This window comes from Hakea prostrata, chromosome 6 (genome assembly GCF_041222555.1).
Source record: "Hakea prostrata isolate BN-2017 chromosome 6, UWA_Hpros_2, whole genome shotgun sequence".
Lineage (NCBI taxonomy): Eukaryota > Viridiplantae > Streptophyta > Magnoliopsida > Proteales > Proteaceae > Hakea > Hakea prostrata.
In genome coordinates this window covers 24,464,694-24,581,796 of record NC_142605.1, presented here as the reverse complement: position 1 = coordinate 24,581,796, position 117,103 = coordinate 24,464,694, and the positions used below count along the sequence as shown (strand labels likewise).

The 117,103-nt window shown below is 36.5% G+C and overlaps 9 protein-coding genes and 1 pseudogene across 18 annotated transcripts; 6 read left to right on the top strand and 4 right to left on the bottom strand.

Annotated features, from left to right (window-relative positions):
- Positions 1 to 4,107: 4,107 nt before the first annotated feature.
- On the top strand, positions 4,108 to 19,840 carry TAF15 (TBP-associated factor 15). 2 transcript variants are annotated; one of them, XM_089158209.1, is made up of 8 exons: positions 4,108 to 4,355; positions 5,154 to 5,331; positions 5,463 to 5,827; positions 5,947 to 6,150; positions 8,448 to 8,531; positions 11,861 to 11,942; positions 12,019 to 12,145; positions 18,705 to 19,840. In XM_089158209.1, the coding sequence occupies exons 2-8, from the start codon at positions 5,212 to 5,214 to the stop codon at positions 18,974 to 18,976; spliced, it is 1,254 nt and encodes a 417-aa protein (XP_089014335.1). In that variant the 5' UTR covers positions 4,108 to 4,355; positions 5,154 to 5,211; the 3' UTR covers positions 18,977 to 19,840. The 2 variants fall into 2 exon arrangements, with proteins under 2 accessions (XP_089014335.1, XP_089014334.1); XM_089158208.1 differs by having other exon boundaries at positions 4,108 to 5,331.
- Positions 19,841 to 22,891: 3,051 nt separating this feature from the next.
- LOC149012799 (tetratricopeptide repeat (TPR)-containing protein) lies at positions 22,892 to 30,709 on the top strand. 6 transcript variants are annotated; one of them, XM_089158559.1, is made up of 7 exons: positions 22,892 to 23,032; positions 23,128 to 23,614; positions 24,288 to 24,337; positions 24,813 to 24,900; positions 26,196 to 26,312; positions 26,810 to 26,883; positions 30,096 to 30,709. In XM_089158559.1, exons 1-6 carry the CDS (start codon positions 22,902 to 22,904, stop codon positions 26,861 to 26,863), a joined length of 927 nt encoding a protein of 308 aa, XP_089014685.1. In that variant the 5' UTR covers positions 22,892 to 22,901; the 3' UTR covers positions 26,864 to 26,883; positions 30,096 to 30,709. The 6 variants fall into 6 exon arrangements, with proteins under 6 accessions (XP_089014685.1, XP_089014687.1, XP_089014686.1 ...); XM_089158561.1 differs by lacking the exon at positions 30,096 to 30,709 and adding an exon at positions 27,486 to 28,363; XM_089158560.1 differs by lacking the exon at positions 30,096 to 30,709 and adding an exon at positions 27,437 to 28,363.
- On the bottom strand, positions 30,038 to 31,587 carry LOC149012798 (stellacyanin pseudogene; annotated as a pseudogene).
- Positions 31,588 to 34,749: 3,162 nt separating this feature from the next.
- On the top strand, positions 34,750 to 57,849 carry LOC149012797 (type II inositol polyphosphate 5-phosphatase 15-like). 3 transcript variants are annotated; one of them, XM_089159944.1, is made up of 11 exons: positions 34,751 to 36,120; positions 38,347 to 38,599; positions 39,738 to 40,545; positions 46,750 to 46,874; positions 47,086 to 47,170; positions 47,730 to 47,883; positions 47,986 to 48,026; positions 48,132 to 48,399; positions 48,965 to 49,088; positions 49,165 to 49,525; positions 57,110 to 57,847. In XM_089159944.1, the coding sequence occupies exons 1-11, from the start codon at positions 35,292 to 35,294 to the stop codon at positions 57,464 to 57,466; spliced, it is 3,405 nt and encodes a 1,134-aa protein (XP_089016070.1). In that variant the 5' UTR covers positions 34,751 to 35,291; the 3' UTR covers positions 57,467 to 57,847. The 3 variants fall into 3 exon arrangements, with proteins under 3 accessions (XP_089016069.1, XP_089016070.1, XP_089016071.1); XM_089159943.1 differs by having other exon boundaries at positions 34,750 to 36,120; positions 47,730 to 48,026; positions 57,110 to 57,849; XM_089159945.1 differs by having other exon boundaries at positions 35,909 to 36,073; positions 47,730 to 48,026.
- A 592-nt stretch (positions 57,850 to 58,441) lies between these two features.
- On the bottom strand, positions 58,442 to 59,518 carry LOC149012796 (protein BPS1, chloroplastic-like). Its single transcript, XM_089157661.1, has one exon. It carries the CDS (start codon positions 59,516 to 59,518, stop codon positions 58,442 to 58,444), a length of 1,077 nt encoding a protein of 358 aa, XP_089013787.1.
- A 1,085-nt stretch (positions 59,519 to 60,603) lies between these two features.
- LOC149012795 (V-type proton ATPase subunit C-like) lies at positions 60,604 to 67,636 on the bottom strand. 2 transcript variants are annotated; one of them, XM_089159273.1, is made up of 12 exons: positions 67,492 to 67,636; positions 65,386 to 65,502; positions 65,197 to 65,265; positions 64,973 to 65,100; positions 64,783 to 64,882; positions 63,317 to 63,384; positions 63,007 to 63,148; positions 62,662 to 62,778; positions 62,303 to 62,428; positions 61,743 to 61,826; positions 61,525 to 61,604; positions 60,604 to 61,054 (listed from the first exon to the last, which is right to left on the bottom strand). In XM_089159273.1, the coding sequence occupies exons 2-12, from the start codon at positions 65,497 to 65,499 to the stop codon at positions 60,955 to 60,957; spliced, it is 1,128 nt and encodes a 375-aa protein (XP_089015399.1). In that variant the 5' UTR covers positions 65,500 to 65,502; positions 67,492 to 67,636; the 3' UTR covers positions 60,604 to 60,954. The 2 variants fall into 2 exon arrangements, with proteins under 2 accessions (XP_089015399.1, XP_089015398.1); XM_089159272.1 differs by having other exon boundaries at positions 60,605 to 61,054; positions 65,386 to 65,512.
- Positions 67,637 to 69,463: 1,827 nt separating this feature from the next.
- On the bottom strand, positions 69,464 to 71,320 carry LOC149012794 (Pentatricopeptide repeat (PPR) superfamily protein). The gene has a single exon (XM_089159399.1). The coding sequence runs from the start codon at positions 71,307 to 71,309 to the stop codon at positions 69,492 to 69,494; it is 1,818 nt and encodes a 605-aa protein (XP_089015525.1). The 5' UTR covers positions 71,310 to 71,320; the 3' UTR covers positions 69,464 to 69,491.
- Positions 71,321 to 75,908: 4,588 nt separating this feature from the next.
- Positions 75,909 to 81,391, top strand: LOC149012793 (transcription factor ILR3-like). Its single transcript, XM_089159141.1, has 5 exons — positions 75,909 to 76,287; positions 76,483 to 76,548; positions 79,981 to 80,058; positions 80,232 to 80,394; positions 80,843 to 81,391. Exons 1-5 carry the CDS (start codon positions 76,181 to 76,183, stop codon positions 81,116 to 81,118), a joined length of 690 nt encoding a protein of 229 aa, XP_089015267.1. The 5' UTR covers positions 75,909 to 76,180; the 3' UTR covers positions 81,119 to 81,391.
- A 5,577-nt stretch (positions 81,392 to 86,968) lies between these two features.
- Positions 86,969 to 88,708, top strand: LOC149012792 (uncharacterized). The gene is made up of 5 exons (XM_089157660.1): positions 86,969 to 87,140; positions 87,224 to 87,273; positions 87,553 to 87,676; positions 87,784 to 87,891; positions 88,068 to 88,708. The coding sequence occupies exons 1-5, from the start codon at positions 86,969 to 86,971 to the stop codon at positions 88,706 to 88,708; spliced, it is 1,095 nt and encodes a 364-aa protein (XP_089013786.1).
- Positions 88,709 to 95,605: 6,897 nt separating this feature from the next.
- On the top strand, positions 95,606 to 98,761 carry LOC149012791 (cytochrome P450 87A3-like). The gene is made up of 9 exons (XM_089159234.1): positions 95,606 to 95,862; positions 95,968 to 96,292; positions 96,379 to 96,528; positions 96,624 to 96,875; positions 97,538 to 97,627; positions 97,723 to 97,801; positions 97,900 to 98,006; positions 98,110 to 98,237; positions 98,334 to 98,761. The coding sequence occupies exons 1-9, from the start codon at positions 95,663 to 95,665 to the stop codon at positions 98,440 to 98,442; spliced, it is 1,440 nt and encodes a 479-aa protein (XP_089015360.1). The 5' UTR covers positions 95,606 to 95,662; the 3' UTR covers positions 98,443 to 98,761.
- Positions 98,762 to 117,103: the final 18,342 nt, after the last annotated feature.

Here is a 117,103-nt window from a genome sequence, read left to right as displayed (position 1 = left end):
TTCTAAAATACAAAATGAAGATAAATTTGACTTGTGAAGATTTCCATTAACATATTGGGGGGTGGGGGGGGGGAGACTGAACATAATCTCAGTATCCAACCAGAGGAACATGGTCAAGCGTTCGGGCCCTGAACCGAGTAGGCCTTCCGTGCTAGGTGATCCGCAACACAGTTGGATCTCCTAGGAACATAAGTGGGCTTAAAGCACATGAACCTACTACCTATGAATTTGATATCTTCAATTACAAATAGTATAAAGGTGGGGGATAAGACTAATTCAGATAAATAACTCATTAGAAGTTGGGAATCAGTTTCTACCTCCACGTACTTGAAGCCATTTGCTATGGCTTCTAATTTCCCTGCTCGCATAGCCTCGGCTTCCCCCTTCAATCACTGATGAGAATGATTTGGGAATGGATGTTGCCACCAATGGCATTCCGTGCCAATCTTTGAGATGATGATCCCCATGCCACTCTTTCTTGTTTTATGTTTTCAAGTTGCATCGGTGTTCACCTTAACAAAATGGTGATTTGGTTGCTTCCATTCCAGTCTTTCATCCACATCATTATAGGTTTTAGGCATGGTACTTTGATTCACCTTTTTGACAATTGACCAAAACTCAGAGTGAGCTTGTATCACCATTTGCATTACTTCAGTTGGTGACTTTAAGGTTTCACCAATTACCCTTGAGTTTTGAGCTTTCCACTAAGGCCATAAGATGAAGGATATCATGCTTTTCACTTTTTCTCCTTCCTTCTTCTCTAGAATTTGTAATTTAACCCAAGTCTTCATCCACTTGGCCATGGTAGTGGATTCCCTATAAGAACTTCTCCATGTTAATGGGCTCCCAAACCACACTGCTTTAGCAAATTCACAATGAAAAAGAGTGTGAGGGATAGTTTCTTCTTCCATTCCACAATCCCCACCTTACTACATGGACATGTGTATGGTTACGGTAGGGTAAGAGGGGACTTATACCACCTTAATAATAAAATTGGTGTAACAGATTTTTGTGAACAATTTTGATATTTCGTAGACCTGGCTAAACGTAAGTATCTTATTTATTAAAATAAAATAGTAAATGGTATTCAGGATAGCCAGAGTAAATGAAATGCTTTTGCTACAGGTATATGGAATCAATTAGTTCACATGATTCATCGAAATTCATTTTATACTTGTGATTGAACCTCTTGGAATGAACTTAACATTTGTAGAGAAGCTTCTAAATGCTATTCAAGATGGCCTGAGAAATTCGTCTATGTGATTTATTTTCTATGGAACTAAAGGAATAAAATGTGAATGATATCGATTATGTCCGACCTGAAAATGGGAAGTTAATAATTAAGGATTATTTTACAATAGTAAATGAAGCATGAGAATCAAGCAATGTGAAAGTATATGAACCACCTAATATTACAAAGAAGCGTAATTGGTCTAAACCACCAAAGAGTCGGTTTAAATGCAATACTGACACCTCCATTACCAAACAAGGTCAAAATTGCTAGTGAGAGGAATTATTAGAGACCATAGTGGAGCTTTTTAAGACGAATTCATAGAAAATGTGCAACGTAATGAAGTTCTAGAAGCTGAACTTTTAGCATTGAAGGAAGGATTGGACATTGCTCTCAATATGGGGGCATGATCTATTGAAATGGAATTCGACTCCTGCTAGACTATTCTACTTCTTCATCCTTATTCAAAGATCTGAGAAAAGTTTGAGAACATTTTTAATGACATCCGTCAAAGATTCATATCAAATGGACATGTTTGTTTCACCCACATTAAATGGGAAGGAAACCAAGTAGCCGATTGGTGTTCAATGATGTTCTGTGATGAAATGAAAATTCTGAAAATTTTACAAAAGCCCCCTCTGAAATTAGATGAACTTCTTTAGACTGATATATTGGTTAAGACCAAATTAGTTTTTTCTTTGTTTTGTTTTCTGTTGGGTTATGGGTGATCTGTTCTTTTTACCAAAAAAAAAAAAAAAAGAAAAGAAAAGTATATTTTATATATATATATATATATATCTCAAATTTTTATAAATTATTATATTTATACCCTCTAGATAGGGGTGGTCCTAGGATTTAACATCGAGAGATGTTTTTCGCACACATAATATAATGGATTTTCTACTCATTATCTTTACCTTTTTAATTTTTTTTCTTCTTTCACTCAAGTCCCAATCCCAGGTGTTAATATTTCACACATAAAAAGATGGTAGAGAGGAAATTTCAGAATTTCGAAAAAGAGAATAGAGGAATTTCAAAAATAGGGTTGGGAGAGGGTAGAGGGCAGGGGAGAGGGGGAAACGGGGAAGACAAGTATTGATATTTTATACATAAAAATAAGAAGAAAATTACCAAATTATCCCTGGTGAAAATTTTCAAAAACCGCCATTGCCTCTAGAATTTATTCTATTATAAATGTCCTCCCATGTTCTATTAGTTTTTAATTTAAACAAAAATACTTATGTTTGTTGAATTTTATTATAAGGGAGGGAAAATGAAAAATGCCTCAAAACCAGTTGTTATTACTCTTCATCTTTCCCCCCTTTTTTTTTTTTTTTTTTTTTTTTTCCTTTTCAAAATTTCAAAACTTTTAAGGTAAAAGAGGGCAATAAAGAAATTCTAAAAATACAATCTTGTCGACTTATACAACAACAACAACAACAATAAGCCTTGTCCCAACTAAATGGGGTCGGCTACATGGATTCTTGCCCTCCAATCAGTTCTGTTCGAGGCCATGCTAGATACAAGGCCTAAGCTATACATATCCTTTCTCACCACTTCTCCTAAGGTTATCTGGTCTCCGTTGAACGTGGCCGTGCCACCTCAAACGACTTTCTCTAAGCTTATCACTTATGGGAGCAACTCCCAGCCCAACTCTAATATGATCATTTCTTATCTTATCCATCCTAGTTTTGCCACTCATCCATCTTAGCATCCTCATTTCTGCTACACTGAGTTTATCTATATGATTCTTTTTAACAGCCCAACACTCTGCACCGTACATCATAGCTGGTCGAACAACGGTCCTATAAAATTTTCCTTTAAGCTTTAATGGAATACGCCGATCACATAAGACCCCGGACGCACCTCTCCACTTCATCCACCCTATTTTAATTCTTTGGGAAACCTCATCTTCCAAATCACCTCTTTTACTTATGATTGAACCTAGGTACCTAAAACAATAACTTTGAGAAATCTCTTTATCGTCAAGTATCACCACCTCATCATCTGGCCGATCATGACTAAAGTTACAAACTAAATATTCTGTCTTCGATCTACTAAGTGTAAAGCCTTTTGATTCCAAAGCTAACCTCCATGATTCTAATTTGGTATTAATCCCCACTTGGGTCTCATCAATCAACACAATCTTGTCGACTTATCACATAACCTAATCATTATAACAATGGATTACCAGAAAAAGAAAAATCATTATAACTCACAGCCTAAGTAATTGGAGAGCATAACTGGAGCCAATGAATGGAAATAGGTCAAACCATCGTACACGATTGATGCATAGAAGGTGCAATTGCAAATACAATAGAATAAACTTCGTAGGGTGTAACTATGGTTGTTTATAATTTTTTATTTTTTTGGTAAAGGTTGTTTATAAAATTTAATGAGATGTAAATGTAATTTGTCAAATTAAATCAATGTCATAATTTTATTTTCGGGTTTGGATCACCTCTTCTTCCTACATGGAGGAGTTTTTTGATGTTTTTTCATCACACAATAATGTAAAGTTCATATTTATATATTGATAAAATTATTTAATGGTTGGACCTTCAGTGGGTCCCACATGAACCCATCCCTATTATGAGTGTCGAAAACTGACCTGGGAGCAACATGTGCTCCACCAATGCATTGTTATTTCATCGGTAAGATTAATACCTTTTAATGAAGGAGTCGTGAGTTCAACCCTTATTGACAACTGATCCGAACACTCTTTTAGGCTGCCTTTGCAAACAAAGGTGATATGGAAAAAAAAAATTATATGAAAATGGGTTGAAAAAGAAGAAAATGAAAGAAAATAATCTTGAGAAAATTGTGAAAAAGTGTAATTTTTATCCATATACTTGTTGGGCCGGATTCACCAACACTCTAAACCCTAATCCAGCTCCGCCAAAATTCGTGTTCCGCTTTACCGGCCATAGCCGAACGGAGGGGCCATTATTGTTGAGGCCAGATACGCAATACACAAACACGATCCTGAATTCCGGATATCATAGCATAACTGGATTTCCATTAGTCCATGTTTTTTAATTTATTTTTTATTTTCGCAGTGTTTCTACTTCTACCTTTCGGTCTCTTGACTTCTCGTCTCGTTTTCCTTTCCAAAGATTTCCAGGTTCTTTTCTATCTCATACCATATTCCTGATTCAGTAGTTTGTTTTCCGTCAGATTCATATGCTGATGAGTTGAATCTGTATTGCGGTGTGTTTTCATTTGCATATACTTTTTTAGTTTTTCGCGGTAGTATTCTCTTCTATCTTCAGATGATTTTATGCTATATTTAGATGCCAAAACCAGAAGAGTTTCTGCTGAATATACATGTAACGTGGTAGAATATTCTCTAAACTGAAGACTCCCAGTTGATTCTAAAATCTAGGGTTCTTGTGATTTAGAATTAGGAACCCTTATTTTTTTTTCTTCCTGTTTGGTTGGGCTATTAGAAACTTATAATCTGTTTGATAACATTTGGAAGCTTTGGTCCATTCCCTTAAGTAGTCCGAAGATAATGCGATTTCGTGAAACTATGGTGGTTGGTTGATTGCAACAGAGTTTTGTAAACTGAAACTGAGATTTGTCGGGATAATGCGCTTTTTGCTTAACGTGTTTCATCTGTTGAGAAACTTCATAAATAGTGTTAATTTGAGTATTGTTCTGACAGGAAGAGAGTTATATACTCTACATTGCTCGGTTATTATTTCTTATTAATTGTACTGATCTTGCTTGTTTACATGTTTTTAAGGCATTTTTTTTTATAAAGCTAGAGATTAGATAATGGGAGATGTTCACATGTGATTGCTTTGTTAGTACCATGGTTCTTCGTCATGGTCTAAGTCATTAAAAGATTAAGGGCAGTGCCGCAGTGAAACACATACATCTGGACATGATAACTGAAATAGTGTTTCTTTTTGTTCAGAAATTGGTGCCTGGTTATATTTGCTGAGGTTTCATGTGGTTGGACCAAAGCAGTTGACATGGCTAGCTATTCAGGAAGGGGTGTTCCAGCAAATGGTTCTGTCTATGTTTGTAACTTGCCTGATGGAACTGATGAAAATATGTTGGCTGAGTATTTTGGCACCATAGGGTTGCTAAAGGTAGGGAGTCATCACAGGTATTAATTGAATCCACTTTCTTGGTTATTTTGCTTTTGTTATGGAGAATATCTTGGTTGGAACCTAAATAGGATTTTGTGTTTTTCTTCACTTTGAACTTCATGCTTTATTAGAAAGACAAAAGAACTGGTCGACCTAAGATATGGTTTTATCGGGACAAAGTTACAAATGAGCCAAAAGGAGATGCAACAGTTACATATGAGGATCCACATGCTGCATTAGCTGCTGTTGAATGGTTCAACAACAAGGATTTCCATGGTAATGCAATTGGGGTTTTTATAGCAGAGTCAAAGACCAAAGACGATCCCACGTTAAACTCAGTGGATCATGGGGGAGATCCGGGTTATGTCGGACAGGGGGAAGATGCTGGGGATCTGAATGGAGGTGGAGGTGGAGGTGGAGAGAGAGGTAGAGGTCGGGGTGATGATTCTGGAAAAGGATGGCAACAAGACGGAGACTGGTTGTGTCCAAATACAAGGTCTGTGATGTGACATTGGTGAGCAGCTCTTCTTTTGCTTTGTATGCTCCCAGTATTTTTATTTACTTTATGTTACTAAGTGTGGAAATGAGTTATCTCTCTCTACTTCATGCTAGCAGTTGTTCCAATGTAAATTTTGCATTCCGTGGTGTTTGTAACCGTTGTGGAAGTGCTCGACCTGCTGGTTCCTCTGGTGGCGGTGCTGGTGCTGGTGGTCGAGGTAGAGGCCGTGGTGCAAATGACTCTGGGGGCCGTGGTCGCTCTGCAGCCAGTGTTGGTGCTACTACTGGACTATTTGGTCCAAATGATTGGTCATGTCCAATGTAAGACCTCAGTTCATGTTCAGTATTTTGTTTCTCTTGCTGACATGCCTGGAAACCTTTCAGCATTGATGTTCTAGAAACTAATCCTCTCATGTTTGATTGGTTATATATATATATATATATATAAATTTCATATATTTCATTTCCATCTGTTTTTCAGTTGGTTTTCTTGTTCAACACTGTTATAATGTTACTCCTAATTAGGTCTATTGGCATTAAGCCTGATGTTATGAATAGCTGCAAATAAATGCTCTGCTGATTTGTTGGGTTAACAATGTTATCCAACTTTCTTTCAAAGAACAATAGGTAAGGGTTAACTTAAAAAACAGGAGCAAATCATAGAATGAAAGATTTTGGATCTTTAGGGCCATTAAATAGGATGCAAGAGAAAGGAGAATGATAGCAGAATAGATATTGGGCAAAAAATCCCAAAATCTTGTAAATAAGGTTTCTCTGGTCATAATTTAGTCATGCAAGCAAGGTGATCCAGGTTGGGGAGAAGGTCCTGCAAGTGAAGGTATAAGAGAAAGAATAAAAGAATAAAGAGAGAAGGTAAGGGGATGTTCCAGGACTGTGAACAGTTGCATAAACAGTACATTAGAAGAAAGAAGAGAGAGAAGAGGAATGATGAAAAGGCAACGACCCCCACTGTAGTATGTAACTAAAGCTTCAGTCCTGAACTCAAATTGTGGGCTGTAGTGTAGCCATAGAATGTGTATCTTCTGAACTAATTGGGAGCCTAAAAAGGAAATAAAACCAAAAATAATTTTTTGCTTGCATGAGCTAAACTGGATTCTTTTTAACTATATATGAAATTGATACCATGATGGAAAATAAAACTGACCATAGGTAGGAATTGGACATACCCCAGTCTCACATAACAGCTTAAGTGTAACAAAAGATAGGAAAGGCTTCTGTATTACACACAACTTGGGCTATAGATTAGGTTTCTAAGTTTTAGGAAACCTATAACTAAAAGCTATTGAAGTTCATCCAGTAGGGCTGCACATGTTGGACCAGTTACTTACTATTAGTGTTTCCCTAGATTCATCTTGAATCATGGTCGAGACTTTGTTTCAAAGAAGGGTCAGCTGGAATGTCTTTCTGGTTTGATGCTTTGTTTTGCTGGTCAACACCTTCTGGTTAGTCAGTCTCTCAGTTCGGATAGCCTTGAGTGGTTGGGCGGGCCAAGTGAGCAGCTGACCAAGTTGAGGTTTTGACCAATAAAGGGGTCGGACAATCAAGTGGTCTGCCAATAAAAGCAGCTCTCCAATACAAGTGGTTGACCAAATTGACATAGTACACTTAAACTTCCATATCTGCTTCATCTGAACTTGAAGTGACTTGATTCATGCAGCATTGAAAGATGGCTTGAAGAGCTACGTTTCATATGAAAGTTTTAACTGAAGTGGATTGCACGGTTCCCAAAATTTAGCTCCTACCTGATTGATGTTCAACTATTGCTGTCTATAACTGTTGTGCCACGCCTGAAGATCATGCCATGACTTTTCACTTCAAGATCTCGGTAATACTTCAACTGTTCCCGTCCAACTTTGAGATGAAATCACGTGTAAGTTAACAGTCATTGGTTTATCCATAATCCAGCACAAATCCAGAGAAAGATTAATCCTGTATTATTTTCCTAAGACCAATGAATTTAAATAAGATCATATTAATTGAAAACTATAAGTGAGACAACAAAAACAAGAGTTTGTGAGGTCCACCTTAAGGTTGATGTATTTTACATTTTTTGTTTTACACTTCTAATGCTTATCTAAATTGATTTACATTCATTATATGATCTGCTTGCTTTCTCCTACTGAATTATGTGTATAGTAGGTATTTTAGTACATTGTAGCTGACCAACCTTTGACCTGAATTCAAGCTTCTTTTTGGACTTCGTTTATACAAACTTTGATAGTGGCATTGTGTTTATATGGGTCACAAGGCTATAGACCAAGTTTTAGGCTCAAACTATGTCAGAAACCTGCAGGAACCATCACTCAAGTTCCTTGCTGAAAGAAGGTGCGCCAACTTGGCTGTATCTTGGTCTGACGCTGTATTTTGGCCAACCTAATTGGGCTCCGAAGCGGAGTCCTCAAACCATTTTTGATTCTTTTTACATAGTTCTTGTGAATTTAGTTTTCAACGAATCAATTCTTCCACCTGAATATTTTCATAGATAGCTATGAGAAACAGTTAAGCTATTTAGATGTTTTTATGTCAGTATAGCTGACAAGAAACAGTTTTGGATTACTTGCTTTGATCATTGTATTGTGTTTGAACTTTTGTTTCAGGTGTGCCAATATTAACTGGGCAAAGCGCACAAAATGCAACATATGTAACACTAATAAGCCTGGTCACAATGAGGGCGGGGTGAGGTACTATATATTGTTGCTTTTAGTTAGTTTGAACTTTGAAGGCTTTATATATTGTATAGTAGTTACTGGTTAAGGCTCAAATAATTTACTAGCTGATTTCACTCTTCTTTGTTCTAGAAGTCCCATGCAAATGAAATTCTTGAACTTATTATGAGAATCTATAGCAAGTAAGCGGAAAGCAAACCAACTATACATTACCCAAAAAATGCTGCTTTAATCCCAGAAACATGTTAATCTGTTAGCATGTTTGTTATTTAATTTTCTTTTAGTTCTTTTTGTTTATATTTTTGTCATTTTTTCCGGTTGTAGTTTCCCTCTCTCCAGTCCCCCTCTTCGGAAGTCACTGTATTTCAGCATCTTTTACATATTCGAAGTTCCTTTAAGTTGTCTCTGTTTAGTGGCTTTTAAATTTTTCTTCTCTTATTTTTTGTTTCATGCAGTACTTGTTTCCCCCAGTATTAATTATAATCTAATCATTCCTGGGAATGTTTGTCTTGGACAATGCTTCCAGCCAACGGAAATAGTAGAAAACCCATAACCATTATTTATTGAGTTTTTTACAAGTTGCACACTATAATGGGGGTGAATCTTTGGGTGCCTCACTTTAGTGGCCTAAATTACATGGCACTCTCTTGCTAAATTGCAAGTTGCACACTGTTAGACTTTCATCCAAGATTTTGTCAAGTCACATGGAAAATGACCATATTGCCCTCAGTGAATAAAATGAATAACTACCACCCATTCGATATCCTCTCAACGCAACCCTTAGGTGGATAGAGGGATTCTCCTTCACCCATCTTCTACCTACGGCTCGCTAAAAACCATCCACCACCGCTGCCAGAAACCACCTCACCCCATCCCCCTGCCGGTGACCACAGCCCCCACCTTTCCCTGCTGGCAAGGTGTGGTCAAAAAACAAAAAATGATCTGATTTGTGAGATTTAAATGAAGAAGAAGATTTTAAAGAAGAAGAAGGTTTCCTTGTTCTTGGTAACATAATCATTGACATTGATGGCTAAATTAGGGAAAAAGCAATTGGTGAAGCAAACAGCCCTAGATGATAAGGAAGCCATAGAAACTGACGGTAAAGTACAAAAGTGTGAGACAGCATGTGGTTACTGCAAACCCTAAGGAAAAATGAGAATGTGCTGAATGCTGCAGAGAGAGATCACGCAAGACATTCGAAGTTCATCCACAATCTGGCCATGGAAGCATCTGAGGAATTGGGGGGAAATAAAAACCGGAGTTGGGGAATTGGAGTAAATACAGGTCTCATTACACTGCAGCGGTACTAATTGGCTTTTCTTGTGAGGTGAATTGTCTGCTGTAGGAGCAAACCCCTCAAGATTGAAAAAAGCCGGATTAGAATTCCATTTGTTTTGCATCCCTGTTGGGTATTCTGTGTTCGCATGTTCTTCTTCTCTATTGCCATTCTTCATCCCCGGCTGCTCTTCTTCTTGCGGTCCGATATGTAAACAGAGAAATTTATTTTCCGTGAAAATATTGATGCCATTTGTAAAATCATCTGGATATCAGTTCTTTCTTCTACTTCTATTTCTTTCGACAATTGCAAGTGCACAAATAACGGTGGAAGGGGGTTGGGGCTAATTAGTTGCAGGTGGGGAAGCAGGGGTTATGGATTGGCCCAGATAATAAGGGATTTTTGGCATTGTTGAAAGCGATCAAGCAGGGATTCATTTTGCCACTGCTGCAATGCAGGAGTTTGGCTGTGATTTGGTGAAAGATATTATGGGGACGAAGTGGTGGTGGTTCACAGTTCTGGATTTTGGCAGAAATTGGAATGGGGAAATTTGAAGATTTAATTTAAATGCTCAATAATGGCTGAATTATTAACAGCCATCGTTGCAACCCCTGTTTCAGCCTGAGGAAGAAAGTAAAAAATTAAAAAGAGAACCCTAAACCACATTCACTAGATATTTCCGGCAGGGAAAGGTGGGGTCAGTGGTCGCTGGCAGGGGGAGGGGGTGGGGGGATTTCTGGCAGCAGTGGGTGGTTTCTGGCTAGGTGTAGGTAGAAGATGGGAGACTTCACCCATCCAAGCAGTGGCGGAGCCACGTTGGGACCGGAGGGGGCCATGGCCCCCCCCGGATTTTTTGAAATTGTAAGTATCTTTGTTTTTTTCCTTATTTCTCTATCTTTAAATGTGAAATACCACTATTTGGCCCCCCTCCAAAAATTAAAAATAACAATTTAAAATAAAGATGATGGGTACAAATGTCATTCATAATCTCTATCTAATGGTTATCATTAAATCCCTAGTTTTAAGGAATAAAAGGTTAAATTCTAATCAAAAATTAACTCACTATCCTTGAATTTCTCCTTATATATTCTCTCTTATTTTCATTTCTATTTATTCTCTCATGAATCTCCTCTTTTATTCCTATTTTTTCTCTTTTTTTTTCTCACACGTCTCACAAAATATTGAAGTAGTTAGTAAACTTTGGAATTTTCCTAAATCTTCTCTACATCATGTATTCACTCTCTTTCTCAAATTATTCCTTTCTCTCTCTCACACTAACGAAATTTCTATTAATTTACCTAATTTTTAATGTAGACTATACATTAAAATATAATAATATATTCTGAGATGGGACCTACAGTGGGTCCCACATTGGCCCACATACATTCGGCCCCCCTCCATTTTCAATCCTGGCTCCGCCCCTGCATCCAAGGGGGGTAGTTATGTCATTTTATCCATTTATGGCAATATGGTCATTTGCCATGTGACTTAATAGAATCTTCAATGAAAGTCTAACCGTGTGCAACTTGTAATTTAGGAAGTGAGTGCCATGTAAGTTAGGCCTCTAAAGTAAGATACCCAGAGTTTCACCCCCATTATAGTGTGCAACCTATAAAAAACTCTTATTTATTTAATATTTTTGTTCTGTTTCTGGCTTATCTAGTGCCTCTAAACCATTTTCTAACCTGAAGCTAAGCACACTTCTCATAATGTTTGGTGAGTTTTGACTTTAATGTACGTTGTTTAGGAGAGATATATGATTGCTGAATTGTTGAACAGACCTTCCTTGCCCTTCTTTTTCAAGAGAGAGTAGGAGGGAAGGAAATATATATAGGGACTAGAATTGGTCTCAGTGGAATCACTATTCCTTCTCCCCTTCTTCTTAACTCATTATACATATGATCTGGGGATGAAGAGCATGCCCAAGTTTTGCTCGATGCTGCTGAATTAACTCAGGAATTGATTGGAATCTGCACTGGCTGATTACTTCCCTGCCCAAGCCCTAAATCCTTGTGCACCAGTTGAAGTATGAGTGCTTGAATCTTTGGCTTATCTTATCTTTCTGCAGGGGGGGCCGTGCTGGTGGCTACAAAGAACTTGATGAAGAAGAAATAGAGGAAACTAGACGACGGAGACGGGAAGCTGAAGAAGTATGATATTTTGCTCATCAATATTTTTAAGGATTAAGTTTTTGCTGGTCTCAAAATCTTGCTTGTGAAATTTCAGGATGATGGGGAGATGTATGATGAATTTGGCAATCTCAAGAAGAAATTCCGTGCCAAAGCACAGCAAGCTGAGGCCCGACAGGTGCTTCCAGGTGCTGGACGTGCAGGATGGGAAGTTGAGGAACTAGGTACTGCCCTTATCTTAATATGTTTGCCTCTTTGTAGGTTTTTGGGGGTATCTTAGAAATTGTTGTAGTTTAATAATCAAGAAACTCCTCTCTTTTTTTTATTTTTCAAATATTTTTTTGTCATTCTGTGAATGGTTCTTCATCTACATTAGGATGCACTGCTTGATATATTGACTGTGATTTGGTTGGAGATGTTTTCGGACATAGAGCTTTTCTTTGCACCAGTGACATCTATTTAGTAGTTCACTGATAGAAAGCCCAACCAATTTATTGATCCAATCAGGTCATAATAACATCCAACTGTAGGTGTATAATTTTTTTTCTTTTCTTTTCATGGCTGCAATCTTGTCTCTCCAATGACCTGCGGTTTGGGCATCACCACTGAAGAGAGATTTAAACAACAGTCAAATATGTGGGCAGCATGCCCTTTGCTCATTGTTTATAATAACCAATGAGCTTATTACAAAAATAGAATCTTTTTAACTTCAAACAACACCCCCCCCCAGCAAATGGAATAGAAATCTTTTTTTTTGGTAAACAACTTCATTCAGAAAGATATGCACGAGCTACAGCCGAGGCATCCAGATTGACAAAGTCCTGGAGCCAAGGAGTGGAAGTGGGCCAAGCTATCTCGCTCGAGAGAGATAGAGCCCTCCTAGCTAGGGAATCAGCACATGAGTTACTTTCCCTATAAATATGATGAATTACACAATCACTGAACTTGGTTCTGAGGTATATGATATCATCCAGAATTGGTCTAACCTCCGGGGGGCCAAGATGGAGACAGTCTTCCAAGTGGCGGGTAAGCTCTTGATTGTCAGTTTCAAAATGCCCCTTGTCATGACATTCACCCAATGTGAACAACATGCTATCCCTCAAGGCCATAGCTTCTGCAACCAACACTGATTGGGCGGAAGAAGGTTTTGAAACCGCCAATAAGCAATCAACCCTTTCATTTCGAATAATAAAACCCAAACCGCATCTATCACTGTCCTTCTTCATGGCTGCATCGGAATTTACTTTGACCCAACCGGTGCTTGGAGGAGACCAATTTGGTTGTCTCACCAATCTACTTACCACCATTTTTGATTTGATGGGATTCACTTGTAGATACTCCCCTTGATGTCTCATTGCACGTTCAATAACTTGATGAGGAGATGATACCTCTCTGTTAAAGATTAGTGCATTTCTGGCCAACCATAGCTCCCAAAAAATAAAAGCCGCCAAGGATGTCATTTCCTTTGTCAAGCCACCCTCTCCAAATCCAATAGATTTCCATGAATTAAGCCATTCGTGGAGATTGGCTTCCTCTCCTTGTGGGGAAGTAAATGAGAGTTGAGACCCAAACCATGTTGCTCTGGCAAATGGACATGAGAGGAAAATGTGATCAATGCTCTCCTTTTCTTTACCGCATCTTTGGCATAATGGATCGACTTGTATGTTTCTATTGATCAGCCCCTCAGTTGTTGCTAAGCCTCTCCCACAAATCCTCCATAAAAGCTGTTTAATCTTTGGTGGAGCATCTACTTTTCAGATGTAATCCCATACACCTTTATCGACTTGCTTCCATAGTCCACTAGAAGATGAGGATGGCTTCTCTCTCAACTTGTTTTCTTTCTTCAATATAAGCACTTCATAAGCCGACTTAACTGTGAATTGCCCATTTCTAGTTGCTGCCCAAAATAGAGAGTTGGGTTGAGGGAACAAGCTGAGTTGTATTTTTAGAATCTCATCAGCTTCATCCTTAGGGATCATGATCAAGGACTTGATGATATCAGCCTTCCAACTTCTATTGATAGGATCAATCAACTCCTCAACCCATTCAACATTACAATCAAGGGGTTTCTGTGACTTGAGTCTAAACATGGGAAGAGAAGGGATCCAATTCGAGTTCCAAATGTTAATATCTGAACCACATCCAATTTTGCCAGCATAGACCCGCTTTAAGACCCTCTCTTCCTTCAATTACACCCCTCCAAGCCCATGATGGATTTTGGCCCAGACTTGCATTCATGAAAGAAGAATTAGGGAAATAAGTATTTTTCATCACTGAGGCCCATAATGAATTTGGTTCCATCCATAGTTTCCACGCAAGCTTGGTTAGTAGTGCTTGGTTTTGAGTATCCGGATCTTTGAATCCAAGTCCCCCTTTTGATTTTGGTAAGCTCATTCTATCCCATGAAATCCAATGTATGCCTTTCCCCTTCTCATTCTTACCCCAGTAAAACCGAGCTGCTGATTTCCTCAGTTCCTTGTGAGTAGACTTAGGTATCCGAAAGTGCGAAGCTGCAAAGTTGGGCATTGCAAAGGCCACTGATTTAAGAAGAACTTCTTTACCTGCTTGTGACAATAGTTTGTTCTTCCAACTTTGGAGTTTCCCTTCAACTTTGTCTTGGAGCTCTCTAAACACCTTGATCTTTGAGCAACCGAAATCTGTTGGCAAGCCTAGATATTTTGAGTCACCCTCTCCATATGGGATCTTTAGAATTCTAGAGAACCATCTTCTAAATTTGACATGTGTGTTTGGGCTAAATGTGAGTCTAGACTTCTTCATGTTGATTTTTTGTCCACTCGCCCTACAATATATATCCAGACAAGCTTTGAGATTGGTCACTGCCTCCAATTTGACTTCTGAGAAGAGTAAACAATCATCTGCAAACATCAAATGAGTTAGCATTGGACCTCTTCCCCTAATTCTCACTCCCTCAATTTCTCCCATCACTTGTGCTTTGTTGATAATTCCTGAAAGAGCTTGAGAGCACAAAGAGAAAATGGCCGGAGACAAGGGGTCCCCTTGTCGGATACCTCTACTGGGTTTCACATCTCCCTTCACTGTTCCATTGATCAAAAGTTTAAAATTTGTAGTTGTGATGAACCCCATCACAAGAGACACCCATTTCTGACTAAATCCCATTTTCTGAAGTACTCTACTGATAAACACCCATTCAAGCCTATCATAGGCTTTTTGCATATCCAACTTCATAGTTAGAAATTTCTTCTTCCCTTTAGTTTTCTTCTTCAAGTAGTGGTATACTTCATGGGCAACTAGGATATTGTCAGAAATTTGCCTTCCTGGCACAAATGCTGATTGGGTGGGCTCAATGATCAGATCCATATATTTCCCTAACCGTGTTGCAAGAATCTTTGTAATGATTTTGAACACCACTTCGCATAAACTAATGGGGCGGTATTGCTCAATACTCTCAGGAGAAATGTTCTTCGGAATTAGGCAGATCAATGTAGCATTTAAGTTTTCATCCATCACTCCTGTTTCAAAGAACTCAGTAATACAGTTTAACACATCATTCTGAACAACATCCCAGTGGTGTTGGAAAAACATTGGGGGAAAGCCACTTGGCCCAGGTGATTTTGTAGGGCCCATGTCAAAAATTGCTTTTTTCACTTCCTCAAGGGATGGAGTTTTTGATAACTCATCATCCCACTCAGGTAACACAACTGCATTAAGATTTTCTGACACCCAGTCTAGGGCCTCAAGGTCAACACCTTCTGATGTAAATAACTTTTCAAAGTAATTTTGAATAATATCAAAAATTTCATCATCATTATCAACCCACTCACCTGCAGAATTTTTCAATTGAAGAATTCGGTTAGATAGCCTCCTCTGCATTGTTGAAGCGTGGTAATATCCTGTGTTCTTATCACCATGTTTGAGCCATTCGACCTTTGCTTTCTGAGCCCACAGCAGTTCTTCCTTCTCCAATTCAGCATCTAGCAAATCAGTGACCATCTTCATTTTTGTTTCTGAGTACACATCTGGACCAGCCTCTTGGAGTTTCAGCAGTTCTTTCTTGAGGTTCTTAATTGTTGTTTGAACATGGCCAAAAACCTCACGGTTCCACTTCTGAAGGGATTCCTTGCACTCATCACCTTTCTGAATTATTTGCTCTGCATTCTTCCCAGTTGATGGGGATTGCCAAGCTCGAGACACCACACCTTTACACATCGGGTGCTTGATCCACATTGCTTCAAAACGGAAAGGCTTTGGCCCTTTCACCCTTCCACCTTGGGTGTCTACCACAATTGGATTGTGATCTGACCCAATCGCAGGTCTAACAAAATTAACAGAGTTGCAGAATTTGCTAATCCATTGTGCATTACATAATGCTCTATCCAAACGAATACGAATATTAGCATTACCTCTTCTTTTGTTATTCCATGTGAATATTGGCCCTTTTCCTCCCAAATCCATCAAACCACAAGACTCAATAAATCTTCTAAATCCATTTGAATCTGCATGGTTTCTAGAATCACCTCCAGATTTCTCCACTCAAGTCAAGTGAGAGTTGAAATCCCCTATACTCAACCATGGTTTGTCTCTGCCCTTTGATAGATCCTCAATTTTCTCCAAGACTTGTTTCCTTTTGCTTCTTATAGGGTTGCCATATACACATGTGATGAAGAATTCAGTTTTCTGCAGATTCTTAACATGGCAATCAATAATATTTTTATCAGCAAATAAAATATCAACCTTCACTTCTTTGCCAATATAGGGTTGCCAATAGAAATCTTATGTAATCATTCTAGATAATCCATTGCTATTACATACAAAATAAAAAACTTGTAGAAACTTCTACTTAATATGTATCTTAACCAAAGTCACTTATTTAAATGGAAGTACAAAACAAATATTTAGTTACTACTTAGTTAAAATCTAGATATTTTGTCTTCGATCTACTAAGCTTAAAGCCTTTTGATTCCAAAGCTACTCTCCATGATTCTAATTTGGTATTAATTCCCAATTGGGTCTCATCAATCAACACAATATCATCCGCAAAAAGCATACACTAGGGGACATCATCTTGAATGTCTTTGGTTAATTCATCCATTCCCAGTGCAAATAGATATGGGCTTAAAGTTGACCCTTGATGAAGTCCAACTGTTATCGGGAATTCATTACTTTGTCCCTCCACTATTCTAACACTAGTCACCGAACCATCATACATATCCGTAACTATATCTACATAATTACTTGCAACATTTCTTTTCTCTAGTACTTGCCAAATTAACGCTTTAGGGACTCTATCATAAGCTTTTTATAGGTCAATAAATACCATATGAAGGTCTTTCCTACATTCTCTATACCTTTCCATTAGTCTCCCAATTAGGTAAATAGCCTCCGTTGTATAAACCCAAATTGGTTCTCCGTAACAATAGTTAAGTGTCTCAAATGGGTTTCAATTATTCTCTCCCATAATTTCATCGTATGGTTCATCAATTTGATGCCCTTAGGCTGCGTTTGTTTGCTGGAATAAAGGTGGGGTGGGAATAAAGGGGTGGGAAAATTCTTGAAAAGTGTGTAGATTTCTTACTTTTCCCTTAAATCCCAAAATGGTAGATTGTTTGGTTGCTTGGGGTGGGAAAGTGGGAGACAAGTTTCCTTGAATCAAGGAAACTTGTCTGCTGATGTGGCAGCCCAACTTTCCCACCCCATGCCATTTTAAAACCCCACATATTTGGTGGGACTTTGTGGGAAAGTTGGGAAAAGTAAAAAGTGGGACCCACTCCCTATCACTTTTCCACAAAATCCTTTCCTTTCCTTTCATTCACCCTCACCCCACTACACATGGGACCCACATGTTTTTTTTTCCCCCCCTTTTTTCCCACCCCACATTTGCAAACAAACGCAGCCTTATAGTTATTACAACTTTGAATATCTCCTTTATTTTTTTAAATTTTTTTATTAATTTACCTTTTCTTTTGATGTTAATAAATTTTTTTTCTATCCATCAAGAACAACAAGAAGCCTTGTTCCAACCAAATGGGGTCAGCTACATGGATTCTTGAGTCTCAATCTGCTCTTGTTGGCGGCCATACAAGGCCTAAGCTATGGACATCCTTTGTCACAATTTCTCCTAAGGTTATCTTAAGTCTGCCTCTAGTTCTCCTAATTCCTTTAATCTGGATTAAATAGTTTCTTCGTATAGGGGCATTTATATATTGTCTTCTGCGTTTCCTTTTAGATTTGAAGTGTCATGGAGTTGGTTTATGGATGGATTAATGATACATTCTTGTTTGGAAAATTATTTTGCATTTTCTTTTTATGTATATATGCAAGATTTTTTCCTATATTATATAAAATAATAAAAACTGAAATGACATGTGCTTTTCCTGTATGATTAGATGTGTGTATTCTCTTCTGCATTTTCTTTTTGTATTTTCTTTTTGTTGCATGGCTATTTATGTTAATTTTCTGTAGTAGTAATTCCTGCAAGAGTGAAGCAATTTATGTTTGCAGGGCCAATTTGATTGAAATGCCTTTACGATGATATACTCTTGTAATGAAATCAGGAAAAATAATGGTCGCTATGACGAGTTTATGATTGAATATTTAAAAAGACGTGCACTGATCCTCTGGCCCAGTATATCAATGATGGAATCTGCCTTTGTGTTCAATATATTTTTTTGGTGTGGCTCCTGTGGTTGATATATATATATATATATATTCTTTTGGGGCAGGGGGGGTGCTTTAGTATGTTGGTTTATGTATTTTATTTTATTAACCTTTCCGTGTTTAAAATTTGCAATTTAATCATGACAGATGCGACTGACAAAGATGGTAGAGCCAAAAGTAAAGACAGGAGGAGTAGAGACCGTGATGATAGAGAGAGCAGCCGGAGTCGGGATCGGGATCGGGATGGTTATGCCCGTGAAAGGGATAGGCGCCGGAGTCATAGCAGAGAGAGGGAGAAGGACCGTGAGAAAGAAAGGGGTAAAGACAGAAATAGAGATAGAGATAGAGATAGAGATTATGATCATAGCCGAGGAAGAGAATATGCACGAGATCGGGACTGGGATCACTATCGAGATTAGTACTTTTGGAGAATTTTGTCTTCATTTTGGATTTTTTTGTGCTATATCTTAAGCCTCTTCAAGTGAAAAAAACCTATGCTGGTCAGGAGGATTGCATGAAATTCAGTTCTGTTGGTATTTGAGATGCGTGACTTCTGAGAGGTTCTCTCTGTCATTGTCCATTTTGAGGAATGTTACTGTGTTAATTTACCTTGTTCATCGTTTTGAAGAGGCAATGGATTAGTCGAACTGCTTGATGTTATTACCAATCACTTGCATGCAATTTGAGTAGTTATTTGGTAACTCCTTTGTGCAATGGCACGAAAATGCTTAATGTTCCTCCAATTTCTATTCAGATGCAATGCTAGATTGATCATGCTGCAAATTCTTAGCAGGAGGTAGGTGGCCACCTTCTGGGGAAAGGAAAGGAAAGGATCTACTGCAGGTTTTGCTGAGTTTTCTACTGGCATGACCAGAGTTTCTGATGGGTATGATTAGCCTGGGTCTTATCTTGGATTCGAGCTCCTCTATTTCTCCTTTCTGCTTCCATTGTGATGCAGGTGCATCTCAGCAAGTCTTGATATGGAGGTGGAAAGTCTACCGCTTATTTGGAATCTATATTTTAGTGCTGATAATTGACGTTCAGCTATTAACCATCTGAATTGGTATATTTGATTTACTGGTTGTAAGATTCATGATGCAACACACGAATAGGGAAGTGGATGAGTTCAATCCGTATTTGAAGTTCTGGCCATATTAAATTTGCGAACTGGAACGTTTTATAGTTTTTACTTCGAATAAGAAGATAAATTTGACATATGGATACAGACACGTGGAGTAAACAACTAAAGGGCACCTGTACTGACAGGTAATTCCTGAACTACTGTGGGGGGGTTTGAACTTTTGATGATGCTTGTGATGGGTTTTTATATAACCGAGGAGGTCAGATGTTGCTTGGTCTTTGGTGATCTTGACTGATCACTTTTTTATTTTATTTAATATTACTAATTAATTGTTAATATTTTGATTAATAGGGTTTTTTTTTTAAAATTTTTTTATTATAATTTTCTAATAATTTTTCATTTTTATATACTAAATTTATTTTTATTCGTTAATTTATTCTCGACAAAAGTCACCAAACCATTCTTATACTCATTTATTTTAAATAGGTATAATAGAGGATGAGAATTGATAAAAAAAAAAACCTAAAATTAAGAAATTCCTGAGATAATATGACTAGATAAACCATCCAACCTTCTAAAACCAATTAGGGATTGTAAAAGGTTTTGGGATTGACATAAAAAAGCATCGGAAAACAGTAAATTGAAGAATGTATTAAAATAAAATTTCTGTATAAATTGACCTAATGCAAGTGTTTTTCAATGCGCCTTATACTGGGTAGATAATAGCCTATCTTCCATCTTCTTTTTTTTTTTTTTCAAAAACATATGATTTTTAAAATAAAAAAAAGTGGTTTTTTGGGTTTTTTAAGTTGAATATAAACTAATATTGGGTTCACTTAGTGCAACAAATTATTGGATCTGGTAGCAACTGACATTATTTGAGATGTATTAAATTTGTTTGTAAAATAATTAAAATACCCTTTTAACCCACATCAAGCCTCCACACCTTATAACCACACTTAGTCACCCTACCGAAAATCACTCACCTCACAAAGAAAATAAAACCATTGCCCCACTTTCAACTTGTGGGAAACATTCAACTTGTCGGAAACGTAGAAACTCAACTAGCTTTACCAGGATGTCAGCATGAGGGATGAGATTATTCTTTTGATATTTTCGGGCCTCTTTCTGTTTTTTTTTATTTGGTAATCATTTTCAGGCTTTTTCTACAACCACCGTTATGCACTCATGCTGCAAACTTTGAAGTTCTTGAATGCTACAGATTTTAAATAGAGAATCAACTCATAAAATTCCGGTTGCAGTATTTTGGAATCAATAGTATCACCGGGAATAGGCTTTAAAATCTTCTATTGGTCAATCATGTATTGATAGTCCTTCCCTATGGCCATAGATTCTAGAGCTTGGCAGGCCACTAGATGAATGATTCAAAAACCAAACAATGTATGGATCTCGTGTTCATGAGACCTATTTCGTTTCCCTCCAATACCCCTCTGTATTCAATCAATTAGACATTTGCTTTCCTCAACCCTTGTACGCATGCACAAGGAAGTATTGTTCACCTCATTGAGGAAATAAAAACCTTTTCAGGCGTGAATGGAAGGGTAAGGTTTGTTCATCTTGGTAGAGAAGCAAGCAAAGCTGCTAATTGGATGTCTAAGGTGCTACTTTGTCCCTTAGACCCATGGGCTTTCTTCCCATATCCTCCAGCTGGGTTAGAAGGAATTCTCATGGTAGATCTCATGGTGGATAGAGAGTCTTGTTTAAGTTAAGTTTTCTGTTTGTTCATTTGGGTTTTAGCCCGTCTTTGTACCGGAAAAAATGATGTCTATAATAGTCAAGTAAAATTCTTGAAATTATTTGAATCAATTTCATTCTTAATTTTTCCCCTTCTCATTTTTCAAAGAAATAACTAACAGCTAAAGGAACATATGAAGAGTTTCTTCCAAAAACTAACAAATGTTTAATGAAGAAAAAAAAATTGCATTGAAAATATTTAATCAAAATTACACATCTAAAAGAACTTATTTGAAATTATAACCTTAGTTATTGTTATTAACAAATTTACTTATGCATAATCCATTCAACTTCCATGGCCAATACATGGTGATTGATAAATACCTTGTGCATTTGCACGAGAAACTTTTACTAGTTTAAGACAAACACACAAGAAATGAACATCTTCTTCTCTTACTACTTTTCATAACAAACATAACAAGAGGAATAGCATTAAAAATAAAAAAAATCCTATAGTTGAAATCTAGATAAACAATGATGACTAATTTATCATAGTACTAAAGAGAACCACATACTGAAGTCTAAAAAACAATCCTTTTGGCAGGTTGAAGGTGGAGCCGAATTTTTTATTTTATTTTTGTTGAAAATTTGTGTGGTGGGGATTTCTAGCAGTGTGGCTGTACGAGGTGTGGGTGGATAGAGTATTTTAGTAATTTTACAAATTTAATACCTCTCAAATAATATCAGCTGTTTTGGGATCTAGAAATAATTTATTGCATTATAAAAACTCAATATTGATTTCTGTTTTACTAAAAGGACTCATGCTTAAATTGTTTTTTAAAAAAATAATCTGATATTTTTATTCAAAAAAGAATAAAAGAACGAGCTGATTTTTGTATCAAAAGAAGAAAAAGTTCAACATATTTATAAAATGCGCTTGGATTTTTTTTTTAATTTTTTAATATTGGTCAAGAAGAAAATTCATTGAGAAGGTCAAGAGTAACATGAGCCTACCATACAGAGACCATGGAGCCACAGAGAGGAGAGCAGCCAAACAGTTTAACTGAGTTAGATGGAGCCTTCCGGGCTGGATTATGAACTACATTGTTCACTATTCTAGCCTCCCCAAATGAATTTTTCTCTGTGAGAAAGATACTCATTTTGATATTCATAATTGCTCCCACCTCTACTTGGTTGAACACTGATTGTAAAGCCTATATCTTCCAAAAGTGAGTGTTTTCATCTTTACAATCAAGTTTGAGACCCATTGAATTCATGTATCTAGTTAGGAGGAGATGGAATCCAAAAGTCAAGAAGTGATGAAACCAACGCATTTGGAAATCTTTTTGTCGGTGTTGTTTCTCTTGTGGATGTGCTTTTAGCACATTAGGAAGATAGTTTCTTGTTAAAGGCCTAAAATCCCAAGAGATCTGTTATTGAATCTTCTGTTCCCTCCACTCTTTGTCAACTTTGGTCAAAAATAAATGAAGAATTATGCTCTACTAAAAGACAGAGCAACAACATTTAAGAAAAAATGTTAACAATATTTTGTACTGCTTACTTTATTTATGGAACTCCCTTTCTTCAAGAATCGGATTCGGATAAGCGATTCAACCGATCTAGATTCGGAGATTTTAAGGAGTATAAGCACCAACAATGATGACCGTTTCTGCTTCCGCGGCACTTGTCATCACTTCAGGTAAGATGGAGAATATTCTTCTTATTCATTGAATCCCCTCCTTAGTATTGTTCTTCCATTTATCCTGATTTCTTTCTCTCTGTTTAATCCACCAGAGGGAGAGAGAGAGAGAGAGAGAGAAAGATGAGGCTTGCCTTTTGCTCAGTTTCATCAATGGCACAGTTGAAGCCTCTTCACAATGTCTATAGTGTTTCTTTCAAGCCTAACCCAGCTCCCAAGAGTCAAGAAATCAAGGCAGAAATCGAATTTAGGGTCTGTGTGAATAGAACATGTCGACGACAAGGCTCCAGAGAAACCCTCGAAATCCTATCGGGTTTAGCCCCTGCTGATGTCTCCGTCAACTCTTGTGGTTGTTTGGGCCGTTGTGGTTCAGGTCCCAACCTTGTTGTCTTGCCCGAAGCTATCAAGATCAACCATTGTGGGACTCCTTCACGAGCTGCTGAAGTAATGCTGAGCTTCTGTGGTGGCAATTGTGATTCTTTGGATACACAGAAGAATCTTAAGGCGCTTGCATTGAGAAAGAGGGGAGAGGAGGCGTTGGAGAAGGGTAATTTTGCTGAGGCTGAGCTTTCACTCTCTCAGGTGATCAAAATCTTAAGTAGCAACATCCAAATTTGTTTCTTTCTTCCTAATTTATTTTACTTGTAAGCCATTTTATGTTTAAACAACCGAGCCTAAAATGAAAATTACTGTAGAAAGTGGGCTTACATAATGACATCCCTGCATTAGAAATTTCAAACTGAACCTACTGTCGAGAATCTAGTTTTTGTTCTTCAAAAGAAAAATAAAAAACGAAGAGAGGGGGGGGGGTGACAATGATGTACCATTAGCGTTTTCTTCCGTGAGGGATGATTTGGTAGTTATAACCATTGAATAGAAGAGGATTTCCTTAGGGTAGGCTACAACAAATTAGTGGCTTGTCGCAATTGTTTGGCACCATATGCTTTGGATTTCCGTGTTGTCTATCAGTGATTCCTGTTTGTCTCTATAACAATCAAAATTGAATTTCCCAAACAATTCTGGAACCATGATTCAGGCAGACAACAATGCCAAGCTGATGTGAAAATGTTACATGGTTAAATTTGTGGCCCAACATTGTCAGATGGGTGTTACACTACCTGTATGACCAGAGGATGGAGATTCTGAACTTTGTGATTTGGTTTGTAAGCTTCATTCAAATCTACGAGATGTTCTGGATCGGGAAGAGGGAGATTCACAAAGGGCACTGATGATGCATACTTTCTTATGATTGCAGGCTCTTGATTTCAAACCTTTTGGAGGTCTACATATCATTCACACAAGCAGGTTAGCAAAACTCATAAGATACGACCACCATGCTATTCAAGGAATTGACTGAACGACACAAAGTTCTATTATGTGTCTTAAGTACTACATTGATGATTATTTAATTCATCTGTTCTTATTTTTAATAAGACAAGTATCCCCCTTTTTCTGGATTTGAAATTTGAAGAAGCTCCATGGAATTGGAAGGTAAACCAGGATTTGTCTGGCAACCAAAAGCAGCTGGAATACGGCTGAGTTGAGATGGGGTTTTGAAAATAAACAGGACACCATTAATCAATCAATGGTCAATCCTCAAAGGATTGATGGTCTATTGTGGCTTTTATGTTTTCCACTATGTACTATTAATTGGTTGTCTTCTATGCATGTTAATTGGTTTTGTCTACTATTTATACAAATAGTGTTGTTTTGAAGATCAGTTATTGATATCAAGTGTTGCAAATTGAGTAATTAATTTTGAAAACTTTCTCTTATTCAGGTCTGCCACGAGATTGGCAATTGGCAACACTTCTGGAGCCCTAGAGGATGCCAAAGCAGCTTTAGCACTAGCTTCTCGATATCCCAAGGTATTAGTCACTATTTATTTGTTTCTGAGGTTGGATTTTCACTACTGGCACCAAATTAAATGACAATAGAGGTCTGAGCCTAGGGGTGCACCAATTCTGTGGCTTTACATTTTGTGAGTGGAGTATTTACATCTTCTCATTTCCTAAATCATCCAATCATTTCATAATTATGGATTCATGACGAACCAGAAAAAATTCACTGTGAAGTGTTTTCAAGATTCTCAACTGTGATTCATACAGTAATTATCACCTTCTTTTGCATAAAATAATTGAAGTCACTAGTATTATTATCTTTGTCATCCCCATAAATTGTTTTTCTCTGTCAGCTGTTCTCTAAGTTTATTGTCTAAACAAAAAGCAATTTATGTCATTCAACAGTCCATCAGCACCTGATTCCTAAATATCTTGCTTTCCATTGGTATCCATTTTGGACTTTTACGTAGCTGAATTCTCGTTATGGGTAAATTTCTTTGCGGTGAGGATAGATGAATCCATTCATTTTTATCATACTTGTCCACGTCTACCCCAAAAGTTCCATTTGCTTGGCCACTGGTTTAACCACCAGCTTGAAGGCCTGTTTATGTAACTAATGTTTTGATTCTGGTTCAACTACCTACTCACCGTATTTTGACAACAAATAATTGTTTAATTTCAGTCTCTGATTGGATTTTAATGTAGCTTTGATCCATACATCAAGTGTTTTCCCAATCAGAAAAAGGGAATAAATCTCAACTGAGCCTCATGACTCATGAATAGTTCTTTGGCTGGTGCAGTTTGTGTAGCTATGATTTGCATACTATGAAATGCAAATGAATTGTTAGTGGTACAAGTACAAACAGTAATTGTTAGAAACTTATCTCTAAAGAGTAAATCTTGTGCCCTCAATGGGAACTCGGAAATTATTATTTTCCACACTAGGCCATTCAGGTGAGCAACAAATTTCTCCATGGTTTCCAAGAGCCTTTGGCAAAAATACATGCAGCCATACAGTAGAATTGGGAGTTGTGAACAAGACTGAGATCTAAGTTTACTAGCCCAATCAACTAACCATTTGATTCACTGGCGACAAATGTGGAGCATTTTCCACCACCAAGTAGCTTAGTAAATCAGATGGCTATTCTGATATTGTAATTCGATTTTGCTCGTGGATGTGCACTGGCCTGTTGTGCACTTTGTGTGTGCCTGTCTTGTCTGTTTCGCTTGATAATTTTTTTAACCAAACAATTTAGTTTTCTCTAAGTAATGAGATGGAAAAGTATTGCATGTCAAGATATGTACTGACACAAATGTTGCAGGCGTATATTTGCCAAGCTGATGCTTTCTTGGCTATGGGAGAATTTGAAGCTGCTGAGGATTCATACTCATTTGCTTTACAGATTGATCCGTCAATTCGTCGTTCCAAATCTTTCAAGGTTTCATCTGTTCTGTTGACCCTTTGATGCAGTTAAAAAATGGTGGAAAATAATAATAATAATTAGGATAGACAGGTTCCTTATCTATCTGCATTGCTTCTATGATAACATATAGAAGCTAAATATAGTATCTGATGCAGGTTCAACAGGTCCTAGTTGGTTTATCATGTAGGCCACAAACCATATATTTCTTCTTTCTATGGATTGAATAGTATGCATCATGTTTACTAACTTGGCTTCTTTGGTGGTAGTTACTGGTTGCTACCTTTTGTACCTGCACCCTTTGTATGTTACTGCACCAAATTAATTCTCATATCCTGTGAACAGAGGATTCAAATGCTTTTCATGCATGGTGCTTTTTCTCTTTCATATTTGTCTTTCTACATCTAAACTATTAAGCACATGGATTATTGTGATGTGGAACAATTACCACTATTCAAAATAAATAACTACACTTCAATTTCCTTTTCTCTAACCATTTCTCAGTTCTTGTACAGGCACGGATTTTAAAACTCCAGGAGAAACTTGCAGCTGCAAATCTGCCTCCTTAGCTTCAGTTTAAATTCCCGAGGTAATAGAATACGCGTATAGTGCTAATCCAATAGGATGACAAAGAAGATTAGATGCAAGCTTTCTGCAATTTTCAGTTTTATCAGCCCCTCCTATCAGGTTTACTTGAGCATTTTTTGCCCTTATTTATTTGCAAATAAATGAATATATCATTTAATAGAGATTTTATTTTTTATTTTTTATGGTTTAACCATTTCAATGAAATCTGAAATGTTTGTAATGGGTCGGTACCCATGAAGTGTGCACGACCCATATAACATGGGCTCTAGACCCCTACTCCCCTTACCTAAATCTCTAGAGCTGCCAAAGACTGCTCACGTACAAAATAGGCCAAAGCCTATGTCAGTGGGCTTATGACATTAATGCACTGAGACATTAAATGATGCAGGTTAAAAAATAGCCCAAGCAAGTGAGCAACTAAGCATCAGCCCACAGGCTGGAAGGAAGCTCTCTGACTCCTTTTCAGATTGAAATAGATTATCAACTAAAAATTGCAAGAATACCTTTATACCTCATGTTTTCTATTATTCTTTAAATATTTAGTTCATTGTCAGGATGGAACTCAGGATTGGACTTAGCCATATTGAATTTATCGAACCACAGTTGTGTAGGCGTTGCTTGGGCAACAAGAGGCACTCTTTGCTGGAAAGGTACCTTGGTGGCGATACTTTGATGCCTTGCTGGTGTCACTTTGATTTTTCCCTCCTCTTTTATCTAGGACTTGTCTAGATGCCATGAGGCCCATGACGACTATAGATCAAATAGATTTTTGATGGGACACAGTTATGTAAATTGCACATGGATAGCTGTAGTTACAATACTGACCCATACCCTATATATCAGCATTGCATGTTACGGCTGGGTTTATGTATAGCTATGGTGCCATAGCTTTGAGGCTTTTTAATCTTGGATTTATTTACATCTTAATAATTCAACCTTTCTAAGACTCAATTTTAGGTCATGATTCCTTTTTAGTGAAGTCATTTGAAACACGGGCTAGTTCTATTTTATTTATACTTACTGTGGAGAGAAACAGTTGTAGTTTCTTTTGGGTCTAGAATTGTGTAATATATGCTAACTCATGTAAACAGCAAAGAGTTGTTTTGACAGTGTACCTGTTGGAAAATATCAACAGGATATTTCCTGATCATAGGATCACAGGATGGTGAAGTGACTACTGATGAGATGGCTTTGTAAATATTATACACAATCAGGGAACATTTTTATGTACTTTATATATTTTCTTTTTTTTTTTCTTTTGGGGGACTTCTTTTCCCTTGTCCTCAGCACATGAACTGGGATTATGCAAGCAAGAGAAGAGGACCGGATGGGTTGTTAGTGTCATTACCATGGCATTTTAATGAGGGACAAGAATAGAAGAAAGAAGGATAAAGAAGATAGGGGGAAGAAGGGGAAATCTCAGAAGAATCAGTCTTGAAGAAGGGGAAGAAGGAGAGGGATGCTCATAAGAAGAAGAAGAGGAAAGAGGGGGGGGGGGGGCTACTAAAGCTTCAATTCATCTTTTTCTTTCTCCAAAAGTCTCTTGTTTATTGCAACCTAAGGGCCTATTTATAGCTTGGCTAAAGCTTTATAAAAAATATAAACTAATATCCTACTACAAGTGACATTAGGATCTTATGAAAATAGAAACTAATTTGTAATTAAAAACTACTAGGGTTTATATTTCAGCCACATGCATAAATAACTAAAATAGAAACTACCAAATTAGAGTTTAAACTAAGGTCCTAAATCTCCCAAAAATAAAATATTCAAAAAATTCTGACCTTGGGCTCTACATCGTCTATGAAATATTCCTAATATGCCAAATAATGGGCTGTGACACTGTTCACGTGAACAGTATTTTGGCCTCCCTTTTTTCATGTTTTGAGGTGACCTTCAATACTGGTTCGAATTGGTTCTTGGATGGTTGTCCTGCATCACATTTCTCTTGGTTATTCCCAGTTCATCTTCAAAACATCTCATTTCTCAGCGTCAGGAACTCATTTATAATTGAAGTAGCATTCTTGACTGTCTGTATCTGATAGTTCCAAACTGAAAATTGTTTGTAAGCTCAAAGTGATCAACCATTGGAGGAGAACTCTATTAACACTTATTTCTTTGATAAAAGTAATGAGAATTTGCTCAGAAGTGCATGTCATAAGTTCATTGAAGTTATCATTTGAGAGTATAGTTTGGTCTTGTTCTGTAACATTTTTTTATAATATTCCCCCCCCCCCCTCAGTTTTAGCCTTTTAGATTGCACATCTGTATCATATTAACATCCTTCCTATTGAATGTTTGTAGTATAGCTTTAAAAGTACCCAAAAATTCATTGACCTGTAGATGTTTGCTAGTCACGGTTATGTTATGCTGTTGATTGAATTTCTTGTAATCCTTCTCAGTCTAACATCTTTTTATGTTATATCTAGAAAATACAAGCTGTTTGATGACATAACAATCTGATTTGTATATATGCTCATTAATGGCCCTACAGGCCCAGCCATGGGTATTGAAAACATGCTTTGGTGTTTGTGTGAAGAAAAAAATTGAGAGAACTGTATTATCAGTAGTAATTTTTGAGTACTGTTCAAACTGGATGTTGGACTCTTTAACGGTAGTCTGACTGTCTTTTTGTTTTTTTTTGGGTCAAGTCTGACTGTCTAATAACCTTTGGTAGTATGCATATCAATGATAACCTTCAATTTCAGATTTGTATAATCATCTGAACCCCAATTTTCTACTTTATTAGCCATTTTCTCAAAGCCCATCTTATCCTTAATAAAAATGAAATATTGGCTTCAGTAAAATTCAGGACCACTTGGATTTTGAGACTTATTTTGACCTGAAGAAATCTACCAACTTTTAGGTTGTAACTCATGCATTAATCAGGTGCTATCTGGTCTTCAACCCAGAACCAAATCAGATGGTATAATCTTAATCACAAAAGTTGGTGCAGCAACTAAACATTTCATTTCTGAAATTACAGACTCTTAGCCATGTGTTTCATTGCTGACTGTCAATTCCAAGCTGATTGGGCTTTTGTAAAACTGGAGGTTTTATTATTTTTCTGAATTGCTTAATACTCTAGACACCTTCTTCCATGCTGCTGGCAAAGATTTTATTACAAAAAAGATCAGACACTGCATACTTGCTCTTCATTTCTTTTCATTTATAGGAACCACTATGATTCTCAGCTTCTGACCAGTTTCACAGTGATCTCCAACTCCGCAGATGTACCAAAAGGTCCCAAGAGCTGTTAAATGTATTCTGTCATTGCCAGTTACATGCATCCCAAAATTTGGCTTTCTTATACAGCTCTCATATCCAGCCCTGTTTACTTGCATTACATTGTGCCTGCCTCTTGCATAGTTGAACACTGCAAAACAGCAGCCCCAGTTAATACATTTTAGCTATGAGTTTTCTTGATTCTCAAACATTTGGAAGTCTAAGCCCAAAGAGTTGAAGTGATATGTTCCTCAAGCTTTGTGCAGTTGAGGGCAACTGGTCTCCAGCAGCTTTTTATGAGGCAAACAGTAATGTCCAGAGAGAGCATACATTAATTCCTGTTGTTGCTCAACTCCCTTGGTGTTTGCTTCACAGCGAGACAGTGGGGAGTTGGTCACACAGTCTGTTCCTATACTGTTGCACAATAGTTTGTTGATTACCCCAAAATTCTTATATTCAGGTGCGATGAGAAAGCTGAAAGTTTAGAATTTGAATGAGGATCATTATCCAGCACAACTTCCCTCATGACCATATTGACTTGTTTGGATATTAATTTACCTTTTCTTTTGCTTTTTTATTTTTTTGGTTGGGGGGGGGGGGGGGAGGTTGTTGGGTGGGTAATTTATAGTTTTAGTGGGTCATTTGTTCTGTATGTATAGCACCTATTCATGAAGCAGAGAAGCATCTCCAGCATCTTAAATTATGTAAGTGCATTCTTATTTCCCAGTTTATTAACAAGAGTCAAAGATGAGAATACATCCGAGGCTTTATAGCTAGGTATGGGGAGTAGATTGAACCCAGGTATGTGGCATTGAACATCAGAGGTTAAGATGTATCTCCAAAATATTGCTAGCAAGCTTTAAACTTTATGATTATACTCAATATGGAAGTAGTGCTTGGCATTCACTTGCTGAATGTTTGGTCTTTGGTTCAGTCTCTGAAACAGCCTTGTTGGAAACAGGATAAGCCTGCATATATTTGACCATCCCAAGATCCTGCTGAATGCAGGAGCCTTATGCATCGGGTACAGCCTCTCTTTTGAACATACTGAATATATTGTTTTCAAGCAAGTTTCTATATACCTATAAAGTTTCAGCACAGTTGGAGTTCTTTACACCAATGAAAAGCAGGTCAAAATGGTTAAAAAATCAAAGACCTAAGCCAACAACATTTGGGTATTTCTACCGTACCCCCCATAAAATGTTCACCAAGGATCAAAAAATTAATCCTATAGAAGTGTATTCTTCTATATTTAAATAGCAGAGGTTGTGCAAACATTAATAGAGATTTCAGTAGAGATCTAGAGGCTCTTACCTAGGGTATCTCCAATATGAAAGAGCTTTCCTTGGTTCCATTCAGTGTCATTGAAAGCATTTGTCCATCCATCAGAATCTCCAACTGTATAAATTTCTCCTCTAGCATGCAACACCAAAGATAAAGATGAAGCAAGGAGGACAATGAATAGGTGTGAGATGGTCATGTTGAAGAACAATCAGGTCGATGGAGCCTTAGCAAGTGATCATATGACCGAAGGTAAGGGAGAAATATGTTTATGTAATTTATGTTCATGCATGTTGGAGCAAAGCTGTGGTGGGTAGGTCACACTTTTGTGATTGGAAACCAACACACAGTGAAGCTGTTGTAGAAAAAGCCAAGGTATGAATAATGTGTGTTTCTGGCCGGGCTTTAATTGCTGCATGTCTTGGATTGAGTTGTTCCTCCAGTGCTTTTGAACCTGTGCATTTGCCTAAACCATGTCTTCTCATACTTTTAAAATTTGTCAATCTTGTATAGGTTACAGAAATATATTTCTCTCATTCATGAAGATATAAGATTACTAGCCAAATTGCGACCTGTTCTGCCCTTCCTGACAACATAAACAGGAAGAGATGAAGTACAATAGGGAGTAAGAAAACCAGCTAGCTTAGTAGAGTAGCATAAGAACCCCATGAACAAGCAGCTACACATTTGATTGCATTGCTGCCTGTTGAAATCTGAGCAGTGTTTTCATCTTTTAAATAGAAATTGGTAACAGCCAAAGGACCTTACAATTGAGGACTAGATCTCAAAACAAAGTGACAGACTGGGTTAGCACACATGTTAGTGGCCTAGATGTTATCATAATAAATTTTAATGGGTATGTGATAGGTATTTGAAGATCTTTCAGTCCATAGGAGTTCTGAAACAGTCATAGCTAGGGCTTTGTATTCAGATCCTATTACCTGTATACATACTTGTTAATTATTACGCCAAAAATGACCGAATGCTAGCTGATACACCCACTACACCAAGGGGATTAGACCTCATATTTAGGGGAATGGTTTAATCCCACAAAGGTGTAGTTCACCATCGTAGGGAGAACTTTTGGTGATTAGAAAGGCTATTCAGATAGCAAAGGATGAAGGCGCAGCATGATTGATTGTGTAATTAAATTGCAGTGAGACAATTGATCTTATACTTGTGTAGAAAGTAAGATATCCTTAATGGTGGCTGATTTAGTTGAGGACATTAACCTTCCTGCTCTGGTTTTCGAACACATTGAGTTTGTTTGATCTCCAATACATAGCAGATATATGGGTACAAGACGTCTTCGTCTGAGAAGGCTTTGTAACTAATATATGTGTTAAATTAGCCAATATCTATTCCATGGATATGTGATCTTGTAAAATCAGATGCTATTGATGTAATATAATTCTCACAAAAAGAACTATTATTGAAAAATCAGATTTAATCTATACAAATCCAGTTAGATCTTTTAAATTTGCTAATGAAAAAAATTAACTAGGCTATGGAATTAAGGTTGTATGGTTACTTGTTTGACCCCATTTCCAATTGCCATATTGTCTAAGTGGGAACTTGTTAATTACGTAGCACCTGCAGCGAACGGTCGAGATCGAGATTTCGACCGTTTACAGTATAGTGCTGTGCATGTAATGTGCAGCATTGAAGTCGAGCCCGTCTAAGTGGGAAGGAGTAAATATAGCAAAGTAATGCTTTCATACCTTAAGTGGTCAACACGTATCATTTTTATTTTTTTTTTTAATTTTATTTAAATCAACGTATCATCTTCTTTTTGTTTATGCACGATAGTAACTGTTTGCAATATTCTTGGTATCTTAAACAACAAAATTGCCACCAATGATATATAGGGGACAACCAAGACACAAAATCAGATGTAGATACGATAACATTTTTTTAATTATTAATTTTTTAAAAATTTTCAATTTCAATGTTCAAATGTAATGAAATAGAAGCACGTAGCCACATAAACCTAACTCTTACCTATAAATCCACCAGGGGTCCACATATATCATATAGGATAGCTTTGACAAAAATGTCATTTGAGAACCCCAATAATTAAACCTAATTTCTACCTTTCAAAAAAAATTTCATGAGAAAAATACTTTTGCTGGCACTTTTGCCTTCTTTTTCACAACTTTTTGAGTAAGTTTCTAGAAAAAAAGTATACACGACTTAGAAGAAAAAAGAGATGGACTTAGAAGAAAAAAGAGATAGCTACACGCGATGCAAGAACAACTTTTTAAATTCACTAAAACAATTATATAGAGGCAATAAAATCAAGAAGGTTAAATTCACTGAAACAATTATATAGAGGCAATAAAATCAAGAAGGTCTCGAGTTCGAATATTCTGTCTTTCTTATGTCTTCTCTCCTCCCCTTTCTCCACCCTAGACCTACAACCCAGTTCTTGTGATTAATTTGAAAATGACCTTAATGTTCAAAAAATTTAATAATGACAAGAAAAAGATTTAATTAAATAGATGGATATTTTTCAAGTTCATGATATAAAATAAAATAAATAAATAAAACCATAGATATCTATTAAAAGTAAGATTCTGTTTTTAGGTAAAGAGAGATCTTATAGACATTATTTTCTAAGTTGCAGCGTATACAAAAATCATGAGTTGGGAAGACGTTAACCCCCCAAGAATGTTATCAATTCTTTTGGATATAGTTTATTTGTCATTTTTTTTTAATCCTATTCTTTATCTTACATTCTTAAGGAGTCAAAATGTGTAGCTGGCTTCTTAGTCTAGAAAGCCTGAAGAAAAATAAAAATAAAATAAAGGTTACTTAATCTGGAGTCTCACCAAAAGGGAGCAAACTTGAATGTTGCGCATTAAAATGCGAGAAAAGATGTCAAAATCAAAATTTAGGTCAAAATTTTGATCTCAGACCTTTAGCAGCACAATGTTGGTCATTTAATGCATAATAGGAAAGTAGAACCCATCAAAAAGGGTCACCCAGGATTGAGAGTTTGCCACTAAGTTAACAAATCTAAGAACATAACCATGATATTAATCGACTGCGGAAGTGATCAGGTGCGTGACCAAGCTGGAGTTGATTCCTGTGGACATTCAAAACTTAGTGTGGGATATGGTAACTCTTGCATCTCAGCTCCAAAATGTTTCTTTTGGTTTTGTTAAAGGGAGGTAATGCGTGGCGACTTCCTCGCGGGCGGGGCTGTGGTCCGCGCGGTGGACTCTTTGGCCTCTTTTGGATCCTGGGTTTCTGGATTTATGTAATTATGATGCCTTGCGTGGGTCGCGCGTGAATATATAGACTTACTTCTACCAAAAAAAACTAACCATTATATTAATCGAGTCTATATTGTAAGGAGAAAGGACCAACCTAACCTAACCTAACCTATGTGGAGGTGTACTAACATTTTATAGCCATTAATACCTTATCAGTTATCACCACCAAACTTGATCATTCAAATTCACTTGGATGAGCAGTTAATCTCTACTTAACTTTTTAATAAAATCTTATGTACCCCGAAAAGAGGAGCAGACTAAGATCCGAATCCAACCAACTTGAAAAGTTACACGTATGCAGAGGAAAGAATGGTGGGGTCTACCTCGAGGAAGGTGTAGCTTAACTACATTGTTATAAAAACTGTCTGCGACACCAATAAAATGCAAAAATTTTCATAATTGAGTTTAAGGGGCTGTAATTGAGGCGGCAAGAACCAAGAAGACATTTCCGTCCGCTAGCTTTCAATAAGCTCGGCTGAGTCTCCGGAACGAACCACAACGCAACTCCAACACATCTCCTCCTTTCTCTTCCCAATTTCCCAAATCACGCATTTTTTTCTTCTTCTCTTTCTTCTCGTCTCCCTCTCTGTTGCAGAATTGGAGCTTCAGCTTCAGAGAGGTTTTCATGGATGACGGAATGGAAGATGACCAAATTGGAGACCTCTTGACGACGGTAAACATAAACAATCACACACCACCACATCGTAAGACCCAATCATACAGTCAACAATTGGGAAATCCACAATTAGAGAGCTTCTACAACACCGGGAGAAAACACAGTCTTGATGAAGGTAGGATTCCCAAGAGCTTCGATCGATTCTATGATGATTCCTCTGACGAAGACGTCTTGTACCCATATGGTGGCGGTGGCCTTCCCAGTGGCCGCATTAACTCAGTTAGGATCTCCGGGATGGACCCTGTGGGTGATTTCTTGGAAGGACGTTCCTCGGATTCTTCGGGGGAGCTCCGGCGGACTTCGTTGCCGGAGTTTGTCGGCAATGGCGGTGGAAAGGGGATCTTTAGAGTTCCATTGCGTGCTGCCATTCATCCTGGACGGCCTCCGGGCTTGGAATTGAGGCCGCATCCGTTTAGGGAGACGCAGGTGGGTGGGTTCCTGAGGAGTATTGCGTGTACTGAGACGCAATTGTGGGCCGGCCAGGAATCTGGGTTGAGGTTTTGGAACTTCTGCGATGTTTATACCCCGGGGTGTGGTGTTGGGGGTAAGGCAAGAAGAGGGGATGAGGATACAGCTCCATTCTATGAATCGGCTCCGACGGTGCCTACCACCTGTTTGGTTGTGGATGCTGGGAATAGGTTGATTTGGACAGGACATAAGGATGGGAAGGTTAGATCGTGGAAAATGGATCAGCCTATGGATGGGAATCCTTTCAGGGAAGTTCTCACTTGGTATGCTCATCGTGGACCTATTTTATCTATGATTATGTCTTCTTACGGTGAGTGAATTCTATAGATTCTGTTATTGTGTTTATTGATTATTTTTGGGTTTATCGAATTCACTTGGTTGGAAGCCGATCCTTGGAAATATGCTATTCGGAGAAGTTCAAATCCTAAGAAAGAGAAAAAAGTTTGTATATAAGGTTGTTCAAAGTCTCACTTGACTGTGGCAATTGATGTAGTTAGCAAGAAATGGCAGGACTTTTACCATACTGTTTTACAGGGTGCTAGAGGGGTTTACTTTGGCAGCCTGCAATTGATGTCTACCAAATTTCCAACTGCAGATTCTTGTACTAGGAAATTATTTTGATGGAAATGTTTCCATGAAATTATTTATAAGGACTTAACTTCTATTGAGGCCTTCATGCATGCAAGCAAATTCATATCTATCTCCTCTGTACAGGAAATTTTTTTTGATGAATATAATTTGTGTAAAATGTTCGATTGACTGATTTGCCAAATGGAATGTCTGAAAAGTTGAATATAGCTTCTAGCTGGGGAAGGCCCTTCAAAGCTAAGATATAAGTAGTTTAATATCTATTCTTCTCTGAGAATTACACACTTTAGTTGTCTCCTACCATATATGCATCCAGAAACTCTGCAGAAGTTGTTTCTGCTTCATCCATTACTAATTGAACTAGCTAATAACCTAGAATTCAAATTCAACCAAGAAATTTTGGGATCTTGGAAACTTGTAAGAAGCTTACACTTGGACTTTCATTTGAAGGACATATTGTTATTTACATCATTTGTTTAAGGATCTACTGTCAGACAACAGGGGCAGTAATATTTTGAAAATTATTCTTGGTAAATAGAATCAACCAGCTTCTAGATTTGTCACATGCTGAAATATGTTGCAGCAATAATTGACTTCTCCTACCCTCTTGTACTTTCAGTTGTCAAATTAAAAAAAAAAAAAAAAAGTTTCACAAGATGAGTGGTTTTGGATGAAATTTACTATGATTGGAGGATTACATATGGTTTATGATTTTTATCTGTCTTGGGGAAGAATCCTATTTCTGTTTTATTATTCCCTTGGTATTAGAGTCTCCTCTTTTATGAATTATGTGGTGGTATTTTGGTTCAGTTAAAGAGTTGAATCCTACGGATTATTTGGTGATCCTCCAATTAGTTGAAGCCTTGGACTTGGAATCATAGTTGTTAAGGAATCGCTTACGCGACCGGTGTCAACTTGGTCACCTAGGCAACACCTTGTCGAGTTATTGGTATCGGTCCCTCAAACACCTTGAACCGCCTAGATGCCATGACAACTATGCTTGGAATTTATATATTATTTGATTTTTCTAAGAGTCTTTAATTGTATCAAATAGCCATATGAGAAGACATTAGGCGTGGACATGTACAATGAATGCCTTTGATGTAATAGAAAGAGCCCGGGAAAGGAGGAGTCCTAAAATACTCTAGGATAAATGGTAAGAAAAGGCATGCATAATGTAGGACTGGTAGCTAGTATTAATTTTACTATTGATGAGCTGCAGAAGAGGACTTACGTATCAAATTCTATTTACTTGAGTAGTTATTGCATACAAAGCCAGTCAACTCAGCCTTATTTCAAGTCAATTGGTAGCATGAGTAAGGTTGAGTCACCAGAGAAATCCTATTCATCTTTTCAGTCCTTGTTTCAACTTTCAAGGACCTGAAACAGAGGCTAGGTGTAGGACAGTAGAGTGTGTTTTTCTGCATTTCATTATGCAAATTGGAAAATTAATCTATAATACGTGAAGCCGTTAGAGAAAATTTTAGTATTTGATGGGACAATGCATATGAACACCTTAAAATTGTATTCATCCTTGTGTCATTGGATATCTGGTTTTGAAGTAAATAAGAATGTTTAACTCTAATTACCTGTGTCTAGATTTTCTTTCCATAAGATTAATCCCCACTTGTCGCAGCTGTGGTATTTGGATCATACTAGTTTGTACTTCATGATTGTCTATGTTAAGATTTTTTTCAAAATATGGTGTTGCTTTGGTGTCTAGAAAATAATAAGGGAAAAGAGAAGATTTGCACATGTCTGAAAGGTCCTATTCATTAGCATGAATTTCAACCATTTGTCTCATCTCTTAGCTTTTGTATAATATCATCCATGGCATGAAAGCTTTTCTTGTTGTTATGACTGGTACATGATTCAGAACTCTTGTGGAAGTTGTTGGTTCTTAAGTAGTTCATACTCACTTTGTTGACTTTTTTGACTTTGGAATCAGGTGATCTATGGACAGGTGGAGAGGGTGGTGTTATTAAGGTTTGGCCTTGGGAATCCATAGAAAAATCTCTTTCTTTAACAGTGGAGGAAAGACACATGGCTGCTTTGTTAGTTGAGAGGTCATATATTGATTTAAAGAGTCAAGTCACTGTTAATGGTGTTTGCTCCGTATCTGGATCAGATGTGAAGTATTTGTTAGTGGATAATGCTAGAGCAAAAGTTTGGAGTGCTGGGCAATTGTCCTTTGCATTGTGGTATGTCTCACCCGAAAATTCTTGTCCCAAGGTTTGCATAATTTGTTTTTGTCTCTTGATTTTTCCTTGAAGAATCTTGACAAAATTGAAGTCAAATTCTTGAAATAAATTCATATTTTCAGGAGTTATTGCTGGAACATTTGAACATTCGCACTTGACCCAAATGGATCTTGCATTTTCTGGGGTAGGATATGGAGAATATTTAGTTTTGTATTTTTTATTTTCTACTGGAAGAAACCTGGAAAATAAGGTAGGAGTTATTAGATTTCATATTTTTGGGGTGTTTTTGCTGGAACATTTGAGCCTTCATCTCTATTTCATTTCTCATTTTTTTGGAGAAAGGAAATGAAGTTTCATATTGTTTCTAAATATTCTAAAATTGTCTTTTGATTCTGAGCCTTCCTAGATTATCTGTAATAATTTATAATTTAAAAACAAAACGTTAATGCTGGACATACTATTTTATAAGTGTGTTATCTATACTACAGGCATGACTAAAATGGAACCTTAATAGCCTTTGTAGGAAATCCTTGGCACTAGTTATGCATTTTTTAAAGTAATAGGTTTGTGCTGCCATGGAAAATTCCTTGGTTTGAGTCTTTAGAGCGGCAAATTTGCACAAAAGAATATTGCAGCTTAGGACTTCAGAAGTGCTGAAAACTCACCTTACCATGACCCTGCATAGGCAGACTGGCTTTGGATAGTGTGCTACTGTATCACTGGGGTCCTAATGTCTGTTTCGTTGAGAAGTTCTTGAGTAGTAGTGGCAATACTAGTTTATATGTTGGCCATGTGGTTCTTTGGTCATGTTGTCTTCCAACGAAGGAAACTGTCTAGAACTTGATTTTGCAAAATATTTAGCATATGGGATTGGGAGGAACGATTTCATCTGGCATTTGTGTATGTACTGCATTAAGTAGTTACCACGATCACCACCTGGGAAGGGTGAGTAATTTCACCTATGTGGTGGAGGTTAGAAGATTGTCCATTACTATTACCACTGCTCCCAGCCCCACAAATCAAAGACTTAAAACACTGGTTCTTTGTCCACCACAGACATGCTTTAGATTCTAAGTTGTACAGGAAAAATTGATGAATCATCCTGAGAAATCTAGAATGTGGTTTTTTTCCTCACCAGGGATGCTCGTACACGAGAACTGCTGAAAGTATTTAATGTAGATGGTCAAATTGAGAATCGCGTTGACTTGTCATCAGGGCAGGATTCATCTGTTGAAGATGAGATGAAGCAAAAATTAGTTTCTGTGTCAAAGAAGGAGAAATCACAAAGTTCCATTAGCTTCTTGCAACGGTCACGTAATGCTTTGATGGGGGCAGCTGATGCTGTTCGTCGAGTTGCTGCAAAAGGGGCTTTTGGAGAAGAAAAGAGAACTGAAGCCCTAGTGCTAGCAGCAGATGGAATGATTTGGACAGGATGTTCAAATGGTGTAATTGTGCAGTGGGATGGGAACGGAAATAGGTTGCAAGATTTCCAATACCATTCTTCTTCTGTTCAGTGCTTCTGTGCTCTTGGAGCAAGGATATGGGTAGGCTATATCAGTGGCACTATTCAAGTGTTTGATCTTGAGGGGAAGCTGCTGGGAGGATGGGTTGCTCACAGTAGTCCTGTTATAAAAATGGCTGTTGGGGCTGGCTATGTCTTTTCATTGGCTAACCATGGTGGTATTCGTGGTTGGAGCATCAAATCTCCTAGTCCAGTGGATAAGTTGTTGCGATTGGAATTGGAAAGGAAAGAACTGCAATATAAAAGGCTAGACAATGTGAGAATACTGACCGGTACTTGGAATGTTGGACAAGGAAGAGCATCTCATGACTCACTTATATCGTGGCTAGGTTCTGCAGCAACAGATGTTGGCATTGTTGTTGTTGGGTTGCAGGAGGTTGAAATGGGTGCTGGTTTCCTTGCAATGTCCGCTGCCAAAGAAACTGTGAGATTTCCTCTTCTTTTTTTTTTTTCTGGGTGTGCTTACTGAAAAATACTGTTTTTAGTCAACCAATTTGATGCTATCAACATGCTACAGTGGCTTTGTGTCTCTCTTATATGAAATTCTTAGCTGCGTTTTTTCATAAACTGAGCTCCTTGATGCCAAAAGTTTGCGAAGTCTCGTAATTTGTAAAAAAATGTTAAATGTTCTCTTAGCGTTAGACTTTGGTTTTATCATTTGTTGTGTTAAGAGCGATTTGCTTGATGCATGTACACTTATCTTGGCTTATGGTGCCGCTCAAATTATTCTTTTGTGCTTGTATATTTTCTAGCTTCTTTGTAAAAACTTTTGTTTGGTCTATATGTTAATATTATCTCTGCAGTAGAGAAGTAAAAGAAAAGCCATTTAAATTTCTCACCTTTTGTCACTGCCATTATTGCTGGAAGATATCCATTTTCTGTGCTCTTTCACACATTGATATATAACAACAACTTCTGCTCTCATGAGTCCTGAATGGGAAAAAAAGCACATCCACAGTGAGTATCTAATATTATAATCGGTCACCTCTACATTTCCCATAGAAAGCATGCTAAAAATACAATAATAACCTATAGAGAAATGCCATGACTGGGTTACTGTGTTAGAATTCCCCTCAACTCTGATATACAACTGACTCTGAGACACCTATACCAAGGGAGAATTATAAAATCATTCAAGTAAAAGTAATGAAGCCGGAGTTGGACAAATTTGATGGGTGAAAGAGTTTTTTATATTATTGTAGTAGCATTTGGGAGTTACTATTATTGTCTTGCGCTTGCCTATGCAAGGAGAACTTCAGTTTTCTAATCTGATTTCTTACTTTGTTATAATTGATAAATTTATAAATAGAAGAAAGGGGAGACATCTCCATTGGTTTTGGATGTTGAAAGACCGGCTTTGCTTGATGTAGAGAGTGAGTCAGTTTCTGTGGAACTGTGGAAGACACTTCATTATCAGAGATCATGGGTAAGAGGCCTTTAGATGCAGATTTGAAGGAAGAAGAAAAAGAAGAGGGGAGCTGCCTGAACCACAGTTTTTCTTGCCTGGATTTTCATAGTTTCTTACTTTAGGTCTATTCACTTTCCTTTTTCATAATATGTAGGTGATTAGAATTAGCAACTCTCATTACTTTTATAAACTGATAGTGTCCTATAATCCAATTAAGGGGGTCAAGTCTGGAAGTTTCTATTTTAATATTGTTATTCTGATCATTGTGAATATGAATTCAGTAAGTGTATTAGGTGTTTTTCCTTTGTAGTCTAGCATGCCTCCATCAGCTATACTTGAGTCGCAAGGAGGAACAAAGCACCCACCCAGGTCTAAAATTAGGTTCAATGACTACTTATAACCCACTGACAATGGGCCGTGATATTAATTGTAGTCAGGCTCATATGTTGGCTCATAATTTGGGTACACCTTATAATGTAGATACCGAATTTGATTGATCAAAACAGTTCCCAATTAGGACCTTTTCACAGGGAGTCAATTGCAAATTTGATGGACTTAAGGTGAAACAGAGTTTAGATGGGAAAGAGGGCTAAAACCAAAATGGTATTATAAGGATAATAGCATATAACGAAACGGACTGAATATATATTCAAATGGGGCAGAACTATAATGAAGAAAGTGATAATAACAATGTAACATGTAACACCGGGGCTTCACACCGCAAAGTGGATTGATTGGATCAACACCAACCTTCCTTGATCAACACCATGAGTCTTAACACCTGGGCTTCACACCGCAAGGTGGATCGATTGGATCGAACACCAACCTACCTTGATCAAACACAAGGGTTCTCCAAAGAGGAGGAATGCTAGCAAGCAATTTGATTTCAATTCATAAGTTGTCTCTTCACCACTTACATAAGTCTCTTTATGTAGCATTCTAAAGAGATATAAACATTAATGGTAACATCCAACTACTAGCTAACACAACCTACTACAAACATTGATAGAAACATCCAACTACTACCCAAGACCACTAGTCAAAATAATAATGGAAACATCCAACTACTACCCAACACCACTAGTCAAAATAATAATGGAAACATCCAACTACTACCCAACACCACTAGTCAAAACAATAATAGAAATATCCACCTACTATACCCCACCACTAACCAACACCACCTACTAGCTCATTTTGTTGACTTTTCAAAGCTAGACTTGGGCTTAGTTCAAAATAGTGGGCTGATATTCTCCCACTAAAGTAATCCAAGCCCATGAAACCATGGGCTCATTTTATCCCACTACAATAGTCCTAGCCCATGTAAGCCATGGGCTGTTTTGGATCATATCCTTAGGCTTTGATGGGCTTGACCATTGGGCTTTTCTCTTCCTTGTATATGCTGCCAATTCTGCATCACCTTAAGCCTGTAAAGAGCGCATGTGTGGCCATCAGCCAGTAGGCTTTAGAGGATGTTTTTGCTGATTGCATGGGCCTGTGTTGATTTTACATGTGTACTTGTTAAAAGTTATCCAAGAGTTTTTACTTTTTTAGCACTAGGTTTTTAGTTACGGTAATAACTATGTCTCTCTCTCTCTCTCTCTCTCTTTTTTTTTTATTATTATTATTTTTTTTATTTCAGCCAGTTTCTATTTCCTTGTGATAGCATTGGACCTTCTTCTAGAAGATAGCTTGGTAACTATTGTAACCCCCAACCGTCGGTGGATTGATATTCTTTATTCCTCTAGATTATATAGCATGATGTAGATCCCATGTCTCTCGACAACCAGTGCAGTTTGCTTTTATATATTCCTTTACCTTCATGTGGTTGAGTGAATAAGGGCCTTTCCCATTGAGTACTAGAATTTTATCAACTGCGTCCAAATGAGAAATCTTTGGAGTGTGCATGAACCAATCTGCTACAGTGATTTGCATATGTAGTGTTTGTTGGAGTGAGAGTGATGTAAACCAAATTCTAGGGTTTGCTTGTAATGATGTTGCTCTAGATTTAGGCTCACTCTAGGATCCTCTCTCAGGGAACCAGCGGTCTTATAGGAGATTCTTGGAGGAATTAGAGCTTAAAGTAACAAAATAATACCCTAGAAAGGTTCAGCTAGGCTTAGAAACAAGGGAAATTAAGTTTTGAAGCTTGTAACATTTAGTTTCAGGAGAATGGGTTAGGTTTGAGTTCAAGAGGTTCTAGGGTTGAGGATGAAAAGGTTTAAGGTTCGGCTGCTGCTGAACTGTAATTCCGGGGTTATAATTCTAGTTAGGGCTTTGGGAATGATGTTGGGTTTCGGTTGGGATTGGAAAGGGGCTGTTGTTGGAGACTTGTGATTTCCGGTTATTTCTAATAGGTTTAGGTCAGCCCTAGTGGGTTTAGGATGGCTTTGAAGAGTCCTTCAGGGGTTGGGATTCTTGGAATGGGCTGGGGTTGGGGAAGTGAATCCTAAAAGGGTGAGGTGATTGGAGTTGGGTTGGACAGATATAGGTGTTCTAGTTAGGTAATCTGGCTTTAGGTTTTCTGGTTTTCCTGCCGCAGTCTAGAAAAGAAGAAATGGAGAACAATTGGGAAGGGGAATGGGCTGTACCTAAAGTTTAGGGTTATGGGAGGGTATGAACTAGGATTGAAAGGGGAGGGATTCTAAGGGAGCTGCAGGGTTGGGGAAGGTTTGGGATGGAGGGGGAATGGTGGGAAGACTTGCGGATAGGTTAGGAGAGGGGGTAAAGGTTGGAAGAGGGCTGAGGTTGAGGTGCACCGTGCACTTACCTGGAGATAAATGAAGGCTGCTGTTATGGTTGAATTGCTGCTGGAATTGAAGAAAGCAGCTGAACTTTGAAGAAGAAGCACCCCCACATCCTCCATGGCCCTCCCAAGGAACCCGCGACTTTGTTTCCTCCAAATTCAGAAATTTTGTTCAATTCGACTTTTTAATTACAAAGTAAGGAGGCCTTATTTATAGCCTTAAAATAAGAAACAAAATAAGTCTCTTATTAGGAAACCTAATTGGCTTTAAACTGACTTACTAGTTCTAATTAGCACTTTGATTTGACGAACAACCTCCAGCATAAACAAGGACACTATCATAACTTACCCTGGAGAGATCCAGTTAGGATTCTAGAAGTAGTAATGGAGTCCTAATAAAAAGAAAAGACTCAAATTAGGGGATCCCAACACACCCAGGAATCACACCTAGATAAGGACTCTGCAACAATTCACAATTACTAATTCAAATGAGAAAACAAAAATGGATCTAGGGTCCAAACAACAAACTGGATTCAATGGGACCCAGACCTAAGACACCATGAAAATTGATACAATTACCAAAATGCCCCTGGTTCGAATTAGGGGTCCTAGGGTTTGGGGAGACATTGAGTGGAAGCCTTTTGGTAATTGCATGGTCAAGTTGGTACCGCAATTATCTGTCGTCTACATTTGGGAAAACATTGAGTGGAGGCCTTCTGTATGGTTTTCCAAACTCCATTTTCACCAATGTGGGTATAACCTACTGACACAAGCTGTACAAGTAAAAACAATCAGGAAACTATCCCTTGGTTCTTCAATTAATTTAAAAGTTGAAAAATTCTAAGTATATAATGTGCTGTTTTAATAAGCTATATATAAATCAGTTAGCCTCCAATATCGAAGAAGAAGCAAGGGAAGCAGGAGGAGACAGAATCAGATGTAAGCCTTTAGTGAACTGGAACTCAGAGAGAGAGAGAGATGAATTATCATAGAATGCACTCATTATATGAAAACTGCACCTTGCCATAAAATTGCAAGCAGATTTCTTGTAGATCAAGTGAGCAACACATACAAAAGAACAATATTACCTAAATTTCGTATAAGCACTCTTGGTTGAAATCCTTTTGCATGGTCAGTCTGTTGTCACCTTCCATGGGCAAAAATAGAAGGGGGAAGGATCAATTTGTTCTCATCTCTTAGACCCCACCTCTAGCCCCCCTCCTTCCCCCTCTCTTCAATGAAGGCAATCATTTTACTCATTTTAATATTTGCATTGTGCTGCTAGTTGACATTTTCTCTCATTCCTTGGATAGGAATTCTTCTTTTTCTTCCCTTTTCTTTTTCCAATTGACCTAATTACATTTAAATAGTTGAAAGTATCTCCAACTGTTTTTAAATTGTAAGGGCTGAATTATTATTGTTGCTATTATTATTTTTCAATTCAGATCATGTGAATACATGTCAGTTTGAGGTTTCTTTGGGAAACAAAGAAGGGAAAATTTCTTACTCCCTATTTAAACTTACTTCCTTGTCAAATTTTTTACCTCTGGTTCCACCACCCCCTCCAAAAAAAAAAAAAAAATAAAAAATTAAAAAAAAAATAAAAATTGCCTTTCCTTCTCCTCTGATATTTCAAAATACAAATTACTCTTGATTTTTACTCTTTTAATTGATTTAAGTGATTTTTTTTCCTTTCCTTTTCTCCCTCTTTTATAGGAACCCATTTTATGTGATTAGGTGCAAATTTTTTTTCTTTTAAATTTTCTCCTTTTTTTAATAGTAAATTTTAGTTTTTATTGTCCCTTTCTCTTTTATTTTTTATGGCAATTTTCTCTTTTAATTGACTCCTATAATAGAGGTAGAAAGAGAAAAATAAAAAAAATTCAATTATGTTTAATAGATTCCTATAACGGAGGGTGATTAAAAAAGAAAAAATCCAGTCAATTTAATGGGTTCCTATAAAAGAGGGGGAAAAAAGGAAAATAAGAAAATAAAATAATATCAGGAAAGACTTGAAATCATCGTAATCGATTAAAGGGATACAAACAAGGGTAATTTCACCATTTTGAAATATCAGGGGAGAAGGAGAGGCAATAATTCACATTTTTTGTGGAATCATTGGTGAAACTTTTGAGGGGGGAGAGATGCACATTTTCTCAACAAAGAACAAAGCATTGTTTGTTAGTTTTCAACGTGGAAATGGGTTTCTCAAACTAAGCTTTTTATGAAGATTATATGTATGTCTTATTGGACAGAAGTGTTAGTGTGTTGCTGTTAAAATTTTCAGTAAAAAATAATGAAAGGTTATATACTCATACTGAATGGACACCTTGGGCCTTCTTTGACCGGCCTTGATTGACTTTCTATGTTCTATATATTAAATATATACTGCCACATTCTTTTCCTTCATGGATATCTTTGGCCGTCTTTGACTTCCTATGTTCTATCATTTTCCAATTTTATGGTGATTGTAGGTAGGACTTGAGGGAAGTTCGATGGGTCAGTGGTGGCTTGATACAATAGGGAAGACTTTAGATGAGGGATCAACTTTCGAACGTGTTGGTTCAAGGCAGTTGGCTGGCTTGCTCATAGCTATTTGGTAAAAAAATTTCATAGGAAGAACACAACATGTACCTTTTTGTTTCTTGTTTATAGGATTCATTTATGGTGGATCTATTTTAGGAATTCTTTTGTCTGTTAATAGGTATAATTGAATTTAGTTTCCTCCTTTGAATCTCCTTGTGATCTAATTTGCTCTACAATTATATTGTATTTTGCCTTTCAATTTACAAAAACAAAGGTTTTTGCAGGGTCAGAAGTAGCCTTTCACCATGTGTTGGGGATGTTGATGCCGCAGCAGTTCCCTGTGGTTTTGGACGTGCTATTGGCAATAAGGTATATCCCTCCGTAGAATTCTAATGGATCTATTTTTCTAGCCAAACTCAAACAGATGGAACAATACTCGGTACACAAGATTCAAGATTTCAGATTTCGCCTCTGTTTGACCTCTACTGAAACCAAAATGTTTTGGTGTAATACTGGGTTAAATTCTGATTATCATTTTGTTTTGATTTCATGCAAAGCCGTAATATTTAGTATTGTCGATGAAATATCAAAAACATGTTGGTGTGCTGATTTTATGTTGCCATTAATCGAAATACGAATTTTGAATAATGAAATAATGTTGGGATGTCTCTGTCTCCTTAAGCCATAGTTGTCACAATGTTTAGGCAAAACATGATGTGGGGAGAGGCCTAAATGCAAGGCAACAGCAACATGTGCCTACCTAGTTAACTAGGTCACTGGATGCCAAAGAGGCACCTTCAGACCTATGCTGTAAACACTATTGCATACCTAGTGTATCTGGTAAATTCATAGCATAAGTTTTCTGTTACATTTATGCCACAGATTTTGTTGCCATACATTTACTTCATAAAAGGTTGTTTGAGCACAGGGGGCTGTAGGTTTGAGGATGAGGGTTCATGACCGGGTACTTTGCTTTGTGAACTGTCACTTGGCAGCACATTTGGAGGCAGTTAATCGCCGGAATGCTGACTTTGATCATATATATCGGACAATGACATTTACTCGACCAAACACAGCAGCTGGTATGGTGATGTTCCTGTTTTTGTGTTCCTCTCTTGCCTGCTGCACATATTTATTTTGGCTGCTTTATTCTTCTGGCCTGCCGTTGGTCCTCTCTCTTGCAGCTGGTGTCTCATCTGCCACTCAGTTGCTTCGTGCTATAAATGTATGTAGAACTTTTAATTGGATTCTTGGATATTTGAATCTCAATTCCCTTTTTTAGTTTGCTTCAATCTTCAAGCTGAATTGTTAAGAATTTCTGATGTTGCAGCCTATGGGTGTCCAATTTGAAGATGGGAGGCCTGAGCTATCTGAAGCAGATATGGTTGTGTTTCTTGGCGATTTCAACTATCGGCTTCATGGAATTTCTTATGATGAGGCAAGAGACTTTGTTTCACAAAGATGCTTTGATTGGCTCAGAGAAAGGGACCAACTTCGAGGAGAAATGAAAGCTGGGAAGGTCTTTCAAGGAATGCGTGAAGGGATCATTAGATTTCCGCCAACATACAAGTTTGAACGCCACCAAACTGGTCTAGGAGGTATTTGATAATTTATTTACAAGTATTGTGTTATCTTTTCTATCAGTCAGATATCTCTTTTGGATTATGCATTATATGAACCCGATGAACTGAGGATCCTTCACATAAACTTCTTGAAAGATGTTAGAAGTCGTGCTATGTAAAGGGGTACATTATCAAGTGTACCATGGGGTACACTTAGCCATGCACATGCTGGTTGTATTTACTAGATTTGCCCTTTCCCTTTGCTTGGTTGACAAGTACGATCATATCTAGGATAGTTTCTTTTTTTGCAGACTATATTTACTTTCTATTTTACTGTAAACCAGTTAAAGAAAGATATTCTAAACTGTTCTTTGATCTAATATTATAAATAAGTGGGAGAGGGGGAGTCTCTTGCACACAAGATCTCTCTTTCCTCCTCTTTACATTCTCCTCTCCATCATCTCTCATTCTCTCTTCTCTTAACTCTGTTTTGGGTTTCTAAACTGCTACTCATGCTGTTTGCATCACACTGGGATTATGTTTATTGTGTCATGTCTGAAAGTTTTGAATTGTAATTTTGTGCCATCAATTCTTTTTGTAGGGTATGATTCCAGTGAAAAGAAGCGTATTCCAGCCTGGTGTGACAGAATTTTGTATCGTGATAGTCGTTCAGCTTCGGTATCTGAGTGCAGTTTGGAATGCCCTGTAGTCGCATCAATTTTACAGTATGTTTCTTCTTATTGTTGTTTTGTTTTAAGTTCTATACGCCCTGTATGACTTTGGACCTCTTCTGTTTACCAGGTATGAGGCTTGCATGGATGTGAATGATAGTGACCACAAGCCTGTAAGGTGCATATACTCTGTTGACATTGCTCATGTAGATGAGTCAATAAAGCGACAGGAGTATGGGGAAATAATGAGATATAATGAGACAATCAGATCCATGCTTGAAGAATTAAATGATGTTCCAGAAACAATTGTCAGCACCAACAACATAATACTACAAAACCAGGACACATCCATTCTGCGAATCACCAACAAAAGCATGAAAGATAGAGCTATGTTTGAAATCAATTGTGCAGGACAGTCAACTGTCAAGGAGGGTGGGCAAGCATCTGAACATGTTCCCAGAGGTTCCTTAAGTTTTCCCCACTGGTTAGAGGTAAACTTTCATATCTTTCAACAAAAATACCAATGAACCTTATGCCCCTCAACCGCCACCCCAACACTCTCTACACATCTCTCAGTTTATTGTTGTGGTGTTGTTCTTTGCGTGAATATTTCGTTTCTGGGTATATTTTTAGTTAGACAGGATGGAAATTTATCAATTTTAGGAGAGGGTTGAAAAATATTGAAATTCCTGAGTGGTTTAAATCAGCTTCATAAATACAAATAGTGTAGTTTGAATGATGTAAGGACTTGCATAAGTCATCTATCACAGAGTTGTCTGTCGTTGAACCTTGAGTCAACTGACTTTTGCTCTTCTGGTTGTGTTTTTCTTGGAAAAATGACCAGTAGCTGCAGCAGAAGAATGATCCATAGGGAAACTCTCCTAGAAGGCTTTTAGGAGAAAGAACAGAATAGGGAGGCATTAATTCATCTCAGTGGATGAGAATCTACAGACTGTCTACCGCCTGAGAGTACCAGAGAAAACACGGAGAAAATTTTTTCATTGGGAATCTGGAAAGAATAGAGCAATACTATCTTTGCTTTCTGTTGATACCTAGGGTTTTTTATTATTCCAATTCTTGGGAGAATATTATGTTTTTTAGATTCATTCAGTATACAAGCTGAATCTGTGTCCCATAAGTGTAAGCACAAAATCCACCTCCACCATCATGCCTACTACATAAACAAATTTGTCTCCATACACAAGTCACAGTTTTGCAGGGGCTTCAACCACTTTTTACAAACCCAAGGTAATTTCTGTTTCAGAGAGGTTTCCTACATGGACAGTGTGCAGTTTCATGCCTTTGGAGAGGTTTAGTATTGCAAAACACTAACAACAGGTTGGTATGTGAGACATCTTAGAGGGGGTGCTGCGCTTCCATAGTCTGAGTCTTCTGAAGGCTGGAATTAATTTTGCATTGTGCAAATATTTTACCCTTTGAGTTGCAAATCTTTTACCCTTTCTATTTAGTAGGACGGTTTTCAGTTATATTTTTAGGGAAGAAAATAGTTTTGCACATTTTCTAGTTAAGGTTGCACAAAGGTTTTCTTTCACTAGATTTTGGTGGGGCTATCCCACCCTTGTGCAAATAACTTACCTTCACCTGGATTTTTTTTTGAGAATTTTATTGGAGGAGAGGGATTGGACACAAGAGAGATGTGAAGGGGAGACAATTCCAGTTCTATGCTGTGACAAGTAAGAAATACACCAGCAGGACAAATGGGTACTTCCCTTCATGAATTAATGGAACTCATAGGCCTGTACTTATTCTATATTACTCAAAGAATCAAAGTTCCTTCACTGATAACAACCCCGAGAGCCTAGTGGATCTTCCATTCTCTTTTGGCTTGACCCCTGGCATCCGATGGGCGTTCTATTCTCCCTCCTTGGCCCCCGTGCTGTCTATGAGACTTCGTATCCCTAAGACTTGCACCCTTGATGTCTTCATCTCCAATGGTTCATGGTCCCCGCTCCCCCTCCCCAGCCTCTCTCTAGTTTGGAGTGCCCTCCCCCCTATCCTCAGCCAGCCGTATGACCTCACTATTTGGTCTCCTTCTCCCACCAAATCCTTCACCACAGCCTCCGCCTGGAACCTTCTCTGATCCCATCACCCCCCTGTTCCCTGGTCCCGGTTGGTTTGGTTTAAAGGTCACATCCCCCGCCATACCCTCACTCTTTGGAGGGCCCTCAATCTTGCCCTTCCTACCCAATCATTCCTCATTAGCTGCCATATCCCCGCCACCCTAATTGTTCCCTTTGTTGGAATTCCTCTGAGGACATTGAGCACCTTTTTTTCTCCTGCCCCCTTTCCCATTCCCTTTGGGACAGAGCCCTTGCCTCCATTGGGCCTCGCTCGCGACGATCTCATGGTTTTGCTAGGGATTGGTCTTGGATCTTGAGAAACTTTGCCGGTCACTCTATTTGCGACCGCCTTGGTAAGCTAGTCTTCGGTGCCACCATCCACCATCTTTGGTGGGAGCGTAACATTAGAAGATGGACCTCCAAATATCGTTCTCTTGAGTTGATTTGGAGTGCCATCTACTTTGATGTATCTTCCAGATTGCTATCTATTCCCCATCCCCCGGTGGCGGACTCCCCCAAAAATAGGTTAATTGAGCCTAAATATCCTACCCGAATTAAAAATCTGATTACTTTTCCCAAAAAAATAACAAAATCTTACATTGTCTCTAAAACTCCTACGAAAACAGTTACTATTTTATTTCCTTGCAAGGTGGACTTGGGGCCCACCAAATATGAATTGATCTCCTTGAAAGGTGGACTTGGGGCCCACCAAATATGAATAATTATCTCCTAGGTTACTGTTGACGCTACTGTAGTGAGAACAATAATTTCTGGTTGTGCTGCATCATCCCCTATCTATAGGTCCAGGGTCCCCACAGTACTAGGCACCTCTCTTGAATCTCTCCCTGCTGACACCTTGTCTTCCACTCTATTGTGAGCAGCCAATAGACATTGTCTGTGAGTTGAGACATATATGGTAGAATGGAAGAAAAAGAAGGGGGGAGGAAAAAAAGGTTAGGCACTTTGAATCATAGAACAAAATTCCATCGAAACTTGCGGAATTTCCCATTTTGGGAACCTCAAAACGAAAAACTAGGCGACCGAAAAAAAATCCCAAGTTTCGGTCGAAATTTCGTCGAAACTTGTCGAAACCTGGTTCAACCCAACTAAACCGGTTGGTTCATGAAGAAAAAAATTCCCAAATTTCATGGGAAACATGGGAAATTTCGTGGAAACTTAAGAAATTTCGAGGAAAGGAAATTTCGTGGAAACCTAGTTTTTTTCTTACAAGTTTTGTAGCCTTACCAAATTTTCAATTTTTTGTTTCGTTCATGTTTTCTCAAATAACCCCTCCATTTGGACTTCCCTATCCAAATTGTGTATTTCCTTAGACTTATTATCTTAGGCATGTTGATAACTAGACTTATAAAGTTATAGTTGTCGATTACCTTGACAACTATAGGCATAAAATGTCATGGGATGTCTATGTTCGTTGGTTAGAGGAGAGGATGTTATAGGCATAATATTACTTAGCTCACAGGATGGATCCACCGAGGGACTCCTCTTGGCACTGAGTTGTACTTTTCTTTTATCGTTAGTTACTTTGTATTTGATGTTTTGAAGTTAGAAATTATACATTGAATATTATGTACTTAAGTAGTTAAGTTTATAATGTACTTCTTGGACAACTTTACATTGATGTTATGTACATTAAATGACATATCTACATTGATTTTTTTAGGAAAATACAGCCAATGTGTTCTTTATACTAGTAGCTTAAATGCAGAGTCCCACCCTAAAATACTCCCTAAAACGTGTCGAAACTTGCACAAAAAAGTCCCAAGTTTCCTCAAAAATTTTCAAATTTCTACCTAGGGTTCCCATTTTCACTTAGTCGAAACTTGAGTTTCTCTCGAATCATGGTTATCAAAGCATCCGCCTAGGCGCGCCTAAGCGGCAAAGCGGTTTTTGAACCGCTTAAATTGTTGCCGCTTAACTAACGGGCTAATTTCTTGCCGCTTTTTTGCTTAGGCACTACCGCTTTGCCGCGCCACCTAGATGCTAAAGTAATCGTTTTTTTTACATTTTGTAATTTGTGCATATTATTATTATTTTTTTAAATTATAATTTATTTTACAATGTCTTATATAAATTTAAATATGTGAGCCATTTCGGAATTGAGGCCCAATTTGCAAATGAATTCCGAGGCCCGAAGTGCCTGTCGGCAACAGAATGTGAAGCATGAGCCATATTCAACATTGATAATTAATGAATCATTAAATAAACAATGACTTGGAAATTGGAATAATGAGATTTATTAATTTATCATGTCGGCACTATTTGGTTAAAAAAAGGGGAAAATGGATACATCAATTCTGATTACTGATTTATGCGCAAGAGTACAAGACACTTATTTGGCGTTACACTATCATAGAGGTAAGTAAGAATGTAAAGTTACTACTTTCATTTTCATTTTTCAGGTTGATTACTAATATAGTACATACTACATAATTATTGTTATAAATTTTAGGGTAAATGTCACTTACCTCCCCTCTTAGCTGGACAAATGGCACTTACACCCCCTCTTAGTTGGATAATATCACTTACCTCCCCTTTTACCTAGCAAATATATCAAACACCTCCCATCTGTTAACTTTTTCGGTTAAATTTAACTTTTACCGTTAAATATTTTTCTAAAACCCCAAACTACCCTTGGCTAAAAATATATATATTTTTATTTTAAACCCTAAATTACCGTAATCACCATAACAGTTAAAATACTAAATTACCCTCATTTAAAATAATTATTAAAAACCAAAACATCATAGTTAAAACCCAATTATCTTTAATTATTAAAAGCCCAACATACCCTTTTTTTTTCAAAAAAAATATATTTCTAGTGCCCCTACTATCAAGTAAAATTAAAAATGCAATTAAAAAAAAAGGTATGTTGATAAAATTAAACACGTACTACTATTTTGGGTTTTTTAATTGTTTGATAAATTTTCTTTAAAAAAAAAAAAGTATGTTGGGCTTTTAATAATTAAAGATAATTTGGGTTTTAACTATGGTATTTTGGTTTTTAACAATTATTTTAATTGGGGGTAATTTAGTATTTTAACTACTAGGTGATTACGGTAATTTAGGGTTTAAAATAAAAAAATATTTTTAGCCAAGGGTAGTTCGGGGTTTTAGAAAATATTTAACGGTAAAAGTTAAATTTATCCGAAAAAGTTAACATAGGGGAGGTGTTTGATATATTTGCTAGGTAAGAGGGGAGGTAAGTGATATTTACCCTAAATCTTATGATGCTTGATTAGATGAAGTTATGTTTTTAATCTTTTTTTGGATAATTTTTCATAATTGTGATTCTTGAATGTTTTTTTACTTTTATTTTTATGAATGTGATTGTTGAATGTTTGTTTAGTACTTTAGTTTATTATAAAAAGTATTTGTATCAAAAAGTAGTTTAAAAGTAGTTATATTAAAAATATTGACTAAACCGCTGTGGTCGCTTTATTGCCGCCTAAGCGCTGCTTAGTCGCCTAAACACCAAGACGGAACCCCCGTCGCTTTGCCGCTTTAATAACCTTGCCTCGAATTTTTTTCTATGCTTTGAATCATTATGGCACAATAGACAAGGAAGATTCTCCCCAAACAGAAAGCAGCAGTATGGATGAACTGTATTTCTGCTACTGTGTGCTATGGTTTTCCGAATTCCTGAATCAGAACTACTTGCAGAGGTTGCCTCACCAGTCTCATTAATACTTCACTCTTTGTTGTTCTTTTTCTGATAACCCCGATTACAGTATAACAAATTTCCCATCCAACAAATCATCTTGACCACAAAAGTTTGCGAACAAAATTAAGCAGATATGCACCAGAGAAATAAAAATTGAAATTTTCAAAAAGAAATGCTCAGGAAAGAACAGAAACAAAGCATCAGCAATTCTTTTTGTGTTCTATTCTTAGTTATTTCTACTCATTTCCCTAACCTCTTACAATTTTAAACCTAAAGAATAGTAATAAACTACAGAGATTGCAACCCTTCTAATCTTGTCTGGACTGTACAGTAATGACACTAGAATCGCATGCCTTCGCTGCCAGATTAATAAAAACCAATTTGTTATAAGGCAAAAGCAGAGCATACTAAGGAGGTGAAACAGGTGTTTCTTACGAATTATTTAACTCTGTTTTTCAAAATTCGACGAGAAAGAATTGGATGGCTCTGGACTGAGGTAGGGATGGATGATGGTTCTTCTCTTCCTTTCTAGGAGGATTACACAAAGTCAAATCTCAAAAGACTGTTGAAAAATCCATTCTTTTCCGGAACAACTGCCCAAGGGTGGATATCATATGCTCAGGGTTCATTGAAGGACTTCAAGATCTGAATGTCAGGGCCATCATCGATGCAAGACTTCTTGAAAGATGCCGATAAGCCTACCAATTCTGAAAAAGCTCATCCTTGGAAGTGTTCACACAAATCCTGCAGATGCATCGTCCTTTGGTACCTATTGAGAGCCCAGGCTGTGTAAGTGGGCGCATATTCCTCTGTTAACCTGCAGCATTTGCATTGGCAAGCTCAATAGATGAGAAGATGGGGCAGGAGGTGGTTGCAGGGTGGAGTGTGGGGGAGATGCTGAGGAAAGGCTGTGGGAGTGAGTGCCAATGGAGGGTGGTGAGATGGGAGGGGAAGACGGGTAATTTAGGAATTAGGAATCAGAAAGAGAGAGGTGAAAGCTTGCGTTTGGGGATTATCGAAAAAATGTACCTAGTAAGTGTAGGTAAGTATAGGGGAAGAGATTGAAAATTTCCCCAGATTCATCTCTTTTATGTTATATAGTTTTCGTATGTTATGATCTAGTGATCATGGGTTCACGTCTGGAGTGGAAACAACATCTGGGGTAGGGCTGTGTACATTATGATCCATGCAAGACCCCAGGTGAGAACCTTGTGCACTTTGTACGGTTATGTTCTGAAGATAACCTGGAGTCTGGACTACCTGTATTTACAGATTATTAGGTACATTTCAGTTTCAATTCTGAAATTTTATGGTTACATATATGATTGAAAGGTAATTCTAAATGATTTAAGATAAATTCAGTAGACACTCCTGGAGTTCCTGAAACCTAAGGTGCAACTCATTTTGATTCAGGAATCAGCCTGTCCACAAAGTGTTTATTTTTTTGGATGGGGGTGGGGTTCATAATGATCTTCCCAGACTCCACTGTGGCTGAAGCCTGGTGCACTGTGTGTGCTTTTCTTTCCGGAGACCCGAAATCTATTGTTGTGGTTCTGTGGAGCCTTGTGTTTGGTTCCAAAACCCATAACATTTGAGGACCAACTTTTCAAAGCACCATCTCCATAAATGGAGCAATGATGGTACATTATGTTCTTTTATTTTTTGATGGTTCCATTCCTTCATTTCCTTGCAAGAAGGCCAAGACTGCACCATGAAGTGTGGTATGGAAGGAAAAATTTACGGAGGGTTCAGATTCATGTGGTGAAGAAAGTTGTGAGAGGCTTGAAAGCAAATAATTACACAATGAACTGGGTTTCTGTAACTGATTTTTGTAATCACTTCAGAGTATGTTTTTTTCCTATTTAAAATCTAAAGCAATATGGCTGAATTATCGGTGTACCAGCTCTAAGAGTTTCTTCCATAGTGTTCTCCAATAAAAGTTCTAAATGTCTGAACCTAACTTACATGGTGTACCCTCCCAACCCCCTTCTTTTTCTTTTTGGATTGAAACATGGTGTACTCATTTCAGTCTCCAGAGGTTAAAAACTGTGTGTACACAGAATTAGTCATTGGTCATCCTAATAGTTGCTACATTGTTTAACAGTACGAACATCTGCTGTTAATTTGCAAATAATAATGCATGTACTGTCAGTTTTTCTTTCATTATGAATATCTCTTAAGTATGCTATTGTTCTTTTTGGCTTTCTTCTTGAGCTGTACAGCATAACATCACTATTTTAGTCCCCCTCCCCCTCCCCCTCTCTTTTTTCCTTTTACCTCATCGTGTTTTATTTATGCCTTTCATGGTTCAGGTAACTCCAGCAACTGGCATAATAGAACCTGGCCAAATTGTCGAAGTTGCAGTGCATCACGAGGAGTTCCATGCCCTTGAAGAGTTTGTTGATGGTGTTCCACAAAACTCTTGGTGTGAAGACTCCAGAGACAAGGAAGTGATACTAGTTGTGAATGTACGAGGTAGTTGCACCATTGACAAAAAATGCCATCGGATTCGTGTGCGCCATTGCTTCCCATCGAAGGCTTTACGTACTGCTTCAAATTCCAGTGACTCTAAAAGATTCGAAGGGAAGGTTCTTCATAGAGCGGACTTCCGACAGCTCAGCAGTTCATGTGATGTGGTTAATGACCTACGATCTTTGCAGAATCCTTAATCAGCAGCCCACAGAAATTGGGAAAGAAGTCCTCACATCAGTCAGGGAATGTGAAGGCATAAGGCAACTTTCAACCTGATGCAAAGGCATCCTTTCTCTAGACCGGTCCCATACATGTATCTTGATGTAAATACCCAAGGCCTGATCATGATTTTTATGTATCATGGAGTAGGATCATTTTGTTTGATAGAGCTTTTATCCATTATTTTAGTTCAATTCTGTGAAGCAGAAGCAATTCTTTAATTCCAAGGGCCCTCCTAGGTTTTTCAGTCTAACAGTCTAATACGTTGTATTATTATTTGATAAAATGATTCATGTGTGTAAAAAGAAATACAGCAAGCATAGTGGTTGGTTGTAATTTATTCTTACCAGACATTTTGAATAAATTGTTGTCTATCAAAAGGTTAGTTGATAGAGGACATGGAGAGCTGTTTGAAGTTATCTGTTATGTTTTCAAGCAAAATTCTCTTCTATGTTATTTTACATGCGATCCCAAATTCTCTTTACATGGATTCCCATGAAAGGAGTCTCTCTTGTTCTTTTGGGTTGAAAACGCAAACATTTGTCTATCATTCTGAAAAAAGTTTTCTGTCTAGCATTACAATAACTTAGAATGGCCTCATGGGATATAGCTTAGAGGGTGGGGCCATAGCCTTGTAGAAACTGCATTCCAATGCAAGTTCCAGTCGCATTCTCTAGCATGTGATGGTGGGTGTGTTGGTGGAAGGAACCCTAGGTTGAGAACTACACACCACTGTAGCAGGAGCAAGCAGTGATGATGAGAGTAGAATGTTATCCTGGAAAAGTCAGGTTTTGATCAAGGTTCCCCAGGTGTAAAATATTTAAAAAAAAATTCCGAATAATTTTACACAAGAATGGGTCTTTGAGAATAGAAACGTTGCCAAATGCATAATTTATAGAATTCAAATGCCATATACAATTTTCTTGCTAGCCATGCATTTCCCCTTCAGCTCCTCATTGTATTTCCCTCTTTAATTCCTCTACCTTCTTCACTTTCTGTTCCAATTTCATTTCCGAACCTCCCCGGATTTTTTCCAAAAGACTATTTCTCGTACTCAATACAGAGCGAAAAAATCCATTAACCCCATCAGTCAGACAATCCAAACGCTCGCTTAACGTTATAGTAATCGCCTCCAACTCCTTGAAATTACTTTCCAACCTGTCATTTTCCTTTCCCTCCAAACGAACACCCTTTCCTACCACGTCATCTATGACGTCACACACGCTTCGCACGTGTTTCTCCACGTCAGCCACGTCTTCCGCAACCCGCCCGGTAGCTGAGCCATCCTTGAACCGCTTCTCGATCTCTACGGCAACCGCCGAAGCCACGCCAGTAAACTCGTCGGACCAAGAAAACTCGGCAGGGACTCGGACTTGAATCGTTTCCGTTGACTCAGTCAAGATAGAAACGACGGCTCCGGCAACGAAGACCGTCATCGCTCCGACGGTATAGACCAATCGATCGACGACGTTTTCAAAGGTTCTGATCTTGCCACTTGGAGGATTTCCAAGTCTCCGCGCGAGATCTCGGATCAGCTCACCCGGACTCAGTAACCTCCGATGATGTGTGAGAACGATCGAGCGATTCCTCCACTCAGACAGCGAATCTCTCAAGCGGCAGAGCTTCTCCGGCGCCAGAGCCTGTCCTCGTCGAAACAGTTGGATCTCTGAGACCAGCAGAAGCCGAGCTTGTCGTAATCGTTCAATTTCCAGAACGATCGAGTTACAAAGATCCAAGAGCTTCAGACTATCATCCAAATACGAAGCCAGAAATCTCTCGGAGCCTGAGAATTTCAGATCCGAAACCAACTTTTCTGCTTCGGCGTGTATATAACAGAGAAAATTAATGGCAAGAGAGAGCCAGCAGAAATTAATGGAAGGTGGATTTAGGGTCTTGAGACGACGGAGGAGGTTCTCATCAAAGGATTGAGAGAGCAGGTCGAGATCCTTTATCGAAGCAGAAGATCGTCTTCCGGCAAAGAACCGATGGCTGAGAGATGGAAAGCGGCGAGCGGGCTCCGTCAGAAACATTTTCCGTCGAGAAAGGGGAAAAATTGTTTTCGATCGGGAAGGATACAGGAAATCAGCCAGAGAAACGGATTTGATCTTATGAATTAGATAAACATAAATTACGAGAATTGCCACCGCCCCCCTCCGGGGTGTTAAAAGTTAAAACTTAAAAAGTATCCGTTATCTTGACCTCGGACCTCCACAGTCAGTCGACTCAGTCCACGGTAAGTCCTAAATTACTGAAATACCCTTCACACTGGCGATATATCCGTAGGGGTGTCAAATGGTTTGGTTTGGCGTGGTGCCGGTTTAGGCTTAACAGTTTTTTTGATTTCAATTTGGTGTAGTTTAGGTTTGGGTTGACTAACAGTTTGGTTTCGGATTGGGGCAGTTTTGTGACCATTACTAACCGGTTATAATTATAGACCATTTCGAATTAAAGTTCATATGGACCTTGAATCTTACCTCTTGGGCTTAAGGTCCAAACATAGACTTTTTCTTTATGAGAATAAAAATTAGTATTTATAAAAGTGGGTAATACACTATAGTCGGAGAAATTTATCTGGTCCATCTTGTTGTCAAAATGGACCATCCATTTCCTTATAGATGTGTAACATGTGTCATAACATCACATCAAATAGTTGGATAGAGTGGGTAAAGACATGGGAGCCTCTCCAATGGAGACCTTGAATTATGTACGTTTGACGCAACTTGAAGACCCCTAATTAGTTTAAATCAATTATTGGATGCTTGAATTTGAAATAGAAATAAGAACTTCTCTCTTGCTTAAAGACACTCTTTTCCTCCCACACCCACACATTTGAGTCCGGATCAGCGACCCGTACGGGGAGCACAAAGTGCTCCCCTCACGCTTTCTGACCACAAATATCAATGGTCCCACAGTGAAAAACACTTTTTGGAAAAAAAATAAAAAAAAGCTTTTTTTTTACTAGTGGGACCCACTGATGTTTGTGGTCAGGAAGCCATGGGGGAGAGTGCTCCCCCGGGGAGAAGATCCGGATTCCACACATTTACCCTCTCACTAAACAATATTTTTTAATTGAAGAGACAATGATCGATTCTACCGTCTGGGGTATACGTATTTTTCTTGTGTGCCCGTGTTCGCATGGAGTGTAAAAACTTTCACATTCAAATTTTGTCAAAAATAAATTAAATTAAATTAAAATAAAATTCAATTATGTTTGAAGTTGTAGTGCCAACATTGAATGGAGTTACTTATTAAACAAATCACTGATGATTGACTTGAATCTCTAAACTTCCAAAGTAGAATATGAAGTGCAGAGTTCTAAAGAAACATGAATTCCCCCTTAATTATCTCTTTAAATTTCCAAAGAATTAGTTGGATCTATGCTATTTTACATTATAAAAATCTCCATCCAATATTATTGCAAAATTAACTTCTGAAGGATTCAATAGCTGATTGTCCACCACTCGGATCAAATGAGATTGATTGTAAATGAGACATATGGATGAGTGTCAGCATCCCCACCCAAACCAGCCATCCCTCCAGAATCTTCTTCAGATTTCCAATAGGTACTGCATCAATGCAATTTATCATCATGAGGTGCATAAACCCACAAATACATGCATAGAATATATACAGTTATTCTAAGAAGTGAAATTATCTACTATGCTCTAAAAACTCAATAGATGTCAATTAAAAAAAAAAAAAAAAGATAAAAAAAAAACATCAACAAGCCTGTCTTGCAACCCAGTCCCTTAAGAATTGTATTTCATAATTGCTTCGATTAAAAAGTCTGCAACTTGTAACATATGTAAGTTGTGTACCATATTTCAGGCTTTCAAATGACAATCTTTACTATTGTAGGAGGTTTCAGCAGTTTTTTTCAAGGGTCGGTGAAGCATATCCAAAATCGTGATATGAAGGACAAGTCTGGTTTATGTTCTATATTGAATTATGACACTTGGATTTCTTATCCTACAAAATACGTTTTGAATAGCTAAATGAATCAACAGAAAACAAACTCAGCAAATCAAATAGTCACCTGTTAGTGTTGTCACACAACCCTTCAATTATAGAACGTACTTTCTTCTCATTTTTCACTGACGGAGCTAAAACTGCTGCCTGTAATAAATTCAACATACCAAAGCATTGTCGAAGGGCCAATTCATGATTCAAGATATACGCCAAGAGAAAAAGAAGATAGAAAAAAAAAAAATGAAGAGAAAAAGGAAAACTGATGACAGTTCAAACACAGGGTACCAAGAAAGATGGTGGCAATCCATATCTCAGAATGCTTTCTGCAAAAACACGAACAGCACAGAAGTGCATCCAGGAACTGAAAACCTGCAGGATAAATCAATCCACACAAGATATGAAATATATGTAGTTAATTATCAAAACACCATAGAAAAGTATGTTTGTGAACAATGATGCCAATATGTAAACAAGTAGGAAAAGTTCACAGTAAAAGTAAAACAGGCTGGAACATAGATTTTATATGAGTTCTAAATTCAGAATTGTGCTCTTATGGCAATGTGTTTTACCATTAGTATATTATTATCAAAGCCTGGTCAATCCTTGGGCAGAACAAAGACACTTGAGTTTGCTGATCATACATGAAACTCATTGCATTAAATCCCATTGTCAATAATATATTCTTATAAATCCTTAAAAATTTACACATTGTAAGAACATCCTCCACTTGCTTCATATCAAGTTAGTCCAATTAGTACCTCTTTGAAAGAAGCTACCATGATTTTTAGAAACTATAAAAGACGACTTAGTCTCAAACAACAGAAACAATAACAACAGGAATATACCTCTCCGTAACTGGTATAACACCACTGCAGAAGAGAGCTTCTCAAAGTTTCCTGATCTTGCATCAATTTTTCCAACTCTTGCTTTCGACCTTCTTGCGCTTCTGGACTATATTCAAAATCTCGGATCTGAATCACATGAAAAACCATACAAACCTCCATAAATAAGAGACAATACATGCAGCAGAATCAGTATTATATGTGATGTGTTACTTAATAGTTCCCAGTCAACCACAGACAAGTAAATTTTCCATCCAGAGTATGAGTGGGAGTTTTTAAGGGTGCCACCCATGATGTAAGACTTTGATAAAAAAAAAAAACAAACTGTTGACATTACTGTACCCCAAGAGCTACTAACGTACCTGAAATCCTTTTTCCCGAGCACTTGTTCTGAAATTATCAGCAACCCGTCTAAACAGAGTTACAGTGTAAAGGGCATATTCATTGTCCTCATGCAACTTCTTGGAAGACCTGGGAACCTAAAAGAATCTGACTTAAAAACTATGCAATAGTTTTATAGAATATTGAACAAAAAGTCAAAATATACAAAACCTTATAGCCAGCAAACTATTTACATATGAACAAGAATAACATTATTGAAATGAAGTACATCAAACTTTTTGATCCAGCAGCAAAAAACCCCAAACCTACCATTTGGGGGATCTGCCAACATATCACTCATGAAAGAAAGTATAGCCAAATCTTACCACATAGTTAGCAAGTGTTTCATAGCTTGATAACCAGTCCTTCTGTGAAAATTTGGAGACAATTGCTAGAAGTGTCACCAAATTCTCTGATGTAATTATGTCTTCAGGTTTCACCAAATTGGAAAGGTCACGGACAGCTAAACTGCAGAATGAAGAAATGAATAATACAGCACTCATGAAATCTTGACAAGGATGAAACATGCAAAGTTCCAAATTACAAACCCAACAAGGCAGCTGCATTTAAACTTCTACTTCTTGTTATATAAAAAGAAATATTAATTGTTGTGTTAAGCTGACTCTGTGCTCATACCTCCCACTCTGCTTCCTATTTATTGTGTTCAGTTGACTCCGCACATTACCATACTCAGCAACACGAACCTGTCACAAATCATGTGGATAAAAGCATTTTTGTCATTCAATCCAAAGATACAGAGCCACTGGGAAATACAAAGCTAGATATAATGCTTATATTCTAAATCTAAGACTCAAATGAAAAATAAAATCTGACTCTTCACAACCCAATAATAGTTGCTGGAGAATTCAGCGGCTTATGAATTTTAACACAAGAGTTAAATTCATGACTTTTTCATAAGAATCAGCACAGTGTTATGCATCATAACATACAGCAAACTGGTGCAATAAAAACATCAGCTGCAAGATAAAAGTGAACTGCAACAATGATGTGATAAATTATTAAAAAAAATAAAATTGAATCAGATCAAAAGATTATTAACCAAACAATTGAGATCATGAAGTGGGGTCACGTCCCAGAAACCATCATAGGTAGACTTTTAGTTCTAAAAATCACCATGTTCACAAGGCAAGATCCAATATAATCAGATAATAAATGTTCCAAAAAATCTATGTAATATGGAGCCAAATAGATGCTAGCAATCCATGATCAATGTAGAGTTGATAAAGCATAGGACCAGAGTAAAAGAATGACAGATAATTATATAACTCTCAATAACAGAAAAGAATTAGATTCACTAGTTGAAAATTAGAGAATAAGAGGGACAGAGAAGAGGGGAAGAATCACAGCAGATCTTGGAGAGGAAAAATCAATCAAAATAATAAAGTCACTGATTCTTCAGTAGATTCTTTTCCATCATGATATCACATGGATTTCAATAGATATCCATGAAATACTATGACTTCCTAAAGGGAAAATGTTCATGTAGAAACCAAATTCAGGTCCCATTGGCACACCATTTGATGCTTTTGGTCAATTAAGTTAACCACTTTTTTATCTTCCATAATTTGCACATAGCACTGTGTCAACAACCTTTATTTCCTCCTAGCCCTTAGGATATGGAGTTTTAGCTTCATAAATGTATCCTACAGAGCATAAGTATGTCAACTGTATATATTCAGACGAAGTTATACTCAATTTCACTTTAGGAATTGAATAACCTTACAATACCAATTATAAATAACTAACTATGCTCTCCCAATATTTCCACCAACATGATGTCACAGAACTTTATCAAAAACTAAAATCAAGACTTCAGTTTTATGGTTATGGTAGCAGTTTTATTCCAAAGGTCTCATCAGGCTTTAGTATTTTGGCAGTTCCTTTGAAATATACTTCCATTCATGAACAACAAAAGGATAGAAATGGCAGTCAGAAATTGGTTCTTAAAGCCTAGATTGGTGTTCTCTTTTTTTTTTTTTTTTTTTGGGTTGGGGTGGGGGGGGGGAAAGCTACTACTGATCAAAAAAATCAGTAATGGATGTAAATATCAATCAAATCACACAAGCACAAAAAACAGGTACCTTGAGGTCATCCTCAATTTTGGCCACTTGATGATGGATGCCATCCACAATCTCCCTGAGAGGAGACATTGTGGGGTACTTTGCTTCATCCCAGACAAATCTTCCATTACAAAGCCATATTCAATTTCAGTAATGGAAACCCACGAAAGATCAGCAACTAATCCAATGTCAAAACATTTCATATCACTACCTTGTAAGGTAAGAATCAACAGGAACTCCATCCACTGTCAAAGCACCACTCTCTGTCCCATTAACCCTCTCCAACTCCTCAATCTGACGCCTTATTTTATGAGATACTCCTTCAACAAAGCTATTGGACTGCAAGTTCCACCAATCAAGAAAGAGAAAAATCTCAATACATGAGAGAGATGAAATTTAGTCACATGACAGGCATGGAAATATAGAAAATGATACCTTCAAAAGATCATCACTGAGTGACAGAAGAGAATCTAGAGTTCCAACACGCAGATTAGGTATATTGAACTGCAGTATGGATGAGATAATTATCAACCAAACATCAAGTTTGCTAAATGTGAATTAAAATAAAATAAATAAAAACAAAACAAAACAAAACAAACAAAACAGACTTTCTGTTTTGTTTACCCTGTATAGTGGAGTATCAAAGGAGTGCTTAGAGACTGCTTCTTGCAAACGGTTCCATACAGGTGAAGGAGATGTCTGAACAGGAAGAGAAACCGCCCAATACTTTGATGCCATTGCCTGTTGGGAACTGCTTTCGTGGTTTTAAAGGATGAGAAAGGAGATATCAACAGAAAAAAAAATCAGGAGATATCAACAGAATAAAGAATGAGGGCCATTTCCTTTTCTTCTCCCCTTTTTGAGGCTTTGGTTAGTGATTGTTTTTATTCCTCCATACATATAACCCATCAGTTTCAAGATGGTTGCAAAAAGTAATTCATCTTTTCTTTAAGCTGATTCATCTTATTTTGTTCTAGTGTCCAACCCAAAAGAAGCTATAGATGGAGGGGCCTAACTGGTAAATGAAGGCATCTTAGGTCCCCTAGTTTCCAATGTGGAACAATTCCAAACATTCCCCTTCAAATGTTGCCAGACTTTGGGTGGTACTACACTGGAATATATGGCTCCTATTTGAGTGAATGTACACAAATGTAATATTAAGAAAGCAGGTCTAACGGCTCTGATATCATGTTGAAGGTATTCAACCCAAACACATAAGCTATTACATGGAGAGACCATAGTAACATACGAAGGCATCCAAGTCCTTAAAGTTTTCCAATATGGGATTATTTAAGTAGCTAAAAATGTAGGGCTATGAACAAAAGTTAGGAAATCTCAATAACTTTGATTCTTCAAATCACCAAAACAAAGGGGAAAAAACCAAATAGATATCATAATTCCTCTTGAAGTCTTCCCAATATTTGTTATACACTTCAATAATAGCACCACAAGTAGTGCCAGAGAAATACAAGAACTCAGCATCCACCTGAGGACTTTGGGGGAGGGGGGGGTTGGGGAAGAAAACCCTAACTTACCCTGGGATAGAATTTACTATTAGGATTCAAGGCTGAAGAAAATTGACCTTTATTACCGGACTCAACTTAATTATGCCTCTTGATACCTATGAGAATAAATCTTGAACTAGAAAGAAAAGAATAGTTATTCTATCATCTATACCATGCAAAAGCTCAGGATATTCACTGTTATATGGAAAAATCTCCATGAAGTGACACATCAGAGTCAACCATCATGGCCAAACCAAGTCAGACTTTTTTTCTCTTTTTATTTTATTTATTTTATTTTATTTTATTTTATTTTATTTTATTTTATTTTTAATTCCTGTCAATCAGGTTCAACCAGAATGCAGCCATAAGTGTTCCAGCTCAGATTTTCACCCCACAGACCAGGCCTTCATTGAAGATAAATCTCCTCTGAATGATAGACTAATAAAAAGAAAGCCAGTTAAATAAAGAACAGAGTCGAATAATGTCCAGGAGTTGGCATGCTTTTCCCTAAATAGCCCATAGATAATCTAATAAGATTATACTGCCCAATTAATGAAAGCTCCATTTCAACTTGCTTCATTGATAATATTTAATTTAGAATTCACTGGGTGAAGAGGTTTATCTATAAATCTATATAATTTGAGGATTTGATCTTGTGAAATTAGTTAGATAATAAAACTTGAGAAAAGATTGATAATCAAAAGCTCAGATTTGTGCACTAGAGAAGAATCTCACTGGCACTAACTTTTGACCGAAGCTCACATTTGAAATTTAATGGATAACATGTTTTATGACATGAAAATCCTCTTGGCATCTCAAGTCCTACGGGTATAGATCACTTACAGAATTACACAAAAGGAACTTTCAGCTATTCTATAACAGAGATTTCACTTAAGAACATCAAATCGTATTTGATAAAAACATGCATAGAAACAACCAGAAGTCAGCAATACCAGCAGCTTAACAGATCCGATCCAAATTTGAGTTAAAAAAATAAAGGCCAATCAAAAACTCAACCACAAAAACCGTAACTTTCTTGTAAGACGAAAGCTACAATGGGCATTGGACGTTGCAGAAAATGAATACTCAGAGAGAAATGCTATGTCTGGATATGCAGAGTGCAGAGAGGATCTACTGAGATCGGTTCTAGATAATTTGCTTGAAAGGAAAATTGGATTTGAGTTTTGAGTTTACGGAAAAAGGACACCGAGGAAATGAGGCATACCTGCCGGATGAACGAAGATACGCTGTTTGGTCGATTTCCGGGCTAATCTGAAGTGTGAGTGGCCACCGGATCACCCTCGTAACTCGTTGCTGGTGGAATCCAATTCGACTCAATAGTCAATACGCGCGAGCAGAGAAGCCCAGCAGCTGTAACACGCACAAATAAGAGTGTAGGACCCATTTAATAATATCATTTTTATGCTACTAGGTGGAAGTGGGACCCACCTTGAAGCAGCAAATGTCTGTAGTGTTTGACTTGATTGAATCTCCATGTTTTTCTCTCTTCCTGTTCTTTTTTCAAGTTGGGATTGGTGAATCTGCTTCAGCCTTAGAGAGTAAAGTCTCCATTGTCTCTTTTATTTGGATAATTTTCATCAATACTTTTATGTTTGGTTTATGTTATTTTTAGTCAAAAAAATTAATACTTTGCATTTGTCTTCCTACGCTATGTTATACTATAAAAAAGTCAATTTAAAGATAAATTATCACTTTTATGACCAATTTACTTTTTTTTTTTTAAATTTAATTTTTTTACATACACACTCCCTGCTATGAAACTCATGATTCCCCTTTTAGTCTAAAATTATAGAAAAGTCATAGAATTTAAATAAATTTTAAAATATGACCAAAATATGCTTATATTATCCCTTAACTTAAACCCTATTTGCAAAGATTAATCTTAAATGGAGATGGTTGTTTGCTCCTTGAGTCTTTGGTAGAGTTGAGTAAATGGGAAATGAAGAAGATGGGTGAAGGGAGAATCTCTTCATCTATCTTGGCTAGATTCTACTTTGCAAATAGGGTTTAAGCTAAGGGGTACTTGAGTCATTTTAACATATAAAGGTATTTTAGTCATATTTTAAAATTTATTTGAATTTTAGGACTTTTCTATAATTTTTGGATTAAAAGAGGAGTCACAAGTTTCATGGCAGGTAGGGTGTGTATGTAAAAATTTTAATTAAAAAAAAAAAAAGAAGGACAAATTGGTCATAAAAGTGATAATTTGTCCTTAAATTGACTTTTTCTACAACACAAGGAAGTCAAATGCAAAGTCTCAATTTATTTAGACTAAAAATGACATAAACCAAACCTTAAAGGGAGCAAATGAAAATTATCACAAAAAAAAGGACAAATTGGTCATAGAAACAATAATTTGTCCTTAAATTGACTTTTTCTATAGCACAGGAGAGGTAAATGCAAAATCTCAGTTTTTTTGAACTAAAAATGACATAAACCAAACCACAGGAGATCGAGATGAAAATTACTCCTTTTATTTTTGGATGGGGAGCGGGTGTAAAGGTAAAATTAGATTGAAATCAAAATAAATTTGTATCTTAATTTGGTTAAGATTAAATTACGGTTGAGTTTTAAACGGTTACATTTTTACCAAAAAAAAGTATTAAATAAAATCTTGGAATTAATTTAACCCATTTGGACATCTTTGACAGGCTAGGATCTCACATTAAGACTACATGTCTAATAAATGGAACTAAAAAAAAAAAAAGGATCGAACTGACTTTGAGGTACTCGTATCACTAAATTAGTATCGCTAGACATCAATCTTTGTATTGTGTTGATTCGATTTGGTTGCGATTATCTCAGTTGATTCTCAAAGATTTTGTCTCCAATTGGTTGCTATTATCTCGGTTGATTCTCAAAGATTTTGTCTCCAATTGGTTGCTATTATCTCGGTTGATTCTCAAAGATTTGTTTTTTAAATTCTTAAATACAAAAGAGCTTCGATCTATTTGTGGAGAATGTAAGGCCTTGCACCAATGTGGGTGGGGGGAGGGGAGAAGAGAATGAGATTTTTTTTTTTTTTTTTTTTTTTTTTTGGGGTGTGGGTGGTGTTGTGTTTTGTTTTGTGTTGGGGGGGGGGTGGGGTGTGGGGGGGGGGGGGGGGTTTTGCTTTGCTGTGCGGTGAATACTTCACCACTTTTTTTACTCCTTTTTTTAAGGGGAATTAGAAGTATAGGGGAGAAAGAGAGTTTCTTCTTTATTTTAATCTATAATTGCCTCAAGTGCCAACAATGAAGTATTCGGAACATATCCCACAAGCTTCATTTGCATGGTGATCTCATTTAACATCCTGTATAGATCCTTAGATTGAGAATGCAACTTGTCAAATGCTTTGAACTCATGTATTTCACCATTCACTTCAATCCAACTATATCCAGGTTTCTTCTCCACTCCTTTCCCTTTCATTAGCATCCTAACATAAGCTGCTTCATCCCACTTCTGACATATGGAGTATAAGTTAGCTAGAAGTGCATACCTACCAGACCGATCAGGCTGCAGCTCAATTAGATGTTTTCCTATGCATTCACCAAGATCGTAATCCTTATGTATCATACAGGCACTAAAGAGAGCTCCCCAAACACCAGGACTTGGTTGCATTGGCATGTTTTTGATGAATTTCAATGCTTCCTCCAAATGGCCTGCGCGGCCCAAGATATCAACCATACAACCATAGTGATCAAGAGTAGGCTCAACACCATAAACTCGACTCATCGAATGGAAGTGCCTATGGCCTTCATCAACAAGACCACCATGAGAACAAGCACAGAGAATGCCTATGAATGTGACAGAATTGGGTTGAACACCATTCATTAACATCTGAGAGAAGAGATTCAAAGCCTTCAAGGCATGCCCATGCATTGCTAACCCATTAATCATAGCAGTCCAATGGTACACATTCTTACGAGGTAGCTTCTCAAAAATTGCAAATGCAACATCTATACATCCACACTTTGCATACATGTCTACCAGTGACGTCCCAAGGTTAACATTCACTTCCATCTTATTCTTATCAAGATATGAATGAACCCATCTGCCTTGATCCAATGCTCCCAATTGTGCACACGCGGTGAGAACACTCGCAAGTGTTGCTTGGTTAGGCTCAAAATGCCGTAGAAGCATATCTTGAAAGACAAATAGAGCATCCTTAAATCTATTACATTGCACGTAACCGGCAATCAGAGAACTCCAAGAAACCACATTTTTCTTAGGCATCTCATCGAACACCTTGCGGGCATCATCGCAACAACCACATTTAACATACATATCTAGGAGAGCACTACCAACATAGACGTCCCAATTTACTCTTCCCGCTTCTACATAAAACCCATGAATCCATCTCCCAAGCCAAACATCTCCCACCATTCTAGCAGCAGAGAGAATACTAACAATAGTAACTTCATCAGCCCTTACATCTTCAGATCTCATCTTCATGAAAAGTTCAATCCCTTCCTTAGGTCGACTGTTCTTAACAAACCCATCAATCATTGCCGTCCAAGCAATGGAATCTTTCTCATGAATTTCCCCAAATATCTGGCATGCCAAATCCAAGAACCCACCATTTGCATAACAAGAAATGAGTGAATTCTTCACAAAACGATCACATTCCAATCCAAATTTCACAACTTGACCATGAATCTGATTTGGGTTTCCATTTTTGGACTTGGAAAAGGCTTTGAGAAGCAGAGGGTATGTGTGTCTGTCCGGAAGCACAGCATCTCCTCTCATTTTGGCAAAGAAAACGAAAGACATTTCCGGGTTGGAACTTGCAGAGAAGCCTCTGATCAAAGTATTCCATAGGAAGGTATTGCGAGTTTCTATTTGATTTACCAGGGAAAGAGCATAGTAGGCAAGATGGTCGCCTGACAGAGAAGTTGCAATAAAATGAAGAAGCTTGTTTCTCAAGAAACTGTCTTGTGAAAGGCCTTTGGTGATGAGGAGAGAATGAATCTGCTTGAAATGCTCTACAGTTTGACAATGCGAAAGTAAGACGGTGAGCCTGCTTGTTGAAGTCGTAAGCATTTAGTCGGGAATGCATGGACAACGAAGCCATTAGCGAATAGCTATAAGTAGAAGACTTTAATCAAAAAAATAGAAAAACCTAATAAAAAAAAAGTTTAGAGCCATCTAAAACCTAAAAATTTGAGTCTAATTTTACCCAAAAGTTAGGGTGGAAAGAATCTCAACAGAGGTTACTTGTGGTCCAGTCTCGGTTTTTCTCATGTTTTTCTATCAAACATTAGGATCGAGGTCCACCGAGGCCCACAGCTTGTCAAAATTCAGAAGTGGGTCTCTCCTAATATATAATGAAGAGATGTGAGACGAGCACAAACCTCCACCTGTAAGTGTCAGATAAAGGATTCGAATTTCTTGTGGAAAGGAGGACACTTTCTCCCTGTCTGTAGCCCTCCCCCACAACTCTGCCATGAATTTATACATGACAGCCTAAAATTTATTGTTCAATACATTATTACAAGGGTTCATAAAGCTATCAAGATGGGCAAACCAAGATTTTTGATATTGTTAGGAGAAGGCCTTGGGTTTGCCGGCTTGATCAAGGTAGTATGTCTATAGTTGAAGTGAATGTACAACTAATCTTTATCCGAAAAGGAAAAAAAACGAAAAATACATCTTATTCAAGCAAAACCTAGGATAGGGTATATAAATCATCCAACCATGGAGTGGAATTGAGTCAAAAAGAAAGATGCATCTTATTCAAGCAAAACACCGAGGAAAGAGTATACAAATCATCCAACCATAGAGTGGAACTGAGCCAAATAATTGTGCTTGACAAAAACTGGGTAGTCCTACCTAGGTGGCCGACATATGTGTTGGTTGACATAGGAATTGTTTAAGGGCCTGTTTGGTTACATGAATCTAGATATTTCAAATATCTAGATTCATGAATACGAGATTTAAACACATTTGGTTATGAAAATCTTTAGATTCATGAAATCTAGATATTCATCTTTTTACACTAAAAACGTATATTTGTAGATTTATGGGTATGGGGTGAGATTTCACCCCTACTATAAAAGCGCTAAATATTTGCGCATTCATAAAAATCACGTCAACCAAATAGTTTTGGATGAATCCATAGATTCAGCTTAACCAAACAGTTAATTTTATGAATTATGACTCCATATATTTGAAATCTAAAGATATTTGAAATCTCTAGACTCACATGTAAACAGACAGACCCTAAAGCAACTAGACTCAAAACAAGAGCCCAACTAACAATATCAGCTACAATGGGCCTTACATCTTACAGGGCCAAAAATGATGAAGGTTAGTTTTGTGAAATAAATAGGCTAGATCTTATGATTCATGAATTTATTTATTTTTAAAAGCCACTCTATGATTTATGATTTGATTCCCCTTGATAAAATTTCTTGATAAAATTTCATGGACCTACCATGTGATCACATGGTAGTGGAGAGATAGAGAGAATCCCCAAGTTTCATATCCTTCACTCAGTTTATATTCTAAGGGAAACAATACAAACATACACCACTCATTTCTTGATCTCCTGTCTTTTTCTTGTATTGATGTCTCATGTTTCCATCTTTAGAAAGAAAGAGACGTTTTACACCCAGAGGTTGTTGTTTCTATTTCCCCTTTTGAAGTCAAATTCTTTGATTACAAAAAATAGTAAAATTCTTTAGAACGGAAGAAGTAAATCAACCCCAAACAAATAAAAAAAAATAATAATAAAGAATGACTAGTGGTGGTGGATGTAGCTATGAAATAAATGTCATTTCAAAAATATTTAAAATTACTTTTTAGAAAAAAGAGGGAATATAGTAGTGGTGACTTTGTGCCTCCGCTACGCAATGTTTGGACTTTCGAGTTCAACTTATGCAAGCATTAGTCCAATGAACTACAAATGCAAGAACTACCTCTTTATCTTTGTGGGTAGATAATTGTCCTCTACCTGCAAATTTTTGGGACGTTGAAGAATAGCAACCCAAAGAACAAATGAAAATTTGTTTTGCTTACCAAGAAACTAGGTCAATCTCCACCAAGGCACCACCTCCGCAAAGGTTTGACTAACTCCATAGCAGATCGGACCGAGTAATGCCCATTCGCTGTCAATTTCCAAAATTGTTGTATCCTTCTGCCAACATCTATGAATAATTATTTTCTCAATTTTTGACCATTTGTGTTGAAGCTCTAGATCTGGTGGAGAATATACCAACTATTGGCAGCGTCAAGTAAGGAACTAACCTTCACGTCACGATGAAGACCCAATAGGGGGCAGTCGACCGGCCCTGATAAGCTTGACCAACTGGACCCCTATCCGGGAGCTCAAGTTGGGTTTGTTGATAACTAGTTAATTCTCAATTAAAACCTAATTTAATCCTTATGTTTTCTAGAGTTATTTTGGTTTATCACAATCTTGATTTGTGGATTTCTTGGGCATTTGGAAGTCATTATTATCATCAACAGGTGAGAAAATATATTATCATGTATTATATAATTGATTTAATTGTAATTCTTATGATTGCAAATATTATATTTATATTCCTATGAACTATTGTGGTACTTTGCATGGATACAAGGTAAATTAACATATGATACTTGTGCTATTATTCAATCATTCAATTTATGTTTGAGAATGTGATGTGTTAAAGAGTTGGGTGGCCCCCCAAGGTTGTGGGTTCACCCACTACCCTTGGTGCCTATGCCTTTTCTTAGATTCTCTAAGTGTAAGGTCAATAAGTGTCTAGGTACATTGGCTAGTACACTTGGAAGAGTGCTACTACCCATTAAGAATGAATATTGAAGCTGAGTGACCCATGACTGGTAGTGGCTGGGTCCTGTAGTCATCCAACACAATGTGTGGTTTCCGTAGGGAGGCTCAAGCCCACTTGTCGTCATGGGAAGGTTGCATATGTATAGTGTTGAGATCGTGGTACCTTTAACACGATGTGCGATTTTTGTGAAAAAATCACAAGGGTGTTTGCCTAAGCATATCTGGAAAGTTATAGAGTTACGAAATCTTAGTCTAGTACGATGTGCAATTTTTGTGGGGAATAACATTCCTAGGTGAGAAGGATATGCAAACCAAAAGGGCACTAGGCACTAGGGAAGGTATTCGGATCACATGTAGTATGAGACATAATTGACTTTGCATTGGGTTATACTTATCCCAGATGCACACTAGTACTTAGGCCAAATGATGTGGTGAGAAAGTAGTGACCTAATCCCTAGCCATGATATGATATGACATGAACCCATTGCCACAATGAACCCAATAGAGATAACTATCCTTGAGGGAGATTGACGAGACTAGCCAAAGGAGGCTGATGTTATTACTTAATGCATGTTTGCGACTGCATATTCATTTTCTCATTATTTATTTATAAATGTTTAACTATGTGTGTGATAGATACACGATGTATGATCATGTTAACTTCACTAAGTTCTGTGGAACTCATTCATTTTTATGTATTTCTCTTAGATTTCTACTCCAGGTTTTGTTTAGAGAGTTCGCCACCGACAGAGTCCTACGAGGGACTGGCGGGAGAGGACACAAAGATTCATAGAGAGTTGTGCCATTCTTTTATATGTTTATTTATTCATTAGGCATGGACACTATTTATACTCTTAATCTTCTTCCGAAACATTTAGATTTCCACTATTAAACAATTTTCTTTTTTTAAATTTTGATTATGATTTGAGTTATTTTGAGTGATGATTTGAAGATAATTGTAATAACATTTGGGGTTTATTACTTTATTTTTCTTTTTGCTATTGGATTATGCTATGTTGTATTATATTATTGTGAACTGACCATGAACCTGATCGTGTAGTATTATTACCCCTATGAATGTTTGGATGAGTCCGAATCCAGCTTAGTGGAGTGTGACACACAAAGCCTTGGAAGAGGACAAGGGGGGGGGGGACGCCCAAATATTTATCCGGGAACTTCTTGTGGGAAAACCCAAGACATCAATCAAACTCCCCCACTTTCCAAGATTTAAAGACAAAACTTCTTTCACTTCGTCCGGAGTAACAAGACGAATCAAAAGAAAACCCTACTCGGCTAATGGCATCCTATGTTCCTGTAACTCTAAGTTCTGAGCAAGGTTTAAAATATCGGTATCGAGTATTGTACCGGTTAGGTGATTTTAAGAGATGTATCGTCCTGTATCGAGTATTGTATTGCTTTGACTAATATATTTTAGCGTAATTTAATGGAGAGACGTATCGAGATGTATCATATTGGTTGGGTCAAATAAAGATACGTATCGGCTAGTATCGTATGGTATCGTGGGATACTTTAAACCTTGGTTTCTGAGACATAATTTGACATGAACAGCAGCCTCTCATCGTATCTCTTCATTAGAGGTGGCCCAATCACCATTAGATTGTGAAGTCCATGATTCACACGACAAATTTGTTCATAACACGAGTCAATTCAACAAATAAGCCGCCTTATGTGAGTTTACCGAGTCGACGCGCACAACAACAGTCAGCAGACAGTACTCGGCAGCGTTGGGTTAAGCAAGCAATTTACAGTTCTACCCTTGTTGGGTCGTTGGGGGCTTGGAGCCATAGGGTCAGGTCGTCGTGGCGCTCTCTGCTTCAATCGTCAAGCGTTTTCTCTTTTTCTGTCTTCCGTCATATTGGTTGGTTTTTGGCGCTACCCATTATTCTCACAGATGCCGTTTAAATACTCTGGTTTCGTCTTCTTTTCATACCTTGAAAAGCCTTAACCTGGTTTTATTAGAGTTCCTGAAAATTCTTATTCATACTGTTCATCGATGCTCAGAGCCTCAATGCAATTCCTGTAAATATCTTCGCCTTCATTCTCCGTTGAGGCCATTTTCTTTGATTGATTGTTCTAGGGATTGCGAGGACCCCTTTTTCCCAAGTTTTGGGTGAAAATGGGGTCCAATTCGATTTCCAATTACGATTGGGTCAATGATGTTGGAGTTTCCGACCCAGAGTTCAATTGGGCTCTTGACGGTTTTAACGATCTTCCCAATGTCGGGTATGGTATTCGGACTCATATATCTCTCAACTCCAAGATAGATCTTCCCTTAATCCCCCCCCCCCCCTTTAGTAGATTTCTTATGTCTTCTGTAACTACTGGTGATTGTTTTTAGTGCAGAAAAATAGTATTTTGCAATGTTGATATTGATATCGAGTTCAGTTATTTGATTGATTTTGTTGATGAATGAAGCAGTGTGGAGATTGCGGATGGATATGGAAATTTTGGTGGAGGTATCGAGAATAATAACTCTAGGAAAAGGTGAATATGATTTTTACCCAGTAGTTCTGTTCCTTTTGTTTAATCAGTATGGGTTTTACTTTCAATCTAGCAAGTAATTTATTATTCAGATTTCGCCGAAATTGATGTTTGGTTGTAGATGAATGAATCGTAGTTTATTGGCTTATGCTGCTAGTCGGTTAAGTTCATGCCCTTACATTTAATGAGACAGGGAAAGGAAAGGAAGAACTCCCTACAATTTGTGGTTGTAGATTAGCTCAGCCCTTGTCTTTTCCGACTAAAATCATCTAGGGTGCAAATCCAGTGAGCAACAGCTTTACTTGCTGCACCCAAGTGTGTCATTGTGTTCCAGTTTGCAGCGTACTCTTTCAGATTGTTTTGGCACTATTATGTTAGATTTTTATAAGTCATTTTTTTTTTGGAATGGGGTTTGACTTCAACAAAGAACCCCAAGATTTGAGGCTTTGGTTTTGGTGAAAATTTGAGATCTGCCAGTACATTCTGGAAAGAACGAAAATCTTATAAATTGTGGCTTGTTGATTCGCTTGGAGATGTTTGTGTGGTTGTTTTCCTTGAAGTTTTGCTATGACGGCATTGTCTTTCACTTTTAGTAATTCAAAATGATCAATGGTTTTTGGATTCCTTGCTTTCTTGTAGGCTCGTTTGGAATCAGTTATCTGTAGGGTTTTAGGATAAGTGCACTGATCTTAGGCACTTCACTTTTTAATTACAAACTGCATCATAGTACCAGGTTGGGAGTTGGGACTGGCTGAATTGACAGATTAGCTTATCTCTGTTGTATTATGAATGGTATAAAGAGTAACCTTGAGGCGTTTTACTATGTACATTATAGAACAAAACCCTGAAATTATGTCATCTATCTCCTCATTCAGAGAAACATGATTGATGACTAATGTTCAGGTACTGTTTGCTGGGATGATGCTGTTTCTTCATTTCATGGACCAGTCTCATTTAAGTAATATTGGAGAATTTATATCATTATATGGTCTCATTGTCATACTCTTGCTATGTATCCAATAGGGAGAATGTTTATTTTCTCCTTGCCCATCGGAAATTTATTTTACCATGAAAATGGCCATTTACTTTGTAGTGGGTGGCTTTGCAATAGATGTTGTTGTGTAATTTTTACATGAGGTATAGAACTTCCTATCTGTCATTTTCTAACATTTTAAGAGACTTTATCCTGAGCTATCTTACTCATTCATAGCTGCCCATTCTTTGTATTATTTTTGCTGCTTCTGTCATAAGCTTTGCATTGACTGGACAATGGAATTCTTACGCTTTATTATTTGTAGGCTCTCCTTGTCACCAGAATATGTGCAAGAGTCTGTGAAGTTAAATTTGATGTTCTTCACTAGTACAACTGGAGCCACGTAGTATCTATAACATAACTTGGTTTGTTTCTTAATACTGAGTATCACTGTGAAACAAACAAATGTAGTGGAAAGTTCTAAACTTGCTTTTCTTTCTCAAGATCAGTTTTCAAACAGTTCAAAGGAAGCTGCTAGAGATAAGATTATCCACTAGGGTCTTCGAAGGCGTTATTTCAGCTCATGGATGGATTCTAGGGGTGTGAGGCCTTTTATTTTTGGATTACTGATGTAATGGGCATTAATCCTGTATTCAGGATTAATTATACAGATAAAATCATGTAGACGGCATTATTTGCTGTTAAGTTACTTTATCTATAAAGAGTCTTTTTAGTTAATTATTTTATGTGTTATTATCAATAGTTTATGTTTGTTTATAGTCCTTTATAGCAACTATTTTGATCACTTAAAATATATTTGGCCTAGGTAACTTGAGGACAACTGTTTGTTTGGTTTAAGAGTCCTATAGTCAGTTTATATGGTCTTTTATAGAATGGGTTGTGATCCAGCATGAATTATGATGAATGGATTGATTTGATTTTGAATTACTGGTTGTTACCATTTTTTTTTAATCTCCCCATGATTTCCCTTCTCTGTTACAGCCTGCAATCTTCATTTTTACTACTAAATCCAGACGTGGTATTTGCGGGAGCCTCATGCGCTGGGACATTCGTTTTACTGATATATTTAATTTATGCATCTGTGCCCTATTGACATTTTGTTTGTTATACTTTTGGCTATATCAGCTTATTTTCTCAAGGCCTACTCCACCATTGTTAGTGCACAAAATATATTGCACAATCATGACTCTCAAAAATAGACTCAGACTTCTGTTAAATTCACTATATTAGTTGCTGGGTTATATCTTATAACCTTGCACTTAAAGGAGAAAGTAACTCATAACCTAGTTGGACTATGAAGCTGAAAATAAATTGACTCAAATAATAACTTTAACTAACTCCTACAAATATAGCACTGAAATAATAAATACCAAATAAATTAACTAATTCGATCCCTTGGGGAGCCAAAAAACCTTTGGAGTGGTTATTTTCTGGTTAAGGCCTCCAGAGTTTAAGGTGCTGGTCCAACCAGCCTAGTGAAACTGCTTCAGTGTGTAACACAACAATCCAACAAATACGGACCTGGACACATCTATTCTGGTTGCAGGCGGTCTTTTACGTCTTAAATTTGTGACACTACTTACAGTATTCTCTCTGTGTATTTATTTATCTATTTTCTTGTTCTCATTTTGCTCCTTTATTCATTTATTCATTTATTTTATTTACTATTGTGTTCCTAAAGAAATCTTCAAGGTATGTAGGTCTTTTGGTTCATGTGGACATGAGAAGTAGGAGATATCTTTTTGGTTAATCACCTCTATGATCCTTAAACCTACTATCTCTCTCTCTCTCTCTCTCCCCCCCCCTCCCTTCTTTTCTGTTGGGATATTTTCTGCGAGGAGAAAATTTTCAACCAGCACTGTGTCAACATGCTTTTAACAGGGACCACCATTTGGTGTGTAACGAAAAGGAATCTGAACAGTACCTGCAAAGAGGAGAGAGAGGAGAGAGAAAGAGGGAAGAAAGACCTTCTGAACCATAAGACGTGATAGATTCAAACTATCATGCTTTATTTATTTATATTTTGGGGGGGGGGGGTTGTAGACTTTTTGTAGGATGTACTAAGAGTCATATCAGTCAATGTACAACTGCAGCAAGAAATAAAATTAAAACTCAAATTTAGACTTTACTGCTAGCTAAACTAACCCTTAACATGATAGGTACAATCCCCTTTTGTCGTATTAGCCACTAACCATCTGATGTGCACCTCATATTCCAGTACATGTTCGATTTCTCTCTCACTTAACTTATGTGATGTGATTGATTTGATGGTTAACATGAAGGATCCTAGCCTTCTTATGCTCAAGATTCTCATTTTATGATTAAAAGATCAGTTGACTAGTTGACTGTGCAAGTTTTGCATCAGAGTGGTGCTCTGAACATAGAATATTGTTCAAGTTTTTCTCTTCTTACATTGATCTTTACTTCTATGAACTTTGTAGAATGAGGGATGAATCATGCGAGGGAATTAGGTCCAAAGCATCTCGGGAGAAAATGAGGAGAGACAGATTGAATGATAGGCATGTACCTTACTTTTTCCTATATTTGAACTTGTTACTTGTGTTTAAGTTGAATGGAGGAAATTATTCTGCTACCTCCCCCACCACATCCTCCCCAAAAAATACCCCCTCGTTAAGTTTTGATGTATTGCTTCTTTGACGTTTGCATTATTTGTCATGTGGACAATTCTTAGGTTCTTGGAATTGGGTACTGTTCTTGAGCCTGGCAGACCTCCTAAGACTGACAAAGCTACTATTTTGAGTGATGCTGCTCGTGCTTTGCTACAGTTAAGGACTGAAGCACAGCAGCTGAAAGAAGCAAATGAGAAGCTGCAGGAGACGATTAAAGATCTCAAGGTGTCTTATTGCTCCTTGCTTTTCTAACTCATTTTCCTTTTCTTTCTTTTTTCCCCCTGGCACACGGAGGTGGTTGGGTGGGGTGGGGGGGGGGTGATTGTGGAGGTTTAAAGATATGCAAGTCAAGTATCTTTCAACATCAAGAGATTCCGAAATTGCCTCTGAAACTACCACCTGGATTGAAACCCAAAATTACCACCTGGAGATAAAACCGCTTCTATCTCCATTTGTACAAAAGAAGTCTGTGCATTAGGTATTAGCATTTCCCTAGAATTGAGTAATGATTCCCATTCCATCAGATGTGATGGGTTTTCTACCCAAAAAAGAAAAGAAAAAAGATGTGATGGGTTCTCCTGTGTAATGGCTAGTGGGTATCTAGATTAAAGCCCATCTGGTTTGGTGAAGCCTCCGTTGATTCAAATATTTATATGCGCTTTGACATCATCAGGTGGAGAAAACTGAACTCAGGAATGAGAAGATAAATCTGAAGGCAGAGAAGGAGAAACTAGAAGAGCAGGTCAAAGCAATGAGTCTACCACCAGTTGGGTTCATGCCACACCCTGTTGCATTTCCTGCTGCTGCATTTGCTGCGCAGAGTCAGGTTGCCTCAAACAAGACAGCGGTTCCCTTCCCTGGATTTCCTGGTGCAGCCATGTGGCAATGGATGCCTCCTGCTGTCGTGGACACTTCACAAGATCACAAATTAAGGCCTCCTGTAGCTTGATGAATCAAAGGGTATTAAATCCCAATTCCCCCCTCCCTCCCCCTCTGAATGGAAGTTGGTAGTCAACATCTAGTTGCTAACATGTTTTTCTTCCTGTTTCCGGATAAATAAAAAAATCTAATTCTGTCATTGTTGAATCTGCGAGACACTTGTACACTTCAAATACTTGTTGATGAGGAAATCTATAGCTCTCTCTTTCTCTCCCCCTCTTCTCTTGTAAATGATAAGTATATCTGCAGTGGGTGTGTGTGTGCTTTTTCTTTTTTCTTTTTTCTTTTTCCCTTTTCCCTCCCTCTTTTGTGGGGAATTGAGTCAATTGACCAAGGTATCCAGCAGCATTTTTTTTCTCTTGAGAAATTTAGCGAGTCTTTCCTTTTGCAATTTAACTTCAGTAAAATACCTTTTTGCATTTAACTTCAGTAAAATAATTGCTAGTCTTTTTGGCATTTTCACATTTTTTATTTTCTTCAGTGTTCATGTAAAACTCTATCTGTTGGAAATCGAGGCCAGGAATTGAATTATATTTTCACATGAAATTATCAATTAGTTGAGTTGTTCGGGATTGATGATATCTGGGTCTGCTCGTGTCAGACTGGGTGGAGGGGATCTAGACTCGGGAGTATGTCTTGGATCTCCCCAAGGAAAACTTCGGAAACAGTCAGTACACAGTTGTGATACGAACGGAAAAAATTCTTAAACAGAATACACCACCAATACACTATGGTGCCAATAATTTGAGGGAAAAACGTCTGGATGGATATGAACCAAATCAAACTGCTTATCGTTTTCAAATGCTAGATTCTTCCTTGTTGAATGAACAGTGTTGATTTTCCTCCATGGATCTCTGTTTTCCATATTTACCGTGTTTCAGTCGGGTATAATTTTCTGAATTAAGATCTACTAATTGAAAACTTAATCATTATTAGGAGTTCCATGGACGGAGGAATCAGGAATGCCTTCTTTACCACCCCTCTGTTCATTGTCTTACATCTCTGATCTTCTTCTTAACATCTTCAGTTCAATCTCAGTTCAAATCCAAGCCCAAATTCCTGTGAGATTTTTCTGTTTTTCGGGAAAAGAATGTTCCAAAATTCAAGGAATTTGGGCTTGTGATGCAAAGTTGCAAACCACCATTCCTTGTATTGTTTCCATTGATTCTGAACGCAAAAGGAGTCTCTTACAGTTGGGATTTTCCATACGTGAATGGTAAACTTGCATTTGGAAAATCAAGAAAAAACGATAGAAGACTTTTGGATCTACAAAAACTTGAATTCAATCTTTGGATTCTATGATTTATATTGCTGGAGATTCTGATTGAGGGTGGGATTTGGGGCAAGTGGGCGAAGCTCAAGTCCTTAGTAGAGGGAATCCTGGAGAGTGTTTTTTGTTTTTTTGGCCTTAGGAGTAAAGTTCCCCTGTTCATTAATTGGGACTGATTTGTGAAGGAAATAATCATGGCAGACCCTATTAAAATCTATATTTTATGTGAAAGAAAAGAAAAGAATCATAAGTGAATTTAAGAGAAGCTAACATGATTCGGTTGTGTACTTCAACCTACGTCCACGGTGAAGAGCAACTGCTAGTTTTCTTTTTTGTATCTTTGTATTTAAAATTGTATTTGTACATGTCATTATATAAAATTTTTAGGAGTTTCTTACTATGATACAATTCTTGAAAACGTTGCTGTCTTGGACAAGACTGAGTGATGATAAGAGAGTTCAACTGCTGGGTTGTTTACATGTGTTGGAACTCTTAGCTTGAGTTTCAAATTTGAATTGATTTGAATGTCTAACTTCCATGAGTTGCTGTGATAGAGTAGAGTCCTCTAGGGGAGTCATGGAGGTTCCTTAACAAACCCCCAGTTGGTTGGCTACATGGAAAGCTCCAGTTGTGGGTTGGTGTACAACTTCCATTTCCCTTAGGTAAACTCAAATTAAAATGTTAAATGTTAGGGTGAATTCACTTGTATCCGGAGGATCCTGACCCAACCTCTTTCCCCCATCGCCCGCCTCGCCCGCTCTCAGTGGGTTTTTTTTTTTTGGAAAATGCCATGTCAGCATTGCCACATCAGCCTCCATTAATTTTGATGATAACAAATACAATTTACTTATATCTACATTAAGTTGTGTTTATCCAGCTCATTACTAAAGTGGACCGATTCCATCTTATTAGACCAAACTCATTGAATGCTCAAGCCCAAGTCAAGTCAATCAATTTTGGGCAAAGAACCAAAATCAAGATGAATATCAAGTTCAATGCACAAGAAGGTGCGGAGATCAAGTCAAGAATCAAGATTTAGATGAATTTAGGACTTAGTATACTCTCACATACACACATAGGTAACCACATTAATTATATGCATGTCATGTTACTAGACTGACCTAGGCATAGTAGGAAGGTGTATGAGGCTTAGGTTTGACAAAAAAGATCAAAAACCCAAACCAAGTCCTAGTCCCAAAGTAGATGGGCTACTGTGCACCAGACGGATGTCCGCTTGTTCACAGTAGGCCAGACGGACGACCGTTTGACCATACAGTTGTTTGTTTGGAGCAAAATTTCTCACTAAAATTTTGTATCCATTGGGAAGTTGGGCCAAACAATTGAATGACTTCTTTATAAATCCAACCAACCTCATTTGAGAGATTCCACCTTGCCTACTAAGTTATTACTCTCACACAACTCTCAAAGCTATCATTTGGTGAATTAACATTGATTACTAGCCTTCTAACTCCATCCAACTCTAAAGAACATTCCAAAGTTGCCAAACAAACTCATTGGAGTCAAGTTTGGAGTTATTGAAGGCCATTGAGACTTCTTGTTGGTGCATTGCATTTTTTGAAGCGTTCACTCATTGCATCGCATTCACACAAGGGATAAAGTGTCACTCCCCTTGTTAGGTAATATCTTTCACTTCTCATAATTGTATTGATTGTTCAATTCTAGTCTATGTTGATTAGAATTGGTAGAGGGCGTTCTTGCCCTATTTAGAACACAAATTGTAAGGGGTGCTCTTGCCCTACTTAGGAAACAAAGATTGTAAATGGTGTTCTTGCCCTAATAAACATATATTGTAAGAGTTTGATTCTCTACCTACCGTATTGAAAGAGAATCATTAGTGGAATACTTCTCTTGAGGCCAAGAGAGGAGTAGACGTAGACTTGTAAAGTCGAACCACTATAAACTTTTGTATTGTGATTGTTTGTTATTGTCTAATTTCTTTTAAATCTTCAATTTATTTTGAAATTGCAATTAAATCAAGAAATTGTGACAATCCACTAGTTACAACATAATCACCCCCTCTAGGTTGTATTAACAATATATATATATATATATACACTCACGTGCAGATGCATGTGGATTTTTTGCTTTTATTATGATAAAGTAGATTAATACTGAGTACAACTTCCTAGTAGTAATGCCTAATTTTTTCCGGTTGATCTTAAGTTCTAGTCATTTAAGAATAAGTACAAATTTTGAAGGTTATAAAGAATAAAAGAGAGAAACAGTGGGGTAAAATATTTGGAAGTTGTGCTTCACGTTTTCCTTCTATTCTTGCTCCCTATTTACTCTTACTCCTCTCTCAAAAGTTTCAAATATGATTCATGGATGAATGAAGTACAAATTATGTTGCTTCATTCATATTTCAAAGTGGTTGTACACTTTGTTTTGGCCTCTTTCATCAATTAAAGCAATGAGTTTTTTGTTTTTCATTTCTTTTCTCAGGATCTTCTCTATAACTTCACATTAACCCAGTAAATATGATAGAAGTAGTGGTAAATTAAGAAAACAAAAAAAAACAAAAAAACATGAGAGATCAGTAAATAAAAAATAGACTGGAGAAGGGGAGATTGGTGGAGATGTCTACAATTTTGTGAACACTTATAGAATAAAAATAGAACTAACACATAGAAGATAATAATTTTTGGACTTCAGAAGAAGGGTATAAATAAACCATGATTGGGCATTCAAGTATTATCCATCAAGTGCATGATAAAACCTGAAGTCATCATCACTTTTGCTAGAAGATCAGTTTGGAATAAATTGTCTTTAATTTTATGGGGGTCCCGGAATAGAGGGAAAATGCGACATGGGATGGTTAGTTCGTTACCTCAGGCACAAATCTAAATTTTGTCTTGAGTCTCTTGACTTTTTGAGTAGAGTAGGGACAATGGCAAAGCAATTGTGTCAGGGATTGAGTTTGGAAGTGGAGATTTGAGCATACGGATTTCCTTCTTCTGATGTCAAGAGGATTGTCAATTCAAATTCTTTGGGGGAAGAACTCAAACTCTTTTCTTTCTGTGCATAAGTTACGTTGAGTGGAGTGGCTCTAGCTCTTTTTTTAACTTACAGTAGAAAATAAATTTGCAAGGTGCAAATTCTTAACAAATGTTGTCTGATCAATTCGTTGGGTGTCGAAGGAGCCGACGAAGAGACCACAATATGTGTCTCAACTGTATCAGAGAAAGTAAGAGCATGTTATCACAAGGTTTTATGCTGAAGGCTAGAGGCAACCATCGACTTGCTCATCAGTTGTGCAATCGAATATGTGTTTGATGAAACTTACTGGAAGAATAAAGAGCTCAACATTATAGGAATTTAAATATCATCAAGAGTGATTTTCACTTTCAATCTCTAGACAGAACCCAGATTCTATATTAGAGTATTGACCTTGTTGGAAATCTGTCTACATAAGATCTCAGTTGGGAGGAATTCTTTGAAAAACCGGCAAATCTCTGATTGATTACAAATCTTTATCTATTAGAATTGGATTGGAATAAAATAGGCAAAGTAAATCTGGACCTACTTGCTGCCATTGAGTGAAGGAATTTTTTAAACAAAAGAAACTTGTTCTCAGTTAAGCGAACACGTGGAATAGTCATATCGAATCTCGACTTTCAAATTGTAGTTCATCCAAGCCGACAAAATAATAAGACATTCAAAGGGAACAAAATATGTGAACTTGCATTTGGAGAGTGCAATATGTTTGTCCTCATGGTTCCCTATTTTTTCACTCTTCAGGGAAGACGCCAAACCTATTGGATAGTGGTCTCTTGGTTTTATTTGTTGAAAAGAATTTTTATAGTAGGGTAATAAATTAGGAATCCGGTTGATAAAAGGATGCATCGATTTTATTGTTATGAATAATATTAATAGGAAGAAAAAAAAAAAAAAAAAAAAAAGAGAGGTGACTATTTATAGAGAGGCATAACTTTTGAGGTAAGGAGGTATTAGTTTAAAGAGTTGCAATTGATGTTGATAAGTAGGGGTAGTTTAGTCTAATGACAAAACATATCATAATTGAATTCGGTTTTCCTTTTATTTACTTTTTCGAAAGGGTGTGTTTCACAGAAAGGGGTATATTGCTCTGTAAGAGGGGTATTTTTTGTCCAATGAAAAATCATCCAAGACTAAGTTGAGGTTTTACTTTTATATAGTAGTATGATAGTATGATACATGTTTACCCAAAAAAAATAATAGTATGATATATGTTACCAAAAAAAAAAGAAAGATAGTATGATATATATTTATTATTTATTGTTTTCACAGATGCAAAAGGAAAGAAAAAAAGGGGAGAGAGAACTGGGGTTGGACTGGGACCGAGTGCCTTGACCATTTCTAGTGTGTCAGGGAAATGGTTAATAAGAGACAGATGTTCTTAAAAGAGGGATAAGCATTGAGATTAGAATTAGCACAACATAGAAACTTTCTCATTGGAGCCCTTCTTCTCTCCTATTAATCTGGTTTTTATCTTAATCTTATGAGGTTTTACTGCCTATATCTTCACACCTAACCCATTCGAAACTCTCAGCTCCTTTCATTCCTTTCTATTTTTCTTTCTGCTCTTCTCAAATGGCTGGGAATTGGTTGTTTTTTCATTTTTCTTTCGTTGTTTTTGCTTTGATAAACTTTTCTACTGCCTCTGATAGAGTGGCTTTTTATGGAATAAAAAGTGGAAATGTCTCTCTGAAGTTCACAAACTGGGGTGCCTCCATTGTCTCAGTAAACCTCCCTGATAGAGAAGGTTTGCTCAACATGAAATTCTTGTCACAAAAATATTTCAAATTCTTATTGTTCTTTAATCTTTGTTTCTTTCTGTTGGTGCAGGAAAATTGGCTGATGTTGCTCTTGGTTATGATAAGATTGCATCCTATACAGTGAGAGAAATCCTCTCATCACTATTTCTTTTCTTTTCATTTATTTTTAACTAGCTCTAATTAATATAGATTTTATGTTAATGGTTTTTGGATTTTGCACTCTAATTATGATAACTATTTATGCTTGATTATTGGTTTATGGTTGATATTAACAATCATAAGATTGATATATCATTTTCATTTACTTAGTTTTCTCATAAATTTTCAAAGATTTTTTATTTTTTTTTCTTCCTTTGGTTATCAAGATTTCTTAATTCTCTAAATGATTCTCCACTACAGAATGACACAACATACTTTGGAGCCACAGTAGGAAGGGTTGCTAACAGGATTGGAGGGGCCAAGTTCACTCTAGATGGAAAAACATATAAATTGGTAGCTAATGAAGGAAATAACACACTCCATGGTAATATTTTATTTAAAGAACATTTAAATATATACATACTTCTTTAATTTTACTCTTTTTTTTTTTTTTTTAAATTATTAATTTATTCAATATAAATAAATTTTTAGGTGGACATAGAGGTTTTGGTGATGTGATTTGGACAGTATTGTATCACAAGCCAGAAGGTCACAATCCTTATATCATATTCACCTATCGTAGTTTTGATGGTGAACAAGGTTGGTAGTACTCTCTATTTCATCATCTATTAATGTAAAATCATGGTTTAAGAGCTCAATATTAAGACATCTCAATTTCCTGGAAAAAAAAGGAAGGAAAAAAAATCCCGATAATATGAACGGTAGTGCTTGAACCCTAAAAGTTCTTTGCTTACATTTAATAATATTTATTGTAGGTTTTCCTGGTGATGTGGAGGTATATGTAAAGTTTATGATCTATGGGGATAACAAGTTGTATGTAAACATGAAAGCTGAAGCCATCAATAAGGCAACCCCGATAAATCTGGCTCAGCATGTCTACTGGAATCTTGGTGGGCACAACAGTGGTGATATCCTATCTGATATCGTTCAGATCTTTGGATCTCATATAACCCCAGTAGATAAGAAGTTGATCCCTACTGGTCAGATTGTATCAGTGGAAGGAACACCATATGATTTCAGAACACCTGCTACTGTTGGAAGCAGGATCAATCAGCTTGCAAATGGGTACGACATGAACTATGCCATAGATGCAAAAGAGGGCAGACGCTTGAACAGGCAATCACTGAAGAAGGCAGCCATTGTTTACAATGCCAAATCTGGAAGAGTATTACAGCTATGGAGTAATCAGCCTGGGCTGCAGTTTTATACTGGCAATATGATCAGTGATGTGGAAGGGAAAGATGGAGCAGTTTACCACAAGCATGCAGCAATGTGTTTGGAAACTCAAGGGTTTCCTGATTCAGTAAATGAGCCTAATGATTTCCCTTCACAGATTGTGTATCCGGGGAAGACTTACACACATTCCATGGTTTTTGAGTTTTCAACTAGAGAATAAGAAAGTAATGGGAATCGATAAATGGGGGAAGAAGAAACTGGGTCATTTGATTTGATGCAAAGTCTTGAATGTGGAAAGATTAAGTAGGCGTTTGAAGAAAGATTCTTCATTGTTTGAGTTGTTCTTATAACTTTGAAGTTGCAATCAAGCTTCTCTCTTTTTTTTCTTCTTTTCTTTTTCCGCTACATATCAATGTCAGGAAAGATCTGAATTGATGGATTAACTTGGTTCTTTTTTTGTAGAAGAAGCCAGGTATAATGTTTTCAAAGATAAGGTTTATCTAGAACTCATGGATCCATATCTTAAGTGAAAACATAATTCAAGAATTACATCTGGGAGAACCAAAAACTTTATCTGGATTTATCAAACAAGGAATAATATTTACAGAAGGTTTGCTTCACCGCAACTGGCTTACATAGGATACTTTAGAATCTTGTAAATGAGAAACATAATCAGAAAGAAAACAAAATTGGGCAGATAAGATTATATCTTGAGACATGATGGAACTTTTTTGCTGAAGCTCAGCAAAGAGTATATTAGAAGAAAGAGAAACCATGAAGAACTGATCACTTATTCTCTGAATGCTGAAGTCCACCATAAAATTTCAGGTCCTTAAAGTTTGATTTCTCACATGAAAGAATCCAACCAAATTGCTTCCCTTGTTGAGATTTTCCTTAATTCTTATTGTTTCACTTTATCTTTCTGGTTCCTTTTATTTTTTTTCTTCTTTTGGGTGCAAAAACTGGTGAGATAATGAGACTTACAGAGATATAACCTTACACGTTGACCATATAATCCATGGTATCACTATCACCTACACAAACCCAGAATATAAAAAAAGAAAAAGCCACGTCTAGATCACCTGCTCATCCCATTCAGATTTTCCCTTTCGAATCCAAATTAATGTCAACTCAGTTTGTCAAACAAAATTTTCAACTACACTTTCTCTTCACCATATTCTACTGTAGCTTTTCCTGAACAGATTAGAAGTTCCAAGCACAAAGCTGGGACGATAGGAATGGCATCAATCCATTCTCCACACTTGAAAAGAGTCTAGACCCCAGAAGTACTGACGCTCATTTTTTTTTCTAACCAAAATTTATCTTCTTCAACTATATACATGCAAATCTATGAGAATATATTCCATTATGGGCAAGGAACCAGATGTTTTTGTGAAAGATGAGATGTCTCAGTAGTGAAAAGGGTGGGTTATGGATGAGGAGAGAGAACCAGAACTGATATAATGGGTTTACCAGAATCTTATCTCCACCCAACTGTTATTATAAATGAGAGTCCAAACAACAAGGACACAGCATTCACAAACCATGGAATCATAGAAGATATAATCATGAGTAGGAAGAGAGGTCTTACATGAAGAGAAAAGTTGAGTTTAGTAGCCAAGGATGACTTGCCTATGTCCTCCCAAAGGGTCATGCTCCAGATAGATGACTTATGTATCATATATACCCTTTTTGTGGCTCATAGCAAGTCTCCTTGGCTAAATAAAACATCTTTTATCTTTCATGTTAGACCTGTTTTTCCTCATCTCGGCATTATGGCACTGTTTTGTTTAGTCTCCAAAATAGTGGTCAAGGCTGCATAAATTTTATCTGATCACCAGATCTTGTAATAGCGGGAGTCTCGTGCATTGTGGTACTCTCTTTTCCATCTCCAAAGAGATGTGTAAGGTATATATATGATTTTTACTATGCCTTTCATCCAATTTTTTCAATAGTAACCTTTCCATCTTAGTTGTTTTTCTCTTATATATTGAAATTTTAATTTTTCTTTGGAAAACAACTTTGACAAGTTCTGAGTGGCAAAGAAAGGGCAATTTTATTGGAGCCTCCGGAGCTTCATGGTCATGGCAGCTATAAGGGTAAGGATTATCAAACTGGTCCTAAATTTCTTTTCAGTTTACTCATCACTAATCACGGAGTGCATTGAAATTTGGATCGAAGAACGGAAAGCACGGCTTTCAATTATACAAATGCATTTAATTCATCCATTGGATATTGCACCTTCCATGTGTTTGAGCTCTCCAATCCAAACTGTGTCATCCACTTGGCTATGCAAAAAAATTTCTTTACTAAAAGGGAGTCATCTGATCCGTCTCAATTGGCTAACCATTCTAGTTTAATATAATTTGATCAAGCTTAAGCAAACGTGGTCTATAGTTATCCCAGTAGTTTTTTCTAATGCAAAATGTTGGAGAACAAGTGATTTCATCACTTCATATCCTTATCAAATTGCAATATACTGGGGTGCAATAGACCGACAAAGCTTTGTAAATAAATGGCTGTAGGTTACATTGCAATATAGAGTGGTCTCAGGTGTACTACAATAAGAGGCACCAAAGGATAGGGTGGTCACCTAGTTTGTTGGGTTAGTGATTAACATATTCAAGTTCACAGAACAAACATAAACCCACTTAACAGGGATCAAAGCTGGTGGAAGAACAAGGCTTTTGGTGTTTTTCTTACTTTGATGATAGATCGAATGTATTAAAATGAAATGAAAAATAATGTACATAACTAAACAAACTGATACATCCCTTGACCTTGAAAGAAAGAGACCCAGTTACACACTAATAAAACTGAAACCTTAGTTGACTGGCTGCATCCTTTCCCATCTCAATCAAGCATCAATTATCGTTTAAAACATTGCTGCCGAATGAGCAAAAAAAATCAGCCAGAGCATCTTTGGTGTCTTTTTGACTGGTAAAACTTCAGCTTTCTTTTTAATAACAAACACACAAGCAGTGAACTTTTTGAGAAAACAAATGATAATAAAGCTGTTCTTACCATTAGGGGACATAATCATGTCTATTTACATCTTTGATTTCTTTTATCCAAACTTCAAATAGCCTCTCATCCAAGTTAGTAAAATTACGACTCACTACATTTTTTTTTTTTTTAAAGATGAGCAATATGTATTGATACTTTTAAAAAAATAAAAAATAAAAATAAAAACAAAAAATACAACCCTTGAATTGTTTAATCCACCTATAGCATTGCCATGGGCATAAACATGACCCAACCTAAAAGAAATGCCAAAAAATGACTCCAATCAGTGGCTTATTAAAACCTATATCTAGGTCTTAAGGTTGGTATATTTAGACAGAGGGCATCTTCTTTATTGCATATTTTGCGAACTTGTCAACCATAATATTGATCTCTCAAGAGTACTGCGGAATATAAAAAAAATAATAATAAAAAAGAACAAATTCGGTGGCGACGACTTCTGTATGAACAGAGTTCTAGAAGGACAATTTTTCTAGACAGCCTTACCCCAACAATACTCGATCTCTGGAGATCAACATGAAATATTCTCTTATTAAATTTACTTTTTTCATATTCTTTCATTTTTTGTTTAAGATAATTTACCGATTAACAACCTACATTTTTATGGAAGTAATAGGCAAGCAAGATCTGCACCAGCATTAATTACAGATAAAATAATTGAATCCCAAAATGATATTGTTAACCATCAGCTATTGGCCGAATAAGTTAATAAAAGGACTATTTATCCCCACACGAAAATGATAAGGTTTCTCTCTCTCACGCACATTGGAGTAAAGCTTCATTTATAACACTATAATAACATATACAAAGTTTAGCTAGCTAGATTCCTTGGTCCAGACATAGAAGCAGAATGAAGACCCCGATGTGTAGGTAGATTTTGTTATTTACGAACTAATTTCAGTTTCTCTAACATGTATCGTACAACATTTGTTTTTTGATGATGTAAATGGTTGGATAGGTAACAATTTATAATTGCTTTCCTATTAATGCGTTCATACCAAGAACTTACAATCGGATTATGTGGTTTTGGTCCATGGAACTCTTATTGGAGCTCAATTCTTGGATCAAATAAGAAGTTACTTGAGTACCATCAAAGGGTTAGCTTTGTTGGTGGCGACCAACACCACTTAGAAAAGAAATCACAGATTCGACTTTCCTTGATGGTATGTTAATATTCTCCATGATGTATAAAAGCTCTTTTGTACCAAAGAAAGAACTTGTGCAAATAAGACAAGAATAATTGATAAAAGGTTAACTACAAATTCTACGTCACCATTTCAATGACATAGAAGATAATAAGGTGTCAAGAAGTGTTCAAGTATACCTAAAAATTTCTAATGATATTTGTCAACGAGTTTTAACAACAATAAGTCAGTCTAGTCCCAACTTAATTAGGTGAAATGTCTAGATATTTACAGTTCTATTTAAGTTCATTCACATTTCCAAAGACTCAGATAATGCATGTCTTTTCTCATTATTTTTCCAGAAAACTTTTAGTTCCTACAATCTGAATGAAAATCATGCCACCATGCATTGCGGACCATCTAAATCAACTTTATAATTACTTTCCTCTATCTCTTCCTAGTTTTTTCTTATCACTCTTGATATTGTGTTCAATGTATCTATATATATATATATATAAAAGATGTTTGTTACCTATGTAGTTATAGATGCAGATGCACCTATCCACGCAATGAAGCTCTACTCCTAGTACTCTTTAGTACCTAGAACATCAAAACAAAGGGACCATAGGTTCCTAGAGTGGACCATGTCCCACAGGGAGGCAGATGAAGATCTCTTCGAGAACTTGACTGATGATCCCAATTCACCAACTCCCCACTAACATGGAACCTCCTTCTAATGTAAGGAAGGGCAGCCCAAGCAGCTTTGAAGGGACAGGAAGGGCTCAGACACGAAGAACCATTAACCATCATTTGAAGTAACTAATTCCATGCCATCAATTGTTCGAGTCACCACGAGTGTCAAGGAGGGTGCAAGTGGTCCAAACCAAAGACGAGTAGAACCATTGTCATCGAGGCTTAAGGTTATCACTCCTCTCAAGCCTAGTCGATACTTATTTATTTCATATTCAAGAATTATTTAGATAGAGAATTATTGGGAGTAATTCAATCAATTAATTTATTGATTTGGTCAAAAGAGTGGTAAAAAATGGGTAAAATAAATTTAGGGGAATTCAAATTTGAGAATTATTCGTTTGCTAAAAGAAAAATCGGATAAAAAATTTGGATGTTTAAGTTGAGTAAAATTGCATGTAAAACTAAGATATACACACCCATCAGACAGATTACTTACCCAAAAAACAAAAAACTGTGGTTTTGGATCTTGTAGTTTTAAAAGAATGGCGAAGGAATAGAGAATTCAACCTCTCAAAAATTGCCGAGGAATGTGCAAAAATCTTCTGTAGAAGAAAGAATGGAAGAATCAAATAAAAATTGGACTTCTACTATTTGTAATGTCAAACACATGAATGGCAGCTCAAGCCACGAAGAGATCAGTACTTAGGAATGTGCAGAATGACTGTATGGTGAATATTTGTTAAAGAAAAAAAAAAAGAATAAAGATTAGGCCTACATTGTTTGCAGGGAAAAATTGATGGTTTTTACCTATTTTTTTGGTTATTAACCTGACCGATTATTAGCATACAATTCAGTTCAGCTAAAATTAATCGTGAATTTTATCATATGAGTAAAAGTTGAGAATTTTTTACTGAATCATTGGGAAAAACCTAGATTCTAGAGAATAAATTGTATTATTCGAATTTGAAGAATAATTCTTGAATTATTCACAGAATTAAATAACTATAACCTAGTCTAAAAGCTTTGTTATTTCATAAATCTGAAGAACATATCCCAGTCCAAATGAAATTTTTTCTTTGATACATTAAGGATTAAGGATTGCATGGTAACATTTTTATTTAATGGATCTTCTTTCTTTCTTCTTCTTCTTCTTCTTCTTTTTTTTATTTTATTTATTTTATTTATTTTTAACGGAAATATCTCAAAATATGTATGTCCTGTCTATTTCTCTTTAAAAGGTAGAGGAGCATTGTTTATTTTTTTACTGCACAACATAACCTCCTATTTAGAAACCCTAAAAACTCAGTTTCTTCCCCATTCACTCATTTTTCGTTAAACCCCCCCGCCCTCCCACTTTTTCTCCTATCTATCCATTCGTGATTTCAACATCAAGAAACAGTTAAACACAATGAAAATGCATAGAAATAGAAAACATTGTTTTTTACGGAACAAAAATGTTGCCATACTATCCTTTAATTTGCATTGATTGATCTTCACTCCACAATTATGAATGTAACATTAGGGTTTCGTTACCACCAAAGAGTTGATTCTGTTAAGTAGTGATCAACTCGTCTTAACTAAGAGGTTAAGGCTTGACGTTCTCTAATGTTATATATAATAACTCCCCACCTCTAATATATATAAAATCGTTACTTCTTATTATAAAAAAAGTTACACACACTAGGGTTTGGTTGCCTACTCAAATACCCATGCAAGCTTTTGAATATTTTTACATCCAACTACCCTAAAAAGAAGTGACTCACTGACAGATGGGTCTCCTCCCTGGCTCCCTCTGACTTAGTTTTTCTTCGAGTTCAGCTCACTTGGTCAGCAAACTGGAAGACCCATGAGCTACCGATGTCAATAAACCGTTTGATCTTGGTCTTCCAGCTGTTTTGAGCCGTTCCACCTGAATTTATTAATAGTCTATATTAATATTCAAAACATTGTTTAGCTTCAACATCCAACGATAATGAACTGTCCATGGTCACAAAACCCTTCTCAACCAACAAAATTTCATTAACGTTCATGGAACTTCATGGCACATTGGATTCATGATATTATTTTCAAACCAAATGAGACCACCTAGAGCTTCGTGGAGATTTCATTCAGAATTTGTCTGGTATTGCAGCATATTGTTAATAAATTAGTTGCTTCTGATCTGAACTCGTGATGCACAACACGATTGAAGAACCAATCAAGTATCATAACTTGAACTCTAATGAAGCTTCAATCTGTATATTTAAGTAGCTCTCCCTTGTTTGGATTCTACAAGTGTTTCTGTGAGAAGCTATGCAGTTCTTCAGTTCGGCATAAGAGATCATCATTAAATTATGTGGTCTGTTGGTTTTTTAGCTGTGTCTCTATTTGTTCTATGTATTGCATGCTGGGTTTACAGATGGAGTAACCCTAAGTGCAATGGAAAACTTCCACCAGGTTCAATGGGCTTCCCACTTATTGGGGAGAGCTTTCAGTACTTCAACCCTACTGCATCAATTGACATTCAACCATTCATTAAAAAGAGAATGGATAGGTAAAAAGACTATTTCTCAGCTATTACATTTGTTCTATATGTTTGAAAATATCAAAAACCTAAAGATTACGAGTATAAATGTTCTATATGTCACCATGCATGCAGATATGGTTCACTTTTCAAAACTAGTTTGGTTGGTCGACCTGTTGTAATGTCAACTGATCCTGCAATCAACCAATTCATCTTCCAACAAGAAGGAAAGTTATTCCAGATTTGGTATATGGATAGTTTCACTGATATATTTGGAGAAGAAAGTCTGATTTCTGTCCATGGTTTTGTCCATAAGTACCTCAGGAGCTTGATTCTTACCGTATTTGGTCCTGAAAACCTGAAAGAAAAGCTGCTTCCTGAAGTGGAACAGATGACACTCAAACATCTCAAGTTGTGGTCCGGCCAAGATAGTACAGAGTTGAAATATGCTCTTTCAACTGTAAGTTTTATTTATTCTAAAAAGTTTGAATGCCTTGGAGTTTTTGATTAGTATTGACTACTGGTGCAATACCATTGATGTTGCAGATGATATTTGAATTAGCTGCAAAGAAGCTGATTAGCTACGAAGAAGATATCTCCTCGAAAAAGCTATTAGACTGCTTTTTAATTTTCCTAAGAGGCTTAATTTCCTTTCCTTTGAATGTTCCTGGTACAACCTACTACAAATGTCTACAGGTATCAAATGATATGCATTCACTGCCTCTTCTTCTGTTCTCATCAAAATTGATTTTGCTGTTTCAGTAAGATTTGATTTCACTAGGTTCATACAGGGACAGAAGAAGATTATGAAAGTGCTTAAAGAGATGTTAGATGAAAGGGTTGCATCACCAGAGAAGCAACATGGTGATTTCTTGGACATTGTCATCAGAGAGTTAAAGAATGAAGGGTCTATCCTCAATGAAAGGATTGCTCTACATTTACTGTTCTCTCTACTCTTTGCTAGTTATGAGACAACATCTGAGGTTTTAGCATTTGGCATGAAGATGCTTAAAGAAAACCCTCATGTCCTAGAAGAATTAACGGTATGAAATTTTTGGCAATTATTTTTAGAGGCACTGGGGAACACAAATTTTATATAATTGCACTCACCTGGCCCGTATTTGATGGATTCATGATAACAAAAATAGGTTTTCTATAGAAGTGGTGGTGATTTCGTGACCTAAGTATAACCCATATGGGAATGTTATATAGCAACTGGGCAATAATCAATAAGAATGTCAACTTCTATATTATATTAAGCGCCATGGTCAACAGTGGTGGGGCAATCGGCGTTGAATAGTGGTGAAGTGTGTGCCTTAGTATCTATAAATAGTCCAATACCTCAAAAAACTACTTATTTACAATGATTCTTTTCCCCATTAATTGTCTTTGCTATTAAAAAAATTTCCAATGAAGGGGCAAAGGGTCTCTTTAGGGAAATTTTAAAAAACTGATTTCATATATGGAGAGCGAGCGAGAGGGACATCTATAAAGAATTCAGGTTTTTATTTTTTTATTTTTTTAAATTTTTTTTAGGGAGAGGGGGATATGAAGATATATAGGGTCACATATATACTATAACCCTACTAGGGTCTATGAACCTTGCAAGGATTCTTTATGGTGAAGATGTACATTATTTTTCTTTGTATCTTATGCCTGATTACATGATTGAGATCTTTCTAAATTATAAATGATTGTACTACAGAAAGAACACGAGGCAATTATAAGAAACCGAAGCAATAAAGAAAGTGGAATCACATGGAAAGAATATAAATCAATGACATTTACATTCTTGGTGAGTTCATTCTAGTTGAAACATCCACTTAGTTTATCCATTTTTATTTGTATGGCTCTATTATATTGATCCCCCTCTCTCTCTTTGATGAGCAGGTCATCAATGAAATGGTTAGGCTTGCAAATATTGTCCCTGGGATCTTTAGAAAAGTAATGGCAGATGTGGAGATAAATGGCAAGTTTAAAATCTATAAGAATAACATATCTCTATTGGTTTCTTATTCTTCTTTCACTTCTAGTTCACTTTTCTTATCCAAATCAAAATTTATGTAGGATATATGATTCCAAAAGGCTGGGCAGTTGTTGTCTGTCCCACGGCTATTCATCTGAACCCAAACAAGTATGATGATCCCCTTGCCTTCAATCCTTGGAGATGGGAGGTAGTTCATCATTTCAATTAGTTTCAAGCAACTGAGTTGATATCACTAGAACTAGGTCTTGGATTCAGTTTGATTTGTCTTCTTCCATTTCATGTCAACACAGCATATGGAAGCAACTGCTAGGCCGTCCAATTTCATAGCTTTTGGTGGAGGTCCCAGATTTTGTGCAGGAGCTGAATTCGCCAAGGTGCAAATGGCCATCTTTCTTCATCACTTAGTTACTGGACATAGGTAACAATCTTAGCCAACCTTCTCTTACATGAAAATTTCTTATTGGAAACCCTCGAAGTGCGAAAGAGTCTAATCATTTTAAATTTTGACTGTAAGGTGGGAGATAATCAAAGGAGGGAATCCTATTAGATGCCCAGGTTTAGTTTTTCCAAATGGTTTCCACTGCAAAGTATCAGAAAAGCAGAAGACAAACAGCAGCTCTTAAGGCTGAGGCCTCGCTCAGGTGTCTGCTCATGTGAACTATTAAATTGTCTAATCACTGTAGAGTTTGTGTTGGACCTTTATGTTTGGCACATTCCTAGAATTTCTGAGTTTCCTGTAATGTTTGGTTCCTAGAAGATGCTCTTTCTACGTAAATAACGCCTGTTCAGAAGGTCATTGCCTTCTCTTCTGTTCCATTGTTGCAATTTTTTTCCCTGTAACTTCGTCCGATCATGAAATGGGAAGCAACCCTTCTTCAATTAACCAATGTAAACAATTGGGTTATGTCTCTATTGTCTACCCTAAAACTCTAGGGTTTTGTATTTTAAATGGTCTAAAACCAAGCTGCCCTAAAGCTGAATTTTCAAGTAAAACATTTTACGTTGTATGATTTTCCCAGGTGGTCCATGAAAGTCTCCGAACTTGGCTAGAAGGCAAAAGTATTCTAAACAACAAAAGAAAATTTTTTCCTCACCGAATCCGAGAATCTATTATACAAAAAGTGGTTGACTTACACTTAGATAATGTAATACATATGCAAGATCTGTTTCTAGCATTACTAGTTATGGATAGAATCATTGCAAAACGAGAATCTATCTGAGCTAATACTTTATTTTGATTGGCTTATTCAGTAATCTGTAATCCCATACATAAATAGCTGTGCTAAGAAGGATCAATATTAAATATCAACTACTAGGGTAATTTAATAAATGGATTGAAAAACCTATTTTCCTCTCAAGTTTTAAGCTCAACTTCTTTTAGTAAAGAAGTAGATTTGTATATTCTATTCCAAAAAAAAGAAAAAGAACTAAAGATCTGTATATGCTTCAACTCTGATAACAAGAGAGCAACAGAATTTAGATTCCCTTGGATCCAGCTACTGGAGCAGTCGGAGTCCAAGTTTGGTTCTAATGGCTAAGCTTGAGTCACCCTGAGTTTTTTTTTGTCAAAAACTAAGAAATTGGCATTAAATAAAACTGCAAAACTGCTTAAGCCAGGATACCTGAACGATAACAAGGAGGAATTAATCATGAACATTGGTGGAATATGCCACCAAAACCTAGATAAAGCCAATTGCAAACACCTAGCTCCCTTGGCCAAGAAATTGGCCAAAAACATTGAAAGTCCTAGGAACATGGCTAAAAAGAACAAAATTAAAGTTCAAACCAAGCCTAAGACTTTCTAGGAATAAGCTATTACAAGTTGAATGAAGAGAAGAAAGTGAACCCCATAAGGCTAAAATTGCTGGCATGCAGATTTAAAATATTCAAAGACTTTCCTCAAATCAACCTGTCTCTGACAGCTTCAAACTCCTTAGCTATGGATAGATACCATAGTTCTCTTTACACTGGGCTGCCACAAAAACTCCATTTGTGTCCCATAAAATGCATCCCCTGCCACCTTTGTTTGTCCTGCCATCCCACGAGCCATCCATGAACATTTGAAAACAATTCACATCCTCCCAAATCGTCTTTGAAATGTCAAAATACTAACCAAAATTCTCCTCTTAGTGACTAAGCCTGAAAAATGGTTATGAAGATCTGCACAAAGATAGGAGAAAATTAGCCATCATGAGTAACATAGAGGCATCTTTACCCCAATATAAGGTGGCATTTCTTGTTTTCCAAATGCACTCCACCAAAGCACTCCAAATTTGATTCACCTAGTACATATTACCATGAGTTTTAAATTACACTGAATGAAATCAATCCAATCATGAAAATGTTTCCCATGATATTCATCTGTATCAACACGCAAGGGAGAAAGTTTCCAACAATCCTTGGCCTGAGAACAATGCAACAAAGCATGACTCACATTTTCAACACCTCCACCACAAGTCAAACACAACGGGGCTAAAGTAGCTCTTCTTGCGAAGAGAGAGCTCCCAAGACCCATGGCCTCATGAGAAGTTCTCCAAAGGAAGTGTTTGATTTTTTGTAGGGTATAAATTTTTCATATTTCCTTCCATAACACAAATGAAGAAGAGGTTGTTTTACTAGTGCATCAGCCATGACAAGACACTGATAGGAAGTTGACCTAACAATGAACTTTCCAATTTTAGTTTTATCCCAAATCCATGAATCTTGAGTGTCTAGAAAAAGAATAGGGATGGTGAGAATGACATCAAATCAATATATAGAGCTTAGGCTCAAGATTTTGGCCCTGAAGCCAGATTTGAGCAAAAATGATTCTAGTCCTAAATTAGGCTCACAAGTAGGCCTCTAGGATTGTCCCGCCAACCCGTCCTAAGTCATCCCTGATTTTGGCTCTGTTTCCAAACAACACGAAATCAACTTGCAAAGATATTGAAAAAGAAAACATTGCCAAAAGGTTACTTCGTTTTACAGTTAATGTATCCGTCTTTGTATTTTGTTTTATAGTTAATGTATCCACCTTTGTACTTTCTTCTAGTTTTTTATATCAAATTTCTTAAGGCTGGGGTCAAGATTAAGAACAAGGCCAATTAAGAATTGGATAAAGTCAATCAAGGACAGGGATAGTGACAACTTGTCCTAGCACGATCTAAATAGGGTTAATTAAAATAGGACCATACTTGATTTAACTTGGTAATCGGGTTAAAGACATGAATTTTAGTTTTGTGTAAGATTAAAATGAAAATAAACTCTTCTAAAAGCATTTAAGGCTGAGATTAGACTTTAAAAGATCCATAACACAAGTGAAGAACCCAACAAAAACACACACAAAATGATAGAAGAAGAGAGCCCAATGTATTGGTGGATTTTATTTATGAAGCAAGCCATGCATATACCTTAGGTAGCAGTCAAATTTATATTCACCAAAACTTAAGAAGCCACTGAAGTGAATTACATCCATACTACATAAAAAATAAAAAATAAAAGGTAATTAAAATTATTGAACTCATTTGGCTAGAACAAAATAGTTGACTTTGAGATTTTTTTTTATTAATAGTTGTCACAAAAGCATCAAAGTGAGATCAAAAGGACCATCATTAGAACAGTTTTAGTAGGATGGTCCATTGGTCCCATCTCTGCATGGTTGCTGGAGTAAGACATCCATTATTAAAAAAAATAGTGTATGGTGGGGAAAGAACAAATTTGTTTCTTTAATTCAGAAAACAATTCAAACAGAAGGAAGAGGGTCTAGTTATATAGTATATATTAGTCTGACTTCTACACAAGATGTGAATTTTATTAGATTATGATTGCGTAATCTATAGTATAAATACTTATATAATTAATCAAGGTACTATTATTGGATTATCCTCAGAGTTCAAATACATTCATGGGAATTGTGTTAGGGCTGTTTGGTTACATGAGTCTGGAGATTTCAAATATCTAGAGATTTCAAATCTATAGACTTCAAATCTATGGAGTTATAATTTATAAAATTAAGTGTTTGGTTGTGGAATGAAATCTGTGAATTCATCCTAAAAATTTATTTGATCGATATGATTTTTGTGAATGTACAATTGTATAGCTTTTTTGAAATCTCTGGGATTTCACCCTTACCCATGAATCTAAAGATTCACCTTTTTACACTAAAAACGTGAATCTTGTGATTTCATGAATCTAGAGATTTTTACAACCAAACGGGTATAATTCTCAGATTCATGAATCCAGAAATTTGAAATCTCTAGATTCATGTAACCAAACAGGCCCTTAGAGAATTAACTGGGAGACCATAGCAGTAGGATGTTACGCTTAGTGCATGTAAGTTAGTTTAAAGACCTTGGTTACTATAAAAGAAATACATATATATACTTTTTAATCCTTACTCAATCTCTTGATGTATTTATATATATTTTTTAACCAACAAAAACAATTATCTGTTTGGTTGGATAGTTTTTATCCACGTAGAGAAAGACCATTCAATTCATCATTTTAGGGTTTACAAAACCTTCTTTATATTTTAATATCTTCCAAGATATCCTTCTGATATCTATTTCTATCGATCTTATGGTTAATGAAATCTCATCCACCATTGGTGGAAGAAACTCAATCTTTTTTTAAATAATATACGAATAAATACAGTTGAAAGAGAATTATACGATGGGTGGGTTGTAGATGGAAAAAAAAAAATCTCAACCCCAAGATGAATAGTAAAAAGCAAAAACACTCTAAGATATCAAATTGACAGAGACACCCTAAAATTCTCTTAAATTTGCAAATGATATACTAAATTAGCAAAATTCCGTTAAATTATGGTTATATAACCTCATAATTATCCTTTATGTCTTGTGATTTTACAGTATTACCCTTGATCCCTTGCATTTAAATTTTCCTTAATTTATTGTATTTAATAATTTATTTACTTCAGAAAGGTTGTTTCAAAAAAATCTATCTTGCTGGGTTTTAATTTAAAAAATAAGTACTTACTACCTATTTTAATACTATTGTTCTCTCCTAAAAAAAATTTTGACTTTAACAATCCAAAATATCATTTTAAAGTTTTTTTTCTAAATATTTTACTCTTAAAATTTTGTAACCACTACTCAAGTTTTTTAAAAATACTTTTATCAAATTTACTCTAACAATTTTAGTCATCGTGCTTTTATTTAAATATTTTTTAAAATTTTATTCCTATAATTTTGTTACCAATCCTCATGTTATTTATTTTATTGATAATTTACTCCCTAAAAAAATAGATATAATGAATGGCATTTCATTATCAAAATTCAAAACAATTTAAAAAGATATTGTTGTAGATTTTAGAATTTTCTTAATAATTTACTCTTTGAAAATAATAGAAATTTTGTTCTGATTTTAATTAATTATTCTCATCAAAATTAAGATATAATAGATAAAAGAAGATATTGTGAGTTTTTAATTATTTATTTGGACAAATTCTTTCACTATGCCAATTCAAGAAACAAGAGTAATGAAATAAAAATTGGAAGAATCTTTGGAATTTATCAAACTACAATAAATTTCCAAAGAATCATTAGGTAGAACTACAATAAATTCAATATATTAACGAAAATTTAAGAATGATGATATTATCTAATCATGACTTAACGGAATTTGTTAATAGAATGTATCATTGTGCAAATTTAAGAGACATTTTGGGTGTCTTTACCAATTTGATATATTCTTTGGATGTTTATTATTTTTACTATTGATTTTAGGGTGGGTTCAACTCCTCTTCAAGAAGATTATCTCTAAGGAAGTGCCCAGTGAACTCTGAGAAGGCACTACATGGAAAAAACAAATTCAAAGGCTGGGATTAAATTATTCTTTTTTACCCTAAGTGAAACCACAACATTCAAGTTGAACCCAAACCTGATCTGGGTTTCGTCTTCCTCCTATCTCCTTTCTCTTGTCGTTTGCTCACCTCATCTTCCTCATTAATTTCATCTATCAATCTGCTAATTAATCTTGTAAATTAGAGCTTCTATAATAGATCCCATTCAATAGTAGAGTGAATATTTCTGAAAAATGATTTTTTATACTTAGTCATCCCTTTTCCTTTGCAAGCTAACATTCTAACTTATAGTTGTTATGTTGTTCTATCTTCTTTCTCCCAATACTTGAAGGAAGTTTATCTTATATTCTTCTCAATCTCATTCATCTCTTTTTTATTTCTAAATATTAAGAGGTAATGAAGAAGATGAAGGCCTGCAATGAGCAAGAACTCATCCTTTCTGTGGAAATCTCATCTGTTGCTGTCATTGCAATGAAGAGATAGGAAGCAGGTTCAAAGAAAATGAAGTATTGGAATCAATCGGGTTTCATAGGAGGCAGTTGGGTTCAAATGGGTCTTAATTACGAGTTTGAATAGGATAAAAGTTGGGCACTCCCTCGGAGATATTCTCGTTGGAGAGGAGCCGAATCCTTTTGAGGTGTCCTTGAAATTTTTTCAAAAATAAATTATGATTTTTTTTTTTATCTCTGGCTTATACTTGTTCTTTGTTTGCTTTTATTCCTCCACAAAAGTTCTATCAGGCATTCTCATGAAAACAAATTGAACTATTACCTCTCTTTCTCCTTAATTCGATATTTCAAGATACTCAAATTTTTCACTTTTTTTACCCTTTAATCAATTATGTTGATATTATATCATTATCTCCTATTTTTGTTTTTCTCTTTCTTTTCTTATGAAAATCTATTAAATTTGACTAGATATATTTGTTAAAAAAAAAATGTATTCTTCCTCTATCTTTTATCATAACCCAATGATTAAAGACAATTAGATTTTATTATTATTTTTTTTTCTTCCCTCTTATATAAGAATATAAAAGACAAAGAAAAACATAAAAAAGAATAATTTTCATTTGCACCCCTTGAAGTTCAACCTAATTAGATCTTTAATCATAAAGATAACATTTTGCATTTGTATGCATGTTTTGTGGTATCAAAAAAACCAATTAAGGAGCAAGGACACACCAGCATTTTAAGACCAAAATGCCCTTAGACTTCTTTAGTTTTCCTTTCTTCAACTGTTAGAATATTCAATTATAAGATTACTCTTATGTCAAATTGTTGGTACCTCATACCTTTAGTGATCAAGATCTTTGTAAGTTGAAGAAAGAAAATCGAAAAAATTTTAGTGAGGCGTTAACGGCATTTTGATCCATTTTGTGGGTCAATAGAGTAAAGCCCAATCCTTGTACTTCTTAGCTCTCAGCCCAAGCCCATGGTAACCTTGGCTCAAACCGTGGGCCCAACTCATGGTAACAAATCTCAGCCTAGGCCCAATCCTACTTAGTTAGCCCACCCAAGGCCCATCGTGCTAGACTGGGCTAGTTCTAATTAAAACTGTTTGTCCCTGATTGGCCTTGATTAACACTGTTTCATCCTAGTTTCAGCACACAAGGTGAGACTGGGTTTCTGGGCACTGGACTTGGTGTGGGGCATAGTGGGCTTGGGTTGAGTTCAACACCCATAGTAATGGGCTGAGGAACGGGAGAAGCCCATTTTGCTAAGATTCATTACTTTTTGTCTTCTCAATATGCATGAGAATATGGAGATGGAGAACTTTTCTTTTTTTCTGGTGCAAGCAGCAAGAACATGGAGACAATTAACTAGAATTCATTTTTATTAAGGAATTAAAACTACGTACCCGGCCTCCTCCACTAGCATTTATTTACTATTGCAAACCCACTCTTTGATCAGATTAATCTTACTTAATTACTAATTTTCTTAATTAAAACGGATTTAAAGAAGACTTTTAATTAGAACTCGATCCATCATCATGAGTAGGGAGGATGGAAGACGTGCTTTTTGACTTACTTACTTCATGTACCTGCCAACTTGCTTTAACTTAGGTTTTTACACACTGACTTAGCGCGCTTTCCATTGGTGTGGCGTTATCTTCCATATATTTATATCAGAGAGAGCTAGCTAGCTAGCTAGCTAGAAGAGTTGAAATCTCACAATATCTGGTGGCTTATTCATAGAAAATGAAGGAAATCACATACATACATACATTTCAATTGAAGGACGGCAGTACTGGCTCTTATTTCAACTTCTGGGGAAGGTACTGTTAAAATGAATGAACTGGAATTTTGTATACAGGAAAATGAAGTCAAGTTTTAATCAATGGGAGGAGGCATTCATAATCTAGCAGTAAATAAAGTAACACATGAAAAATAGTTTACTGAAGATACACTTACGTACGTACAAGAAGAAGATTTACGTAGTTTATTGAAGGTTAAATCTATGTGTGATAGTATGGGCAAAGAAAATGATAAGATACTTGACTGCTACCAACCTCAAGAGTTTAGAGTATGAGACTTATCAAGAGTTTGAATTTTTATGGGATTAGAGGGAAATTAAGCGTTTCCGTATATTTAAATTGTATCTAAAGATTATCTGAAGATGTAATTCAAGTGTACATTAAATGACTTAGATGAACCTCATATCCAAAATATAGCATAGGTGTGACTATATATGCAATTAAACCAACGCCTCATAGTATTAGGTAAAGAGTTCAAATCTCCTTTGCATATATCAATGTTGAAGCTTCACCACGTATTTGACTAAATACAAAATATAGCTCTTGCAGATGTAGTTGAAGTACATGTAAACAAGTCCAAAGAAATCTCAGATTCCAAAAACTATACATATATTTATATTTATTTTATTACATAAATTAATGCAGTTATCAAGTTGGCATGAGATTAATAAACGTATATGATGACTAGTGCTCAATCAAAATAAAACAATAATAAATTAATCTCTTCTTATTAATTTCTTGTTTGTTTGACCTTAATCAATGAGAACTCCATAAGTGAAAGCAAGACTTTTCTAAATAATTGTTTCATGGCCTAGTTGCCTTATTTTTGCAGTTGATAACGCGTTATCTTTTCATATCAAAGAAGATCTATACTTGAAATCGGATGACTATTTAAATATTCACTACTTTTAATGTATCTCCCAACATTTTTTTTTTTTTCCCTTCTTTGCACGATGAAGGTATTGAACGTGGGAGTTTAATATTACATGAAAACTGTATCGAACGTATACAAAACTCTATGGTTTTGGGTTCTAAATGATTATTTTGTGAACGTTTTATACCTAGATAATCTATGACTTAGTTTGGTTTAAAAGCATAAGACCATTTCTCTTTTAGATGGTAAAGCATATGGTACAATATAACCTGGCCAACGCTTTGAAAATATGTTTGATGTATATGACTCGATTTGGTTTAAATGCATAAAACATTTTAATTTATGAAGAGACAAAAGTAGTTTTTCTTGATATAATGAATGTACATAATCTGGTCTAACATGAGCAAAATGATACGTTTTAAGTCATTTTATATTTGTTTTCTAAAACATATAATGTAAAAATTTTGTCTTTCTTGTCTTTAGAAGGTGTCCGTCGATTAAATTTTGTTCACACTAGTTATAAGTGCACAACAACTTAAACGGGCATTTGTAAATTTTGAAGACGAATTGAGTTAATCTATTATTTCTTTGTCTACATTTATGCTCATATGATACTTCTTTTCTTCTCATTTTTTTTGGGGCATCTTCTTATAATTGTCTTTTGTTGTTTTTTCTAAAGTTCTTTTGTTGTTTTGTCATTTCAGTGTTCTTTCAGGATGCTCATCTTGAATTGATGGAGATTCTTAAGGCAGATTTGGCTGTTGTGTAATTCTTAATTGGTTTTCTTGCCCTAAGGGTACAAAAGTATTGTCAAAAATAAATGATAGACATTATTATATCATTATCAAAAGTAAAATTATAAATTATTTTGACACTTGAGAGATGTTAATATAAGACTCCTGTCATTAATTTTCCAAAGACATCATTAATTGTTGTATCAACATTAGAAAGTGTCATGGGGAAGATCAGCTTTCTAGACCAACCCCGGTCCTTCAGTGATTCTGGTTCTCCTTAGCTCCCTGATGACAAAACAAAGGTGAGAGTGGGCCGCCTCTGAGGACGGGAAGCCACTTCTAATGATTAAGTCAGTTTTAATGAAGCGGAGAACCGATACTAACTGAATGAATGCTAGGAGTAAAGGAAGGAATGTTTCTCAAGGAGTTCGTGAGGAGAGTAATGGCTAGAGAAGTGCCTGGTTATACCTGAGATCCTCTTCTTTATTTATAACGAACCTGTAACCTTGTTACCAACGATAGCCGACTGACTCTTCATCACGTGATTCAACAATGGAGATGGCTTCTGAAGTTTGGAGACATCACCTCCTAACGATTGCAGGCCCAGGGCTGCAGCAAACACTTTTATAATCGGGGGGTCAACTCAAGTATCGGCTTGATTACGACCTTAGTTCATGGTTGAGGAGACAAAAAGTGGTGTCGCAGTCTTTACAGCAGTCTTTGGGCGAATGTTGGACTCCCAAACTGTCCCTTGTCACTGCACGAGCTTTGAGACATTAATTGCTGAAATTAATGCGATGAGGCATCACAAACGAGGATATATCAAGGATCCCCTAAAGGCCGTTGGCCCCTCTGAAAAGTCATGGAGTGTCTGGACTTGTCAGCGAGTTTCTCCAGCGTCACCCTTTGTTCGACCGAGAAGTCTCTTGTCCCAGCTAGCGAGCAATATCTCCTTGGGCCGTTGGACCACCTAGCCAGTTCTGATCGAACCGTTCTTATTTGATGGTTTGCTCTAGACTACCCATAACAGAAAGTGATATAAATTGTGCTTATTATTAAGTGATGATCAAATGATTAATAAGCCAATTATAGAGGTAAAAGGGAATAATTCATAGCAATAATTAATTTAGCTTTTACCATGTTAATATGACAATGGTTATTTTTATGTGTTAGTCGCACCATCTTAACAGTCCATAAAGATCTTCTATATTTATAATCTTTGACTTTCTTTTAGTTGGATTAGTTTTATTTTGTTGTAGTTTTTCTCCTTCTTCACGCGTGGATCAGAATCATTGAATGTAATCATGAGAGAGTGGTTTACATCAAGAAAGAAAACTTTCTTTTAGCTATTGGATGTCATTTCTATTAATTTTATTTTAGATTTGTCTTCTTCAAATCCACTTATATCTTTTAAAATCATCAAATATAACCACACAAGTATAGTTTATGCCAAGACTCAAAGATAGGTTACATTATTAGATAGAAGAATATCTTTGATAATAATATTAGGTGATAAAGAATGCTAAACGATAGTGAGTTGTGGTATACATATGCACGCTGCTAGAGATAACTGGTTTGGTTTTTATTAGCTTCCCATAGGTAGGATAGAGAATTCATGTTTAATTGCCCGTAGATAGTGAGTTGTGGTATACAAATTATTTTTCAAGCATTTTAATGATAGTTTGTGAGGAGTTAGAAAATTTTATTTTAGTTGGACACTAATTTTATTTTATTGTAGTTTTCTCTTCTTTTTCACTCGTGGATCCACATATTTTTTTAGGATCGTTAAGTATAACCACACAACTTATGCCAAGAATCCACCGTATAAAAAATATAGGTTACATTTTTGGATAGAAATATTATGTGATAAAGAACGTTACGCGATAGTAAGTGGAATACGCATGCTGCTAGAGATAATTAGCTAGTTTTGTTCTTATCAACTGCCCATATGTATAGTAGAAAGTCCATGTTTGATTGTCCTAGATGCACACGCATGCCAAAGTACGTGATTAGATAGTATTCGTTTACTTTCTTATTATTACAAGAAAATCTACTATCAATATTCTCAGCTCATAGATTAGAAGTACCTCAAACCTTAATATTCCATGTTGAAAAATAATGCACTATAACTTTTTTTTTCTTTTTCCAGGGCTTCCTGAGCATAATCCCATAAGCAAAAGAGGATCATGCTGCGAGAAAAAGAGCAGAGAATTCATAATATTAAGAATTCAAGTCTCATACGCTATCCGTCAGGGCTGACACACGCTGGTCTTCTCTATGTTGCATTTTTTCCTAATGATTTTCTTCTAAGAGAAGCATTAAAAAAAAATTCCTAAACGTTTCAATAATGGTTTTGTGAGTACTTAGAAAATTTTCTTTTAGCTAGACATTATTTTTATTTTATCGTAGTTTTCTCTTCTTCTTCTCCCAAAAAACAACAAAAAATTTTTTTTTTTATTTTATTTAAAACAAAAAAGAAATTTTTTTTTTAAGCAAAAAACCCCCAAAAGAAAAAGATAGGTTACATTCCTGGATGTTCAAAATAGAAACACAATTTTAACGTGGTTCAATCTTCAGTATGAAGTCTACGTCCACGGTGAAATCCCCAATCAACTGTATTCTGGGGAGAGCTTTTATTATCTTTAAATAGAGATGGTAGTGTACATGATGTGGTATTTTACAATGAGTAGAGTTCTACAAGTAAAGGAACTTTACAATGAGTGGGACTATTAGTCTTTGTGTTACACTGAAAGACTAATATCCGATAACACTCCCCCTCAAGTTGGATCGAAGATAACATCTGAGGTCAACTTGGACAATAGTTTTTGGAATGTTCCCTTGGATAAAGCTTTTGTGAAAATATCTGCAAGTTGCTCTTCACTTCTTATGAATGGAGTTTCAATAGTTCCATCTTGGACTTTCTCACGAATAAAATGACAATCAATCTCAATGTGTTTGGTTCTTTCATGAAATACTGGGTTGGAAGCAATGTGAGTAGCTGCTTGATTATCACAGAAGAGCTTCATAGGTTGATTAAAACTGTCAAATCCTAATTCTTGAAGAAGAGATCTGATCCATACCAATTCACTAGTTGCAGATGCCATTGCTCTATACTCAGCTTCAGCACTAGAACGTGCAACCACACTTTGTTTTTTACTTTTCCAAGTGACTAGATTTCCTCCAACAAATACGCAGAAGCCGATAGTTGATTTTCGATCAATAGGATTACCCGCCCAATCAAGATCGAGAGAATCCTTCAATAATAGTGTTCCCATTTTTCTTCATCCATATACCTCGTCCTGGAGATGACTTCAAGTAACATAGAATACGGTCTACCAACTCCATATGTCCTTTGGTAGGAGCATGCATGAATTGGCTCACATAACTCACTGAATAAGCAATATCAGGTCTAGTAATAGTAAGATAAATTAGCCGTCCTACTAATCGTTGGAAACAACCAATATCTTGCAGAGGAGTAGAATCATTGACCACTTTGCTATTATAGTCCATGGGAGAATTAGCTGGTTTCACACCCATTTTTCCAGTTTCTTTTAAAAGGTCAAGAGTATACTTCCTTTAACAAATGAACAATCCCTTACTAGAGCTTGCAACTTCAATACCAAGAAAATATCGAAGTTTTCCCAAATCCCTGATGTCAAAAGTTTTATCCAAATATTGCTTGAGAGTAGTAATTTCCTGATGATTATCTCCAGTGATAACTATGTCATCAACGTAGACTAAGACGACAACTATACCGCCAGTAGTTTTCTTGACAAACATTAAAGAGTCTGATCCACTTCTTTTGAATCCAAAAACTATAAGGGATGTACTTAACTTCTCATACCACGCTCGTGGTGATTGCTTAAGACCGTATATTGCCTTTTTCAATCTACAGGCAATACCATCTTGATTTTTTAATGGATGACCTGGAGGAACTTCCATGTATACTTCTTCTAGCAAATCTCCTTGTAAGAATGCATTCTTAACATCCATTTGAAAGAGAGGCCATTCACAATTGACGGCTATTGACATTAACACTCTTACAGTGTTCATCTTCACTACTGGTGCAAAAGTTTCCTTATAGTCAACCCCATATGTTTGGGTATATCCTTTGGCAACAAGCCTAGCCTTGTATCTTTCAATTGTACCATCACTGTTGTATTTGGTTTTATAGACCCATCGACAACCAACTGGGTGTACACCATTTGGAAGTGGAACAATATCCCAAGTATGATTCTTATCAAGGGCCTTTAGTTCGTCTTCCATAGCCTTTATCCATACTGATGAATTCTTGGCTTCAAGGTAATTAATTGGTTCCTTATGATCATCAATGGCAGTTAAAAATGTAAGAAATTGAGGAGAAATACGACCATAACAAATATGAGATTGAATGGGATATTTTACTGCATGATATGTTGAAAAGTCATGCAATCTGATGGAAGGTTTAGAGACTCGAGTTGACCTTCGAACTTGTATAGATGATGTCTGCTCATTCTCAGGTGGAACCAATATTTGTGGTTCTTCTTGAGTATCAAGATTTTGTTGCTCAATGTCAATTGATGAGCTATCTGGCATACTTGGTAATGGGGTAGGAGCAAATTCCTGCACAACAAGTTCATTATAATTATCCATATTCTTCCCCTGAATTTGACTCCTGCCAGGATAAAACATGTGAGTTTCATTAAAGGAAACATCACGAGAAATAAAAACTTTCTTGGTGGAAGGATGATAACATTTATAGCCCTTTTGTGATGTCGAGTACCCCAAAAATACACACTTCTGAGAACGAGGATCAAGTTTGCTACCATGCTGCGAGTGAACATAAGCAACACAACCAAAGACTCTAAGATGAGTCATTGTAATTGAACGATTATAGAGAACTTCCAGTGGAATCTTGAATTGTAACACACTACTTGGAAGACGATTAATCAAATAACAACTTGTAAGAACCGCATCAGACCAATAAATTTTTGGAAGATTTCCATGAAAAAGTAAAGAACGGGTCACCTCCAAAGAAATGCCTATTCTTACGTTCAAAGCAACTCCATTTTGTTGAGGTGTGCCAACACAGGATGTTTGATGCAAGATTCCCATATTTCTAAGATAGGACTGGAAAGGAGTATTTGTATACTCTGTGCCATTATCTGTCCGCAAGATTTCAATACTCGTCTGAAATTGAGTGTGAACCATTTTGCAAAAATCTTGAAATATCTGCAAAACTTCATTCTTGGATCGCAATAAATATAACCACGTGGCTCGTGATTTATCATCAATAAAACTAATGAAATATTTAAAACTATCTCTAGAATCCATAGGAGAGTGCCAAACATCAGAATGCACAATCTCAAAAAACGTACTGGAAACATGAGTACTGTTCGGAAAAGGCAACCTATATTGTTTAGCAAAATGACAAGCATCACAACAACTGGAATCAAAAAAGAAAGATGAATTCAAAAAATTTAGAATCCTATCAGAAGGATGGCCCATACGTCAATGCCAAAGTTGGGATTTCTCAGGTTTTCTCAAAGAAACCAAAGCATTGTTTGGAGAGTCCAACACATATAGACCATGTTGCAGGTGACCTTCACCAATCGTCATTCCTGTTCTGCTGTCCTGAAATATTACTTTGTCCTTGGAAAATATCACATGACAATTCAAACTTTTAGTGATCTTGCTAACTGATAGTAAATTGATAGACAAAGATGGCACAAACAATGCATCTGCTTCAGTTGAAAATAAATTCAATTTCCCATGTCCTTGAATAGGAACAGTGGTGCCATTAGCAACCATAATAGGAGGGAAGGAGTCCACTTTATCAGTACTCAAATCAGATAAATAATATGAAAAACGACACATATTGTCAGTTGCACCAGAATCCACTATAAAAGAATTCTGAGATAAAGTGGAAAGGGCAAGGGGAGTACCAGTGGTGTGAGCAACATTGCTTGATTCAGCTACTGAACGAACAGAACTATTTGACTGAAGGAACTGTTGTAGTTGAGATGCAATCTGTTCAAGAGAACCCCGAAAAATCTCAAGAGCACTTTGCGCAACAATTTTTGGATCCGATGTTTTAGTGGTGGTCCGATCTTTAGAATGACGCAAGTGAGGGTGCAACTGCCAGCAACGTTCTTTAGAATGACCATCACGATTACAATGATCACAATGATAAGTAGGTCGAGTTCCACGACCTTTCCCACGATGACGACCATAAGAGACTTGATTTCCAGAGCCAGAATTAGGAAAAATATTTGTTTTTGCAACATGGGCAATAGTCTCACTTTGATCAGTCCCTGTTTTAGATTCAGAATGCATAACACGTCTTCTAGTCTCTTCTCTCTGAATAGTGGCACAAACAGTAGTGAATGTGGGAATTTCTGAATTCATAAGTATCTGTCTTTTTAAGTCTTCATATTCAGGTCGAATACTGGCTAACAGTTGAAAGACACGGTCATGCTCATCTCTCTTCATATATTCATCAATAGTTTGGGCTGGGGGACGATACTGACGAAGTTCATCCCATTTCTTTTTAAGGTTTCCAAGATGGTCAGAAAAAGACTGAGAAGATCCTTGCTCAACATGAGCAATCTCTTGTTGCAGTTCATAGATTCTAGAGGAATTATCAGCTTGTCCATACATAAGACTTAAGGCATCCCACAGAGATTTAGCCGTTTTAGAGTAAGCAAAAATCTCATATATCTGAGGTTCCATGGAATTAAAAAGCCAAGTCATAACTTGGTTATCATTGGCAAGCCATTCACCATATTTGGGGTCAACAATATCAAGAGCTTTGGTCTGTCCATTAACATGACCAATTTTAGAACGACCACCTAAGGCAACGGTTATTGCACGAGACCAAGTCAAAAAATTTCTCTCATTGAGTAAGGTGGAGGTAAGACGACCAGTAGATTCGTATGAAACCTTTGAATCAGTCATGATGAATACTTCTACCCGTGCAACAACCAATCAATAACCAAGCAAAGGGTTAAAAGAGATGTTTTGCCTTTCCTTTCTCCCTTTTTCTTTTTTTTTAATTTGGAGAAACAAAATCAGAATGGCAAAGGGTTTACACGTTAAACCCAAAGCAGAAAGGCAAAAAAAAGGTTTTTTGAAGGCTTCAAAAAACGTGAGACCCAAGCACTAACCAAGTGCCAAGCAAACAAAGAACACAAAAAGAGACAGCAATGTACTTATCTTGAATTTGGCAAAGGGCACGTGGAGCTTCAAGATTTTCAATTGAAAGCGTTGCAGATTGGTGGGCCCAATTTATCAAGTTTGCACTTGACACGCCTCCTTTATCTAACAAGAAACTAAAGATGCTGTGATTCTCAAAAAACGGACTCGATGAAGATAATCAACGTTGCTTCGTGAAACTAAAACCGCTTCAAGCAATTCGAGAGGGAAGCAAATCGTCTCTCCTTGCGGAGATGCAGCACAAAGCCGAGAAGAGGGTTCTGAAGAACCGGAAAAAAAAATACCAAGACCGGATCTTTGCCACCACCGAATTAATTCCCAGATCGTATATGCTCTAATACCATGTTCAAAATAGAAACATAATTTTAACGTGGTTCGATCTTCAGTATGAAGTCTACGTACACGGTGAAATCCCCAATCAACTGTATTCTGGGGAGAGCTTTTATTATCTTTAAATAGAGATGGTAGTGTACATGATGTGGTATTTTACAATGAGTAGAGTTCTACAAGTAAAGGAACTTTACAATGAGTGGGACTATTAGTCTTTGTGTTACACTGAAAGACTAATATCCGAAAAAAAAAAAATATATATAAAAAAAAATTTTTTTATTATATTTTTTTATAAAAAAAAAAAAAAAAAAAAAAAAAGGGAGAAAAAAACACACAAAAAAAAATTTTTCTTTTTTTTTTTAAAACGGCCCTTTGTAGGGTAGAAAATTCATGTTTGATTGAGTCTAAATGCATATACATGCCAATGTACATGATTGGTTAGCATCCATTTACCTTTGTATTGCAAAAAAAAAAAAAATGCTAGTAGTATTCTCAGCTCGTTGATTGAAGCACCATAGAGTTAGATATTATATTTAGAAATAATAATCTATATATTTAAGAAAAAAGATGAATACACAACAAAGAGAGAATTGATAGTATTCAGAATTACAAGAGAGGAAGATGATAGAATTGATAGTATTAAGAATTTCAACTCTCAGATGTTATCTATAGGGTTGATACACGTCGGTCGTCTCTGTGTTACTTTTTTTGAAGGGTTTTTTCGTCTGAGAGAAGCATCAAAATTTTTTGCTAACATTTTATGATAGTTTTGTGTGCATTTAGAATTTTACACCTTTAATTTCCCCTTATCATTTTTCCTACAATTCTTTAAATAGAAATGTAAAAGTATTTTTGAAAAATATTTTGAAATGAGTCATTTCTATCATCATAATATTTTTTAAATAATATAAAAATGATATCATTAACCATATGATAAAGACAACGTTTATCATATTAAAAAGAGTAAAGAAAAACAAGATTATCAATTATCAAGTTTTATACAGACACGTATTATAAATGCACTACATATAATTTTAATTTTTTTGGATTTCTGAGCTATAATATCATAAACAAATGGTGATCATACTATGAAGAGAAAAAGAATAGAGAACTCATAATATTCAGATTTCTATATCTCACACGTTATCCGTCAGGGCTGACACACGTTGGTCGTCTCTATGTTGCTGTTTTTTCTTTTTTCTCCTAATGATTTCCTTCTAAGAGAAGCATTAATTTTTTCCCTAAACATTTTCATGATAGTTTTATCAGTACTTAGAAATTTTTCTTTTACCTAGACATTCTTTTTCTTTTATCGTAGTTTTTTCTTCTTCTCCACTCATGGATCCACGTATATTCTTTAGAATCGTCAAATATAACCACAAAAATGTAATCTATAACAAGAACTCACCATTTGAAAAAGATAGGTTACATACGAAAATGAGTGTGGCATATGCACCCTACTAGAGATAATTAGCTTGGTTTTCATCAGCTGCCCATGGGTGGGGTAGAAAATTCATGTTTGACCGTGTCTAAACCCATATACATGCCAAAGTACATGATTGGTTAGTATCCATTTACCTTTTTATTGGAAGAAAAAAAAGAAGTGCTAGCGATATTCTCAGCTCGTAGATTTGAAGCACCTCAAAGTTAAATATTCCATGTTGAAAAATAATAATCCATTTATAAGAAAACAAAGATGATTCCACAACAAAGAGAGAATTGATAATATTCAGAATTACCAAAGAGAAGAAAATAAAATTGATAATAATTAGAATTCAAAGTCTCACATGATTGGTTAGTATCCATTACACACGTTGATGGTTTGTGTTGCTTTTTTTTAAGGGTTTTTATCTAAGAGAAGCATCAAAATTTTACCCTAGCATTTATGATAGTTTTGTGCGTACTTAGAATTTAACACATTTTTTTAACTTTTCCTTCTCGTTTTTTCTATAGTTTTTTAAATGCGAACGTAAAAGTGTTTTTAAAATATTCTGAAATGACATCATTAAAAGTTTTCTGAATATTTTATAAAGAATATAAAAATATTATCATTAACCCATATATATCACAAGGAATGTTTGTCATATTAAAAAGAC

Excerpts from the sequence above, each read along its gene's own strand:
- LOC149012797 (XM_089159943.1), top strand. The coding sequence starts at position 35,292 with ATGGATGACGGAATGGAAGATGACCAAATTGGAGACCTCTTGACGACG. Across the intron at positions 46,875-47,085 it reads GGCTTGCTCATAGCTATTTG|GGTCAGAAGTAGCCTTTCAC; the intron begins GTAAAAAAATTT and ends AGGTTTTTGCAG. Across the intron at positions 48,027-48,131 it reads AGTTGCTTCGTGCTATAAAT|CCTATGGGTGTCCAATTTGA; the intron begins GTATGTAGAACT and ends CTGATGTTGCAG.
- LOC149012794 (XM_089159399.1), bottom strand. The coding sequence starts at position 71,309 with ATGCTTACGACTTCAACAAGCAGGCTCACCGTCTTACTTTCGCATTGT.
- LOC149012799 (XM_089158559.1), top strand. The coding sequence starts at position 22,902 with ATGGAACTCCCTTTCTTCAAGAATCGGATTCGGATAAGCGATTCAACC. Across the intron at positions 23,615-24,287 it reads CTGAGCTTTCACTCTCTCAG|GCTCTTGATTTCAAACCTTT; the intron begins GTGATCAAAATC and ends TTATGATTGCAG. Across the intron at positions 24,901-26,195 it reads TAGCTTCTCGATATCCCAAG|GCGTATATTTGCCAAGCTGA; the intron begins GTATTAGTCACT and ends CAAATGTTGCAG.
- LOC149012795 (XM_089159273.1), bottom strand. The coding sequence starts at position 65,499 with ATGGCATCAAAGTATTGGGCGGTTTCTCTTCCTGTTCAGACATCTCCT. Across the intron at positions 63,149-63,316 it reads AATAGGAAGCAGAGTGGGAG|TTTAGCTGTCCGTGACCTTT; the intron begins GTATGAGCACAG and ends TTCATTCTGCAG. Across the intron at positions 62,779-63,006 it reads AAACACTTGCTAACTATGTG|GTTCCCAGGTCTTCCAAGAA; the intron begins GTAAGATTTGGC and ends AGATTCTTTTAG.
- LOC149012793 (XM_089159141.1), top strand. The coding sequence starts at position 76,181 with ATGGGGTCCAATTCGATTTCCAATTACGATTGGGTCAATGATGTTGGA. Across the intron at positions 76,288-76,482 it reads AACGATCTTCCCAATGTCGG|TGTGGAGATTGCGGATGGAT; the intron begins GTATGGTATTCG and ends TGAATGAAGCAG. Across the intron at positions 80,059-80,231 it reads AGAGACAGATTGAATGATAG|GTTCTTGGAATTGGGTACTG; the intron begins GCATGTACCTTA and ends GACAATTCTTAG.
- LOC149012796 (XM_089157661.1), bottom strand. The coding sequence starts at position 59,518 with ATGTTTCTGACGGAGCCCGCTCGCCGCTTTCCATCTCTCAGCCATCGG.
- LOC149012792 (XM_089157660.1), top strand. The coding sequence starts at position 86,969 with ATGGCTGGGAATTGGTTGTTTTTTCATTTTTCTTTCGTTGTTTTTGCT. Across the intron at positions 87,677-87,783 it reads AGGAAATAACACACTCCATG|GTGGACATAGAGGTTTTGGT; the intron begins GTAATATTTTAT and ends ATAAATTTTTAG. Across the intron at positions 87,892-88,067 it reads TAGTTTTGATGGTGAACAAG|GTTTTCCTGGTGATGTGGAG; the intron begins GTTGGTAGTACT and ends TATTTATTGTAG.
- LOC149012791 (XM_089159234.1), top strand. The coding sequence starts at position 95,663 with ATGTGGTCTGTTGGTTTTTTAGCTGTGTCTCTATTTGTTCTATGTATT. Across the intron at positions 96,529-96,623 it reads CCTACTACAAATGTCTACAG|GGACAGAAGAAGATTATGAA; the intron begins GTATCAAATGAT and ends AGGTTCATACAG. Across the intron at positions 96,876-97,537 it reads ATGTCCTAGAAGAATTAACG|AAAGAACACGAGGCAATTAT; the intron begins GTATGAAATTTT and ends ATTGTACTACAG.
- TAF15 (XM_089158209.1), top strand. The coding sequence starts at position 5,212 with ATGGCTAGCTATTCAGGAAGGGGTGTTCCAGCAAATGGTTCTGTCTAT. Across the intron at positions 5,828-5,946 it reads TGGTTGTGTCCAAATACAAG|TTGTTCCAATGTAAATTTTG; the intron begins GTCTGTGATGTG and ends TCATGCTAGCAG. Across the intron at positions 6,151-8,447 it reads AATGATTGGTCATGTCCAAT|GTGTGCCAATATTAACTGGG; the intron begins GTAAGACCTCAG and ends CTTTTGTTTCAG.